The sequence below is a fragment of the Cynocephalus volans genome, chromosome 5 (assembly GCF_027409185.1).
Source record: "Cynocephalus volans isolate mCynVol1 chromosome 5, mCynVol1.pri, whole genome shotgun sequence".
NCBI classification, from domain to species: Eukaryota; Metazoa; Chordata; class Mammalia; order Dermoptera; family Cynocephalidae; genus Cynocephalus; species Cynocephalus volans.
The window spans coordinates 8,784,977-8,929,155 of NC_084464.1; the positions used below are offsets into that span (position 1 = coordinate 8,784,977).

At 39.9% G+C, this 144,179-nt stretch overlaps 3 pseudogenes; all 3 read left to right on the plus strand.

Annotated features, from left to right (window-relative positions):
* The first annotated feature begins 23,451 nt into the window (after window positions 1-23,451).
* Window positions 23,452-24,316, plus strand: LOC134378266 (beclin-2-like; annotated as a pseudogene).
* Window positions 24,317-26,806: 2,490 nt separating this feature from the next.
* Window positions 26,807-28,607, plus strand: LOC134378269 (dead end protein homolog 1-like; annotated as a pseudogene).
* A 15,938-nt stretch (window positions 28,608-44,545) lies between these two features.
* On the plus strand, window positions 44,546-46,763 carry LOC134378270 (DCC-interacting protein 13-alpha-like; annotated as a pseudogene).
* Window positions 46,764-144,179: the final 97,416 nt, after the last annotated feature.

Consider the following 144,179-nt stretch of genomic DNA (forward strand, 5'->3'; position numbering starts at 1 on the left):
AAGAGCCAATTCTTTATTTGTTCTTTCTTCCGAGCCTTTGATAATCTGAGTGAGGGTCAAAGAGAACCAAATGGAAAAAAGCAAGCCGAGTAATAAAAATGTAGCATTTTCATCATCGTCAACATACTTGTTGGACTTTTCATTTATATAAAAACAAGGAGCAAGTGGTTTCTGAAATCTAAGCCAGAAGCAAACATAAAATACCACTTAGAGACCTAGCAATTTGCCAGAAAGATTATACTACTCAGTTGTTAGATAATAAGTGTTATTTGACAAATGAAACCAAAGACCTTTTACATTTGTATTATTAGTTTCAGAAAATAGGTGTTATTTGACAAATTAAACAGAAAGATTCTTAAGGTTTATATTGCTTCAAATCTATTCCCAGTATGTGTTTATTTGGCTGAAAAAACCCCTTGCTTCCACATACAGAATTAGAAGAGTCACTTCTTATTGATCAGAGTATCTAAAACATGAAAGATTGACAGGCAGAAAAGGTAAATTATAAATTCAGTGAAGACATAGTAGGACAGTAAACATAATCTCTGGCCTTGAATGTTCAGTTTGAACGGAGGTAACAAGTTAGCAGAGGCTGTTCCTATGGGAGAAAGTCATGATAGATAAAAGTATACGAAAAGTACTTATATACGAGAGTACTTCAAAAAGTTTATGGAAAGATTCATATTATCTTTTAATTCTACTTTTCTATGAACTTTTTGAAGCACCCTCATATGTGGATTCAGTATTAGTTTTTGATGCACTGTAACACACCATAGTACCCTAAATATATCTTCCCCTTTAAAAAATGATTTTCCTAATTAAAAGCCACCATATGCTCTCCATCCCAGTTTGAGAGATTCCATTCAAATTAGTTATGAGAAGCCCTTTCCTATTGCACTTAACTTTGGCGAGTGCATTGGGAGGATGTACGCTCTTAGATCTTATCTAAACACAGATCTATTTAAGAAATTATTTTATGCACCAAAACAATAAAAAGCTGTAGTAGAATAAATTTGATAAGTTGATATTAGAACAAACCTATTAAAAGTAAATTTTCAATATATTTAAGGTAAAATAAAATGGAAAGCTTTTCTGGTAGAAGAAATAACCTTATTATTAAAGAAATATACTTCCCATACACCTGCACATAGAATCAAAATAGAAGAGAATCAATAAAACCAATAAGGTCTCTTTGAAGGAAAAATATCATTTTCTTCAGCCCAGAAATCTGAAAGTTTTCAACATGTACTAATGTAACACACTATATTTTGTGGGTCACTATCCAGGACACCACTATCCAGGGTGTTGCTGTTTACATTCTGTAAACACTGTGCAATGAGCCTTCTCCCACTTCATTCTGCCACCAAGAATTGAAAACCTGCTTGTTGTGAGGTGGTAGCTTAGCATTTTAAAATTTCAAGTGATTTAGTAGGTAGATTTCAGTCATTTGTGAAAATGATTTCTAATCTTCATAGCCATAGCCTAAAACGTCAGGATTAGTCTAATGGAAATCAGGGTGTATCTGATACCCACTTTAACTTGGAAGCAACTCCTGTAAATGTGTAGCCTTACACGATGTTTAAATAAATTTGCCTAATGCAGTTTTCAAGGAATTTTTTTGGTTCTAAATGTAGACATTCATTTCCACAAAGTAAGGCCATGACATTTGATGAAAGGATAGTTATACAATAAGACATGTGTAAGTTTAAAACAGTCTCTTTAAATTAAAAACAAAATTCATTTAACAATAGATATAGGACTTAGTATTATTCATTCTGCCTGAAAGTGCCTCTGAAACTGGTTAGGGTAGAATTCTATAGAAACCAACAGTGGCTTAGCACATATAAATATAATATTGAAACACTAGGTCATCTAGTTTTCTAACATTGTATGTTAACACTTTTCCTAGGAATTTGAACAATTTTGCGTTGTTATGGATCATGTAATTAAAACAGTAAGATAAGAATTGACTTACTTTATCTGGGATTTGCATTTATTAACAGCTGAACTAAGTGAGTGAATAAAGCAATTGTTATGTCCTGTGTTTGAGGATATTTTGAAGTTTTATAAAGATTTATTCCTAACCAAAAAGTTGAACTGCTTAGAAATTCATGAAACTGAAGCAATGTCAACTCAGTTTAGGCAATGAATAAAGTTCAGTCTCTAGAAGACAATGGCAATGGGGCTTTATTTATTTCTTTATTTTTTACTTATTTAAAAACATTTATTCAGATCTCAGTAAATATAAGAAACTAGGTTAGGCAATGGGAATATAAGGAAAGATAAGTTAAATTTGTCTTAGAAAACACAGACAGGCACATACCTCTATAATACATATTAGATGTAACAATATCATCAAAAATAATAACTTACATAATATTTACTATATCTCAGATACTGGTCTAAATGCTGTATTTTTTATTAACTTATTTAATCCTCAGAAAAAGTATTATGAGATAGGTTTACTATTGCAATCCTCATTTAATGAATGAAAAAATAGGCACAATGGGACTAAATAACTTGTCCAAGGTTACATAGCTAGTATCTCTTCTTAGAGGGCCCAAACATTAAGGAAAATAAGTAAATAAGCATATAAAAGGAAGCATGGGCCAAGTCACCAAAGAATACAATAAATCAAAAGTCATTCATAGGAAGGGCAGCTGATAATATTTTGCAAGAAACGCCCAAGCCTCGGGGTGGTGGCTTTTGAGACATTTTTGAAAAATGATAAAACATTCAAAAGCAGGGATAGAAGCAGGGGCAGGGCACCATGAGCAGTCAAAGCAACATAATTAGAAAAATCAAAGTGGATGTGGAGTCTGGGTCATACATGGGAAACAACGAGTGGCCAACATGGCGAGAGGGTAGGGGCAACAGGTATCTGTCTATGGGCACTAGGAAACTCCATTGCACTATTCTTTCAGTTTTCTCACCATTTTCTAGCATTTAAGGCCAGGTGGCTGGGAGACAGGCTGTCTGTCAAGGCTGTGTGTATGGGACACACAGAGATAAGGGCTGTATTGGCTATTGTTTGAGCTGCGAGGATTCAGGAGGCCCACTATCAATCACCAAGGAAGAGATGGGCAAGACAGCAAAAATGGCATTTGAAAGCACAAGCAAGACATCATAAAACCGTATCGCACAGATGCCAATAGCGGAGTGTGAATGGAGGCACTGGGAACGGGGCCAAACAAGCAAGCTGCAGCCAAGATGACCGCAGGCATTCCCGTGCGTTTTTCTCAGCCGCCCCTGCTAGCAAAAGAGCTAGGTATTTTTTTGAGAAGCAAGAGAGAGCTACATTTTTACTTTTGGCTTAGAAATAAATAGAGTGAAAATATCTTATAAATGCTTCTCGTGTTCTGAGAAATAAAAAATGGTGTGAATGCAGATATATAGTAATATTACAATCAGAGAATTTTGCTTTAGGCCCAGTCTTTCAAAAACAAACAAAAAGTTGTAAGATGAAAATGTTACAAGTAAGAACATCTGGGTTTTACAGGAATATAATTTGATAACTTAATGGGCTCTGTCCCCTTGGTAGCACAGAAATAAAGTGTGTCTGGCTATTCCTTCTAAATCTATTTCAAGCAATATGTACAATTACATGTTATATTCATTTCCCAAACGGGATGACAGAGGCAGAGAAGTTTTATAATGACTTGTGCATGGTCACTGGATGAAGAGAGTTTCTTGTAATCAGAGCTTCATCCACAACTCCTTTCTCAGATACAAGGGTACTTCAAAATGCTTGTGGCAAAATAGTATTAAAAGATAACAGGAATCTTTCTATGAACTTCTTGCAGCACCCTTGCCTATGTGATATGTAGCTAGAAGCATTATCCTCTGTCTTGCCATCAATCAAAAGGAGATGCAGATTCTATGATTAAGAAGGTCTTGGTTATGGTTCTCTATATTTATAAAGCAATTTATGGTTTTCAAAGCAGTTTCACTTTTTGAAGACCTCTTGTATATTACGATCCTTAAACCCTGAAAGACAAGCAGGGGGAGTCCTACAGATGAAGAGGTTAAGATGAAGAGTTTGTCCATGATGCACAGTATTTAAAGGAGAGACTCAAATCCAGGATAACCCAGGGCTTTGGGTTTCCTCTGCTGTAGATCCAAATCCAGTGCTCTTTACACTACAACATGATGCTTTCTTCCTCTGTTAAAACCATCTGTACTGTGGACAGATGACACTAAAAGAAACATAGTAAAAGACCACAGACATAGGGAAATGAAACTTCTTACTCAGTGAGGAAATCATGTTTGACTATAGGTCAAAGTTCTACTTTGAAATGAGAAGAAAAGTTTAAAAAGTTATGTTAGTCGTAAAAATGAATCTGAAATTTATACCTTTTATCTTTGACTAATAATGTGATATTTGACAGAATAAGTGAGAAAGTTATGAAATTAATTGAACAAAATCTGGTAATCAATTAAAATCATGTGATACAGTTCAGAATGAAAGATGACCACTATGACTTAAAGACATTAAGACAATTCTGAATATTTCAGATGATATTTATTAATTTATTTTTATGAAAATTTGTTTGTTCTTTGCATTTTTAAAAATTTATAATGCATATTTCATGGTGTACAAAGCTAACCTTCACTACCTGTGCTGAGGATGTGATGGTCAAATCAATAATATCAGGATGCCCTTTACCACAAATTGCAATTATTCCAAATGTCCCCTACCCAATTAATCTCCGATCTCTCCCTGCCACTGGCAACCTTATGTTTTATACTATGTTTTCCTTATCCAGTCATCCATCGATGGACATTTGGCTTGCTTCCATATTTTGGCTATCGTAAATAGAGCTTTGATGAACATGGGAGTGCAGGTATCCCTTTGACATGATGATTTCCATTCCTTTGGGTATATACCTAGAAGTGGGATTGCTGGATCATATGGCGGATCTATCTGTAGTTGTTTGAGAAACCTCCATACTGTTTTCCATAGCAGCTGTACTAATTTACAGTCCCACCAACAGTGTAGGAGCAGACCCTTCTCTGCAGGTCCTCACCAGCATTTGTTATTCTCTGTTCTTTTGATTATAGACAGTCTAACTGGGGTGAGATGATATCTCATGTGGATTTAATTTGCATTTCCCTGATGATTAGGTGATGTTGAACATTTTTAAGTGCCTATTGGCCATTTGTATGTCTTCCTTTGAAAAATGTCTATTCAGTTCCTTTGCCCATTATTTAATTGGGTTATTTGGTTTTTTTACTGTATAGTTGTTTGAGTTCCTTGTATATTCTGGTTATTAATGCCTTGTTAGATGTATAGTTTGCAAATATTTTCCCCCATTATGTAGGTTGTTGTTTCACTCTGTTGATTGTTTCCTTTGCTGTGCAGAAGCTTTTTAGTTTGATATAATCCCATCTGTTTATTTTTTCTTTTGTTGATTGTGCTTTTGGGTTTTTGTTCAAAAAGTCTTTGCCCAGTCCTAGTTTCTGAAGTGTTTTCCTTATATTTTCCCTTAGTAGGTTTACAGTTTCAGGTCTTATATTTAACACTTTAATCCATTTTGAGTTGATTTTGGTATATGGTGAGAGGTGCCATGCTTTTATTTGATTATTGGTCTTCAATGTTTGTAGGGCTTTTTTTTTTTTGATGTAGTAAGATTTAGTTTCTTTTATCTTTCTCATTTGCATTTATGTTTTACTACTGGGTTTTGTTCTTATTTGTGTATTCATGGTAGTGATTATTGTTTTCCAGATTCCAGATCCAGGATTCCCTTGAGAGTTTCTTGCACGGCTGGCCACGTGGTGATGAACTCCCACAATTTTTGTTTGTCTGGGAAATGCACTATTTTTCCTTATTTCTGAAGGATAGTCTTGCTGGGTATAGTATTCTTGGCTGGCTGTTTTTTTTTTTTTTTCTTTTAGTATTTAGAATATGTCATCCCATTTTCTTTTGTCCTGTAGAGTTTCTGTGGAGAAGTCTGCTGTTAGTTTGATGGCGGGCTCCCTTATAAGTCACTTGATGCTTTTCTCTTGCTGCTTCTTGGATTCTCTCTTTGTCTTTAAGCTTTTCCAGTTTGACTGTAATGTGTCTTGGAGAAGATCATTTTGGATTGAATCTGTTTGGGGACCTTTGAACTTCCTGGATCTGAATGTCTATGTCTCTTTCTATACTTTGGATGTTTTCCATTGTTATTTCATTGAATAAATATTCAATGACTTTACCTTTCTCCTCCCCTTCAGGAACACCCATGCTTCAGATGTTTATGCACTTAAGGTTGTCTGCCTGCTCTCTCAGACATTCTTCATTTTTAAAATTCTTTTTTCCTTTTCTTTTGTCTGTCTGGGTTATTTCATAAAGACTGTCTTTGAGTTCTGAAATCCTTTCTTTTGCTTTGAGTGTGTCTTTGTGTTCCAGGAGTTCTGCTACCTTCTTTTTTAGGGTATTAATCTCTTTGTAAATTTCCTCCTTCATATCCTGAACATTTTTTCTCATTTCATTTTGTTGTCTTACAGAGTCCTCTCATCTCATTGAGTTTCCTGAAGGTAGCTACTCAGAATTACTTTTCTATCATTTCAAGCATTTCCTGTTCTGAAGGGTCTGGTACTTGAGAGTTACTGAATTCTTTTGGCAGTGTTGTAGTTTCTGATTTATTCCTATTTCTAGTATCTCTCTGTTGATTTCTGGATCAGTTGATTCTTTTATTTCTCTGGAGTGGACTTGGAGGAGAAAGACTTCTTCCTCTTTTCCCAGACCCCTCTGGTGACTTTCCTTGTGTCAGTGAAGTCATATATGTGATGGGCCAACTTCATGGTGGTTGTGAATGTTACTAAGATGGTGAGCCATCCTTGCAACAGTAGTAGGTGTGGTGGTGGATGTTGTGGGCCTCCTCCACAAAAGCTGTGTGGGGCCTTGTGGTGGTGGCACAGAGTCTTGCCTTCTGTGCAGGTGGGGTGGGGGGCTGGCCGGTGGCTGGCTGGCCTCTTGCTTTCCTGCCTGGGGCCTCCCCTGTCAGAGGCAGCACAGTATGGGATCTTGCCTTGTGCACAGGCTGGGTAGGGGGCTGTGCAGAGGGCTGGGCAGTGGGCTGACCAGGTCTCCTGCCTGCTTGCCTGGGGCCTCCCCCATCAGTGGTAGCACAGTGCAGTGTCTTGCCTTCTCCCTCTCCTGATGATATTTTCAAGTCTGTATTTAATTGTCTATTTATTTACCAGCAGTTGAAGTTCCTAGAATGTGTTACCCTTTTGAAAGGAGAAACATTTCTATCAGGTAGACTTATCTTTTGATAGATGTAATAAAAAGGGAAAAGTAAAATTTTACACATTATAGTTACATTTGTTTCAGTTTTGTGACAAAAATGTTAAAAATAATTTTAAATTATGGTTTCAGATTACCTTGTTTCCCTAGCTCCCGTTACCACCGAAAATTTTATATCCATGCTTTCTTTCTTATTTCCTGAATCTTTAGCCAAACATTTCAAAGATGGCCAAAGCACTTAGCCTTTTAGCACTGATTTGTTTCTGGAACACAATACCCACTTCTGTTTGACAGCCTCTGTAATCATTATGAACTTTTCTAGTGCGAAGATAAAGTTGTTGGATTTGCACTTGTTTCTTCTAACTCTTTTTATTTGGTTAATAACAGCTGTCCAGATATGTATTTCAACTTTATCAAATACCTAATACATTATAATCCAGATGTTAGGTTTTCTAACTTAGGGATTTTTTTTTTCATTCTTAAGGTAATATTCTTTTTCAGACTTACCCATTAGCTTGATGTTTCTTCCCTTTTCCTTTTGCTTGTAAAAAGAAATGAATATAGACCACAGAAAGATAGGCTTTTATATAATGAGTCAACAAATCTTTATTGCCATCTCCACTGTAGCTTGATAACACATATGTGGCATTACTCAGGAGAACCCTAGGTTATACTTTTGCAGATCAGAGCTGCACTAGCTAAAAAGTGTAGGCCAGCTGTACTAAAGATAAAATTATACTAGGACAGCAGCAATTAAATAGATCATATATTATGGAAAGGTTATCTGTCATGAAGGTCAGAAAATAAATGAATTTAAAGTTATGACATCCTGCCCAGAACCATCTAGTTATTTGTGAATGGATTAAGAAATCCATTTTACATCTAATGTCCATGTCTTGTGTCTTAAAACCCATATAAGGAAGCACTTGAGATTTCTAATTACTTAAGTTCGCTTTTCATGCCTTACCCCATCCTTGAAAGAATACTCTAGATTATTGTATTTTACCTTTGGTGGAGACCAAAGATAACTTTAAGAGGAGGATCATTATCAGATAGTGCAATGGTCCCTTGCCCTGAATGCAAATTAAATTCATGTAGGGACCCTTTACAAACTACCTATTCCCGGGTGCCACCCAAGACCAATTAAATTAGAATCTCTGGAGGTGGGACCCAGCCACTGACATTTATTAATGCCTCTGCTGGGGATTCTAATGTGTATACAGATGGTAGAACCATGAGGATAGGGATTACAACCACAGAGTCTGATAACCGAAATTCAAAGTGGCTCCTGATTATTGGTGATGAACAAGTTATTTAATCTTTCTCAGAACTAATTTTCATCTGTAAATCAAATTCTTCATGTTGTTTCGAGGATCAGATGAGCTAGTTCTTGGCATAAATTAAGTACTGTTATTATTATACAGTGGGTGCACTTTATGTGCAGGTGAAGTGTGATAGTGTGTGCCAATCTCCAAAACTGCATTGTAGTTTTCATACCCTGATACTTCACGGCATTCCAGATTTCCATTGTCATATCACTTCGTGGGTTAGAACTTAACATTTTTCTTTATAGGCAATGTTGTGCCTTCTTGAGGAAACATAGCAGTGTGATTAAGAGTATGAACTTCAGAGCCAACAGCCAAGTTGAAATCCTGACTAAGCCATCCATTAGCTATGTGACTTTGGCCAAGCACTTAAGTTTTCTGTCCCTCATTTGCTCATCTGGAAAATGGGCTACTACTAGCACCGGCTTCAAAAGAATCAACGTATTCTCAAAAGAATAGTATCTGTCTCAAAAGAATCTTGTTATACATTTATTAATACATTTACGCATATATATAATGCATTTACACACATATTATATATAGCATTTAGAATGTTCCTGGCACATAGTAAAATACTCAATAAATGTTTTATATCATGATTATAATAACGATGGTGGTAGCGAACTCCTTTACTGATGTTTTAACCAAAGGTGTCTATTTTCCATGGGTGCCAGCCAGTCCTTTCCATTCCTCTCAGCTGTTCTCCCACACCATGTCCACTGGAACCAAATGTAAAGACTAATGTTCTCTAGAACAAGTTTCACATTTCTCTTGTTTATCTGCTAATTCACAAACTTCCTGGAAATAATGATTCAAATCCATAACTACTTCTTAAAAATGGTCTGACTGGTCATGGCCTACTGATGTTTAACAAGTAGCATCTTCTTTGTTTGTGCATTTATTTTATAAATATTTTTAATCGTATATTATGTGATTACATGTGATCAAAGATCAATGTTGACATTAAGAGAAAAAATTTAAGAGAATTCATAAATTATTACTATGTTACAATTCTCATATGAAAGCATCTTTTTCGGGCTTTAATAAAAATATTGCTTATGACATCTTGAGTATAGAGATGTGTGATTTTCCCAGAATAGTGTTGAAAATCATATGTTAGCATCTAATATTCTTTTGGCATCCATAATCAAAATCAAATATTTTTAAAATGCTGTACCACAGAAACATTGTGTAATTCATGAATTTTCTAATTGTTTCTTCCCACTATCACTATTAAGTAGTGTTTCATCAGAATCAAGATGTCTATGGAAGGGATAACATAATCGTGTCAAGGATCTGATTGGATATTACAGTGAACATTCAATATTATGTGTTTACAACTAAAGCTGTTGAAGTATTGGTAAGGGGTTCATTATAATGTACCTTATATCTAACAAAAGGCACATAATAATCTTTTATATCTTCTTATGCTTTGAGGGCTTTTTGATTTTTCTAAATCCAAACATGGTCTTTTCTTATCATTTTTATTTGACCCTTAATGTGCCAAAATATATTGTGAGTAGCAACGCCCATACTTTCTGAAATAAAAGCTATTATGAGCTACTGAAAAAAACCTCAAGGCAAAGCAGACACCTTATTAACAATGACATTATGAGGCTTCACACGTTCCAACTTGTGGAAGGCAAATAGAATCCTTGCATCTGGCACTGCTTTTCTTTAGTATTCCATAGCTGCCATCCAAAAATTCCCTCTGCTGAGACTTCTAGCAATGGCTGGTTGATGAAAGGAAAAATGGCTATAGAAGTTATATTTTTCATGGGATTGGAAATGCAGGTGTCAGGAGCTTTGATGGCATTCTTTCTCCATCATATGCCAAGTTTGTTACATATGGAACAGAGCACCACGAACCTCTCATTTAACCAGCGTCTTCAGCGCTGGTGAATTTTTGGTCCTGTATGTTGGAGGTTGTATCCATTTATGCATGTATTCATTCATTCAACAAATAGATTGAACATCTACTATATGCCAGGAAATGTTCTGGGTAATAAGGATAGAGCAGTAAATAAAATATGATAAAGTTCCTGCCTCTGTGGAGCTTCATTCTAGTAGAGGGTAGACATAATAAACAAATAAATATATAATATGCCTTGTGGTTATAATTACTGAGGGAAAAAAATAAAGAGAGATAGGCAGTGCCAGGGTGGGGTTGTTACTTTACATAGCTCAAATAGTTCATACATATGTGTGTGTATATATACGTATGAGTGTATATATGTACACATGAGTATACACATATATGTACACAGGACTATGAAGTATATATTTGAATATAAAATATGTACACATAAATACAGAAGCACACAGTTGATATGAAATGTATACATTTACATATTCATATATGTGTGCATGCATATACACATTTCCCATCTCTTCTACTTCCCGCTCCATGTGCTCTTCCAGAATCTTGCCACTCCCCACCAACAGGAAGTATTTGTGCTCCTCCTTCTTGGAAAGGTGTGGACTTTGTGGTTGCCTTGATGAAAGAGGAGGGCAGAAGTGCCTCTATAAGATTCTGCAGCTAGGTCATGAAAGTGATAGAACTGTTGCCCGTCTCTCTCTTGCAGGATGTTTACCCTTAGAACCACCCACCATGCTGTGAGGCCGTCCAGGAAACATGGAGAGCCTCACCTTGCCCCCAGGAGAGGAGCAGAGGACTCCCAGGGCATAGCCCCAGCTGAGCTCAGCACAGACCTCTAACTGACAGGCAAGTCAATAATCCATTTTTGAAAGTGTGTCTTCCACTTTTGAGGTGCCCCAACTGAAGTGACTTGGAGCAAAGATGAGCCTCCCCTACTGAGCCCTGCCTAATTTCATATTTATGAGCAAAATCAATCATCGTCATGGTTTCAGTCCACTTAATTTTAAGGTGGCTTATTGCACATATATAGCCAGAACAAGCAACACACATATGCATAACTGGTTCAGTTAAAGGTGTATTGAGTGCTTTCCTTTTCAATTTTCAGGATGAGATGGCACATAAAAAAACTTGAAACTAACTTGGCTGTCTTGAGAAAGACATCCTCATGCTTGGTGCCCACCTTAGCTAAGAGCACCAACGTTGCCCATTATAGTAGAGTTACACTCTTGGATGGCTGTGTCAGATTGAATTCTACAGGAGGTCCAGACATTTTCCTTTGAGTTCTATGTCCAGGTTTGTCCAGTGAGTCACTGAACCTGAGTCCAAGAGTTGTGAATTGAAGCTCTGCCAGTTAAAGGTGCACAACCCTGAACAAGTCATTTAACCTTTAAGAGCCTTTTTGTAGCTGTGTGTGTGCACGTGTGGGCATACGTGTATTTGCATTAATATTGTCTACCACATAGGGCGTGAGACTTAACAATAGTAATAATAATAGTAATTACTAATATTTCTGAGTGCATGTTATGTGGTGGCACTGTCCTATGTGCTTCTCGCACAGCATTACTTTTTTCTTTCAAAACTACTCAATTTCTTCAGTACTACTCTTACCTCTTTTTTCCTAGAGGAAGAAGCCGAACTACAAAGAGATTAAGTAATGCCCGAGATCAAACATGAAGTACTGGAGTGGGATTTAAAAACTAAGCCTCTGCTAGCAGAGTCAGGTCTCTGAACCACTATGTGGCATATCAGGTATGATCACATGTGTGAAAAATACGAAGTGTTGAAGACACATAAGTGAACAAAGCAGCAGGATAGGATTGTACATATGGAAGGAACAGAAATGCTTTGGGAAATGAGAGGAGAGAGAATTTTGGCAAGGCTGGACGGTGCTGGCACTGCTGGGCTACCTGTATATGGTGTGAGGCCAAAGTGATTGAGGAGTTGAAGACCGGCAGCCCAAATGCAGTCTCCTGCTCTGAAGACTATGGCTTCTGAGATGTGTGTTGGGGAAAAGACATGCCGTTCATGGAATCATGCCCGCTATATTTGTTGTCAGGTTATTTTCCCCTCTGGTAAGTAACCTTCTTAATACGAATGTAGTGAGAAGGTTTGTTGCATTTGCATGTATTCCCTAGGACCCTCCCTAAACTAATTACTTGAGGGAAAGATGAGAGGTTCTATCAAATATATTAGATGCAGATAAGATTTTCAATGGCATTTGATAATAAATTGAATAATCAATGTGTTGAAATCAAGGAAAATTCCCCCCCCCTTTTTTTATCTTGATAAGTGATTTCAAAAATTAAGATAAACACCTTCTCAAAAAGTAGATTATGGACCTTGGGTTAGACATTAATGGTATATTTCTCTCCACTTAGCTAATGAGTAGTCCCAGTGCCCCACTAATTAGCCAAGTGCATTCCTCAGAAAATTAACAGACCACAGAAAGACTTACATTTTACTTCACATCCACAATACAATTTTCTTACTCAGCTATTTTCCTGATTGACTCCTTAAGAACTTAACTTAAAACTTTTTCTTTGCTTTGCATTTATAACTGCAGCGTAGGTGTTCAGTTTTACTAGGTTAATTGAGATAGTTTGCTTTCTTTAACTTTAGAAAAAATTTAAATTCAATAAAAACAAAACAGAGATCCCTGTCCTCAGGGTACTTATAATCTTGGGGTGGGGCTGTGGGGTGGGGTGGATGCACATAATAAATGCTACCATGTAGTATTTCCAAAAGTGATAAGTGCTATAACTAAAAATAAATAAATAAACAAAAATAAGAAAAATAAATAAATTGAGCAAGATAAAAGGAAATTGAAATGCCAGGTGAAGGGAGGGGGTGTTGGGAGCCACAATTTTGAGTGGTCAGAGTGGGCCCCTTTGAGAAAATGACATTTCAACAGGGAGTTAGCCATGGTCCTGGTACAATGGGATAGGTAAACCCTGCCCATGAAATGCGTGTACAGTGAAGAAGTGTGGCATTGGTGAAAATATATGAAACTCGAAAGAGGTTCCCTAGCCAAGTTGTTTTAAAATGGCATTAAAATACCAGTGCAGTCACAATAGCTCCTGCTTTGGTGCTACAAAGGGAATCTTCCATTTATTTATGAGTTGTTCTAAGAGTGTAGGTGTTAGTGGTTTAGCTTTTTTTAAAAAATTGTTTTTAAGCTATGGTCATAAGGCCACTGGCTACATCAATCAGAAAGGCATATTAATCTTTGATTCTCTTGTTTTGACAGAAATGACACTAAAAAAAACCCTTCACAAGCCTATGACAAAGGACTAGCTCTAGGTTCTAAGAAAAATAAATAAATAAATGAAAGAAAGAAACACAGAAAGAAACAAAGACTGCAGTAAAACGCCGAACTTTTAGAAGGAGAGAACAGACCTACAGTTACTATTGGTGGGAAAGGGGGAGGACGAGGGGGTTAGTAGTGGAGTAACTGGGTAACGGGTGCAAAGAGTGATTACAGTTTGTGGAGGATGAACATGCTAATAATATGGATTTGATTATCACATACTGCACACAAATACTGAGAGTCACTCTATACTCCATAAATATGTATAATCAAAAATAAATAAGTAAAGTTTTTAGGGAAAAAAATTCTCTTGGTAGCCCTCACTGCTCAGGCTTTCCCTTCATTTCCACCAGGAGGATCAGGAGTTTCTCCTTCGATGGTGACAGCCATCGTCTCCGCTTTGCTCCTCCCTGTTGTTCTCCATTGTGGCCTCTTAGCACATCACACACACAGCTTAGCCCACCCATCCATCTAGTTAACTGCGGTGCAGAAAGATATTGGAAAATTCACTTCCAACAAGTAAATTGCAGAACCACAGCTTCCTTTGTTGAATACAAAGATATTTCAACAGGCTTATACTTCTAAACCTTAGGCTGTTAATAAAGGTTTTTATAATCTGCTCTGGAAGTTTCCTCACAGTTACTGCTGATACACGTTTGGCCTCTCGCTAGCAGTAAGAGATCCTGTCCCACATGCTGTGGCTTACCCTTGCCTCTTGGCTTCACACACTGGGCAGCTTGCTGGTGGCATCCAGGCCCTAAGGCAGGGTTCACAATATTTAGGTGGTTGCAGTGAGACGTGCCTTCAGACACCAACGCTTTTAGCAGTGAATTGTAATGGATGGAAAAACTCAAATCACTCTAAACAACATAATTACATTGGAAGTGGTAATTATAGGGGAGTCCTGACTACTGAATGACAGTGTCTCACAGAACTTATAAAATAGTCCGACGTCACAGGCTATCAGTTTGGTAACCTTTCAACACTGTCATGAGACCTGAGTAGAGCTATTTACTGCCCTGACTACCTTCCATTAGACAGCGAGGCAGAATTCTCACTCTTTCAACAAATATTTGGCCTTTCATTTCTATGCACTTGACGCTACTTCCTTAATTCTTATTTCTACAGTAAATTGCTCCTGTCTCTGTATTGTGTTATGCAATATATCTGGCTAAACGTTCTCTTGGATAGTCATTCCTACAACATGATATATGCTAAAATATATTTTTAAAATATTTGTGGATCAAAATTTGATAATACACTTGTGAAGAGATTGTAACACAGTGGTCAGAACTGCTGGCCTGGGAAACATTCACCTTTCTTACTTGGCTACAGATGTAACAACCATTCGTATGAGGCAGAAGGGCCAATGGTACAGCCGTGTAAGAACCTTGCACCTCTTTAACATGAATTCCTTCCACTGACTTGCTTTTTTCTGAAAGAGAAATTACTCCCAGTGGTTGCCCTCATGCTTAACTTTTTTTTTTCTTACCTGACTCCTTTGTTTGTTGAATATGATCCAACCTAAATAAAGCTCTATATCTTGTTTCCATTAGTTTCTCCAAATAATATCCCTTTTGATAACCCTATGTCCACCATGGGTCATTATATTTGGTAAACTTCACGATAGCTGCTTGCCAATTATTCATGACATTAGTTTGTCTAAACTCATACTTGCATTTGAAAGGGAGCAGAGTCTGCAGTATAACTAATTCACTCCATAAATTGTGGAGGCAAGAATATGTTTCAGGGTACATTCTGCATATGATATTATGGTATCACCACAATGCAAGTCATTTTGCAACTACAGGAAAAAGACGGTAACTTCAAACACACCTACAATATCCAATTTATTCTTATTATATATGTTTAGAATTAAGTTTTACCCTGTAGATTTTTTTTTACCTATTCACACAATCTATTGTTTTGCTTCTTCTCTACCTTTGAGAGGTTAGCTTATTCTATTTGAAAAGAATATCTCTATGTTCTATCTCCTCCACTATATGTAGATATTGTCCCAGAAGAATGGGTGGTCCCACAATATTTCTTCTTTTAGAAGTGTAAAAGTGTTATTCACAAGGAAGAGAGACATGTCACTGAAGTAGGAAACAGACATTTAGTGGATGACATAATACAGCAGCTGTAATTTCATCTTCGATTTTACTCCTAGAAGCTGTTCAGGCTGTGTTGTCTGGTAATGATGGTGACAGCTGTCTCTGGCAAAATGGCAGCCCACATTTTCTGACATACCACAGACAATTAAAATATTTTCATATATAAATATTTAAGAAGATGGAATTACAACAGAACAACTAATGTAAAACTTAAAATAAAAAAAGTACCTCATAGTGGAACAGAGAGCAAATTTTTTAACACACAGACACATATACAGTCATATGCACACACATATAAAAACAGTTTCAATTCCATTTAATATATCTACTTGCCAAAGGGATAAGGAAGTCAGAGAGAATATGGAAAAAGTTGAATTCAGGGTTAACTGAGAGTGTGATCAGCTGAAAGTTTCTTGCTGATATTTCTTAAGGGAGGATCCACTGGCATTATGGATGGGCTCATTCTTCATAGGGAGCGACTGTCCCCCACTCTACAAAACATTGAACATCCATCTGCTGACAGTCACTAGAGCCCTTCAGCCATTAAAATAGGCCCCCTGACTTCCCCAAACTCCTCCTAGGAGGTACCTGAGAACCACTATGAAGATATTAAACAAACAGGGTTTTCTCTTAAAAGAGCATTTTAATCAATTTTCATGTTATTTTCCCAGAACAATTTTAGTTCCTTACTCCTGAACTGTTATGGGTTTTTATTGCTTTGCCTGTGGCCCTTTGTTTGCTCCTTTCTCTTTGTCTCCTGGGTCTCTGCATATCTCTGGCTTCGTCTCCAGCACCCCAACCCCCTCTTTCCATGTAACACCCAAAAGCACTGCCACAGAAACACAAAGAATAATGTTTGACCAAATACCTAGGTACACTGTGGCCCAGTCAATTTGACACATAAAATTAACCATCACAATACTCTATCTACAGCAATAGAAAAGTTCAAGAACAGAGAAAGGATAGTGTTAGAAAGTTAAGCATATAACAACAATTACCTAATTTAATTTGGCCTACAAAAACCAGAATTTGGTGTTTTCTTTTTTTGGATTCTTAGAGGCACCATCATCCATCTGAATAGAACACAGGTGAAACTGAATTTGGACCCAGACTCCTATCTGCTTCTACTGGGGGCTGGACTCCGTGAGGAATTTTGTGTATTTCTGAGCAGTAGAGATCACTGAGCAGCGTGCACACTCACTGCATCTGCTGCAGGATGATGTCAGCTGAACTGGACCAAGATTTTAGGCAAAATGCCCAGAAATGTGATTTAGGGTTGGTTTTTTTTCTTAGCATTCTCATTGTTACAAATCATACTTATTCTTTATGCCCCTTACCCAATCTCCCCCCTCCCCCTCCTCTCCTTCCCCCCTCCCCCTCCTCTCCTTCCCCCTCCCCTCCTCTCCTTCCCCCTCCCCTCCTCTCCTTCGCCCTCCCCCTCCTCTCCTTCCCCCCTTCTAGTAACCACAGATTTGTTCTCTCCATCTGACAGATCAACTGATCCTCTGTTGCTTTGTTGCCTACATGATCTCCTCATAGGACTCCACATGCTAATCACGGCCCTATACACCCTATTTATACTAATCACAACACAACGAGGTGCTCTCACACACCACATCAACAGCATCAAACCATCCCTCAGGTGAGAGAACTCCCTGACACTCGTACATATTATCCCACTTCTACTCCTATCCCTCAACCCCAAAACAGTTCTAGGGCCCCTTTACTGTAAATATAGTTTAAACAAAACATTAGGCTGTGAACCTGACAACAGAGACTCAAAACCCCTTATTTACCAAGAAAGACCTCAAGAACTGCTCATTCTTATGACCATGCCTAAAACTATGGCTCTCTTGCCTTTAAAGGATAGAAGTGATCCATTGGCCTTAGGAACCAAAAATTTGGTGCAACTCCAAGTAAAAGTAATGAATCTACCCCTATCCCTGACAATCATTTCACTTGTTATTCTCGTCACCCCCATCATCCCCACCCTTACCAACACGCACAAACACTACCCCCTATGACCACTGTCTTCTCCTCCCACCTGTTGGAAAAATGCCCTAATTATGGCTGAGCTCTGTCCATCCTACTTCCAGATCTGGTAAAACCAATTCAACAAGCATGTTTTGAGCAAATACCTTGGCCCAGCACTGTCTTGGGTAGTTGAGACATTCAGGAAAGAGCCAGGGCGTTGTAATCATGTTGGAGTGATGAGGACTGAAGCCATATTGGGATCTAAAACCTCACAGACTCTAAAAGATTTTTAAAAGACTCAGTTTTTATTCTTAGCATGCATTTCTCTGAGGTCCCTCTTTTCCCATGGTTATTTGATATTTTGAGCCTTGGTTATGGGGTGACATTTACATAAATGTAAAGTTGTTCCCAGCCAGCCTGAAGCTACAAACTTGCTGGGAGGCACATACAATCCAGACCCTGAGAAATCAAGGGAGACATCAGTAAAGCTATGTGGATTCCACCCCTCCAGCAGGACCTGAGGTAACAGCAAGGGCAGGAGCAGAAGCCAGATGGAGCCTTGGTGAGAAAGTGCACTTGGCTCCCTGCAGGGACCTCCTGTAGCTCACGTCCCCTCCCTCCTGCTTTTCCTGTCCCACATTCCTTTCCCTCAGCCCGCTCTTTAGAAACACCTAAGTAAACCTGAGTCTCTGAGATGGCTTTAGCCTGGCCACTCTCCTTCAGGCTTTCTAGAGAGATGGGTCAGCCCAACATGCCTCCTCAGTTCACTGATATTCCTGAATAAAGTCTTACTTCCATGTTCACCAACATTTGACTTTTGGGGTGGTTTATTTTTATTTAGGGGGAGGCAGCCAGACTTGGGTGTGGTAATAATATTTGGCAAGCCTCAGCCAGGAGCTGAGTGCCCCCCAAACACCTCTCCCTCATCTCTCTCTCAATCGCACAGATCTAGGTTCAAATGATGGGCCTGCCCCCCGGAGCGCAGGAAGTTAGTTAAATCTGTCAGTTTCCTCATTTGTAAAACCTGATTGTGCAACTTTGAAAGATCCTTATGCAAATGGGTACGATTAGTCACCTGTACCAGATTAATGCACCCAAACAGGATCTGGAAAGAAGAAAGTCCAGAGAGAAAGATCATGCAAGAAGATGTCACTGGTAACTGACAAGACTGCCACTCTGCAGCCGGCTGTTTTCACTCAGACTCTGTACGTCTTTGCTTATCTGTAAAATGGGGTAATAATAATCATAGTGCAGACAGGGAAAAGAGGCCAAGAGCAAAAGCAACACTTTCAAGATTATATGACAGGAAACAGGCCTGTCATTAGTCGTATTCCATGCTACCTTACACACCATCATGGATTTTGTCTCTAGTTTTGTTCATTAGCTACATGTGACACCGGTCATAGGTATCAGAGATGTTTGCTCACACATGCCTGATGAAATCCTTAGGAAGGAGATGCTAGAATGATCACCACTGTGCAGAAGAGGACACTGGGGAGGTCCTGAGAGTCACAGTGGCTTGTCCAGGGTCACATAAGTGATAAGAAGGAGGAGCTGGGGCTGAACCTCCATGTATCTCCTCCGAGCTGTGAAGCTGGCTGCACCCAGGCCTTGCACAGGGGTGTGGTCAGGCAGTGTTGGTGGAAGTATGGGCAATACAGAGAGTTCATGGGGAAGGAGGGTCACCAGTCAGGTACCCAGAGGGGCACTTGCAGTCTTGTACACAGAGGAGGGGTTCAGGAAATGAGGTACGAGGAAGTGACCTCACTTCCTTGACTACAGACCCCAACTGAACTTGGAACTCGGTAACCTGGCACCCACATTCTATACACAGCCCCTTCCCCAGCTCACTTGGCCACAGGCAGAGTGAGATGTTGTGCTGTATCCCGAGGTCCCGGGGTGGTAGCCTCAGGCAGCCCTGGGCTGAGAGGTTTGTCCGATGCTTCCGGCGCTGGGTCAGCCCTCGCCCTGGACTCCTGTGGCCATTTGGCAGGAGGTCCCCAAAGGTAATGTCAGGTGTCCCAGGACAGGGCGGGCCAGGCCAGGCCAGCACTGTGAGCCTCCCTGGGTGACCGCACACCCTCCTCCTGTGTGGGGGGGGACATGGGGACATGGGACACCCTCCCTGGGCAGGGGCAGACGGTGGGGGGTTTATAAACCTGCTGGACCTGGTGCGTTCACACCTCAGGTCAGGGCTGGAGGGTGAAAGGGGACTGCGGGGGTGGCAACCACCACACTGTACATGAACCCTGGGCCCTCAGGCTTTCTTCTCATGTCCTCCCTGGGGTTAAGACTGGCCTCCAGCACCTTCCCTCCTGGGGGTTCATGGTGCTGTCACTGTGCATCTCTCCCCTGTCCTGTCCTAGAGTGAAGACAAGTATTTCCTGAGCCCGGATGCCACCCAGATGTTGTAGCATGTTCCGGCAGGCACCCTGCAGAAGTGGGTGGAGCAACTGGTGCCCGCTGTCATGTGTGGCAACCACTCCTACGTGCACACCTTTCTCCTGAGCTTCAGGAACTTTGCTACTCCCCAGCAGGCGCTGCACCTGCTTTTCCTCAGGTGAGCACTCTGCCCCTCGATCACACAGTGTCACTAGGCCGCCTCCCAGCTGTGAGGCTTGGGACTGTCACTACACACCTCTGAGCCTCAGTTCCCACCTGTGTTCAGTGGGTGGTAACAGGAACAAGCTCCAGTGGGTCCCCCATGGAAAGTGCTGCTCCTGAGTCCAGTCCTGTGGAAAGTTCTGCTGGAGGGGCCACGGTCATTCTCATTCAGGATTCCTGCCCCCCCCCACAAGGAAGTCTCTGTCACACCCTCACTGACCTCGTTGACTTGGGCTTCACTCTTTTCACATTTGAGATTCAATCTGTAGGCTTCTGGGTGTATTCAAAGAAGGGAGACTGGAGGCTGGCAGAGGGGCTTCAGGTGCACCCAGATATCTTGGGAGGCGTTGGGTGGGGTTCATTCCTTCAAAAAACATATCTGAAGTCACACTATGTGCAGTGACTTTCTGGGCACTGACCATATTCCAATGAACCGAGGAGACTACATTCCCTGCCCTCCTGGGCTTCCATTCTAGTCAGAGGTCAGACAACCACAATATACATGAGAAGCAGGTAGTGCCACCATATGGTAGATATGACACCGTCCTGGTCTCCTCTAGGTACAGTAGCATCCTTTCTGATTGTCATGGGGATGGCGGACCCCTGGAGCAGCTAAAATGGTGAGTGGGGTTTGGGTGCAGATGGCGGGGCTCCCATCTCCACAGAACTGTGTGTGGTCTGTGGGGGCCTGTGGATGGGGGGCTGGCAGAACTCTGGCTGCCACACATCTTATGATTCCTGCTACAGGGCCCAGGGCACAGCCTTTCCTGCAGGAAAAGGAGTCAAGATGAGCTGCGGATGGGGCGAGAGGCACTGTAGGGTGTGCGAGAGTCTGGAGAGCAGAGTGAGCCCAGAGAGAACCTGCCCCCACCCCTCCCATCCAGCCCTGCCCACACCCCCAGAGCCCGTGCTGAGCCAGAGCAGGTGTGCAGAGCATCCCGCTCACATGGGGATGTTCACCCATGTGGATGCTCAGCTGGTGCTGGTGGTGCAGAGTGTGGTCAGGGTCAAGAGATCAGTGTCAGTGGGAAGAGGAGATGCAGATTTTGATGCAGACACTTGGGCAGCACATCCACATGTCAGCTCAAGTTTGGGGTTTTCCAAGGGCCCTGGGAAGGCCAGGGGAGCAGAGCCTCCCTTTGTTTCCTCATGCATCAGATATTCCTGGACACCTCCTGTGTGCCAGCGAGTAATGCCCAGAGCAGACAGCACCCTCCTGCCCTGATGGACAGGTCATTCCAACAGGGATGGGACAGGGACCCAGACAGAGGAAGGTGTCAGATTTCCCTGAAGAAGGGAAAGGTGGTCACACCAATGATTGAAGGATCCCCCCACAGAGGCTTTTGCCAGCCCCTCCTTGGTTGCCAGGCCCATCTCTTCCAGGACTGCCATACTGGGGGTGGACATTGGAGGGGCTGGTCTATGGAGAGGCAGGGGCAGAGGGTACAAGACTGCAGCTCACGCAGGGGAGCCCTGGGAGGGCAGCATAGAGGGATAGGCCAGGCCTCTGATGCTGCTGCCCACCTGTCTCCCCCAGTGCCATGTCCTCCATCCTAGAGATCTGGCTGGAATTCTATTCCATTGACTTCCATGAGCCTCCTGAATTTCCTTCTTTGAAGTTTCCATTCGCGTATGTAAACGTCAATATGCCAGGTTCAGAGGTGGAGCGCAAGGCAGTTCTTCTTCTTGCCCAGCTGGAGAAGCTGGAGCACATGGGGCCCAGTGAGGCGGAGACTGAGGGTGAGGAGGAAGAGGGTGGGTGCCTGTGAGGGTTTGGGGAGGGGGCTGGGCTGGGCCACACAGAGCAGAGTTTCCAGAAGCAGGCTGCGGACAGGGGCACTGAGTACTCAGAACAATCATGCAGTGTTCTGCAGTGTGGGGAGACTTCCTCAGGCTGGGTCTCTGGACTTGGGCTTCTCAGAAAGACTGTCATTGGAAGAGACATAGAAACTCATGTTGATATTTTCAATTGTTGTCACTCCAGTTCTAGCTTCTGCCCAGGCAGAACAACTGTCCCAAGAGCTAAGGCCATCTTCAGCTCCAGCTCCACCTCCACTGGCAGAGCCAGAGCGAAAGCAAGATCCAGAGCCTAAGCCAGAGCAAAAGAAAGAGCAGGATCAAGATCCAGAGCAAGAGCAAGAGCACAAGCAAGATCCCAAGCAAGAGCCAGAGGAAGAGCAAGAGCCTGAGCCCGATCCCGATCCCGAGCCAGAGCCAGAGCACGAGCAAGGGCTAGACAGAGCCAGAGCAAGCTCACCTAACCATCCCTGAAACATCAAAAGAATTAGAAGAAACACCAGCACCCAGGGGAGCCCTGGCTCCAGAGCTCCCACAAACACCCTCACCAGTCCCCACTCCAGAGCTGTCCTTCCCCTTCCCTGCCACTGTGCTTGTCCTCATTTTTGTCTTTGTCCTGCATCTCCCAAATTTTATCATTTTTTCTTGACTTATATCCCTTGTATAAAATAAAGTGTTTTAATATTTTCAAAATTACAATTCAGTGGCATGAAGTACATTTCTCATGTGGTGCAGCCCTCACCTCTCTCTAGTTAGAGAACAGCTTCATCAACTCTGTAGCCATTAAGCTGTCACTCCCCATCCCGCCTCTCCTAGTCCCTGAAAACAACTCCATTTTCTCTGTGTGTGAATTTACCTACCGTGGATTGTTCCTATCAGTACAGTTATGTGGCCTTTTGTATCTGGCCACATAATATGAGAAAGAACGGATTAATTTTTATTTTATGTTTCTAGTAAGAGGAAACTTACAGAAAAATCAAAGACTATATGTAGAGACACAAAGCCCCGATAGTTATTATTGCCCTAATCTTGAAATAGGAACTACTTGTGAATGACTGGAGAGCCAGATGACACAGAGGAAAAGACAGAATTTTCCTGGTCAAAACAAACCAAGAATAATGTCCAAAGCTTAAAAGACAAACCCCAGATTGGAAAATTTTTCATGATCAGAGAAAGGGGCATTATTCCGTTGGATAACCCGGAGTCTGAAACAGCTTGAGAGCCAGGACTACAGGCACTGCCTGGACACCAGCGAGCAGGTGGGGCAGGAGGAGCTGCAGGCAGAGCTGGGGGACCTGGAATGGGAGGAGGCAAGGCTGGCCCAGGAGCTGGAGGACGTGGACGTGAACCTTGCAAGGGCGGCTGCAGAGCTGCAGGCAGCCCAGGCCGAGACTGCAGAGCTGCAACAGTGGGAGCGGTGGGTCCAGAGGGACTGCAGGGCACTGGAGTGGCAACAGCTGGGACTGTAGGATGAGCTGAGGAGTGTGGAGAACCAGCTGCGCCACACCCATGGGCAGCTGCAGTGGCTGAAGAAAACCAACATCTTCAACGCCACGTTTAAGATCTGGGAGGAGGGCCCCTTGGGCGTCATCAATAACTTCAGACTTGGTTCTCCCCCACTGTTCCCGTGCACTGGAATGAGATTAATACTGCTTGGGGACAGAAGGCATTGCTGCTGCTTGCCCTTTCCAATGAGATTGGGCTGCCGTTTCAGAGGTACAGGCTGGTCCCCTGCAGAAACCACTCCTATCTGAAGTCCTTCACAGATGGCTCCACTGAGCTGCCCCTGTTCTGTTATATGGGTGGGGTGAGTCCTTGAGTAACAGACTTGACCATGCCATGCAGGCCTTCCTGGACGGCATGCAGCAGTTCAAGGAAGAGGCTGGGAAGGGTGAGCAGGGCCTCTGCCTGCCCTACAAGAGCCACGTGGGCAAAGGCCTGCTGGAGGATGCTGGGGGCAGCAGGGAATGCTGCTCCATCACCACCCTTTGGAACACAGAGGAGCGGTGGACCAAGGGGCTCAGACTCATGCTGCTCATCCTTAAGAGGAGCCTCATTTGGGTGTCCTTAAAGTACCATACAACATAACTTTCTCATTGGCCAGTTAGCTTGGTGGTTAAAGCCCCCCTGTAACACCAAGGTCAAGGGTTTGGATCCTCACATCGGCCAGCTGCCAAAAGCAAACCAAAAAATAACTTTATTATTGTAATAATACTATCAGATGGTAATCTGAGTACGACATGTTTATAATTCAAAAGATGAATAGCCACACCAGATATTAATTGAAAATCAAAATAAACCAAGAATCACGGCTATCCTTCCCAGAACATCTTTGTCCGCCCTTCTGTGGACCTTCCTTTCCCCTTCTCCCTCACCCAGACAAACATTGAAAACAGGGAAAATTGACAAGAGGACAAGATCCCTCCAACATAAAGGGCTGCAGGGATACAGAAGGCAAGAACTGAGGGTAAGAGGGGCGGGGTAAGGAGAAAGGTGGACATTTTCACTTTTGGGTGAGAAAAAAATGATTTGAGGCCACTGATGTATGTAGTGGAGCTTTGGGTCAGGTGTTGGGGGAGAACATGCTAAGATTCAGTTTTGGCTGCCACGTATATTGTGAGCCTCTCCTCTTCCTTCCTGAGAAACTTCCAATAAGTTTCCACATGTTCTTTCATGATATAAAGCGAGAAGTATGTCTTCTTGGGCTGTGTCATTATGTGCAGATTAATTTTGAGGTGAGAGGGTAGGGTGGCCAAAGACTAACTGGTGACATTGTACAATAGATCAATTGAGAGGTCACAGAAAGCTGAAGATTAAAAAGGAGCCAACAAGAGGCATTTTTTAAAATGCCAGTTGTGTCTTGCCATCCCCCCACTTCTCCATTGCTCTCGGGATAAACTCCCAAATCCTTACCCTGGTCCTCAAACCCAGGTGACCTGACCCTTCCACTCCTCCCAGCTCCTCTCTGTTCCAAAAGGTGCCAATCCCGCCCTTCCTCTGCCCTTGGCCTTGCTATTCCCTGTGTGTCAACGTTTTCTAGCCAAACTGTACACTTCTTGAGGGCTCACTTAGCTTTGTTGTCCAGATGACACGTCGAATTGTTCCTACATACTAAGTATCTATAAATAGAAGTGGTCATTGTGAAAGAGAACAGGAGAGCTGGCCAGTTAGCTCAGTTGGTTAGAGCACAGTCTTAGAACACCAACGAAGGCATGGGTTGGGATCCCCGTACTAACCAGACACAGGAAAAGCAGAGAGAGAGAAAGACAGAGAGAGAATAGGGAAGTGGTTAATTTGTCACAGACTTGGAGAGAATAGAAAATTCCAATAGGAGATTGACGAAATGGATTAATGTCTAACTAAGCCTGTGACGGAATACCACGTAGGTATTAAAAATCTTGTAGAAGAAAAACAACATAATAATGACAATGCTTAGAATATATTAAGTAAAAAAGATGATATTATAATAAAACACATAATTTTATACTCCAAAAAGTTGGTTTTTGTTTCTGTTTTGGCAGCTGGCACGTAGTGGGGTCCGAACTCTTAACCTTGGTGTTAGCAACAGAATGCTCTAACTAACGGAGCCAACTGGCCAGCCCCAGAAAAGTATTTAAAGAGAAAATATTTCCAAGAATTAATTATCCTTTTAATATACGAAAGTATTTCCATGAAAGTTTTGTATTTAAAGTAATTAAAATTTTCTACCTGATATTATGAAAGAGACGGGATACTGGTTTTCAGCACTCCTATTTCACGTGTACTGGTGGTTCTAGCTAGGGCAATAAATAAAAAGTAAAAGGTATAAGGATTAGAAGGGGAAAAAATAAAATTATATGTATATAACATAATTATATAATATCCAAAAAGATCAACAGATAAATTATTAGAATGAATAAATCAGTTAAGAAATTTCCTGGCTACAAAATCAATACAAAAATCAAATATAGTTCTCTATCTAAGCAACAATTAGAAAAATAAATTTAAAATAGTTTAAATCATTAAATAACAAGAGTAATCTGAGAAAGAGCCCTTTGCACAGAATATCATGTTATCAATTGCCTCTAGAATAGGGGTTAGCAAGCTTTTACTGTAAAAGGCCCCATAGAAAATGTTTTAGGATTTTGGGTCCATGTGGTTTCTGTTGCCTTTAGAGTGTAAAAAGCAGCCAGAGAAAATATGTGAATGAAGTGGGCATAGCTGTGTTCTAAGGAAACTGTATTTACCAGAACAGACAGGAGGCTGGATCTGACCCGTGGCCCTAAAAGATGGATTCTGTCAAGTCACAGACTTAAGTCTCTTGTCTGCAGTTACATAGCCATGTTGAAGGGGTTCCCACTGCCCAAATTTGGGACAATTTGAGCATCAAGAAGAAAGGATAGTAATAACTTTGTATAAAACATTGAAAAAAAAATCCATGAATCCTTAATGATACTGGAAACGAAGGGGTCAAAACACTTATTTGTCATGATTTGAGATGACTCATATGGCTAATTCTTACTTTAAAATCCAGCATTGAAAAAAGGAAAAGAAAAGAAACATTTAAAAAACATAATAAATTCAACATTGAATGGGAAAATGATGAAGTATGCCCTGTTTTAGGAGGAACTGCAGTTTATCCCCAGATGAGAAGAGAAAATTCCTTATAGAAAAATGACACCTAGGGGGCTGGCTGGTTAGCTCAGTTGTTTAGAGCACAGCCTTGTAGCACCAAGGTCATGGGTTCAGATCCCGTAACTGGCCAGCCAAAAAAGAAAAAAAGAAAAAAGTGCCATCTAATAAATGTAGAATGAACAATAAAGTCATCGACTTAGGTTTGGATAATTGAAGCTGAAAAGAGGGTCTTAGGAAGCAGATACTTGCATAGCACCAAAGTACCCACAGACAAATGGCTGGCTCACTGACCATCCTTTATAATGAAGAAGCTTCTTTCAACTTTAACCAGGTTATCAAATTTAACATCACTAAAAAATAATAATAAATTAAACAAATTTAACATCACTAGCACTGAGGCAATCTACTATTGTATTCCATACCTCTTGCCAGGATGTATTCACCTCGTGACATCGTCCAGAAAGTATTCGTGCCAGAAAAAAGTTTTACTTAACCTGTCTAAGCCGTTAGACCTATGTTCAGCTTATTGGAACAAGTTAAATGCCATCACAAAGAAATAATCAGATTGCTCCAGAATATGACATTTTTTAAAATAAGACAACTGACCTGGTTTTCAAAAAGTCATTTTTTTTTTTTTTTTTAAGTTGGGGGAAAGCGTAGTGGATTGAATTGTTTCCCCCCAAACTCACTGAGGCTTGACTTCTACTCCCCAGGTTTTCTGTAGTAGAAACTTCCGAGTGCAAGCGGGCGTGTGAGCTCCGGGGTGAGCAGGTGAATCCAGAGAACGAGGCGGCGTTGGGGGCGCGGGTCAGGGAGACGGGCGTCCGCCTGGTGCAGGTGGAGGGGCAGAGGAAGGACGGCGGGCCAGCCCCAGGCCGGGTGGGCAGCCCGCCGCCGGCCGGCTCGGAGGTGCTCTCGGGCGCTGCCCCAGGACGTCTCCGAGCACCAGGTGATCCCACTGTGGCAGCGCGTGGGCCGCCTGCGAGATGACCTTCGGCGGCCTGAACCGCGGCTTCCCGACGCCCGCTGCAGCTCGCGGCGCGGCGCGCAGGCCGCCATGACCCCGCTGCACAGCCGCCCGCTGCGGCGAGAAGAGCGAGCTGCGCGTGGACGGGTCGCCGCCGACGGGAGCCGCCGCCGCTGCTGCTCGCGCTGCAGCCTCCGGGCCTGGCCTGCAGGAGGCGCTGCTGCTGCCCAGCCCTGGCGGCGCCCGCGCAAATCGCGCTGCTCAAGTTCAGCTCGCAGCGCACCGCCGCCGCCGGTGGCCATGGCCCCAAGGCCCTGGTGGGAGGGCTCTCACGCCTCTGTGGAGAGCAGGTGGCTGTGGAGAGCAGGTGGCTGTGGAGTGGCTCAAGCCAGACCCGAAGCAGCGACTCCGCCAACAGCTTGCGGGTCCCTCACTGCAGTGCCTATATCCGCAGGGCAGTCGATTGGCCTTGGCTAGGGACAGGCTAGGGTCCCAAGGGGCTTGGGCTGCCCTCCAGCTGCTGTGCTAACAAATGAGGCTGGGCAGCCCGGTCTTCCTCACCAAGTGTTTGGGCACAGGACCTGCTGGCTGGCACCACTTGCGGTACCAGGTGGTGATCCCTGGTCATCCAGTGCCTTTCAGCGGTATTATCTGGGTTGTGCTGGCTCCAGATGGGCAGGACGGGCATGACGTATCCGAGGATGCGGCGTCCGCACAGCTGCTGGAGGCACTGAGTGAGTCTGGGGCGGCTTCTTGTGGTCTGCTGGGGCTGAGCCAGGTGCCATCCTTAAGCAGTGACCCCGTCCTCCACAGGCAGCCTAAACAAGGAGGCAGAGCCTGTGTCAGTCTCCAGCCTAGCAGGCCTGGGTGGCCACTGCCTGATCCCATTGGGGGAGGGGCGGGGTCCTGCCGCATGTGTGACACAGCCTCCCTGCTCGGGAGTGCCTCATAGCACCTGGGGGGCTCGGGTTTGGCTTATGTGGTGGTGAAGGACCTTGCCCTCCCCCTCCCAGCCCAGGGTCAGACCTGACCCCATGGTGACACCCACACCTACCTTTGTCCCATCACCCCTTTTCTCCCACAGCTCAGTATGAATCATGCTTATTTTCTTGATTTCTTTTGGTTGGATTTTATTTGCGGGGCCGGCTGAACCAAAGGGTCAGAAATCCTGCCGTCATCTCCACTTCTTGGCATCTGGGTTTGGCTTATGTATAGTTTTGAGTTTCTCTATGCTGGTTGTATTTATATTAAACCCCTGGTTGGTGTAAAAAAAAAAAAAAGAAAGAAAGAAACTTAGCCCCCACTATGACTGTTAAGAGGGTGGGACTATTAAGGTAGTTGAAAGGTGGAGCCTTGAAGAGGTGATTGGATTGTAGGAACATGCAGGAGCGAATGGATTAAAAATCGTGGACAGGGGTGTGGTTCTGAGGACTTTAAAAGAAGAGGAGGGCCTGTCTTTCTCTGTCTTGCTCTCTCAGCTTCCACCATCTTGCAATGTGAGACCCCGGGGTCACTGTCACCACCACCAGATGGACTTTGGACTTCCCAGCCTCAGAAACTGTAAGCAATAGATTTTGTTTTCTTTACAAATCACCCACTTTCAAGTATTTTGTTATAAGCAACAGGAATGAACTAACACAGAAGGTATTTGATTAAAAGAAACAAAACAAGGGCCAGCCTGTGGCTCAGTCGGGAGAGTGTGGTGCTGACAGCACCAAGTCAAAGGTTAAGATCTCCTTACCGATCATCTTTTAAAAAATAGAAAGAAAGAAAAAAAGTAACAAAACAACTGAGTATAATGTGAACTTTGCGAAAGAAAAAAGCAGCCCCTGACCACCATAGCTGAGCCAGGCCATGAAGTTCTCCTACTGAACATAAACCATGTCCTAGAACACTCTCTCTGTTACCTTTATGGAGCAAGACAAAAACCAAGACCATTCTGTAATTGTCTAAGAACAGACAAAAACAAGAACTTTGTCCAAACCACAAAATGGCCAGATGTCTCCCTTTCTTGCACTATTTTGCCTGCTTCTAAGTAAAAATTAAGATAATCATAGAATTGCTCTGGCTTTTTGACAGCACCCAGTCTAGAACAAAACCACCCCTTTCTTGAACCCTCTCCCAATCAACTAACACAAGCTCAAGTCCTATAAGCCCCATCTTGAGCTGCAAACAGTTCAATCAAATATGTCCTATCCTCCTACATTTACAAGTATGTTAGTGGCATCCAGGTCCCACTGCTTGCTCACTAATCAGAAACAAAAGACTGGTGAGTCCCAAATGTTGGTGCGAGGCAGGAAGTTCATTATCAGATGTCTAAGGAGACAGACTAGAACTGTCTACCACTTTAGGGTTTCAGGGGACTTTAAGGGGGAGCGGAGGGAATGGAGTATGAAAAATGAAAAGCAGCAGGGAGGGGCACGTGCAAGGAACCAGGTGCAGTCTCAGCCAGCCTCCGTCTGGTTTCTGCTCCCGTCCTTGCTGTTATCTCAGGGTCCTGTTGGAGGGATGGAATCAGCATAGCTTTAGTGAGTCTTCCTTGGATAGCACATGCAATTCTGCAGCTCCAGGCTGACCGGAGAACAGCTTCACGTCCATGTAAATAATGTCATCTTGCCCCATAACCGAGGTTCAAAATATCAAATAACCATGGGAAAGAGAGAACTCAGAGAAATGAAGTCCAAGGGGAAAAAAAAAATTCCGTGTCCTATTCAAATCTTTTAGAACCCATGCAGTTTTAGTTCCCAACATGGCTTCAGTCCTGCTCACTCCTACAACTTTCCTTCCTAATTACCTGGAAAGTCAGTTTCAAGTTTAGAAGTTGTAGACACCGTGCAGTTCCAGGCTGTGCCATACTGTGAGGACCACAGGCCGCATACGATCTCCCCTTCTCTTCCCACCCCGGCTCCACTCCACAAGTCAAAGTTCCTCTTGGGTTTCCACGTGAACACCGCAGCTCTCACATCCAAGCTGCAAGCACAGCCCTGCAGTCAGCTGCCTTCCAGGCCAGAGGTGCACACACCAGCAGCACAGGCCACCCTTGGGAAGGAGCAGGGACAGAGGCCTCTGGAGTTCCTGACTTGGGCTCTGGGACACCCGTGCAGAGAACGGCAGGATCCTAGATATTTTTAGTATTTATACCTAACGAGGACTACAGCTATGGGAGAACAGGATTCATTTATTGATACGTTTCCCAAAGTCTACAGCATAAAAGAGAGGCAACGGGAGTTCTAAGACTTCACTGCTGCATCCTCTAGCACAAGCCTAACGCTTCTCTGAAGCCACGTTGTCTTACTTTTCTTTTTCCTTTGGGTCCCCTTCCTCTCCCTGACTTTGGCCTCAAGTTCCATTTATTTCTTTTCCATTGCCGCCATCACCACGGATGTTCGCCATTAACTCGGAATCAATTCCTCTCTCTGACATTTTCTAATCCTGAGTCTTTCTAAAGGTCATTCTCCAGCAGGTCTGTCACCCTCCCTGTACTTCTCCAGCCACTTCAGATCCTCCTCTATGTCCCCGGCTGCCACCACTCTCTCTCTCTCTCCCAGTGAACTTCACTTTTCTAAGTCTGGCTGCTGCCGAATCCTGACAGATGGACTCAACCAATCCGCGAGGAAAAATACCAGAAGCCACCAATCAGCATCCGCCGAGGGCGGGACTTCACTGAAGTTCCTCGGGTCCTGACAGCAAGGACCTGTTGCCACCGCCGTGGCGCCCACGACCGGCTCGGGGCGACAGAATCGGTACCCGGCATGAGGTTCCTGCCGCCCGCGCCAACCACTGCCAACGATCAGACCCGAACCCCCAGCCGGCCCGAGCTCGGCGCGCCCCGCCCCACATCCCCTGGGCGCGGGGATTCCGGAGGCCGCCCCGCGGGGTCCCGACCTCCGTCTCCCGGCCCGACTCCCGCAAGCAGCCCCGCCCGGCAGGGGCCAGTCGGCCCAGGCGCCCGCGCCCGCGGCGGCAGCGACTCACCAGAAAGTTGGGAGTTTTCCGTTCTGCCGCCCGCGACGGAGCCGGAGCGGGCGGGCGGTTCGTCCAGGCGCGGCGGCGGAAAGGCCCGCTGGGCCGGGGACTGGGCTGGGCAGCGAGGCCGGGAGCCGATCGGCCACCTCCCGCCGCGCCGTCCGGCGGACGCTGCAGGCGCGGGCACCCACCCAGCGACGAGGAGGCGCCCGCGTCCTCCAACGGCTCCCGCTCCTCCTCCAACGGCTCCCGCTCCTCCTCCAACCGCTCCCGCTCCTCCTCCAACGGCTCCCGCTCCTCCTCCAACGGCTCCCGCTCCTCCTCCAGCGGCTCCCGCTCCTCCTCCAGCGGCTCCCGCTCCTCCTCCAGCGGCTCCCGCTCCTCCTCCAACGGCTCCCGCTCCTCCTCCAACGGCTCCCGCTCCTCCTCCAACGGCTCCCGCTCCTCCTCCAGCGGCTCCCGCTCCTCCTCCAACGGCTCTCGCTCCTCCTCCAACGGCTCCCGCTCCTCCTCCGCGGCCGGCGCTGTCAGGAGTGTAAACGTCGCGCGTCCCCAGGAAAGGGGCGGGGCGAGCGCAGGCCCCTCCCCCTGCATTCGGGCGACTTCCCACCGAGTCGGGGGTCGGCCTCCTTTTGAGAACTTGTTTTTTCTTCATTAAGTTATCTAAACGCCCCCCGTTTGCCAATGGTGAACCGACTTGAGGTCCCATTTGTTCTTGTGGATCACAGCGTTTTGACTCCACCCTCTTTTACTACGTGATTTAAACTACCTGCCTGCTTGGGTCAGCCCGTGGCCCGCTCCAGGGAGAGCGGCGACTGCGAGCGCGGGGGCGCTCGAGCCGCGGGTTCGAATCCTATATGCGGATGGCCGGTGCGCTCACTGGCTGAGCGCGGTGCGTGCGACACCAAGCCAAGGGTTGCGATCCCCTTACCGGTCACAAAAAAGAAAATGAAAAAAAAAAAAAAAAAAACTACCTATCGCCTAATGTGAGTGCAGGGAAATGAGGAAAAGAGGCGTTTTTCTGAGTCTGGCTAAGAAAACCTTGTGTAGGTGTTCCAGTACAGAGGAGAATTAATGGCTTTTAGAATGTTCCCAAAAGGTGAACGACCTGGTATGGATCTTTGGGGAAAAAAATAAAATAAAAAATAAACGTACATTTATACATATATAGGATCTTTTTTAATAGACCGAGGATCTTTGAAATATATATATTCTGTATTGTGTGTGTGCGTGTGTGTGTGCGTGTGTGTGTGTGTGTGTGTGTGTACGCGTGTGTGTACGCATCAAATTCTAAGCTCTTCTGGAGCTTAGATTTATTATATACAACTGATACTCAATATTTTCACTTAGATGTGTAATAGGTATTTGACACTTAATGTATCTAAAACAGAATTCTTGATTTCCTACCTGAAATCTATTCCTCCTTTACTATTTAGCATCATTCCCTTCCCAGTCATCCAATAGCTCTTCCCTTTCCTCATGCCCCACCTGCTCTCCACACACAAACTCTTTTGGCACCGAACTTCAAACTGTATCCAGAATCCTAACTCCTTCATCATTTCTATTATTATTATTATCTAAGTACAAGCCACCATTAATTCCTGCCAGGACAGCTACAATAACTTCCTTTTCATCTTGCCTCCTAGAGTCCAATCTCCACACAGGAGCCGGAGTTCACTTGAAATAATATATGTGGGGGCTGTCTGGTTAGCTCAGTTGGCTTGAGCATGGTACTGATAACACCAAGGGCCAGGGTTCAATACCTACACTGGCCAGCCACCAAAAAAATAAGTAAATAAATAACGTATGTACAATAATGTAGGTAAAAATTTAAATGTCAAATGTAGACTTTCAATCAAACAAAGAAAAAATGTGTGTAGAAAAGTAGCTTAAAGTAAATCACCAAGTTGTTTTCTCACAGTGGTGAAAGAATGGGCTATTTTCATTTTGCTACTGTATATGTCCTATCTTCTTCTAATTAACAAATGACCTTTCATTTCATCAAAATCGTGCAAGCACATACTTAAAAATTAAATAACATAGCTTTATAATGAAAAGCAATGTTTATCTTCTGTTCAACTGCTACACCACCTGATTCTAGTTTCCAGAATAAAACTTTCAATCATTTCTGTTTTAAATCTTACATGTTTACCTTTATGTTGCCAGATAATTACTCGTAGGAGTCAGATACAAGTCAGGCTATTCTAACACCAACCCCCCCAAATACAGTGGTGTTAGCATGGCAGAAGCTATTTTCCTCTCACATAGCCCTAGTAGGCAATTTAGAGCACTCTGATAGTGCTAGGAGCCGGGCTCCTTCTATCTTCCTGCTCTGGCCTCTGTGAGAGGTGGACCATTTCCACGTGCTTAACAGACTCTCTGCCTCAGCTGCATTCCAGCCTAGGGAGGGAGAGCAAGCGCCATGCTTTTCATATTTTAAGGACCTGATCTGAAGTTCGAACACTTTTCTTCAGCTCCCATCCTTGTTGGCCATACCTAACTGCAAGGAAAATGTAGTTTTAGCTGGGTGGCCATGTGCCCTGATTCATTTTTATTGTATAAAAAGGAGGATGAATATTAAATAGTTAACTAGAAGCCTCTGTTACATTTATATAGCTCGTTTTTGAATATTCAGCTTCGGCTTTTATCTGTTGACTCCATCACTGCTTGATGATGATCTAGTTTATCTGTAATGCTTTCTCTTCTTCCCTCCCTCTCTAGCAGATCTGCATCACTAATATTGGCCCTTCTATTAGTTTTCTTTATTGCCCCCTCTGTAAAGTAACTATCTTGTCATCTATATCCTTCCCTCCACTTCTCAATGTTGTAGCCAAATCCTTACTTTTATATTGTCAGGGTTCAGAACTTTTAAATTTTTTACATGCCTAAATAAAGTTTTCAGTGTTTGTATACAGGTTGATTCCATAAGTTAAAGAACCAACTAATAATATTTACATCGTTTGATGGTGTAAATATTGATCATTGTGCCAAGTAGTGTTCTTCAACTCCATGCTCTTGGACTTTCCAGCCTCCAGAACTATGAGCTGAATAATTTTCTGTTCATTGTAAATTACCCGGTCTGTGGTATTCTGATACAGCAACACAAAATGGACCAAGATGCTATACTTTTGAACCATGAATTTATTATATAAATATTTTACTCTTCCATGTGTGAATGTTTTCCTTTATCTTCCAGCTTCTTGCACATTCTATCTATTGTTTGGACCCAGTTCATTCATCTTTATGAGGCATCCTAGTGCATTTGCTTCATACTCAGGCCATGATTTTTTTGCTCTGGTTTTCATTTTGACCTGGAGTTCCTCATCACTCCTCTCATCCTCTGCGCACTCTGCCATTTGCTTATCCTTCCGTTCTTCCAGCACTCTCTCACACCATCTGGTCTCAGGCCATCCCTTCAGCCTCTTCTCCTCTCCAGTCTCCCCACGGGCCCTGCTGCCTCGCTCTCACCCTGGAGCTTCTTTCTACTGCCCCCCTGAGTTGGTTACACTGTCTTCTGAATCCCGTAGTTTACTCTATCCTAGTTTAGTTCTTTGCTTTCTTGGAACACATCCTCAAATAATTCCTTTAGAAAAGTTATGCGAGAAACAAACTTTTTCACCCATGGCATGTTTACAAAATGTCTATATTCAATTCTAACAGGGAATAATGTTTTAGGTATAGAATTTTAGGTTAATGGCATTTTCCCTCAACTGTGAAGGAATGCTCCACTGTCCTCTGGGATCCATTGTCAAAAGTTTCATATAGAACCTATAATTACTTCCGACTTTCAGCCCTACTTTTTCCAACCTACTGTCTAACGCATCTGGCCTGATGGTCAGGAACCCAGCATGTCCCCAGGGTCTGCTGGTCAGTCTAGCTTCTCTCTCCTCTGCTGCTGCCTCTCCATGAGGATTTTAAGCTCAGCTGCACTTGTCAGCACTTTTTCAAGAGTTTGCCTTCTGCATCCTCTGATACCCAACACACTTTCTTTCCATTGTTGTAGGTTTACATCTTTTACTATAATTTTAATGAACTTTCTTAAATAGAGTGTGCTTAGTCTGGCATCTTATGTTGGAAGTACACATTTCATGTTTAAAATTTTACTAATTTGGTTATCTTTAGAGGTTTTTCCCAGCCTCGTCTCCTTTTGCCTGCTCATCCTTACTCTTCGCTGTCACTGTTGAGATTTCTCCAATTTTTCCACACAAATTATTACCACATTTATATATTTAGTCGTGGCCTCTTTACCTATCCTTTGACCTGTATTTGAATTTCCCTTTAGGTGATCTATAGGCCCCTCTAACTCATTAATCTACTCCTGGGAGACTAGGCTTATATGAGAGAATAAACTAGAGGACTTATCCCCAATCCTAACGCAACTCTGATGCCAGGCGATAGAGAGGAGACTTCTGGAGAGCACAGAAACATCTAATTGGAATTTTAGAGTTGTTTTTCTACCTATGTGGTATGTAATGAAAACCCTTTTCATTGCCAACCCTTTAAAAATTATAACTATGTTTCTTTCTACAGTACTCACTTACAGAAGGAACTCTACACACATTAACTTGTTTAATCCTTACCACACCCTGTAAGTACTATTATTAGCCCTGCTTTATACATGGGGAAGCTAAGGCACAGGATCTAAATTGCTTACCCAGCAACTCATAGCTGGGAAGCTACAGAGCCAGGATTTAAACCATGCTCTTAACCATTACTCTTTACTGCCTTCTGAAATCATCAGCAAAGTCTACATTTTTCACAGTATTTTTGTGAAAGTTGTTTCTGTATGGACAGTGAAAGAAGATGCTGAGTTCTGAATCTGGGTAGTGAGGAGAAAGACAGATTAATATTAGGGGTGGTGCTGAGCAAGATGATAGAGCGACAACTAACTTCGGGGTTATAATAGCTGTCTCCCATCTCTTTTATTTTTATTATTATTTTTTTTTTGTTTTTGGCAGCTGGCCAGTACAGGGATCTGGGAAATCTGAACCATTGACCTTCATGTTATAACACCCAGTTCTAAGCAACTCGGCTCACCATCCAGCCCATCTCCCACTCAAGAGCAAGGACAATGTCTTTATTATCCCAAATACCCTTCAACATTTTGCTCAGTGTTTAGGGGCTTGATAGATATTCATTGAATGGAGTAATAATACAGTAAATTTATATGTCATAATCATCTATATATATTAACCAAAAAACTGTATTCTGTTTGAAGGAAAGTCATTAGAACGGCTGTGTGATGAGTAACAACACTATATATAAATTGCCTTTTCCTTGCTAAGCAAAACCTTATATAATTTTATTAAAAAAAAGAGATAATACAGTGTTATGACATGCTCATCCATAATCAGCAATTAACTATTAAATTATGGGAACATAAATTAGACCTGCTGAGTAGAACCCTTAAACCTCAACCTTTCAACTCAAATAATATAATTTCCATGGTCAGTAAAGATTAATAATTTATCTAAAATAATTCAAATATAATGAATTAGTTAACATTACGTTACCAACTCTTTTGATTATGCATTCTTCTAGGACTACCAGTAATTTTGAATTACTGACAGAGAGCATATGTTTTGTTTTCCTGACATTTAGCAGGAATATGCCATTAATCAGCCTTTTGTTTTTCCTGAATCTGAAAATTTATTCAAAAAGAATTTCATAGAAACTCTTAATTACTGATAGTCATGGTTCTGCTACCACATAATGTTCTGAATAATAAATAACTATACTGATGGGGATTAATTATTAATTCCAGCTAGAAATCTTAGCCTTCCTAATGCAAATAATAATAATTTCACATAATAATGTTTATCATCTGGAAGGGGTATTAAAAATGAGAGGGCATTAATGCATGCAAAAGTAGTAAATATCAGAGATTCTATACATCATAGTAAAATAATTCTGAGAATTTCTCTAGTAGAAGTAACTGTTGGTCAAACTGATAAGCTTCAAATATCTACTACCAGGAATCTATATGTCCTTTCAGATCTATCTTTTAAGACCTTGCATAGAAAATCTCTTTCAACCCTAAAATACTATATTTCTATCCATGGGAGGTGATGAGGCTAGGATGGGACAGGATAATACATCGATACTGGCTTTGGAGTCAGATGACGTTGAGCTTAAATTCTGGCTCCAGTTTGCACTACCTACAAGCTGCTTGGCCTTGGGCCTATTATTTACCCTCTCTGACCTTCAACTTTCTTATCTGTATATTGGGAAAGATGCTAACTATTTTAGGTGGATGATTAGAAAAAGCCTAATAGGAGGTAATTTTTTTTTAATTCCTGGCATATTTTGAAGAAATTTACAAAGCCTCAAATTCAAAAAGGAAGAATAATTATAATTTCTTTATACACACTGGGAAAGCTTAACTCAATTTGCAAGGAAAATAACAGACCTAGAGATAGTTTTCAAAACTGCTAAAGAGCTAACATCAATCAATAAAAAAGTGAAGAACAAATAAATAAATAATAGGATATAAACAAGTAGTTTAGAAAAAAACAATACCTGTGGTCAGTGCTATGGTCTGAATGTTTGTATCTTCCTAAGTTCATATGTTGAAATTGAAACCACCCAGAGTGACGGTGTGAGGAGGAGATCAGGTCATGAGAGGAGGCTCCTCAGGATTTGGATCAGTGGCTTTATGAAAGGGCCCAAGGGAGCTCATTTACCGTTCCACATGTGAGGACACAGCAAGAAGGTGCCATCTATGAACCAGGAAACTGAGCCCCATCAGACACCAAATCTGCTGGCACCTGGCTCACGGACTCCCCAGCCTTTCAGACTGTGAGAAATAAATTTGTTTATAAGCTACTGGTTTTATGGCATTTTGTTAATAGCAGCCTGTCCATACTGAGACAGTAAACATAAGAAACAATGTTCAACTTCTCTCATATTATAAAATATTATCAATTAGAAACCTAGGAGATATAATTTTTCACATATCAAAAATATAAAAACAGAGGATAGGAATGTCCAGGGTCACATGCAGGAGCTGAGGGCAGCCACCCAATCCACCCAAAAGCAGATGAGAGAGCATGCTGAAAACAGCACTTTCATGTGGGTGGCCCACCAAAGCCACTGCCACACCAATGGTTGCCACAAAAACAACTCGATTCCACAGCAGTAGCCACAGCCACTGTGCAGGTGGCCTGACAGACACTCAACTTCACAGACGCAAGGAGAGTCACCAGTGAAGAATGGAAAAAGAAGAGGAGATCTCTCTCCTCAAAGCCCACTCCAAAATGGTAGAAGAAACAGCTGCTCTACCAGATGTCAAGACCTCAACTAGAAGCATGAAAACTGAAGAAAATATGACACCACCACAAGAATACAGTAATTCTGAAATACCAGAGCCTATAGAGCAGGAAGCCCTTGAAATAATGAAAAGGAATTTAGAGCAACAATCTTAAGGAAACTCACTGAGATCTTAGAAGACTCAGTTAAACAACATAATGAAGCAAGAAAAAAAAAATCCAGGTTATGAAGGAGGAAATTCACAAAGAGATAAATACTCTAAAAAAGAATGTAGCAGAACTCATGGAACTGAAATATTCACTCAACAAAATAAAAAACACAACCAAGAGCTTAAGCAGCAGGCTAGAGCAAGAAGAAACAAAGAGAAACTCTTAAAAGAAGCAAGAAAAGAGCATCAAATCACCTGTAGGTCAGAAGAAAATGGGATGATATATTCAAAATCCTAAAAGAAAAAACTGCCAAACAAAAATACTATACCCAGGAAGCCTATCCTTCAGCGATGAGGGGAAAATAGTGTATTTTGCAGACAAACAAAAACTGTGGGAGTTCACCGCCATATGACCAACCCTACAAGAAATCCTCAAGGAAGTCCAGAATCTGGAATCATGCATTGACACAAGAATATTTTTTTTCAGTATTTCCTACAACACTGTTTTTATTTATTTGCAATGTGCTCTGTAAGGTTACACACCATTCCTACTGATAAATTTCTGCAGTTTTCATTGCAACACCTTAGCATCTATGGCCCATGGCTAATGTTTTAGAGAAATATATGACCTCTCTGTCATCACACAAGAGCAGAGTTGACCACATCTCCTTGGAGAATTTTCAAACAGTTCCCAGAGCAAGTATTGTAACCTTTTCTCTACCTGATTGAATTCTATCAATAGCCTGTCCTGAGGCCAAGAAATGATATGGAAACTGATGAGAAACTATGAAAACAGTGTGTATAACAATTCTTAAAGCATCCCCAAAAGAAAAGCACTATTTAATCTATCTTGCCAGCTAGAGACACAAAGAATCTTGTCACTCAGGTGACTGTCTTTCTTGACTTATGGTTTTCTACCATCTCATCATCAGTCAAATGTCCAAAGGAAGCTGATTTAATATTTTTTAATGGCCTAAAATGTCAAAATGATCATTTTTCAAAGAATTGTTTCTTTACTTAGACACGCTATCTAGAAATCTATTCATGAAGGGTTCTCTCATTACTATGGGACAACATTCCTTTGCAAACCACTGTTAAGGAAAAGATTATTCATGGGAAACTTCTAATTCTTTATAATACATAAAAGTTTCCATATAATTGTGAAGAATACTGCAAAAGAATACATTTCTATTTATCTCTAATTAACATGAAAGAAACTCTATTTACATGGTTCTTCTCTTTTTTCCATTTTGATGTAATGAAGTTTGATGATAAGTGCATAGGCTTGGGAGTCAATCCTAGGTTCAACGTCAGGATCCAGCTATCTACTGTGCATCTATTTAACTTCCAGCACCTTAGTTTCTTCATCTATAAATTGGTAACAATAAGACTGACCTTGTGGATTTGCTAAGAAAATTAAATAACACGTGAAAAGCAACCTGACATATAGCATGCATTATCAAATAGAATTAATATTACAAATTTAGATCTAAAAATTGCATATTTACAATCATTTACATTAACCTTTCAAAATTTTCAGAAATACTTATAAGAGAACAAGCTTATGGAACTCTGGTTAGGTCTATCCATTAATTCATGGACTCCTTTATATCAACATTATAACTTTTACATAAAATTAAACAAATAAAACTGAAACTATATGTAAACTAAGCCTTTAATAAAAATGGTTTGGCATTAGGAGGGATCACGTGAAGAGAAATACATTCAATCATTCAAATTGTCACTGTCTCAGGCAGGTGCTCCAGAAGCAGACCCTGCCCTGAGATGAGAAAACATGTGCAAGTGATTTATCAAGGAACTTCTCCCAGGATATACCACTAATGAATGTGGAAAACAGGATAGGAAAGTGCAAGAAGTCCAGTGAGGGACCATCTCAGGCTATGTCCCACCTTTAGCCTGATTCTACAGGGGAGTTCAGAGTCCAAACTGTGTGCCAGGTTTCATCCTTCCTTCAGGAAAGGGAGCTGGGCTTGGCATCCTTTAGTCTTTGGCTTTGAACTTTGAAGTAGAGGGTGGGAAGGGTGGGGAATGTATACTCCAGGCACTTTGGGCTTTGTGACATGTGGACAAAGCAGCACCAGTAGTCCAAAGGAACTCCTGCAGAGAGAGTGGCAGGTAGGCTGTAAAAAAACCAAAGCAGAGAACACACCCAGGGTCCTAGCCAGGAGCTGAGGGAAGCCCCATCTGCCTAGAAGCAGGCAAGAAATGGAGCACACCTGGGGTCCATGGCAGGAGCTGAGGGCAGCATCCCCTGCATCGAAGCAAGCAAGAAGCATGTTGAAAACACCATTTCTGTGCTGGTGGTCCACCATAGCCACCACCACAGCCATAACTGCTGAAAAAGTGGCTCAACACCATAGCAGTAGCCACAGTCACCAGGCAGGGGGCCCACCAGACACTGAACTGCTTTGACACAAGGAAAGTCATCAGCAGAGACCAGGAAAAGCAGAGGATGTCTCTCTCCTCAAAGCCCACTCCAGAGTAATAGAAGACACAACTTCTCTACCAGGTGACCAGACATCAATAGAGATACTAGAAATGAGAAATCCCAAGAAAATATGACACCACCAAAAGAGTAAATTAATTCTCAAATACCAGACCCTATAGGGCAGAAAACCCTTGAAATGATGAAAAGGAATCCCAAGCAACAATCTTAAGGAAGCTCACTGAGTTTTGAGAAGACAGTTAGACAGCATAAAATCCAGGCTATGAAGGAGGAAATTTACAAAGAGATTAATAACCTTAAAAAGAATGCAAAACTCACAAAACTGAAATATTCACTCAACAAGATGAAAAACACCACTGAGAGCTTAAGCAGCAGGCTACAGCAAGAAGAAGAAAGAACTTCTGATCTTGAAGATAGACTTTTAGAAATAACCTAGGCAGATAAAGAAAAAAAAGAATTTTAAAAAGTGAAGAAAATCTAAGAGAACTAGCAGACAACCTTAAGCCCATAAACTTTCAAATCATGGGTGTTCCAGAAAGGAAGGAGAAAGGAAAAGGCACGGAGAACCTATTCAATGAAACAATAATGGAAAACTTCCCAGGTTTGAGAAGAGACATGGACTTTCAGATTCAGGAGGCTCAAAGATCCGAACAGATTCAACCCAAAAAGATCCTCTCCGAGACTCATTACTGTCAGACTGGCAAAGCTCAAAGACAAAGAGAGAATCTTAAAAGAAGCAGGAGAAGAGCATCATGTCACCTATAAGGGAGCCCCTGTCAGACCAACAGCAAACTTCTCAACAGAAACTCTACAGGCCGGAAGAAAATGGGAGATATATTCAAAATACTAAAAGAAAAAAACTGCTGTCCAAGAATACTATCCTTCAGTGAGGCTATCCTTCAGAGACAATGGGAAAATAGTATATTTTCCACACAAACAAAAACTTCAGGAGTTCACAGCCACATGACCAGCCCTACATGAAACCCTCAAAGAAGTTCTGCATCTGGAATCTGAAAAATGCTAATCACTACCATGAACACACGAGAAAGAACACAACCCACTGGCAGAACAAACATGCAAATGAGCAACAGAAAGAAACTAAATCTCACCACCTCAAAAAACCAACAAGCATTGAAGACAAATCATAAGACTGGGAAAAGAAACAGAGCACATTTAAAACATCTAAACAAAAAGTGACAAGATGCCAGGAGCAAAATAACACCTGCCAATAACAACCCTAAATGTGAATGGGTTAAACCCCCGGTACAAAAGGCAAAGACTGAGGGACTGGATCACAAAGCTGGACCCAACTACACGCTGCCTTCAAGACTCGCCTCACCTGTAAAGACACACACAGACTAAAAGTGAAGGGATGGAGAAAGACAGACCATGCAAATGGAAACCCAAAATGAGCAGGAGTAGCTATTCTTATATTGGATAAAATAGACTAAAAACCCATAAAAAGAGACAAAGCCACTATATAATGATAAAGGGATCTATCTGGCAAGAAGACATATCAATCATAGATATGTATGCACCCTACACCGGAGTACCCAGATATATAAAGCAAACACTGTTAGACCTAAAGAAAGAGATAGACCCTGATACAATAATAGTGGGTGACCCAAACACACCTCTCTCAGCATGGGACAGATCATCTAGGCAATAAATCAGCAGACAACCACAGGGTTTAAACTATACTTTAGACAAATTTGACCTGGTAGATATCTATAGAACATTTTATGCAACAACTACAGAATATACATTCTTCTCATTAGCCCATAGAACATTCTCCAGGATAGACCACGTGTTAGGTAGGTCACAAATCAAGTATCAGCAAATTTTTAAAAATCACAAGCATTTCAAGTATCTTTTCAGACCACAACAGATTAAAACTGGAACTTAATAACAAGAAAAACTTTGGAAACTACTCAAGTGCATGAGAACTAAACAATAGGCTCTCTAATGACCTGTGGGTCCGAGAAGAAATTAAACAAGAAATCAAAAAATTTCCTGACATAAATTAAAATAAAGATACATGATACCAAAACCTGTGGAAACTGCAAAAGTAGTATGAAGAGGGAAGTTTATTGCGATAAACACTTACATCAAAAGAATAGAATACTTCAAATAAACAGCCTAACATTACAACACAAAGAACTAGAAAAACAAGAACAATCCAATCCTAAAAGTAGTAGATGGAAAGAAATAATTAAGATCAGAGCAGAACTAAATGAAATAGAGACCAAAAAAACTATACAAAAGATCAATGAAATAAAAAGTTGGTTTTTTGAGAAGATAAGCAAAATAGACAATCCATTAGCATGATTTACAACAGCAACAAAATAGAGAGAAGACTCAAATAACAAAAATTACAAATGAAAATGGAGATGTTACAACCGATACCAAAAAAATATGAAGAATCATTAAAGACTATTATAAATAACTAGAGCCAACAAATATGAACACCCAGAGGAAATGGATAAATTTCTGGACAAATGCAAACTATCAAGACTGAACTAAGAAAAACAAAAAAGAAAACCCAAACAGACCAACAACAAGCAATGATATTGAAGCAGTAATCAGCTGTCTCCCAACAAAGAAAAGCCCAGGACTGAATGGCTTTACTGCTGAATTCTACCAAGGCTTTAAAAAGGAAGTAATACCAATTCTGTTCAAACTATTCCAAAAAGTTGAAACAGAGGCCACTCTCCCAAATTCACTCTATGAGGCCAGCATCACCATGATACCCAAACCAGACAAAGATCAAATAAAAAAAGAAAACTATAGACTCATATGTGTGATGAACATATATACAGAAATCCTCAACAAAATATCCACAATCAGAATACAGCAACAACACATCAAAAAAATTATACATCATGGATGGTGCAGAGCCTGCTGCAGGAGAGCTGGTGGGGGTCAGCTGCTGCTGCTGCTGCGGGCGCGGGGACCTGTGGGCGGTCGCTTTGTCCACAAGGCCAGGGGACCGACAAGCTGCCCATAGAGGAGACGCTGGAGGAGAGCCCGCAGACAAGGTCTTTCCTGGGTGTATTTGAAGAAGATGCTGCAGCTATTTCCAACTATATGAACGAACTGTATCAAGCTATGCATCGGATCTATGATGCAGAGAATGAATTAAGTGCAGCAACACACCTGACTTCAAAACTTTTAAAAGAATGTGAAAAACAGCGTTTTCCACTGGGGGGTGATGATGAAGTTATGAGCTCTACTTTACAACAGTTTGCAAAAGTTATAGATGAACTTAGCTCTTGTCATGCGGTACTTTCAACTCAACTTGCTCATGCCATGATATTCCCCATTAACCAGTTTAAAGAAAGAGATCTGAAAGAAATATTAACATTAAAGGAAGTGTTTCAGATTGCCAGTAATGATCATGATGCTGCAATTAACAGATAGAGCCGATTGTCAAAAAAAAAAGAGAGAGAACGACAAGGTGAAATATGAAGTAACAGAAGATGTGTACACTTCCAGAAAGAAACAACACCAGACCGTGAAGCATTATTTTTGTGCATTAAATACTCTTCAGGACAAGAAAAAGACAGCATTGTTAGAACCTCTACTTGGGTACATGCAAGATCAGATAAGTTTCTTTCAGATGGGTTCTGAAAATCTCAGTGAACAACTGGAAGAATTTTTAGCTAATATTGGGACAAGTGTGCAGAATGTTCGCAGGGAAATGGACAGTGACGTAGAGACCATGCAACAGATAATAGAGGATTTGGAAGTAGCCAGTGACCCCTCATATGTGCCTGACCCAGACCTCACCAAATTTCCTGTTAATCGAAACTTAACCCGAAAGGCTGGATACCTTCACGCTAGAAATAAAACAGGCTTGGTGTCATCTACCTGGTACAGACAGTTTTACTTCACGCAGGGTGGAAATTTAATGAGTCAGGCCCGTGGGGATGTAGCAGGAGGCCTGGCCATGCACACAGACAACTGTGCAGTGATGGCTGTGGACTGTGAAGACAGGCGATACTGTTTTCAGATCACTTCTTTTGATGGGAAAAAATCTTCAATTTTACAAGCAGAGACTAAAAAGACCATGAGGAGTGGATCTGTACAATAAACAACATATCTAAACAAATCTACTGAAGTGAAAATCCAGAGGAAACTGCTGCACGAGTAAGTCCGTCTGCTCCGGAAGCTGTCACTCCTTCCCCATCTTTCCTGCAGAGGCACGAAAGCCTACGGCCAGCAGGACTCTCTCGGCCATCAACAGCTCGAACCAGCAGTTCGGGATCCTTGGGATCTGAGTGCACAGATCTGGCTGCCCTCTCTCTAGATTCTCTTGTTGCCCGGACACTCCAGCACAGTCCGACGTCATTTCTCCTGTGCGTGACGATCAGCCTGGCCAAGCAGCAGCCTCTGGCCAGGGAGGCAGGTGCACGAATCCACGTGGAGAATCTGCAGGAAGCACAAACTCTGAAACCGAAGATTCTATTCTTCATGAGTTACTTATTGTTCGATTCCTCGGTTCTATGGAGGTGAAACCAGATGACCATCCAGATGTTGTTTATGAAACAATGCGCCAAATCTTAGCTGCCCGGGCCGTCCATAACATCTTTCGTGTGACAGAATCACATTTATTAGTGACTTGTGACTGTTTCAAGTTAATTGATCTACAAACACAAGTCACAAGGCTCACGTGTCCATTACCCTGTGTAGTTTCGTATGCTGCACACCAGGAAAAGAAGCGGCTTTTTGGATTTGTTCTTCGGACGTCAGGAGGGAGAAGTGAAAGGAATCTGTCATCAGTCTGTTATATATTTGAATCAAACAACGAGGGGGAAAGATTTGTGATTCTGTTGGACGGCAAAGCAGATAGCTTTGCATGCCGAACTGGATCGCAGGGCGTCAGAAAAACAAGAAGAAATAGAGAGAGTGGAAGAGAAGCAACAGAAAGAACTCAGTAAGCAAAAGCAAATTGAAAAGGGCTTGGAAGAGCAACGTCGGTTGATAGCTGCTTCCAGTAGAACAAACGACGCCAGTAGTGAGGGGCAGTTTGTCGTCCTTAGCAGCAGCCGTCAGAAGAGAGCGATTGGGAGAAGAAGCAAAGAAGAGAGGGTCAGAAGCATAAACTTATCCTTGCTTTTTGATTGAATATTCCCCCCTTGGAATTTGACAATTTCTGTGGTGAAATGGTACAAGGTAACAACTATGTTGAAATATCAAGGAGGAGACTAAGCTTTGTATTTGCTGGTTTGTTTTAGCTTCATTTAAAAAGTAAGATTGAACTTGCTGACTTAGGTTTGCATTGATTTTTTTCCCTTAAAAATCAATATACTATGCATTAATATTAAATTCCACATGTCTAAAAGAAGCCTGCTCATCTCCCCGAAGTAGATTGCTGAGGAAGTACTTGCTCAGGCATTTTTTCCTTCAGATTGTGAAATTTTTATCTTGCATTGTAATTGGTTATGACCATAAGAAATCATTTGTTCTTTAGGTTCAAATATTTATGGATATGCTCCCTCTCTTTCTTAGGAACATTGTGCTTGTAGTGAGGAAGCATTCAACTGAATAAGTTCAAAACCCTTTATACAGAGAATTCTACAAGTTTGTAGATATTTTAACAATATTATATGTGCAATAGAACTTTTATCAAAAAAATTAGAACAGAGATTTTAGACTTAAGGTTTCAAATTATGGCAGGTGGTACTGTTGGTTTCAGGGCACTTTCTTGGATTGCTCACACTTCTCTGATGTCCTACACCTGAGGCCGTGGGAAAGACGCTTAAGTGTCTTCGGTTCAAGATTGATACAGCCCTTGGCATTTAATTATCTCATTCTTAGTTCTCAGGTTGGGATTTCAGTTATTGCTACAGAGCAGCAATGGTTAAAATAAGATTTTGGAATGTATTAAAAGATTCTTTTTGTTCAAGTACATTTTAGATTAGGATTGACATGTAAAGATATTGTTAACAGGATGATAAATTGTATTTTCTGCATTGTGTGAAATAATTTTTATTGAAAAATCAAGGGACCTTTCAAAAGAACTTCTATAACAATTGTTTTCTGCTTAAAGTAAAAATTCCCAGAGTTTCATTTAGAAAATGTAATGTTTTAAATTTCAGACTGATACTCCTAGTATTTTCATAGTCCCATGTTTTGATAAAATACTGAATCACCGCTTTATATCCACAAAGACAAATAACTAATGTATAAGAATAAAATATTTTCCACTAATTATTGTAAATACTTTTACTCTTCAGATGAGTAAAGGGTCTAATTCCATGAAAGACTGAAAAAAACTGAATGCCTGGTATAGTATAGGAGAAGTTAACCGAGGAAGGATTTTAGCCTGGTGCCAAGGTTAAAATGACATTTCTCTATTGCCTATCTTGTATGTCAAACCTTGATTTCTTTAATCAAATTCTTAACATTGCTTATAGAAATTATGTTCATGTGTTTCACATGTGAAAGTATATATACACAAGTTAAATACATTGAGTAAAATGTTTTACATAGTTATACACTTACAGATTTTCAAAAGGTTAACCACTAAGACTAATTTCATAAGGGAAAGTCTTTTGTTTTTTGAAATGGTTTTTTCTTCTTAGTTTTGAACCAGAAATGGCATTTGTTTTTGTTGACAAAATATAGCGCAGCTGTCTCACACTTTTGTGTTGTTTTCTGTAGAAGTAGGATAGATAATTAGGATAGAACTGCCATGTGACCCACCTTTCCCACTGCTGGGTGTACCCAAAGGAATGGATATCACCATGTCAAAGGGACACCTGTATTCCCATGTCGATTGCAGCTCTATTTACAATAGCTAAGAGTTGGAACCAACCTAAATGCCCATCATCAGATGAGTGGATAAGGAAAATGTGGTATATTTATACAATGGAATACTACTCTGCTATAAAAAAGAATGAAAGACTGCCATTCGCAGCAATGTGGATACACTTAGAGAAAATTATGTTAAGTGAGATAAGCCAGGCACAGAACGAGAAATACCTCATGTTCTCACTTATATGTGAGAGCTAATGGAAGGAAGGAAGGAGGGAAGGAAGGAATGAAGGAAGGAAGGAAGGAAGGACAAACTGCAGTAGCACATTGAACTTTCAGGAGGAGAGAACAAGCCTATGGTTACTAGAGGTGGAAAAGGGGAAGGGGAGAGGGGAAAATTGGGTAAGGGACACAAAGAATAATTATGGTTTGTAATAATGAATATGCTAATAATATTGATTTGATCATCACATATTGCACACAAATACTGAGAGTCAACACTGTAACCCCAAAATATGTATAATCAACTATGCTTTAGTAAAAAAATAAATTTCATCAAATGGGAATTACATTAAATAAATAAGTATAATTAACTGAATATAATTCCAACTCCTATGTCAGTGCACCCTTTCAGAACTTAGTTCCTCAGGTAATTATTCTGCGGGCCACTTCATTAGAGAGGCATGTCCCCTCCTCGCACTCCGTGACATTTTTCTTGTACTGAATGGTCAGAATAAGTCACCTCCACTCCTTCAGAAACTCATAGGATTCTAGGTTACAGGGAAAAGTAAGTAACTGAAAAGTATACAATAGATAAAAGTACACAAATGCACACACACACACAGGTCACTGGAAATTCCGGTGAGAAAACTTGGGGTTTGTCAAGTGTCCTCTCTCTCAGATGCCTGCCCCGGGAGGATGTTCAACTCCACTCTGTGGTCTCCCTCTGCAGTCTTGTCCTGCCCGACGCTTGTGGGCCCCGATGCAGCAGTGGCAGAACCAACCGAGGGAACCACGTTCAAACCGTTTGTTCAATCAGCCTGGCTGCCTTAGCATTTGGGTGTGTTAACTGAACTGCATTCCCTAAAACTAACCCTAACCCTACCCTAAAACTAACCCAAACCAAACCCAAACCACAACGCTAACCCTAACACTAACCTGAAATCTAACCCTACCCCTAACCCGAACCCGAACCCTAACCCTAACCCCAAGCCCAAACCTAAACCTAACCCGAATACGAACCCAAAACCAAACCCTACCCCTAACCCGAACCCTAAGTGTAATCCGAACCCATACCCTAACCTTAACCCTAACACTAACCCTAAACCTAACCCGAACACGAACCTGAACACAAACGCTAACCTAACAGTAACCTGAACCCGAACCCTAACACTTAACATAACTCTAAACTGAAGGCGAACCCGAACCCTAACCCCAACCCGAAACCAAACCCGAAACTGACCCCAAACGCTAACCCTAACACTAACCCGAACCCGAACCCTAACACTGACTCTAACTCTAAACCAAACCCGAACCCTAACCTAAACCCTAACACGAACCCGAACCCTAACCCTAAGCCTAACTCTAAGCCTAACCCTAACCCTAACCATAACCCTAATCCTAAGCTTAACCCTAATCCCAAACCAAACCCAAACCCGAACCCGAACCTGAACCCTAACCCTAAAACTAAACCAAACAAGAACCCTAACCCAAACTCTAACTCTAAACCGAACCCGAAACCTAACCATAACCCTAACACAAACCCGAACCCTAACCCGAAAACTAACCCGAATCCTAACGCTCACCAGACCCTAACCCTAACCCTAACCCTAACCAAAACCAAAACCCTAAACCAAACCCGAAGCCTAACCCTAACCCTAACTCAAAACAAAACCCGAACCCGAACCCTAACACTAACCCGAACCCGAAACTGAACCTGAACCCAAAACCGAACCAGAACCCAAACCCTAACCATAACCCCAGCCCTAAGCCGAAACCAAACCCTAACACTAACCCTAATGCTAACCCTAACCCTAACCCTAACCCTAACCCAAACCCAAACCCGAACCCGAACCCGAACCCGAACCCGAACCCTAACCCGAACCCTAACCCGAACCCTAACCCTAAAACTAACACATACCCGAAACCTAACCTTAACGCAAACCGTAAACATAACCATAACCCTGACCCAAGCATAAACCAAACCCGAACCCTAACCTTAACCCTAACCCTAACCATAACCCTAACCCGAACCCGAATCCTAATCCTAACCCTAACCCGAACCTGAACCCAAACCCTAATCCTAACCCTAAGCCTAAGCCTAAGCCTAAGCCTAACTCTAACACTAACCCTAACCCTAAGCCTAAGCCTAACCCTAATCATAACCCTAACCCTAACCCTAAGCCTAAGCCAAAGCCTAAGCCTACCCTAATCCTAACCCTAACCCTAACCCTAACCCTACCCAAACCCTAACCCTAAACCTAAGCCTAAGCCTAACCCTAATCCTAACCCTAACCCTAAGCCTAAGCCTAACCCTAACCCTAAGTCTAACTCTAAGCCGAACCCAAACCCTAACCCTAACCCGAACACTAACCCTAACCCGAACCTGAACCCGAAACCAAACCTGAACCCAAACGCGAACCCTAACGCTAACTGTAGCCTGATCCCGAAACCTAACCCTAACCCTAAAACTAACCGTGAACCTAACCCTAAGCCTAAGCCTAACCCTAACTCTAAACCGAACTTGAACCCTAACCCTAACCCGAACCCTAATCCTAACCAGAACCCTAACCCTAACCAGAACCCTAACCCTAACCCTAACCCTAACCATCACCCTAAACCGAACCCAAAGCCTAACCCTAATCCTAACCCTAACCCTAAGCCTAATCCTAACCGGGTTTCGAAACCTGGCTAGGTCTCCCCTACTGACAGTCAATTCATTTCTGAGATACTTTTGTTTTTGTAGTTGATTATTGTCTAAAATGCAGGAGATAAATATTTTTCAGAATATGAAACCTAGACCAAATTCTTTATCAAAAGTTCTACAAAATTCAGATGTACATTATTAATGACAATCCTGATTACATAGCTCATTAATATCACAATTTCAACCGTAGGGCATAAGTCACAACAGATGCCAAAAACACAGCCCAAAGGAGTTCTGAATTATCAGTGGCTAGTTACATTGGTGAAGTCACAAATTCCATAATAGCAAATTTCTGAAATGTATTTTCCCAACACCATTGCTAGGTAGATATTATTATTCATTATTTATTTTACTATTCATTATTTATTTATGACAGTTAAAGAAACTGAGGCTCTGAGAAGTTAATATGTTAAACTAACAGAGGTAGAAAAGGTGAGCCTGGAATTTGAATTTTGCCTATCTGATTTCCAAGGTTTTGAGCTCTACACTGCACTGTGTTAACCTAACATTCCGTTCCTCCCTACTATCTGGCCTCCCATTGCACATGTATTGATTCCACCTGACAAGTGTGATCCAGACTGTATGCTTTTGTCCATTTTTTTTATTGTTGTTCTAATAATTCCTGTTTATCTTTTAAGCTCATCCTAGTCTTTGCTTGCTTAAGACAGTCTTCATTTAGCTACTACGTTCCCATTTTATACAGTACCACGAACTCTACTACTCCTATCACAATTCTAATCAAATAAAAAGGTATGTGATTGGATGTTGTCTGCCTCCACCACCTCCTGCACCTCCCAGTTTAAGTTCCATAAAGGGAAGAACCTTGATCAGAGTAGGTGTTCTGACATTTGTTGAATGAATAAACAAGTGAATGAACAAATGAAGGAGCAAACCTCACTCAAGCAAGTTGTTTCCAATGTCATTTTTTCTGTCACTTCTGCTTAATCTAAGATTTTGATGTGTACATTTCAAACACTGATCGTATGACTTTACTCTGATCCTGATTTCTGACTACAACCTTGCTCTACTGTTGGCATTTCTGGACCTGCATTGTATCCTGAATATCATATATATAGCTCCTTCATCTTAACTGGAAGAAAATAAACTCTTTCTCATGTCATGATCAGTGTCATTGAATTAATGGGGGAAAAAGGATTAGAGGGTATTCATCTCTAGGGTTGCTCCTTAGATACAACTCTCCCCAAAAAGAATATAAGAAAAGATATTTGCTTCTTGAGCTGTAGGGGTATAAAAGGGGTGATCCTTTTTCTCTCCATTATAAAACGTCATGCCTGATGCCCGTATACCAAAAGACAGGTCAACGAAAAAAAAGTTTAAATTTATTACATGAACATGGGCATACAGGGTGAGGGGGGCATAAAAAACATGAAAATTCAAAGAACCAGATGGGTGACACTTAAATACACTCTTCATCCGAGGTGGGGGGGCTGTAAATGAATGGGGCCCCAAACCAGACAATGGTTTGTAAATGATTCTCTTTGAGTGCTAAATGGGACCAAAGGACAAACAATAGCTTGTGGACAAGTTATGGAAAGGTAAGGGTGGTAACCTCATTGTGAACAAAGGTTGTTTTATTAGGCAGATAAAGCCTCCCAGGTCATCTCTGAGAGCTGCCCTCAGGAGAATAGATGAAAAGTCTGCCTGGGTGTGGTGACAACTCTCAGTCTCTTGCCTGCTGGTTAATAACTCCTGGTTATTTGATGAGATTCCTAGCGAGGAGGTCTTAAGACAATTGCATTTCTTTTGGAAAGAAGTTCTCTCAGTCATCTAAGGAAATTCTAGAGAGTCCCTCTTGGTGTTTCAGGAAGAAAAAGGGTCGGAGAGACAGGGAGGATGGGGAAAGCTCAGAGAGAGACATCGAGGCTCCTTTAGTTCACTGTCTAAGAGGACCATGTGTTTGAGTACAAATCTTTAGTACAAGTCTCTCCCTTGCCAAAAAATGGGATCCTGGCAGTATTTATTTCTTAATCTAGTCACATGGTGTGTTCACTTTGTAAAAATTCATTGAGCAGTACACTTATATTTATGCACTTTTATATTGTATGTCCTACTGAAATTATTATAAAAACTTAAAATACATTTGCTCCTTTATTTTATCTAAATGCTTTGCCTCTAAAATATTAGTAAGGACTTCTGGTTTAAGAGAGCAAATACACATATCTACCTCTCCTCATTAAGAAGACCCCACTGAAAAAAACATAAGTATTTTTAAAGGAATGAAATCATAAGAAAATTTTCTGGCCTTAGAAAAAGGGTCAGAAAATTTTAGGTTGATGGAGAAAATAAGTCAGGAAAACTTCTATCTCAAAACTCAAGAAGTAAGAATGGCTCTTTCCAAAGGGGTCCTGGAGAGCTGCTAGCTCAGAGACAGCTACCTTGAAGAGAAGGAGTGGGGTGTGGTGACAATTGAATATATTATTGCTTTTAGTACAGCTGAACCTTTTAGGCAGCTTTCCCTCCTTCCCAGTATTCTCATACACAAAGTATAGGAAGTAGAGTTTGTAGCTCTCATGGTATAACTCAAACTTGCTTTTCTTCTGGAGGAAGGATTCAATATATTTTTGGCACCTTCAAGAGAAGCAGAGTAGAGCCAAAGCCAAAAATGAAGTATCCTATCAGTCACTGAGGAAATTAATTAAAAGAGAAAGCAGCTTCATCCAATGCTAAACACATGGAAGCACTCCAGGCTGGAGTAATATCTCCCTACTTTACTAATGACAAAGGTTCCAACAGGTTTGGAAAAACTATGGAATCTACAGCTAGCCCTCCTATTAAGGGTGTGGCATACCAAAAAATAGAAATATACAACTTCAGGGAAAAACAAAACAAAAAAAACCACCAAATGCTTACAATAATCAATCAAATCATTATTCAAAACTAGGAACAAAAAAACAAGAATTCCTGACACTTGAGGAAAACTAATTGCACAGAAAGCAGGTGAAATGACATCAGAGAAAACAGAGATAATTTATGAAAAAAGAAGTGAACTTTAGAGGTTCTAATATCCATGCAGTGGTAGAAGAATAGATCTTTGGTGCATGAGCATTAGTAACTGCAACTCAGATATGTATAAAAAATCAAGTTTCTCAGTAGGCTGTCTTCTCAGTGATAAACTAGACAAATGCTGCTCAATAGTTCATTCATGTAGCAAAGAAATTTATATTTGCCCAGAGCTGAGGGTCAGGGAATAAAACATGTCAGAGCCATATGAAAATTTAGAGTCAGAATTTAATCTGTTTGGTAAGAGACTCTTAATGCCAAAAACAAAAGTAAAAATTGTCCCCAGTCTGCTCCTACCATATCTGGGTAGCTGGAAGAAGCAAATGTAAAACTGTTCTGTATGAATTCTTCCACACACAGAACCTGAGAACTGTCACAGAAAAAACAAAATCCACTAAAGATGAGCTTATGATCAAAAATTGCAAAACACACCCAAACGTGATTGAGCATGAGTAAGACTCAGAAAATATAACAAACAAAAGGATTAGATCTCAAGATCTTAAGGTAATATAACACTCTTAAACAGACATAGAATGGTTTCATTTAAATTAATGTAAATGAGAAAAGGAGGTAAAAACTACAAGAAATATATGACTCTCCAAAAAGCAAAACCAAAGCAAAAGAACAGATTTGAAAATAAACCAAATGTAACAGCTAGAAATGAAAAATATAGTGATTAAAACTGAAAACCACATGGATGCACTAAATAACACACTAGGCATCATTGAAAAAATAATTAGCAAACTGGAAGCTAAACCTGAGAAAAATACTAAAATACGAGTATAGCACAGAAATATAAGTATAAAAGCATCGAGAATAGTAAACAGAAACTATTAGGCATGGAGGTAAAATGTGGAGATCCATTAGCTCAGTTGGTTCGAGTGCAGACTTATGACGCCAAGGTAATAGGTTTGGATCCCATACCATCCAGCCACCACAAAAATAAAAAATAAAAAAGATCTGGAGATCCCACACACACCTAAGAGCCTTTTCAGAAAGAGATGACAAAGAGATAGAGGAGAGGAAATACTCAAAGACATCCAAGACAAAGACGTCATGGCTGAGAATATTTCAAAATTGATAAAGATATAAATCCTAAAACACGAGCAAGCTGTGAGAAAAAATAAATAAAAGGAAATTCACACCTTGACCAATTATAGATAAACTTCAGAACATCAAAGGCAAAGCAAATCTTAAAACTGAGGTGAAAAGACAAATTACCTACAAAAAAAGAAGGACAATAAGCAGCTACAAAACAGCAAATTGAGATCTTCAAGGGCTTTTTCAAGAGAAAGAGCCAAATAAAGACATTTTTAGGCTTTCAAAGATTGAACGTAGTGCCAAAAGAGTATCAAAGACCTTATAAACAACATACTTTGAGAAGAAGAAAATAGGACCCCAGAAGAAAGGAGTGTTTGCAAGAAGCAACAGTAAACAAAGAAATTAGTAAACATGTGAATGATTAGAAAATAAAGTGGAAATAAAGGAAACAAAAATAGCGTTAAGTTGAAAGGAGTTACTCAGTATTTAATTGTTATAAGGCCCTTGTTCTGTTTGGCCAGATGGTATAGGAACTGATTAGCTTTAGATTTCTATGTCAAGTATGCATGTTAAAATTCCACGCCAATCATTAAAGGACTAGATATGGAATCTGTCACCTCAAACTAATAAAGGGCAGTAAAGAGAGGAATGAGATAACTCAATCTATCAATTCAGGAAAAGAGAGAAAAAAAAGCCAAGTTAAAGCATTTGGAAATTAATAACATTATAATTTATTTTGAAATCACTGCAATTATTCTTATTAGATGATGTTAAAGTCATCTATACCAAGGATCATAGAAACAAAAACTAACTAAATATACGTGTGTGAATTTATGATCCACAGAGATTAAAGGGATCATAAAACAATTTTTTTTAAAAAGATGCTATAAAAACAGCAATCAGAGAATAAGAAAGGCTCATAGGAATTTTAACAGTGTGATTTTTATATCAAACATTTAAAGAATAGTATGAATAATAATAGAAAGGACAGTTTTCAAGTTCAAGCTACTAAACAAAAGATAAAATCAAGGAAATTTCACATAATATAGAATTATGTGTCAACCTACTGCATGCCATAGAGTTCATATTTAGCTCCTATTATGTGCCAGGCACTATTCTAAACCTTTGGCATTACCGAACAATCCAATAAGACTATTATTGTTCCCATTTTATAGGTGAGAAAACCGAGGCACAGAATAATTAAGTAGTTTGCCCAAAAGATGAAAGAATAGCAAAAAAAATTCAGAAACATAGAGAACCGATCCCAAAGTTCAAATATCTAGGAATAAGAGGCCCAGAAGCAGAAAACAAATGGAGATAATTGAAGTCAGGACCTAATGAAATAATTTGTCAAAAAATTTGTCGTTAAAGAAAAAAAAAAAAGAAGATGTATATTCTGATTGAAAGAGCCTGCCAAGTACAAGCATGATGGATCAAGAAAACTTATCAATGCATGTAAATAATCTACATTCTGAAAATAAAGAGAGAAATCAAGAAAGCTTCCATGGTATCTTACCAAAAAATGAATATCAGACTTTAGCTTCAATAAGTGTGAGAACACTATGAAATAAATAATCTCTTCTCTTAAAATGTGGAGAGGAAATTATTAGAAACTATCAATTGTAGGAGAAAACATAAAGAGAAAAAGATATAAAGACATTTGGAGATATGCAAAGCAAACTAAAAGAAGACTACCTCCCCTGCACCCATATGAAAAAAAAAATGCTTGAGCAGATAGAACAGAAGAGCATGAGGAAGACGCACGAAGGAGGAAGGAGGACACAAGGGCAGCAGCAGCGAGAAAAGCCGGCAAAATATAAGGGATTCCACTGGACGGTGAGGTTGAATTATTCTTCAACATTAGAGGATTGGTAATATAAAATTAAATTCCCTTTTTTTATGGCTCCATTCACATCAGTTATTTCTCCATTGTATAACATTTATATCAAACACTTTTCAACAAACACATTTATTTAATTTTTAAGAATTAGTCTAAAGATAAAAGCACAGAAGACACACAATAAACTTTGTTAGTGTAAAAACAACTAACTACAAAAACAGAAGAGGGAGAGGAAAGAAAAGTAATGTTAGGTGCACTGACAATTCCTGAGGCTGATATACAAAGAACTATCAATACAAATTTGTTTACTTGAGTTTAGTTTATGTTAAATGATCATTTTAATCAAAAAAGACTTAACAATAGAAACTATTCAAAAAGAACTAATTTTAGAAGTGGGGCTCGGGATAGGTACGGGAGAAGGGAGATTGTAGTTTTCCATTTTAGGTCGTCCATGTGATTTGAAATTTTAAAAACCATTTTAAAGTGCCACAACTAATGAGCTCTCCTTTCGAAAATTTTCATTTTAAAACGTGGTCTTCACTTCACTTCTATGGTGGTTGCATTTCCATGTGTATTCAGCAAAAGTACTTCTTCGCAAAAATCATGTAAGATAAGAAAAATGAGATATTACATCACTGACATTAAAAACTTCATTCCTTCTCCCGCTCCTTTACTGATCCATTCAGCAATGCCAGGACCATTCCAGGCTCCCAAGACACAGTGACTGAAAACAGAGAGAAGAAGACTTCTGGTCACGGTGGAGGAACAGACCATGCCCAGCCTCACCCTCTCCCACAGTCAACCAGTTTACAACTATGGACAAGCACCAACTGCCAAGGTGGGGCTGCTGGAGCCCAGGGAAGAGCAGGAGAGACCGACGGAGAGCGCGGGGGCAGGAGAAGCCGCGGTGAGAGAAAGGAAGGGCCGCTTCCACTGTCTTGAGTCCCGACCACTTCAAGGCTGGCTCTGGTGAGCACATGGAGCAAGAGCTGGCAAAAGCTGCCGCTGTGCCCTTTGTTAAGTTGCTTGGAGGTGGCAGGGGAGAAGAGGGCCTTGGTGGCCCACAGGTCAGCAAGACCATTATCAGGGTTCCTGTGGACCCACATAGGAGTGAAGGGCCACAGACAATGGAAAAAGGAGCCCCTCAGAGGCTGGTGAGTCACAGACTGTAGAGGTGGGTGCATGGCCCAGTCCATCCGAAGTGTTCGGAGTATGGGGTTTGGGGGAGATGGGACACCAGGGGAACGTTTGGCATAGCATGGTCAGCTGATCTGCTCCCCAATCAGCACAGGCCCACTCAGAGAAGACTGGTCAGGAATATAGACCTGCGGGGGGACAGTTTGCTGAAAAGACTCGGGCCCAAAACAGAGTTTCCACACAACCTGGGTGTACCAGACCCTGCAAGACACAGAAGTCCTTACAATGTCAACCATTAAACCCTGAACTGCACAAAAACCCCTTCCCAGGGAATCAGCAGCAAAGCAATTTAGCTCAACCACAGGTCTCCAGTGCTGGTTCCCACAGGAAGTTTCCCCATTTTAGATTTAAACAAAGAACAACAAATCAATTTCAGTGCAGTTTAAGTGATGGGAACAGCGAATAATCCAATACAGAACTGAAAGAAAAAACAAACAACCCACAGATCAGAGACAAATTTCTGGTATTAACCAATAAAGGTGTATCAAAGAACACCTATAAAACCTAGAAGGACTAAAGCCCCCAGGCTCCCAAGCCGGGGTAGGTGGAGGACCACGGGCCTCAGCCACGCTCCTCTCACAACCACATCCAGACCAGCGACAATCACCAGGCTACCTCGGGAAGCTCCCTGAGCTCCCAAGCCACAGTGATGGGGGCAAGAGCCTTAGCCACGCAACACCCCAACATCTGCATCCACCCCAGCGACAACCACTGAACCACTGCAGGAAGCTCCCTAGACGCCCGATTTGGGGTAGTGAGGGGCTGAGGGCCTCAGCCATGCTCCTCTGACATCTGCACTCAGCCCAGCAATGACCACAGAGCCACTGCTGGAAGCACCCCAGGCACCTCAGCCATGCTCCCCCGATGTCTGCATCCAGCCCAGTGACAACGGAGCGCCTGATGGAATAAGGGGGATGCCGTGGGTCTCAACCATGCCCCCCTCCTCCCTCCTCCCACCTCCCTCTCCACTCTCCCCCTCCCACCATCTGCTCTGCAACATCTTAGAATGTTAGAAAATAAAATAAAATAATAAATGAATTACTTAAAAAATAAACTAGCTTTTCCTTTCCTTCCAAAAAAGATTAAACAAAAGATAAAGAGAAAAGCCTAAGGCCTCTTGGAGCCAACATGCAAGTTGGAAAGACTAGCAATAAAGAGCTCAACAATAAGTAATATCAAGTTAGAAAGCAATAAATTCTTGACCATAACATAGATACATCTTGTTTAGAGTGTCAGCAGCTGCTGCTTCTTGGGACAAGAAATAAATATCTTTCATGTTTCCTTGGACACCTGCTTAATTTTAAGTCGTATATTTTAAGTTATATTGAAATACTCAAAAAATACTCTGTTTTGAAGAAGAATAGAATTTGTTTAATCAAGGATACACACACATAAAAGGATACACAACATATACACGCACAAGTATATGTTTATATATATTTCAGAAGAAGAAATAAACTTGGAAATAAATTACAAAATAAAATAAATAGCCTTTCTAAATGTTGTACATTATCTTTCAAAAAAAAAAAGAAAGATTCTGAATATAGTTGGAATTGAATTCTATGCACAATCCTGCAAATCCCTGAGCACTTTTGAAATACAGTGAGAAAAATACCATAAGCATTAAAAGGTGTCACTAAGGCTAATGTAACATGAGGCTCGGCTCTAGAACAGTTCACCCTGAGTTATTCTAGCCGAGCCAGTTAAGCACCTGGCAGTGCAAGCACTGACGGCACCAGTGCTCCCAACAAGCCACCCTGATGCTTCAGAGGCACCTCCCATGCCACACTCGGTTCTGAATGCTGGTGACCAGAGGAAGGAAGACACTTGATGATTAAAAGAGTCAAAGTGGGGGCCAGCCCCGTGGCTCACTCGGGAGAGTGCGGCGCTGGGGGCGCCGAGGCCACGGGTTCGGATCCTATATAGGGATGGCTGGTGCGCTCACTGGCTGCGCGCGGTGCAGGCAACACCAAGTCAAGGTTACGATCCCCTTACCGGTCACAAAAAAAAAAAAAAAGAAAGAAAGAAAAAAACCTCCCACAGATTGTGCCTGTATAGTCAAATCAATCGGGGGAGCGGGAAGACATATCTAAAGTGAAACCCCTCTATACAGAATTTTCAACGAACACATCATGCCATGTAACAGATCAGGGACTCTTGCAGCTGTGATTTCGCTTCCTTTTTTTTTTTTTTTTTTTTTTTTTTTTTTTTGTTAATCCGCAGATAGCTTCCCTAAAGGAGAATAGCCCCTTTGGAGACCTTTCTGTGTTTCAGGTTCTTTCATAAGCTACACTTGGCCATTAATTTGCCTCCATGGAGAAGTGACTTGAAAACACCATGAAAATATGTCATTGAACATGTGGATGAACAGATTTTTAAGCATTAGTAAACTGACTTTTGGGGGAAAAAAACTAGAACCAGAAAAAGTCTTTGTGGACTATTGGTGTAAAATCTTGTCATAAGAAAGACCAAGCTAAAGAATTAAAAAGCATATATGAAATTCTGACCTATTTATTATTTTGCCCATTCTGACCTCATGCAAATACTACTATATGAATATTTCTTCAAAATAGAATAATATTTTAAACCCAAGGCAAGACCTCCCAAAGCATAGACTGAGGCCAGAACAAAACACTGGTCATTAACATCATAATCAATTGCATTTTTAGATCTTGGCAATTGTGGTTTTCTGTTATTATGAAAATGTACAACACCTGATTTAATCAGTCATATCCATCCTTTGTCAAAGTGGCAGGACCTCAAGAGCACACAGAGAAATAACATATCTATGCAAATATCTATGTATCTATACAATATTTTGTATGTACATAATTTACAAGGCATTTCTCTAAAAAAGAATTTCTATTTTTCAGTGACACTAAGAAACACTAATTCCTCAAACCTGGAGTAATACAGTGCAATTATTACTAACTAAACAACTACTAATTAAAAAAATAGAAAATATAACTTTGAAAATATCCAGTTAGAACAGTGTTTGTTGACCACATTTTAAATATTTTGCAATCAAGCCAAATATCCATTACAATACATGTTGGGAGAACCCCAACAAACAAAAAGCGAAGGTAACTTTCCTTCCCTTACTTTAAGTGGGCATTTCAGTACATGCTAATCACTACAGTGTTGATAATAAAAAGATGATATGAAATTCAATAATCCTATTCTATTTTTATTTCAAATAAACAACAGAGTCATAAAAACTTCTCGATATTGCCATATTTTAAAATAAAATTACAGCTATCTTCCAGCACTACACATAACAATTTATTGTACCTGAATAATTACTTCACTTGAATAAAGTCCGTATGTTTCAAATAAACCTGAAAGACATTTGTTTTTCTTTAACCTAATTCTCCCAGTTAAACAATATACTAATTAGTCACATATTTCATAAAAGTTACAGGGATATAATAGCAGCTTGGAAATTGCCTTGCATTGCATAATATATGATGCCATAAATCACAAAGCACAAAACAATGGGCAAGACCTAAGGCTGGGTAAAAATAAAACTATAAAATATGACTTCAACTAAATTTATCATTTTATCTTTTTTTAAGGAGCTGTGACTGCACATTTAAATATAAAAGGAGAAAATGTTTTCCATCAAAAGACAACCCATTTTGTTTAGATTGCAGCCATCTTTGGAAACGGTACAGCTATACAGAGAAAACAGGATCATGCAGCCACTGATTTCCATTTTTAAGAGGAATTATTAGCTAACCAACCAGTTCAGATTTGATTACATATAAAAGGTCTCTATTTCAACTGGGGGAGGGAAAGGGGCACGGGATCAGGGTGATGAAAAAAACAACATAAATAGCACTTAATCACTAACGAAATTAGAAATCGAATTGGTTTTTCTTCTCATAGGTGACATTAAAGCAGAAGAGGCATCCACTTGCATTGCATGTTTACAATCCCATTAAAAAATATTTTTTTCCATTTTCTTCCACTAAATTCTGTTTACTAGAATCACAGAAACGAGGTAGCATTAATCAAAATGTACAATTTGAAAATCTTTCCAGAAAATGCCTTCTGCTCTCTTTATTTACTCCTGAATTTTGAGAGCTATGGCAGTCGATCTCTAAATTAGCTACTATTTGCCATAACCCACAAATCTCCACTTTCTGCATCCTTTTTCAGAAAGCCAACACAGCATTCGAATTTTTTCCATCTAGACAAAGATATATAAAACAAATATTTTTACATTTACTGAATGTCTTATACAACAAAGAAGAGACAAATTTCTATTTCCAAAGACAAAATAAACCAAAATTTCAATGAAAAACACTATGAGTATTAATATTGACAGCAATCTAAGGAGACATATATGTGATTTTTCTCTTTATTTTTGTCAAATAAAATATAGGTTTATTTTGAAATTTATACCATCAAACTCCAAAGATAACAGCTCATACCAATAGGAAATTTCTTTCAGATATCAAAATAATATTTTCAAAATACTTGAAATCACCCAACCTACTTTTTAAAATAACAAGTTTTTAAAATCGTGTACATAATAATTAGACTAAAAACCTTTTCAAACTTCACTTAATTTCATTTTTAGCCTCTGAAAATATCAACTTCTTTAATACCCTGGTTACCCCTTTTGGTGTAGCTAGATCAAAGTTTTTTGTTTTGGGTTTTTTTTTTTTTCTAATTAAGAAAAAATCATATGCACTGTATGTATTCATTCACAATACATAGTGTTTAACTTGGGGAATGTCAATTCACACTGCAGATGGCTCATGGTTATTAGAGCTTTTGTTCTGCCTTTACTATTACCAGTTATTGACCTAAAACATGTGCAAACAAACAAAGCTAACTCCCTGAGTGGGAAAGGAAAAGCGTCCTTTTCCTCAGACAACTGGCATAGCATCACTCAGATTCCTTGAGTTCTCGTCCCAGTCTTCATGGTAAATAAGTGACCCATTACCTTTGCTACAGGACATTCAATGGCTCGCTGACGGCTGCATTCAGAAGATATTTTTTGTCCTCGATTCATCTCTGCTGTATGTCTGTCTATCATCCCGAGGAAAGAAAGGCTGGCGAGCATGTATAGATCCCAACATCTATTGACAAACAGCAAGCCCAAGCATGGAGACACAGTCTAGTAAACAAGCTTTGTTAAAGGGGGAAATAAAAGTTAGCATTTTAAAGAGTTTGACCAAAATCGACAAAAAAGAAAAAATTAAAGATCCTTACGACTTTTCATGTGTTAGAGCTGGTAATTATGCCTCAGAAATAAGTTCTTTCCACGTTCAACAGCACTGTGTGAAGAAGACGAGCTGGTTTCCAGCAGGGATATTCAGTCCTTCCCTCTGAAGGACCAGGCAAGTGTGAAGGACACTATAGTATCAGATTCAACTGAAAGGAAAAAGCTTGACTGCTAGTTCATAGCGTGACAACTTTCATGGATTAGTTCAGACCCTATTCTCCTCCCTGAAAGGGTATCACAGCATGAAGACAGTTTTCAACGCACTAAACTTTAATAGCTGAGTGGGGGAGCCAAAGCTTCCCTTTCTCTATAGAAAGAGTAGAGCCAAAATTTGAGGCAAAATGAAGGTCTTTGGTCTTAGGTGCTGTATCTCCCCTCAGAGGTTTCTTTTCACAAACAGTCTTTGGCTCTTATCAAATGTACACTCTTTTGGGGAGCTCCTGTAAAGGAGAAGAGGCAAACCCTACTTCATTACTTTCTCCTTTGAACTCCACACAGGCTGCTGTTTCAATGAAATACCGGTAAGCCAGATGTGTGGCACCCAATGTCAAAGGCAGGTGGAATCGCCTCTAAGGAAAGACTTTGCTCTTTGCTGTGTTGCTGGTGCTTGTGGTTGTTGACAGAAAGCGCTTCCCGCTGATCTCTGCAGCCACTGCCCTGCGCTTGCCGCGCTCATGCAGGGCGGTCCCATCCCCTCTCTCTTCTCCCTCTGCCTTCCCCACTCATCTTGGCCTTTGGGATTTTCCCACAGCAGCCGCCACAGCATTCCCTGCATTGTTGCCCCCCTTCACCCCTGCATCATAACTGAGTACACGGTCAGAAGAAAGAGGTGCTTCAGTAACACCAAAGGATGTTAAAGGTGGCACAAGACAGATACTTCATTGAGAATTTACCATGCTCTCATTTTCTTTGTCAGGATTCTTAGCCAAAGTCAGTGAGACCCCCGAATTTGAGGATTTTCTTCTAACAATGCAGTTTAACTTCCCACTCACGTTAGCTGTGTCTGAACCCACCTAAAACATTCGTTTGGTTCTTTTCTTTCTTCCTAGTTACGATTTCATCTCCAGACTCAGTACTCCTTTACTGAAAAGAAAATGCAGACTCCTCATCTGCCTAAGACCAGCTTGGGGACCCCAGACTGGAGTGAAGAAGACCTAGGGCTCATTCCCCTGGACTCATATGGCCACCAGAGTAGGATGTGCACTGCGGGGATGCTCCCATCCTTCAACAGGGCTGATGGGTTCAGATATTGGTGAGAAAATCTCTACGGAAGATGAACCGGGGGATGTCAGAAGTGACTTTCTTCAGAAAATCCTATCAATGGCATGAGAGAAGAACGGGCTTGGAAATCTATCAAACCAAACTCTAAGAGTTATTGGTCTATCCAATCCTGTAGTTGGGGTCTCCTTATATAAAACTTTGCATTCATATGACATCAGCAATTCTACAACACAGATGTCTGGCATCTGGACTTCTAGAACCCTCCGATTTATGAATCTGGAAGCAGCTCAAAAACATTTTTGATAGTGAAAGCGCAATCTGTTGGCCTCCAGTATCAAACAACGTGGCCAGGAGGTACACCCTGCAAAATTACTCCAAGTACAATTACTCCAAGGTGCCATTGAAAAGGAAAATGAGGCTATTAATAACTGGAAGTATATATAAAAGATCATTTTTTTTTACACTTGAAGGCCAAGAGGCATTGAAGAAGCAATGGAAGAGAGAAAATAAGAAACAGGCAGACGGTCATTGGCAGCAGAAAAAGCAGAGATTAGAAGCAGGGACAGAGGGGCCACAGTAATGGTGGCAGGGACAGCAACAGCAGCTCATAGAGGTGAGAAGCGGTGGTTGCCAAAAGTTCCTCAGGGCACCCCAATCAATTAAGTTTCACAGTCTGGAGAAGAGGGGACATTTCCCACATACAGAGTAGAATGACAAACTAATTCAGACAACCCTGCCTACAATCCATTGATAGTTAAATTTGTGGAGCACCATATTTAAGAAAACATGGACGCTTACAAGGATATTTTAAAATGGTAGTGGAAAAATGGAATTAAAAGATAATACGAATCTTTCCATGAACCTTATTTTTTTGTCCTTTTTTATTGTGACCGCAAACCCGCGGCGGGAGCACTGCTGTGCTCCCAGCGCCGCACTCCCCCGAGTGAGCCACGGGTCGGCCCCTTTCCATGAACCTTTTTAAGTACCCTCATGTAGTACTTTGTAAAAATATTTTGTCAACAGCCATTTTAAAATGTAAAGTTGGTGTATAAATCTTGATGTACTTAGAATATTTGCCAATCCAGACAGACTCATTCCACTGAAGGTGCAATAAATCCAAGATATTCCTGGAATGTTTGTGATTTCTTTTTTTATTATATTGATTGAAATTACTACCAATGCTTGTTATTATTTTTTAAATAGTCTAGTGTTGAGCCGTGTACACAGTAGACACTTTAAACTGTTGAGTGGATGAATAAATCATGAAAATGTTCATAGCAAAATAACTAAGAAGGGTTTCTTTGGCCAGATTCTTTAAATAATTAATTCATTTCTGTATTCATTCATTTAACCAGCACTTATTGCCTGGGTAATGCACAGAATGTGTGCATGTGCCTGTGTGTGTGTGTGTGTGTGTGTGTGTGTGTGTGTTTGGGGGAGGGGCTGCCAGTGCTGACAAAAGTCCACAAAATCCTGCTAGCACCCATCAATTTAATATCCATCTATTGAGTATCTATCAGACTAATAAAAAAGTATAAATGGCCAAGAATCACTTGAAAAAAATACTCATCTTCACTAGTAAAATAAATGACAATCAAAACAATGAAATACATATTGATAATCATGTGTAGTGGAGCTGATGTAGGTAGACAAACAGCCTTTTGGTAGGGAATTTTGTCAAGCTTAAAAGTACACATTTAAGTCTTGGGCTCAGCTATTCTATTTCTAAAAATTTTTCCTAAGGTAATAACTAAAGATGTGCATAAAGATTAAACTACACGGATTTCCTTGCAATATTAATTGTATTAATACAGGACAACTTGAATCAGGGTCTTGAATATATTATGCTACATTCGTACAATGGGATATCAAGCAGCTACAGAAACCACTTTCTAGAAGAATAATAACATGGAAAGATATTCAAAAAATATTAAGTGGAAAAATAGCAAGTTTTATAAAATCTTTATTAATTTTGAGGATCAAAGTAATTCATACTTACAGTAGTTAAACTAAACAAATTTGTAGAGAGTTGAAAGTAAAAGTCCACTGTAGTACCAGAAATAAGCACTATTAGCAATTTAATATAGGAGAGTACTTCACAAAAGTTTGTGGAAAAATGGAACTATAAGATATTGTAATCTTTCCATTAACTTTTTTGAAGACCCCTCATACATACTTCCAGACTCATTTTTTTTGCATACCCAATGTAATCAGTAAGTTGAACTAACAGAAGTCATAGAATGAAATTATAAACCACCTTCAGTGTTGTCTTCTGCTGTCCCTGTCTCTTCAAGTAACAAAACACAGTGTTAAATGGTTACTTAAATTTCTGTCCCATGTAATAAACCAAGCTTTCAACTTAAATCAAAGTTAGAACTAGTCCTCCTACCCCAGGTAGAATGTGCTGCAGGTGAAGGGCCTACAGCTGGTAAATTACCATGGTTCTTCTCTCTTTCCCCGCCTTAGGCCTTCAGCCCTTCCAGCCGTCTTCCTAACTACAACTTCTGACCCTGTTTAAAGTAACAAATAAACTATAGGATTCCCAGACAAATTGGAATTTGAAATAAACAATGATTTGTGTGTGTGTGTGTGTGTGTGTGTGTGTGTGTGTGTGTATAAGTAGGTCTCACATATGAGGGGTCTTCAAAAAGCTAATGGAAACATGCATATTATCCATTAATTCCATTTTTTTCACAAACTTTTTGAAATACCTTCATTTTACCTGATACATAATATTAAAAAGGTATTCACTGTTTACTTCAAATTCCAATTGAACTGAACATGCTTTGTTTTTATTTGCTGTATCTGGCAACCCTAGTTCAGAGGCAAAGCAAGGGAAAGGAAAAGAGATAAGGGAGACAGGAAAGTTTTTGCTTGACAGATACTATTGTAAGTCAGCTTTTCAAAATCGGGGCTCAACAAGTGTTTCAAACTGAGTCACGGATGCTTCTGTGACTTCCTGGGACTCCCCATCGCAGTGGCCCACTGACATGCAGATCTCTCATGCACGTGTGGCTCTGGTCTAATCCCTGCGGTGCACTCACACATCCCTTGCTCTGACAGATTCTAGGAGACCCAGCATGTCCCAACACAGCAGCAACACTTTTGTTCCTGCTGTTGGACCACTGGCCAGCCTTTTACATTTTCCAGGTGAGAGTCAGACACCACGTCTCCATGTCTGCCCAACTGTAGGGGACATGTATCAAGCCGTCCAAGTGGCCCCTTGAAATTCCTCTCTCCTGATGTGCTATAGAGTAAGAAGCACCCTCCACCACTCCTTCTTGGGGTGTGGGGCTCACAGTACAGCCCTTTTGAAGGAAATCTTCCTTACAAATCCTCCCCTAATCTCCAAAAACCAGGTCTTTTTAAACTCTTACCATGAATGAAGGGTTTAAAGGTTTTGAAATCAGTTATTGGTTTTCTACTTTGAAATCCATACAGGGTGGTGTGTGTCACTAATCACTTCAATACCTACTGTACCTTCATGCCTCAGTCAAAACTTCTAATGTAAGTCTTGTTATACTAACACTCTCACTATGGTTCCTCTAGTCAGCTCTCACATTCTGCACAATTGCAAACCTTGACAACCCTCATATCCTGCCCTGACATCAGCATCGATATTTGTGGTTTCCAATGTCAGGGCTGCTTGGCAAGTCCAGTGGTTCTCAAGATGTGGTCCCTGGACCAACGGCATCAACATCACCTGGGAGCTTGTTAGAAAGGTCAAGTCTCAGCTTATCCGAGACGTACTGAATCAGAATGGCTGAAGGTGGGGCCCAGCACTGTGTGTTTTAGCCCCTCCAGGGCATTCCATGGGTTTCAGAACCCCAAGCTCTAGCCAGTGCTCTCTTTCCTACTTTCCGGAGAAGTTATTTCACGTCTTCATTCTCTTCATACCTTGTTATCCTATAGCCACCTCACCATTCACTTCCAGAATTCACACACGCACAAAAAAAATTGAAATCTTCAGATAGAAACTGCCTAACCTTCCTGCTACCAAATCTACAGACCTACCTCTTTTCTAAGGCTAATCCTGCCACCCAAGCCATGAGTCCCAGCCCCTCTAGCTTCTCAGCAAATTTGTTTTAATAATTACTTATTATCTCGTTTAAATATATAATCTTCTTAGGGTTTCAAAACTCTCATCTTAAAAATCTCCCCACCCAGTTTCCCTTTTCAGCAATTACCCCAGATCTGGTTTCTACTTCACTGTCAAAATTCTTGCAGAACCCTTCTAACTTATTAAGTCCATTTCCTCTTGCCCACTAACTTCTCACTCTGGCTGTTGCTCCCACAGATCAATTAAAACTAATCTCAGGGGCTGGTTGGTTAGCTTAGTTGGTTAGAGTATGGTGCTGATAACACCAAGCTCAGGGGTTTGGATTCCTGCACCAGCCAGACACCAAAAAACCAAACCAAACCAGACCAAAACAAAACAAAAAAACCTATTTCAATCATGATTACACATGACCTCCAAATCACTAAGTTCCACTGGACACTTTATGGTTACTAACTTGCTTGATATTTAGTCAATTGTGGTCCAACAGAAATTTCTGCAAAGATGAAAATGGAGTGTATTTGTGCTGTCCAATATGGTAGCCACTAGGCACATATGGCTACTGAGCACTTAAAATGTGGCGAGTGTGACTGAGCACTGAATTTTAAATTTTATTCAATTTAAACTTAAATAGTCACATATGGCTAACAACTACTGTATTGATCAAGGTAGTTCCGGGCTGTAGGCCACTCCTTTCTCCTTGAAGCACTTTCTTTCTCTTTGGCTTTTATGTTGTCTGTTTTCTCCACACCTCTTTAGGGTTCCCTTTCAGCCTCTTTTGTTGGCTACTTCTTTGCTACTGGATGTTTTAGGGTTCTACTGCAGGCCCCTGATCTTTGCACTTTATACTCTAGGCTTTAACAACCACCTACAGAGAGATAATTAAAAAATGTGCATACCCAGAGAGAGTTTGTGCATGTGCCTTGTATGTAGATTAAACATATTAACAATGAGAAATAGAATTACACACACAGAAAAGGTATGGACAAGTTAGGCCTCCTGATGCTGCCTTTATGGAAAGCGATTTGGAAAAACATATCCATTTTTACTCTCACTGGTAAACTATGAGACAACCTATCTAACTTAACCCTCACAAGCAATTCAGTTCTGAACTGCCTCAGATCTTCGAGCATCACGCTGAGCTCACTTCCTGACACACTGAGATACACAAGCAGAGAACACCTACTCTGAGCAGTTGTCCCAGATCCTTCCATGTTTTCGTTAGACTCTTCCTGTTTCCTTCCTGAACCTAGGTTTCCTGGCTTCCTAAGCTAGATTTTTCTCTTACAGAAGAATTTCAAGCATAGAGTAAACTCTTCCCTTTTATGCAGATTTATTCATGACATACTTTTTGCCACATTTGACACACCACACCTCACTTTCTCCCTTTCTCTTTCTGCACACACACATGTGCACACACACGCACGTATGAGCATGCATATTATCATCGTCATCACTGTTGTTGCTGGACTGCTTGGGAGTAAGTTGCAGATATTCTGAACTTTTGTCCCTGGGTATTTCCCTGTGAATCTCCTAACAACAAGTATATTCTCTTTGATAAATCTCAATAAATGATCATGTGTGGGAGGGTTAGCACTGATAGAATACTATTATCTATTATTCAGTCCATATTCAAATTTTACCAATGACATCCTTTTTAGCAACTTTCTTTCAATCCAACATCATACACTGTTTAGTTCTCATGTCTCTCCTAAGTCAGCTGCTTTTGACCATTTTGGTTCTGCTACCTCATCAGACCTCTATTTCAAAAATAGAGGTAATACCATCTTTCCCTGCATCACCTGTCTAGGAAAATTCCATCTGGTAATGACAGCCCCAGAAACCATTCCATAAAGAGGGTCCAATAACTGAAGGTTCACATTTCTGTAACATTCTATAATATTCTGCCCTGTGGGAAGGACAGTGCTGACGATAGATTTGCCTACAAGAGGGTATTGTCTACAGTGACTGTGAGGTCTGCCTACAGTATCTAAGAGTAGTCAAAGTTAACCCTCAAGCTGAGCCCCACCCCAAGGTGAGATAGGCCACCTGTGTCTACCTTCACCTGGAAATTGATGGCAGCTTCAAATAGCAGAAAGTAAAATTCTTCTCCCAAACTGAGTGCTGTGATGGAGAATGACCATTAGAAGGTTGACATATATTTTTATTTATTTATTTATTTACCCTCCCAAGGAATTGGCAATTATGGGGTATGGCTGGGCAAGTCCATGATCTATAGGGCAGGTCACCAGGCTGGAAACTCTTAGACTGGAGCTGATGATGCAGATCACAGGTGGAATTTCTTCCTCAGGAAAATCACAGTTCTGCTCTCAAAACCTTTCAACTATTTGGAAGAGGCCCACACACATTATAGAGGTTAAAGTGTTTTACTTAAAGTCAACTGATTGTACATGTCAGTCACATCTACAAAAGACCTTCACAGCAACACCTAGATTAGTGTTTAATTGAATAACTGGATACCATAGCTTACCCAAGTTGACACATAAAACTAGCTAGTACAGTTTGTTTTTCCTATTCATCTGTTGAAGATTTCCCTTGGATTAGAATAGAACTCCTTTAGAAAAGAGTAGATAAATACATTGTAGGATATTCACATAATGGAACACTATAACTGCTATGAGAATGAATGAACTACACTTTAACTAACAGCATAGATGAAGTTCACAAAGAAAGAAGCTGTACACGACATAATTCATAGTGGATAATTCCGTAAGACAAAACTCATCTACACCATTAGAAATCAAGGTAGTGATGACTCTCGTGGGAGTCGTGGTCAGAAGGAGACAGAGGGGGAGGCCTTCTAGGTGCTTGGTACTTGAGCTGGGCTAGGCTTACACAAATGTGTTCACTTTGCCATAATTCACTGGAATAATTCAAAACTCATTGTCATAATTCACTTTATCATAAATGCATTCACTTGTGACTTGTGCACTTTTATGTATGGGTATTGTACTTCAATAAAAAGTTTTAAAAATTTCCCTCAAGGGTCGGAGGACCTGGATTCTCATCCTAGCACTACCACTTCCTGTTCTAGCTGTGTGATCTCAGGAAACTTACTTAGCCACTCCAGTTTCAGCTCCTCAGCTATAAACTGGGATAACAACATTTTTCACAAGGGTGTTGTGGGCGTTAAATTATATAAAATTTGAGAAAAGGGGATTTTAATTCCTAAAAAGTATATAGTGATGACAGTATAGATCTGGATATATTCCAGCGGGAAGAGAAAGTATTTCACATTTCCCTCTATAGAGCCTTGGCTCAAGGACAAAAACAATAGCCAGAAAATAAGATAAGTGGTTACAGCCTGAAAGGGATGTGATTAATAAAAAGAGTACAAGTTAAATGCAAGTGATTATGACTAAAAAATAATTTGATATGGGGCAATCTCTAGTTGCTAGTGTACTTAGAATGTACTTTTCCATACTTTAGCTAGATTTCCACATGATCAGGGAAAAGGTATATTCAAACAATGATACAGATAATCAAAGGCAAACCTCCCTTCATTTCAGTTTTATGCATTTTTCACCAAATATATTGGAATTCAAAATAATTAAAAATGTTGAAATGCTCTGGGACTGCTGAGACTAGACTCTAATAATTTTTTAAACCTTGGTGACCAAAAAAAGAGACATTTAAATGTTGGAAGCAATTTTCCTCTGGTTTCTATATGAATGGATGCACATTTCTTGTTTGGGTAAACATTTGGATGGTGTGATAGCAAGCTTCCAAGATAACCCCAATGATCCCCACCTCCTGGTATTTACAACCTTGGGTAGTTCCCTCTCACACTGGACCAGGGTTGGTCTTTGTGATCAATAAAATATGGCAGAAATGATGGTAAGTAACTTCCAAATTAAAGTTATAAAAATACAGTGGCTTCGATCTTGGGTTCTCTTGCTCTTGCTATTTCCTGGATCACTCATGGAGTCCAACACTCCCTTGTAAGTAGCCGTGTGATTTAGGGCAGTTCAAAGGGTATGCCTGACTGGTCTAATGGAGTGGTTCTCAAAGTGTGGTCCCCAGATCAGCAGCATCAGCACCACCTGGTAACACGCTAGAAATGCAAACTTCTGGGCCACCCTGGTCCTACTGAACCAAAAACTCAGTGAGTGCAGATTAGTACTTTGTATTTTAGTGTGAGTTCTTCAAGTGATTCTGATGCATGCTGAAGTGAGAGAACAACTGGTCTAAGGGGATCCCACCTCCTTGCTGGTGATGGGGTTAGGAATCATCACATGATGTGATTCTGGTCAATTATATTTGAAGTGAGGACTGCTCTGTGGCTTCTGGGAAAAGGTTGCTCATTTCTAAAAAAAAGAGGCATATGAAAATATGGTCCCTTTACATATTCTGGATATTGCTGTATCTGGAACTGTTGCAGCCATCTTGCTACAAACCTAAGGATAAAGCCTACGCTGAGGATGGCAGAGCATAGAGACATCACTGAAATGCCAAATCAACCAAATTGAAAACCTGCCCCAACTCTGGTCTTCCTGTTTTTTGAGAGAATATATCTCAGTGGAAATAGATAATGGTAAAGCAAGAGCAAAACTGAGAGAAACATACGGTGGAGGTGGGGTGGGTGGATGACATTTAAAGGGTAAAGAATAGGAAAGGTCTGAATGTTCATACAGATCCAACTGCTCAAGTTTCTCAGAGTCACAAGGAAGAGCTTATTACTGAATAATGATAGCCATGTCTGATTAGAAATATACAGAAATACAAGACGGAAGGGGGAAGGGCCCCACCAGCTGCATTCTCACCCCAATCCCCAATTCTCTCAGCTGTGGGAGATGCCCCCAGTTTCATAAGCAACTAAGACCCACACTAAGTATTGCTTAGAACTGTGCCTCTCAGCGTTTTTCTTCACACGGACAGCATTTGAATGAGTTAGATTGGTGATACTGGGTGAAGAGCACCTGTACTGGACAGAGTTCAAGCCAGCCTCTTCAGAGGCATCAGAGATCCCTGGGGCCAGCACATTTGGCTGGTTATGATGGTGCCTAGTCCATTTGCAGTTATGATGGTACCAAGTCCAAAAATCAAGAGCAGCCGTGCCAAGACAGGAAGAAACCAATTGGGGCCACACCTTCAAATAAAGGAATTGTGTGAAGAGGAGGTTTAGCCATGTCATCGATTTATTTTTTTATTCCATTCAATATAATGTTCCTTAAATCAATGGCTCTACTGGTACTGAATTTTAATAGTCAGCAGGTATTTACTTAAATGTCCATTCTGCCTACTAGAAGGAATAAGAAAAGCTGGCAACAGGTTGTGCCTCAAGCCTGGATGGCACTAGTTCAACACAAGGCCTATTCTTCAAACTGGCAGGTCCAGCAACTCAGGAAACATCAAACGATAGATTTGCAAATTTAACAGAGATGGATTCGTAAGCTGTAAAGTCGATTAACTGTCAAAGAAGCTATTAATTTAGTCAATAAGCATTATAAAATGCAAACACCCCTGTGTTCTTCCTGAATTTAAACAGAATGTTTATAATGTTTCATCATTAAATATGAGGTTTGCTGTATTTTTTGGTAGATACTCTGTATAGGTTAAGGAAGTTTCCTTCTATGCTTATTCGCCAAGTGCCTTTTGTTTTTCCCCTAGTCGTGGAAAGAGGTTGAATTTTGTAGAAAAAATTTTCTGCATCTATTGAGATGGTCATGTATTTTTCTCCTTTAATCTGTTGATTTAATGAATCAAATTAATACATGTTCTAATGTTAAGATCTCCTTTTTTTCTTGGCTAAATGAAACCTTGGTCGTGATGCATTTTTTTTTTCTATATCTTGCTGGATTCATTTTGCTGATAACTCATTTTGGATTTGTATGTCAATTTTGCAAATAAGATCAGCCCATAAGCTTCCTTTCTCATAATGTCCTAAATCAGGCAAGAAGAGCCTGAGAAAGGCGCTATGGAGCTTTCTTTCATTTTCAATTCTCTAAGAAAGTGATTGCATAAGATTAGCATTACTATTCTATTAATTATTGATAGAAATTGTTTATATAACGGTCTGAGTACAGTGTTATCTTTTTTTTTTTTAACTGTGACTTTATTATTGAGAAGACAATTAAGGTTCTCTATTTCTTCTTAAGCTTGCTTTGGTAAGTTGTACTTTCCTAAGAATTTACCAGTTTTATGTACATTTTCAAACTGAATTAGCATTAAGTTATTCATAATAAGTTGTTCATAGCATTAAGTTGTTCAATGACTATCTGTTTAATTTCTGAAGCAACTTTAGTTCCTTTCATTCCTAATCTTGTTTATTTGTGCTTTCTGTCTTTTCTTAATATGAATGTTGCCACACAATTGTCTATTTTATTAGTCAAAGAAACAACTGTTGTCTTTAATGACTCTAGCATATTTTTAATTTTTATTTAGTTAATTTCCACTTTTTATTAATTCTTTCCTTCTACTACTACAACTTATTTATTTGTTTATTTTATATATTTATATTTATTGCATTTTTAAAAATTTTTTTATATTTTAGTATTTTTATATTTATTGTATTTTTTAAATTATTTTTTTCGTTTATTTTTATTTTTATTGATTATACATATTCATGGGGCACAGCTGCTGATCATCAGCACCTGTCCCAAGACGTGACCTGACAATCAGTGCCATCAGCGTGCCCGCCTCCTCCAACTGCAGTCATTCCGTGTCCCCCACGCGACTTCTCCCAACGCCCTCCCCTCCGCACCTTCACTCCCAGCAACCCTAGGTCTGCTGTCTCCCTCTGCAAGTGCAACGCACCACTGTGTCTTTCTCTCCTTCCTTCTTTCTCTCTTAGCTCCCACTTATGAGTGAGGACACGCGGTACTTTCCCCCTCTGTGTCTGGCTTATTTCACTTAACATAATTTTCTGCAAGCTCATCTATGTTTCTGCAAATGGCAGAATTTCATTCTTTTTTACGGCTGAGTAGTTTTCCACTGTGAATATACACCACATTTTCCTTACCTAGTCGACCATCAACGGACGTTTAGGTTGGTTCCATCTCTTGGCTATTGCTAATAGAGCTGCGATGAACATGGGAATGCAGGCAACCCTTCGACATGAAGATTTCCATTCCTTCTGGTATAAACCTAGAAGTGAGATTCCTGGATCGTATGGTAGATCTATCTGTAGTTGTTTGAGGAAGCTCCACACTGTTTTCCATAGTGGCTGTGCTAATCTACAGTCCCTCTTATTGTGTAGAAGAGTTCCCCTCTCTCCACACCAGTATTTGTTACTCCTCGTCTTTTTGATAATAGCCAGTCTAACTGGGGTGAGATATGTCAATGTGTTTTGATTTGCATTTCCCTGATGATTAGTGATATTGAGCATTTTTTCAAGTACCTGTTGGCCATTTGTATGCCTTCCTTTGAAAAATGTCTATTCAGCTCCTTTGCCCATTTTTTAAATTGGATTACTTGTTTTTCTTTTTTAGTGTATAATTGTTTGAGTTCCTTGTATACTCTGGATATTAATCTCTTTTTGTATGTATAGTTTGCAAATACTTTCTCCCATTCTGTAGGTTGTCTTTACACTCTATTGATTGTTTTCTTTGCTATGCAGAATCTTTTTAGTCTGATATAATCCCATTTATTTATTTTTTCTTCTGTTGCTTCTGCTTTTGGGGTATTATTCATAAAGCTTTTGCCCAGTCCTATTTCCTGAAGTGTTTCCACTATGTTTTCTTCTAGGAGTCTTAGAGTGTCAATTATTATATTTAAGTCTTTAATCCATTTTATTTGATTTTGGTATATGGCAAAAGGTGCAGGTCTGGTTTCATTCTTCTGCATATGGATGTCCAATTTCCTCAGTACCACTTATTGAAGAGGCAGTCTCTTTCTTGATATATATTTTTGTTGCCTTTGTCAAATATCAGATGGCTGTAAGCCTGAGGGATGATAGCTGGGTTCTCAATTTGCTCCATTGGTCTGAGTGTCTATTTTTATGCCAGTACCATGCTGTTTTGGTTATTATAACTTTGTAGTATAACTTGAAGTCAGGTAGTGTTATACCTCTGGCTTTATTTTTTTTGCTCAGAATTTCTTTGGCTATTCGGGATCTTTTTTGTTCCATATCAATGTTAAGATCTTTTTTTCTATTTCCATGAAGAATGTCATTGGTATTTTGGTGGAGATTGCATTGAATCTGTAGAATGCTTTGGGTCATATGGACGCTTTCCCCATGTTTATTCTTCCAGTCCACGAGCATGGAATGTCTCTCCATCTTTGTAGTTCTCGTTGCAGAGATCTTTCACCTCCTGGTTAAACTGATTCCTAGGTATTTTATTTTTGGGTGACTATTGTAAATGGGCTTACTTTCTTGATTTATTTTTCTGCTAGTTCTATTCATTTGTTCTTATTTTTTTAAAAATTGGATTCCTGACTCAATTTTCAATATTCTCATTTTATTATAGAAACAGTTAAGGATATAGGTTTCCCTACTAAGAACTTATTTAACTGAATTTCATAAGTTTTGATATATAATATTTCTATTATGGCTTAGCTCAATTTGCTATTATGGTTTTTTCTTTGATTCATGGGAGTTTTCAAACACACAAAAGTGGAGAAACTGTATGATAAACTGCCCTGTACCCACCATCCAATATTTTTTTATTAAGGTAAAATTCACATAACATAAATTTTGCTATTTTAAAGTGGAATTTAGTACATTTACAGTGTTATGGATCCATCATCTCTATTTAGTTCCAAAATATTTTTATCACTCCAGTAGGAAACCTCATACCCATTAAGCAGTAACTCCCTACTCATCTCTAGCCCCTGGTGATTATTGTTATTAAAATTATTATGAACTCATAGATTTTTATGTATTTTATGAGTTTTGATCCATTGCAGTCATTATTCTTGTTAGTGTGCAAATAATCCCATATTTGGTGAGTGAGAATCTAGTCCTTTCAAGTTGGTTACTGTGTCCTTTCAGCATGACCCTTTTAAGCTTTGATAGCTTATTTTATTTATGGCACAACAGGATGTGCAAAGCTCATATTGTTCACTTTTTACTCCAAACCTGAAATAAGTCATTCCTTCAAGGAGCCCTTGATGCCTTCTAGCAGGAAAATGAGAGCCCACAACATGGGTGCTAAGGATCCTCATTGCTACTGGAATTTCATGACTTCTAGGACTTTTCAGTGAAAAAAGCTAGAAATTAGGTATATTTTCAGCAAGTGAAAGGTAAATCATAGGGTTTTACTATATTCCCAATTCATACTTAAGGTTACAGGGCTTTAACTAACTTAATTATATACTTTTATCTTTATTATCTTGAAAATCTTGGTTCCTAAAGACATTAGCCCATTACGTATTGGATAGTTTCAAAATAACAATATTACTGTTACTACCAACGAGTAGACTACTTAATGCAGCCTGATATTTTATTCATGGCTCTTTCTGTTCATTGGATATAGTCCACCAGTAATGTATAGCCAAAAGAGTGTGTTTTAATGTCATTCAAAATAATTGTTTTCTCTGTGTAGTTATGATATATAGTTAGGATTCCCTTAAATTTTCATAGTCACAATTGACTTAAAATCTAAATCTGTTCAATATCTCTTCTCTCTTCCCAAAAGAGGATCTTAGAACATTTAAACCCCAGTCAATTTTCCATCTACATAATTTCATTTCCACTTTGTTTTTATGTTCTCCAAATTAGTAATTAATTACATTTTGCTGAATCAAAGGCATCACTGACTGTAAGATACACCATTATTTTATTTACTACAAAAAAGGAAAACATTCTGCCAATTAAACCATAATACATCAACATATAAGGTGCATGCCAATTTCAGAAATGTTGAAAAGGTTTTCAAAAATGCATCTTACAATTAAGTAAAAATGATATTACTATTGTTGTTTGATAGAGTCTATTCTTGTTTAGTTTTCCCATATTTTTACCATTTTCTTTGCTCTCAATTGTTAAATCTCACTTTTTTTAGTTAAATTTCTTTTTTTCTAAAGTATATCTTTGGTAGTTCTTTTAGTGAGAATCTACAAGTGATAAAAACTCAAAACCTATGCTTAGAAATATTTTAAAACTTTAAATTTTATTTAAATTTAATTGAAAGTGATTTTTTCCCACATGCATATGGTATTTTAAAAACAATTACAAATTTTAAAAAAGAAACAAACAATTTTACTGAAGCATAACTTTCATACAATAAACTGTACACATATTAAGTGTACAGTAGGCTTATGAATTTTTACATATGTATATATCTTTATAACGACCATCTAGTTTCTAAAAATGTTTTAAATGATATGGAATTCTAGTTTGAAGCTGTTCTTTGCTGGAGGTGGTGATATGCTTCCATTGTCTTATGCTTTCAACTGTTGTTCCTGGTAAGTCTGCTATCCGCCTAATTGCTATTCCTTGGAAGATAATTTGCCTTCCTCTTGGGTTGCTTTTAACACCATTTTGTCTTTGGCATTCTGGATTTTATGAATTTGTGTCCAAATGTGGATTTATTTTATTTTTCTGACCAAAATTTGTACTTCCTGAATCTGAATATTAATATCTTTCATTACATCTAAAAAACTGTCAGCTATTATCTCTTGAAGCATTGATTCTCCTCAATTCTCTATATTAACTCCCTTTGTAATTTCTATTAGGTGTATGTTGGACTTTCACATTCTATCTTCCATGTCTTTTTAAAAACGACCTTACTAAGGCATAATTAATGTAATTAAAACGCACCCATTTTAAGTGTACAGTCCTATGAGCTATAACCAACGTTTATGCTGATGCAATTATCATCATGGTCAACATATAAATCATTTCCAACACCCTAAAATGTTCTCTTGTGCTTCTTTCCAGACAATCTCTTATATCTAGCCCTAGGCAACCACTGACATGCTTTCTATTGTTATTAATTAGCTCTTACTTTTCTATAATTTTATATAAATGGAATCACACAGTATGAATTCTTTGTGTCTGGCCTTTTTCACTCAAGGCATAATGTCTTTAGGATTCATCAGTGTTTCAGGTTATATCAATAACCTATTCCCTTTTATTGCTCAGTAGCATATCATTATGTGGGTATGCCACATTTTTTCCCCCATTCATCTGTTAATGGGCATTTAGGTTGTTTCCAACTTGGTGCTATTATGAATCAAACTGCTATAAACATGCATTATGGACATGTTTTTATTTCTCTTAGGTAAATATCTAAGAGTGCAATAGCTAGGACACATGGTAAATGTATATTAAACTTTATAAGAAACCTCCAAACTGTTTATAAAAGTGCTTGTACCATTTTATATTTCCTCTAGCAATGCATGAGAGTTCTAATGGCTTCACATCCTCACTTACATTTGGTATTATCAGTCTTTTTAATTTTAGCCATCCTACTAGATGTGTAGTAGTATACGATGGCCATTTTAATTTATAGTTCCCTGATGACTAATGATGTTGAACGTTTCTCTGTGTGTCTGTTGGCCATTTTTTGATTTTTTTTTTTTTTGTGTGTGAAATGTCTGTTTAAGTCTTTTGCCTACTCTTTTAATTGGCTTTCTTGTCTTTTTAATGAATTACAAGAGTTCACTATATATTCTGGATACAAGTCCTTTGTCAGGTTTATGCATTGCAGATGTCTCTCTCATTCCATTACTTACCATTTCATTTTCTTAATGTTTATTCCCCAAAACAGAAGTTTTAAATTAATTAAGTCAAATTTACTAACCTTTGTCTTTATGGTTTATGATTTTTGTGTCCTTTTTAAGAAGTCTTTGTCTATGTCAAGGTAATGAAGGTTTTCTCCTATGCTTTCTTCTAGGTTTTTTTACTTTCTGGTCTATAATCCATTTTAGTTAACTTCTGTATATGGCATAGGGTAAAGATTGAGATTCCTTTTTTAAAAAAATATGGGTATCTAGTTGTTTCAACATCATGTGTTGAAAATAATATCCTTGATCCAATTAAATTGCCTTGGCATCTTTGTCAAAGATCAGTTGACCATATATTTGTGGGTATATTTCTGGAGTCTATTCTTTTTGACATGTGTATTTTTATTCCAGTAGCACACTCGTTTGACTAATATAGCATTATAGAATGCCTTGAATTTACATAGCATAAGTCCTTTAACTTTGTTCTTTTTCAAGATTGTTTTGATTATTCTAGATTCTGTGCATTTCCATATACCTTATAGAATTAGGTTGTCAGTTTCTTGAAAAACATTTCCAAGATTCTAATTGGGTGTGTGTTGAATTTATAGGTCAATTTAGGAATAACCAATGTCCTAGCAATAACACCCCTGAGTCTTTCAATCCATTTATTTAGATCTTTTTATCTTTATCTTTTTCTTTTTTTAAATTTTATTTATTTATTATTATTATTGGTGGCTGGCCAGTATGGGGATCTGAACCTTTGACCTTGGTGTTATCAACACTGAGTTCTAACCAACTGAGCTAACTGGCTGGCATTTAGATCTTTTGAAATTTCTCTTGGCAATGTATCATACTGTTCAGTATGAAAGATATTTTGTTAAAATTATCCCTAAGAATTTTAATTTTTTGGATGCTATTGAACATGATCTTTTTAATTTTATTTTCCAAACTTTGATAGCTAATATATAGAAACATGTACATCAATCTTGTATCCTCTGAACTTGTTAAACTCACTTATCAGTTCTAGCAGGTTTTTGTAAATTGTTTGGAATTTTCTATGCATACAGTCATGTCACCATGAACAGAGAGTTTTATTTCTTCTGTTCCAATCTGTATGCCTATTTTTTTTTTTACTTGCCTGACTTCAACGGCCAGAAGCTCCAGTGTAATGGTGAATAGAAGCATTGTCTCATTTTTAGGGGGGAAGAATTCACTCTTTCACCATTAAATATGATGTTACGTATGTGTTTTTCATAGTTGCCCCTTATCAGGTTGCAAAGTTCCCTTCTATTCCTGGTTCACTGAGAGTTTTTATGTTGAATGGATTTTGAATTTTCTCAAATATTATTTTGCATTTATTGAGATGTTCTTGTGTTTTTGCTTTTTTATGCTTTTAATATGATGAATCACACTTACTGATTTTCAACCGGTAAACCAGTCTTGCATTCGTGAGATAAACCTGACTTGGTCATGATGTAGCATCTTTTTTATATATCACTGGATATGATTTTCTAATATTTAAAACTTTGGCATTTATAGTTTTCAGTTCCTTCTTTGTTTGTGAGGACTTTACTTTCTTGTATGATTATTTATGCATTTGAAAGTGTACTAGATATTTATTACTTAGAATTTCTCGGTGTATATGTATATGTTCATATGAGAGGAATCAAGATAAAAATCTGCCATTTTTCTGGTACTAGATTCTTCAGTGGAAACTGGCATAGTTTGGTTGGAATGGGAAGTTTATGTAAGGAAGCAGCAGGCATATAATGGTTTTAAATATAAGATGTAGAATCAGGCATTCTGGCATCAATTACTGGCTCTGTCATTTCCTTTGGACAATAATTTTTTTTGTTGTTGTTCATCAACAAATATGTATTCAAATCCTATATTTCAGTGTATCAGTTAGTGATAAGTGCTAACTAGGAAGAAAAATACATTAGGCTAAAGAGCTAAAGAGTGAAATATGTATAGAGGACTTGGTTATTTTGCATAGGTGGTCAGAGAAGGCTTTTCTGATGAGTTAGCTTTTTTATTTTATTTTATTTTAATTGTCAATATACAATGTGGTTCTGATGAGTTAGAATTTTAACAAATAACTGAGAGAAGCAAAGCAGGAAACTCTTCAGATTTCTTGAAAAAGGCATTTGTAGCGGAGGCAATAGTAAGTGCAAATGACCTGAGGCAGGGATATTTTGGAATGTTCAAGAGAGAGTAGAGAGAACAGAATGGCTAGAAAAGAGTGACTGAAGGAGAGAAGAATAGAAGATTGGGTAAGCTTCGAGGAGGTAACAGTAGGTTATGATATGGACTTTCGATCTTACACTGAGTGAGATGACAGCCATTGTGGAGAGTTTCTGAGCAGAGGAATGATACAACATGGCATATTGAATAGTATCGTTCCAGGACTGATGTGTTGAAAAACTGCAGGCGGGGCTAATGATGTAAGTGGGGAAACCAGGTAGAGAACTAGTATAATAATCTAGGTGACAGGTGGTAGGTAAATTAGACCAGGGTTGTAGTGGCAGAGGTGGTAAGAAATGGTCATTTTCTGATGCTAGAGCCAACAGACTATTTTATTTATTTATTCATTTTTATTTTTTTTTTAAATTTTATTTTGTCGATATACATTGTGGTTGATTATTCTTGCCCCTTACCAAAACCTCTCTCCCTCCCCCCTCCCCCCCTCCTCCCCAACAATGTCCTTTCTGTTTGCTTGTTGTATCAACTTCAAGTATTGTGGTTGTTATATCTTCATCCCCCCCCCCCCCGGTATTTTGTGTGTGTGTGTGTGTGTGTGTGTGTGAATTTATTTATTTTTATCTCCCACCAATAAGTGAGAACGTGTGGTATTTCTCTTTCTGTGCCTGACTTGTTTCACTTAATATAATTCTCTCAAGGTCCATCCATGTTGCTTCAAATGGCAGTATTTCATTCGTTTTTATACCTGAGTAGTATTCCATTGTGTAGATGTACCACATTTTCCATATCCACTCATCTGATGATGGACATTTCGGCTGGTTCCAACTCTTGGCTATCGTAAAGAGTGCTGCAATGAACATTGGGGAACAGGTATACTTTTGACTTGATGATTTCCATTCCTCTGGGTATATTCCCAGCAGTGGGATAGCTGGGTCATATGGCAGATCTATCTGCAATTGTTTGAGGAACCTCCATACCATTTTCCATAGAGGCTGCACCATTTGCAGTCCCACCAACAATGTATGAGAGTTCCTTTTTCTCTGCAACCTCGCCAGCATTTATCATTCAGAGTCTTTTGGATTTTAGCCATCCTAACTGGGGTGAGATGGTATCTCAGTGTGGTTTTGATTTGCATTTCCCGGATGCTGAGTGAGGTTGAGCATTTTTTCATATGTCTGCTGGCCATTTGTCTATCTTCCTTAGAGAAATGCTACTTAGCTCTTTTGCCCATTTTTAATTGGGTTGCTTGTTTTTTTCTTGTAAAGTTGTTTGAGTTCCTTATATATTCTGGATATTAATCCTTTGTCAGATGTATATTTTGCAAATATTTTCTCCCACTCTGTTGGTTGTCTTTTAACTCTGTTAATTGTTTCTTTTGCTGTGCAGAAGCTTTTTAGTTTGATGTAATCCCATTTGTTTATTTTTCCTTTGGTTGTCCTTGCTTTGGGGGTCATTTTCATGAAGTCTGTGCCCAGTCCTACTTCCTGAAGTGTTTCTCCTATGTTTTCTTTAAGAAGTTTTATTGTTTCAGGGTGTATATTTAATTCTTTAATCCTTTTGAGTTGACTTTAGTGTATGGTGAAAGGGATGGGTATAGTTTCATTCTCCTGCATATTGATATCCAGTTCTCCAAGCACCATATGGTAAAGAGGCAGTCTCTTTCCCAGTGTATAGGCTTGGTGCCTTTGTCAAAGATCAGATGGCTGTAGGTGTGTGGGTTGATTTCTGGATTCTCTATTCTGTTCCATTGATCAGTGTGTCTGTTTTTATGCCAGTACTATACTGTTTTAGTCATTATAGCTTTGTAATACAGTTTAAAGTCAGGTAGTGTTATGCCTCCAGCTTTATTTTTTTTGCTCAGCATTGCTTTGGCTATGTGTGGTCTTTTATTAATCCATATAAATGTCGGGATAGTTCTTTCCATTTCTGAGAAAAATGTCTTTGGAATTTTGATGGGGATTGCATTGAATTTGTATATCACTTTGGGTAGTATGGACATTTTCACTATGTTGATTCTTCCAATCCAAGAGCATGGGATATCTTTCCATCTTCTTGTATCCTCTCTAATTTCTCTCAGCAGTGGTTTGTAGTTCTCATTATAGAGATTTTTCAGCTCCTTGGTTAACTCAATTCCTAAGTATTTTATTTTTTTGGTGGCTATTGTAAATGGGCCAGCTTTCTTGATTTCTCGTTCTGCATGTTCACTATTGGAGAAAAGAAATGCTACTGATTTTTGTGTGTTGATTTTGTATCCTGCTACTGTGCTGATATCATTTATCAATTCCAAGAGTTTTTTTGTAGAGGTTTTAGGCTGTTCGATATATAGGATCATGTCATCTGCAAACAGGGACAGTTTGACTTCATCTTTTCCAATCTGGATGCCCTTTATTTCCTTCTCTTCTCTGATTGCTCAGAGCCCACAGACTTTTGATGATGGATTGGACGTGTGGTTTAAAAAGATGAATGCATTCAAAGTTATCTCCAAAATTTTTGGACTGAAAACTTGAAAAGCAGAGTTATCACCCCTTAAAATTGGGAAAGACTGTAGGAGTCATCATTGGGATATGTAAAATCAAAAGTTCAGTTTTGAATATCTGAAGTTTGAAATAAGTAATATACATCCAAATGGAGATGCCGAGTAAGCATTTATATATACAAGTATTAACTTTATGTAAGAGGCTGAAACTGGAGGTATAAGCTGTACTCCTTTTTTTTTTTTTTTTTTCTGACTGGGAAGGGGATTGCAACCCTTGGCACGGTGTGGTCCGCACCAAGCTCAGCCAGTGAGTGCACCGGCCATCCCTACATAGGATCTGAACCCATGGCCTCGGCTTTACCAGTGCTGCACTCTCCTGAGTGAGCCACGGAGCCGGCCCTATACTTCAGTTTTTAAATGTGTAAAATATGAAGGTTAATAGGACCAGCCTCACAGTTTTGCATTAAATGAGACCACATATAAAAAATGCTTAGCACTGTGCCTGGCACATAGGAAGCGTTCAATAAATGATAGCTATTATAAAGCTGGAAAGAGAATTGAGGCTTGACTTAAGAGGTTCTTGGATCTTTGGCCAAGGAACTAAACTTTGTTCTGAAAGCAACAATAATCCAAGAAAGGTTGTCGAGCAGGAAAGTACATTATCAAAGTGGTACTAAACAAAAGGGGAAATACGGCCTTACGTATAAAATAAGCTTACCTATCCACGCAATCTAAAACCTCTGCATATCTTTGTCCCAGGAAGACTGGCTTTCATACCACCCCTCTCTCCACACAGCCTAAAACACCTTGGCCTGTTTCTAAGCCTCCCTGGAATGCTAATTTTGAACCACCCCCCTGCTTTCATGCAAATGTAACTCTTCCTCTCATGTCCATTTCCTTAAGGAAGCCTGTCATACCATCCAGCCCCACAGCATTCTGCCCCTGCTCTGACCTTCTGCAGCACTTGTCTGCACTCCTCATTTGGTTTTTATGTGCTGCCTTTGATTGTTGTTTATCTTTAGTGTATATCTTCTCTCTCTCCAGGTGGATTATAAGCTCCTCAAGGGCCTTACTCATCTTTGCATTTGCAGTAATGAGCACACAAGAAGCGCTCGATCACTGGCTGTTGTTGATGATGATTCCAACAAATTGAATTGAGGAATAATGTCACCAAGCGGGCAGCCTGGCGAGTCACCCTTATCACTGCAGACAGAGACTTATCAAGGAAATAGACGTACACACATTAGCCGGACAGGGCATTCTCCCCCAGGGTTAGGCTGAAGTCACAACACTTCTTTCTCTCCATGTTAGTGCTTCTGTTCAGCTATTTGAACATATGGCATCCAACTTCTGTAACATGCTCTGGCTTCTAAACTTTTAGCTCATTTGAGGTTGTTTGCTTCCTGATGAAAGCTACAGACACACCTTGCTTTCATGCAAATAACCCTTTAGGCTAGATAATTTACTCCAAACAACTTACCCTACATTCATGATGTGTGGATCCCAGCTAATTTCACAAAGGGCTCACATCTCATTTATCTTCTGTTTCAACTTTTCTCTAATTTACAAGGTCCAGTTATGGTCTACTTGGGTTTGCATCAATGGAATCATTGGGGCCAGAAAACCAAGCTAAGGATTTGAACTAGAATTGAAGGGCTACTACAGGTAATCATGGGGAGAGCAACATGATAAAAGTGACTTGAGTGATTTACATTGTCTAGCCCTTTATGCTTTATTGTCTGGACTCAGGGCTGCTGCAGGAAGACAGCTTCTGAACACCCTTCTAATATGTGAGTGAATCTTATGTTTGGAGAATCTATTGCCAAATGAGTCTGAGTGAGGCAGATCTTGGCTCTCATTATAGAAGCTAAAAAGGCCTTTCATAACCCTTCCTGCTGCTAGGGTGTGGGCATGTGACCAAAGGCACAGCTAATTAGAAGCACGAGACCTAGTGACACACAGAAGCAGAGATGGGGTGAGAATGTACTGGAGAGCACAGCACTGTCCAGCATTCAGGGCAAGCAATCCAGAGCTCAGGGCTCAGGAGCAACTGTGCAGCAGTGTCTTCACTGCACAGGCTTTGTACCGAGATTGTGGCTGTGTCTCTGGAAACAGAATCACCCTTTCCTGTCTACTTTTCTGAATGTGGTTCTCCTGCCTTTCCAGTAATTCTGTGCATGACGTAATGTCTTCCCCCCACCCATACATTTTTATATTGAAAACCTTCAAACATTCAGGAAAGTTGAAAGATTAGTAAATTCAATTCCTGTATATCCTTCACTTGGATTCACCAATTTATTGACATCTTGCTACATTTGCTTTCTCTCTCTCTTATATACATACATGGATATATACAATATGTATATGTATACCACATATCACACATCATTAGAACACATATTTTATTTATTTATTGTGACAAATAGCAATACATTTAAGATTTTTTTAAAGAAAATGTAATTTTATTAATATTCTTTTTTACATTCTGGGATGTTGTTGTGGAGCAGCTGGGAGGGAGGGGAGAGGAGAAAAGGGAGAGGAGATGGGATGGAAGGAGGAAGGAGGAGGGGTTGGATTGAGGACTGTGGCAACCCCCCTCATTCCCACAGGGGAGACCGGGGGGCCTCCAGTGGTGGCTTGATCACTGCCAGTCTGGATGCACATGTCAGGGGGGTGTGGCAAAAGCCCTTGCCCCTCATCGTCCCAGCTCAGGAACCCAGGGCCCTTCTTGCTGTGGCTTGGTGGTTGTTGCTGGGCTGGTTGCATATGTCAGGGGGGTGTGGCTGAGGCCCAAGGCCCCCACTGCCCCAGGTCAGGATAGCCCTGGGTGCTTCCTGCGGCAGCTTGGTGGTCGTCACTGGGCTGGCTGTGGGTGTCAGGGGGCGTGGCTGAGCCCAAGAACCCCTAATACCCTGGCTCGGGAGGTCTGGGGTGCTTCCTGTAGTGGCTTGGTGGTTGTTGCTGGGCTGGCTGCAGGTGTTGGGGGATGTGGCCAAGACCCAAGGCCTGCCACTGCCCCAGCTGGGAGAGCCTGGGGTGCTTCCTGTGGCAGCTAGTGGTCACTGCTGGACTGGCTGTGTGTTGGGGGTGTGTGGCCGAGGCCTTCATAACCAACCATTGGGATTGTTTGTGGGTGTCAGGGGGCATTGCTGAGGCCCCCAGCCACCCCCCGTTTCTGGCTTTGTAGCCCAGGGCACTTCCGGTCCTTCTAGGTATTATAGGTGTTCTTTGGTGAAATGAGATCTTTACTAGCTAATATGAAATTTTGTCCCTGGTTGCGGGTACTTTGGTTTTTCTTACATTTCTGTGTTGGATTATTTGCGGTTCCCACCATTTAAACTCTGCACTGGAATTAATTTGTTGCCCTTTGTTTACTTCCAAAATAGGGGAACTTCCTGTGAGGACCAGCACTTGAGCTCTGTGGTTGAGCTAAACTGCTGCTTTGCTGCTGATTCCCTGGGGAAGGCCTTTTGTGCAGCACAGGTTTTTGTGGTTGAGTTTATAGGTACTTCTGGCTCTCAAGAGATCCAATGCATCTGGGTTGTGTGAAAAATGGTCTGGGCCTGAGTCTTTTCATCACACTGCACCCCCTGCAATCTGTATTCCTGACCAGTCTCCTCTGAGTGGTCCTTCACTGACTGGGATGCAGATCGGCTGTCATTGTTGGGCTCCAATGTTCTCCTGGTGGTCCTATCTCCCCCACCACCTGGGCTCAAAACACTTTCCATGGGACGGGCCATGCACCAGTCCCTGCGATGACTGACCAGTCTCTGTGTGGCTCCTTTTTTTCAGTTGTTGTGGCTACTCACTCCTATGTGGGTCCATGGGAACCCTATTAGTGGTCTTGCTGGGCTGGGGGCTGCCATGGCTCTCTTCTCCCCAGACACCTCCAAGCAACTTCATCTGAAGGGCACAACTGTGGCTTTTGCCAGCTCCTGCTCTGTGCGCTGAGCAGCTCCAGCCTGGAAGCGGCTGTGGCTCGAAATGGTCTGAGTGTTTTTTTCTTTCTCTCATCGTGGCTTCTCCCACCTTCATGCACTTCGTAGTTCTCTCTTCCTTTTCCTGGGAGCTCTAGTGGCCCCAGCTTGACTGTTGTTGCTTTTTAATAGTTGTAAATTGGTTGATTTGTGGGAGAGAGTGATGCTGGGGGCCATCTATTCTGTCATCTTGACCAGAAACCAGAATATATATTTTAAAAACAGCTTGCAGACATCATGAGATTTCATCCTTCAAAACTTTAGCACAGATATCCTAAGAAAAAAGACAATCTCCTACATAACCACAATACTATTATCAAACCCTAGAAATGTAATAATAATCCTTCCATAAAATCATCAAATTACAATACATATTCAAGTTTCCCCAGGTGTTCCCAAAGTGCCTTCTATGTCTTCTTTTACCCAGCCCTGGTTCTAATCAAGGTTCATACATTTCATTTAATTGCCATGTCTCTTTAGTCTCTTAATGTAAAACAATATTTTCTCCTTTTTGTTTTTCTTGATAGAGACTTTTTAAAAAAGTGTTCAGGCTAGTTGTCTTGTAGAATAGTTCATATTCCAGATGTCTCTGATTATATCCTCTTGATTATATTTCTGTTAATTGCTCTTGACAAAAGAACTTTTTACGTGCAGTTATGTAGATATTATTGTATTACATCAGGAGGCACATAATGTTATGTTGGTGATGCTGAGACTGTTCAATCACTTACACTGATGACTGTCATAGCTCCCCCACTGTAAAACTACATCATTCCTTTTGTAATTAGTAAGTCACTTTTGAGATGATACCTTGACACCATGTGCAGATCCTGCTGCCCAAACTATCTTTCACTCAGTGGTTTGAGCACCCATTGATGATCCTTGCCAGATTACTTATTACATGGAAGGTTGGAAAGTGGTGAGTTTCTAATTGTCATTCTTTCTACATTTGATAATTAGTATTGCTCTGAAAAGATTTCCTTCTACTCTCTTCCCTTCAGCCTCATCACCTCAAACTCATAAATTGTTTTAATTCAATGTATTATAATCCATTACCAAGATCAGTATTTGTGATGTTAAAATTGTCTTAAATTTGACCAGTGGAAACCCTTCAAACCAGCTCTGTGTCCTCTGACTTGACTCCATGAGTGTTTGAGCACTTTCTTTCTGGCACAAGATGTTCCAGGCTTACCTTGTACCTTCCCTGTCCCAGCCGTGTAATCAGTCATTTCTCCAAGGGGTCCTGGTTCTGTTTAGTGAAGAATGGTGTTTAGAAACCAATATTTGAGCTCTAGGTATGCTCATTGTTACTGAGGTTTCATTAATTCTAAGTCCTTTAAGTGAATAATGCTAGGAAAAAATATATACATATATGAAATTAATTCATACTGATATTTTTGATTCAAACTTAACATTACAGGGCTTTCCCTTACTTTGTGTTACTTTATACCTACATCTCTCTTTGTGTATTGTGAAAATATTGGTTTCTAATTACATTAATACATTTACTTATTTGCTAGTATACATAAATGCACAAATATAATATGCTAAAATAGTTTACTAAGTAAACTTTATGATTACTTTGCAGCTCCTTTTGTTCTTAGAACATCTGCTAATCACATATATAGTCAGGACTATGTTTAAAATTTTGAAAGAAATTTGAATTTTCTTTTCTCTGTGGTTTGTTGCAAGTGTGATATTTAGTTAGGGTCATTTGTTTCTATTTGTATTAAGTTTTAAGATTTGACTTTATCCCTTTTTATTGTTTTTTTTTTAAATATATGAAGCATTTGCATGTTTAAAAGGTCAAAACTATCTAAAAAGTTATCATCAGGGAAGTCATTCTTCCATTCCTATCCTCTCTACACAGTTTCCACTAACTTTCTTATCCTTTCTCCATTTGTTTTTGTAGGAAAAAATACACACACACACACACACACACACACACACACACACACACACACACACACACACACACACACACACACACACACACACACACACACCCTTCTCAGCTGTCTATACTTATAACTGGTGTAGGCCCTGGGGATTCATACATCCCAGCTGTCCAGTTCAGATCCCAAGTCCTAAAACACTTCTGATTGGGTGACCCTTTCCTGAAATGTAGCCCAGTTTCTTCCAGTTCTTGGCTACAGCTTATGTGTAACACATTATTTCTTAAGAGTTTTAGAATACAAAATAAGGGCCGGCCCGTGGCTCACTTGGGAGAGCGTGGTGCTGACAGCACCAAGTCAAGGGTTAAGATCCCCGTACTGGTCATCTTTTTAAAAAAAAAAAATACAAATTAAAATCACAACAGAAAACATATGTATTATGAATTCACCAGGCCTCAACAGAAATATTCTAAGCATAAAACATCACTCACATGTCCAATTCCATGTATTGCCTATAAAATCTTACCTTTCCATATATTTTTCCTGCTCCTATGGTGGTAGGAAAACTTTTTCAAGGAACAGTAGAGAGACAAAAAAAAAGAAGGTCAGTCAAATACATTCCCACCAATCACCCTGCAATGACCCCAGAAGAGAGATGGGACCAACCAGCCTCTTCTTTAAGTAGCAGGGGAGCACACTAGCCGTCTCCACCTTGCAGCAGTTCGTCTAACTATGGTTCCTCTTCCAGGGGTCAGCCAGCTGCATCCACGACATTCCTTACAGCGCTTCAAGGGCAGACACTGGATAAACTGTGTCATCATGATAGTTTACTTTAAACATACGCTGGAACAATAGGCTGTCTCTGGCTTGGGGCCCAAATGACAGTTCTCCCCTGGTATTGTGCTAGGTACTACATTTCTGTCATTAAGATTCTGATATTTACAACCCCCCAAAATACTTGTGTGTGTGTGGAGGGAAGGGGAGGAAAAAATGACAACTGGTGGCCAATGGGAAACTTGTTCAGGAGACCAAGGAGCATCTTTTTAACTCTGCTATCTTACATTGATTTATATATGCTTTACAGGCTTTAGGGTGAGCAGTTATTATAGGTGAATAAGAAATTATGGTATATGACATTATTTCTAGATGAAATTGGGCTACTGATCTTTAGATGATATTTTTATTCGTTTAGCAAATATTTATTGAACATTGACAATGATCCAGGGATTGTGCTAAGCATTGAAAGTGCAGTAGTGAAGAAGACACACTCCCTGCCCTGAGAGACTTAGAGTTTTAAAGAGACAGACATAGAGACAGGCTGTGCTAATTCAGAGCTACGGGGGGACATAGGAGCGCATGAGCCAGGGTACTGCTGGGAGCACAGAAAGGTGCTTAATAAAGTCTCAAGTGGCCAGGAAGGGAGGAAGGGACTGTAAACTGAGATTTGACCAGGCAAAGGAGTGAGTAAGAGTGGAGAAAGGTAGTTTCCTCACAGATGTGAAAAGACCCTGATGGACAGAGGGACGGTGTATCTAAACATGAAGCTGGATAGTTAAGGAGTTCGGACTCTGTCCTGAGGGCAGTAGGGAGCTACCGAGTAGCTTTCAGCAGGGAAGAGACTTGCTCTAGTTCACGTTTCAGCGATGTCTTCCGGCTACAGTGTGGAAGATAGATGGGTGGGGACTAGCATAGAAGCAGTGTGATTAGCAAGACGGCTATTGTAGTATTGTGGGTAAGAAATGAAGGTGGCATAAACTAGAAGAGTGGCACTGGAGGATGAAGAGAAGTACACGGATTGGAGAGATTGTCTTAGTCAGTTCAGGCTGCTATAACAAAATACCATAAACTGAGTTGCTTACAAACCACAGAAATTAATTTCTCCCATTTCTAGAGGCTTGGAAGTCCGAGATCAAGGTACTAGCAGATTTGATGTCTGGTGAAGGCTGCTCTCTGCTTCATAAATGTAGCCTTCTTGCTGTGCCTTCACATGGTGGAAGGGGCAAATGAGCTTTCTTGGGCCTCTTTTATAAGGGCACTAATCCCATCAATGAAGGGTCTATGACCTAATCACTTCCCAAAGGCCTTACTTCCTAATATCATCACCTTGGTGATTAAGTTTCAACATATGTGTTTGGGGGGGACACAAACATTCAGACCACAGCAGAGATCTTAAGGATGTAATTAATGACAACAGCTAGGGTTTATTTTGTATCAGGCTCTGTAGCATGCACTTTACTTGCATTATCTCACTTGATACACACAACAACCCTATGAAGTAGTCACTGCAGAGGAAACTGAGGCTCAGAGAGATTAAGTAACTTACCCAAGATCCCTAAACTGGTACCAGGCACCTGCTCTTAACCACTATATTCTACTGCCTTTTCAGCAAAAATATCAGGACTTGGTGAAAAGATGGATAGGGTGAGGGGAGGGGAAGAGGGAATTCCGACCCAAGGTTTCTTTCTGATATGGGCAACTGGGAACACAGAAGTTTGGGGAAAGGTTGGGGAGCTGGATATGTATTAAATTTTGTACATGTTGAGTTGGGTGTCTATCAGATTTTCAGGGTAAATTACCAACAGATAGTTAACTAAATGGGCCTGAACATGTGTTGTAGTTTTCACCGTTTAAGTTTACAATTCTTTTGTTTGAGTTATTCATGTTTTGCTTTTGACACTATTTTAAATAGAATTGTTTTCTCAATTTTATTTTGGTACTGTTTATTTCTAAGGTACAGAAATTTGATTAATTTTTGTACATTGATCTTCTATCCTATTACTTTCATGAAGTTGTTTATTAGTTTTAATAGCTTTTAGTGAACCCCTTACAATTTTCTAGATACAAGATCATATCATCTGTGAATAAAGATGGTTGTACTTCCATTCCAACGTAGATGCTTTTTATTTATGTCTGTTGCCAAATTGTCCTGGCTAGCACATCTAGTACAGCAATAAGTAGATGTGGTGAGAATGGATATACTGATCTTGTTCCTGATCTCAGAAAATAAGTATACTGGCTTTCGCTATGAAGAATAATGTTAGCTATGTGATTTTTGTTTGTTTGTTTGTTTGTATTTTAATGCCCTTTATCTGTTGTTGGTGTTTCCTTCTATTCCTATTTAAATGTTTTCATCATAAAAGGTTGTTAAATTTTGTCAGATTCATTTTCTGCATGTATTGAGATGGTCGGGTAATTTTGTTTGTTATTGTATTGATATGTATAGTATGTTAAGTGGCTGTTAACCTACCTTCTATTTCTGAGAATTTAACTTGGTCATGGGGAATAATTATTTTACATGTTGCTGAATTCTGTTTGGTTGCATTGCTTTTGAGGGATTTTGTATCTATACTTACAAGGAAAACTGGTTTGAATTTTTTTTCCCTTGTAATACCTCAGTATGCTTTTGGTATCACAGTAAAGCCACCTCATGTAATGAATGTCAAAAAAAATAAAATAAAATAAATGAATGTGCCTGAAAAATCAATGTATCTGATGAAGACAGATTTGAATGAGAATTATCAGTCATGTGATTGGGAGAAATTACCCTAAGAGAATGTGCAAAATGAGAAGAGACCTACATAGATTCCCAAGAAGAACTGACATTTAGGGAGCAGCCAGAGGAAGAGGGCTATGCAAAGACAAGAAAGAAGAAGAGATGAAGGAAGGAACCCAGAAGCCAAGGAGAAGAGAATTTCCAGAAGGAAGTGGTCAGGGTTCACTGAGGCTGCAGAGAGGTCAAGTAAAATGCACATAAAAAATGTCCCTGGGGTTTACCGACAACGAGGCTGTCTGTATCTTGATGAGAGCATCTCCAGTGGAGTGCTCAAGGAAGAGGAGAGAAGGTGGAGATAACTCCCAAGAGGTTTGGTTGTGAGTAGGGAGAAAAACCTAAGGCAGTAGGTGGAAGGGGAATCCGGAATAAATAAAACTTTCTGTGTTGATTTGTTCGTTTTTAAAGACTTGAATGACTTGAATATTATAATGCAGTAAGAAGCCAGGAGAAAAGCAAAGGTAGAAGGCACTTGCCGTCGGGGAGTGAATGAGAAGATAAGGAAAATGGGAATCAGGCAGGTAAAGAAAGTAACTGTAGAAGGAAGGAGAGACACTCCTCTACCATCACAGGAGGAAATAAATAGATAACGTTTAAAATACAGGTGTCTTAGTCAAAACATTTATTTCTCACAGTTCTGGAAGCTGGGAAGTCCAAGATCAAGGCCAGCAGATTTGGTGCCTGCTGAGGGCCCGCTCCCTGGTTTGCAGATGGCCGTCTTCTCGATATGTCCTCACTTGGCCTTTCCTTGGTGTGTGCACGTGAAGAGAAAGAAAGAAAGATCTTATTTCTCTTCTTCTGTTTAAAATGGCACTGGTCCCATCACAGGAGCTCCATCCTCATGACTTCATCTGAAACCAATTACCTCCCAAAGGCCCCACTTCCAAATACCATCAAATTGGAGGAGAGGGCTTCAAAATGTAATCTTTGGGGGGACAAAACCTGCAGTCCATAGTGTAGGGAAGGAAAAATACCTTTCCCCACCTATCTTAGGTTCATGGCTAAGGCCCCTATAATGAAAAACAGATCAACAAGAGAAAAGCACACAAATTTATTTAATATAAGTTTTATATGCCATAGGAGCCTCCATAAGGAAATGAAGACCCAAAGAAACAGGTAAACTTGTGCATTTTTATGCTAGATTTCATGAAGAAGTGGATAGCTGTGAGGAAATAAGATTAGAAAAAGGGGGTGTTTTTCAATGGTAATAAACTGGGGGAGACAGCAAGGCTTGTTTGTTCAGATTTTTCTCTGTGAACCTTTGTTTTCAGAGTTAAGCATATTCCTTTCCTGTGGGTATAGGGAGGATACCTCTCACATGTGGGTCTTATGACCTGCTTCAGGGGGAGGCAAGAAAATCTTTCTTAGGTTTTATGACCTGCTTTATGGGAGAAGGGTGAGGGAAAGTAAGAGACATTCCTGCTTCACTGTAGTTTTCTCAAATGCCAAAGGTGTCACATTTTAGGATATCATGTTTTGAACGCCATCAATAGCAAGAGGTAAACTTACAGGCTGGAAAGCAGGAACTTGAAGGCAATTCCATATGATAATTTCCATTTTGTCTAAAGTAGGATGTAGGGTCATCTGCTAAGGGTGAGAGGGGGAAAAAATCAGATAAGAGGTTTAGGAAGAGAAGAGAAATTTAGAAAAAGCAGCTGTGAAAAATGTAAGAACTAAAAGGTAAAAAAGCGTAAAGATTTCTAAGAATTACTGAATGTCTAAGTGAGGTCAGAAACATAAAACTGTGATGAGCCAATCCAGAACACTGTATGATTTTCTCTACCAGCACACAACAGAAGCCACAGTATAAAAGTAGATGCTGAACAGTTGCACTGCTCTAAGGTTTGGACTTTTCTAGGTGGATGGAATAGAGGAGCCAAGAGTCAGAGGAACTGGAGATGTCAGTAAGTGAGTTGTTGAAGTAATCAGTCATGGGAGTGAGCTGGACAGGAAGGGAGACATAGGGGATGCTAAAAGAGAGAGAGGAAGGGACAAGAGACTCAAAGACTAGTGAAAAAGAAAACCAGACATAGTGAGAAGTCCAGAAGAAGAGGGTTCTGGAGTTTGCTATTTCAGTTGAGCAGTTCTGGACAATGACAATACCCATGGCATGGCCATGGGAGTGGGTGGCTGAAGTGGGGTAGAGGTAAAGGCCACTGAAGTATAAGAGGTCGAAGAACTGAGACGTCAGAGTAATGGCTGGATTGTCCATGTCAATGATGGCATGCCCCCAAGAGGGCAGCAGGACGTAGGATGGAAAAGAAGTATCTAATCTGGATACCAAAGTCTCTGATGAATGAAAGGGATGGGGAGGTTGTGAGCACATGGCAGCAGAGCAAAGCAACACCTTTCTCACCTTTCCTACAATGCATAGAACATGCTTAAAAAAAAAAAAGCTAATATGTTTTGAGCTCTCCCTATGTGCTACACACTCTTTTCTAAACCTTTTACACATATTGTCTCACTTGATCCTCACAACAATCTTATGAAGTAAGCCCTAGTATCATCTCCCCCCTTTTACAGAAGAGAGAAATGAGGCACAGAGAAGTTAAACAGCTTCTCTAGGATTGCCCAGCTATTGCGTGGCAGAGCTAGGACTTGAACTCAAGCAGTCTGGCTCCAGAGCCTGTGCTGACAATCATCATAATAATGTGTGAGCTATTGTTTACTGAGCACTGTTTATGTGCCAGATATTGTGCTATGGGTGCTACATGCATTATCCCATTTAACCATGCCAACAGCACTACCAGATACCTGCTATTATTTTCCTCATTTTACAGATAAGGAAAATGAAGCTCAAAATTAGGAAATGACTCTACCATACTGCCTCCAATAACATGTTTTCTATAGGAAAATTAGCCTTGATTTTTCCATTTGAATTTATAGCACCTATTCTAGGAAAATAACAGTCATCTAATTCAAATACTTGGATATTTACATCTACAATGTAGATATTTCTAATTTGCCTTTTAAATGGTGGTGTTTTAAATGGCTGATCAGTAAAGAAAGTTGTTACCTGATTAAGAAAGCAAAAGAGGGGGAAATGAGCTTTAATGATAGAACAATGCCTAACAATAATGTTATAGTTGTGTAGTACTTTAATGTTTTACAAAGGACTTTAACACATACTATTTTATTTGATCCTCCCCAAAGAAGAGTTTCCTGAATATGAAAGTTCTAAGACCCTAAAGTACAAGACCTAAGGGAAACCCCACCTCAGGAGGCTTGTTGTTATTTCATTAGGTACAAACAGCTATTATGTCTGTGCAGGTGAAAAACAATTCCCTCTGGAGGCAGACAGATGGTCTAGTCTAGAGTAGACTCTAAATAATCTGATGTCTTTGAAACTTTGTGAAATAACCATATTTTAAGGCAGAGATTCCCAGTCTTTGGGGTAACAGGATACCCCATTTTCAATCCCACCCATCTTGATCCTAAAGGTATTACAAGACATTTAAAAAAAATGAGTTAAAACCAATTTTATTTTGCAAATGATTAGGTCATCTAAGATGAATGGGGCTGTCTAATGCGTCATAAAACAAGGGTCAGAATTTGTGCTAAAACCTCAATTCTATACCTTAAAATATTACTAACTGACAATTGTGAAGAAAGAGATATTAAAATGAGGACAAAGTTAACTTATTCAACAAAGATTTACTAAGCGCCCACTATGCACAAGTTATTGTGCTGAGTAGTGAAGTCCTCATAGATTACTGTGTTAATCAGGGTAGGTTAACTGCTGTAGCTATAACAAATAATCCCCAAATCTCAGGGACTTGACGCAGTAAAAGTTTATTTCTCCTTTGTGCAAAACCCAATTCAGATGTTCTTGGCAGCTCTCCTAGGTAGCTCTCCTCCAAATGGGGACTCAGACTCTCAGCCTCCTTGCATGGATTGGTTTCACCATTAGCACCTCAGAGTCCTGCAATGGATGCTCTGCAACCAGTTGGCAACAAGGGAAATAAGAATGAGCAAAGGAACTCATGGGATGTTTTGGCAGCCAGACCGGAAGTGGTCCACCCACATTCCGTGAACTAGAACTCAGTCCCCCGGCCCCAACTTTACTGCATGGGAGGCTGGAAAATGTAATCTTCCTATGAATCCAAGAAAAAGGAAATGGATTTAGTGAACAACTAACCAGTCTATGCTTCAATCACATAATCTGTCGTTTCCCAAACTTCAATCATTCTTAAGTCACCTATGTGATTTTTGCTATAAGTAATAATCAGCTGCATTATTATTTAATTAGTATGTTTCTGGAAGTTAACTCACTTTTTGTATTTAAATAATTTTTTAAAGGAAAATTGGTCACTATCATAAGTAGAAAAGAAAGAAGTATCTTTTCCCATAAATAAAACGCAACCATAAAATAAATAAAACTACAAAACACTAAACTGTAGCTAGAGACAATTTCCTGCTAAAGGCACTGAGCCGAAGCCTGCTCTCTTTGCTAAATAGCGAGACAAGCAAGATTTAGAAAGACAGAGAGGTGTTAACTAAACGGGAGCTCCTAACTGAAACTTACTTCTTATTAGAAGGATTGAAAGAGAATTGAAACACTAAACTACTGGAATGAATGGATTGTGATCTTAACATTCTGAATAATCCTTTTTCCTGGGAACTTTTTTTGTTATTCTCCCTTTACTAATTACTTGGTTGTTACATCATAGAATTTTGTAGAATTGTTTTTCTACAACTAATGAAGCAGAACTAGAGAAGTGAAGTAACTTAACTAAGATCTCACCGGTAATAACTGGCATGGCTAGAAGTACAACAAAGGCCTACTCATGTTTGATTCATAAACATTTATGTGAACTATAGAGATTAGCATGATACGTTTTCACTATATATATTTAACTCAATTACAATCTGAAGTTGGTCACATTTAACAAATGCCTGGCCCCTATGAACATACAGTGGCAGAGAAACCAAACGGGTGTAGAAATATTCTTGGTTAAGTTTCTATAAATCTATTTTAAAAATTGCCAAAAAAATAATTTAAAAAATCCTCAGTATAGCCTTAAAATTTCTGAAAAAGAAAAATAATAAAGGGGGATTACTCTTGGAGTAAATATATGAAAGTGCATTGTAAGTCTGTCTACAGTAATTAAGACAGTGTGGTAATGGCACATGAATTGACAGTGATATTGATGAAACAGTAGAATTCAGAAATAGATGCCAATAGATGAAAATACTATACTTGATAAAGTTACCATTTCATATCAGTGGGGAACAGATCGACTCTTTAATCAAAGGTATTTGGATAACTGGGTTGCCATAGGAAAAATAAATACCATAATTTCATCATATGTAGAATATCTCTAATAAGATACATATGAGGTTGATTGCAGTGCTAGGCTGAAAAGAGAGATACTATGTGGCTAACATACCATATGCACATGTTGTCTATTATTATTTAATTAATTAAAGCCCAACAAACATTATAGAATAATGAGGACAACTTTACAGGACTAATCATCCTTATGTGGCCAAGAAGTTCCACGTTTTTCTGACATCAGTGGAGTTTTGAAAGCATTTTCTATTTCTATTGCCTATTTTGTTTCATTTGAGGTTACTTTATGCCTATGACTCAATTCTGAGGCCACAAAGTCTCCTAAAGCAGCCTCCTCCTTTGCCATACTTAACACTCAAAAACACATACACCCATTTCCAGGATCAGGCATTCCTTAGGCCAGGCTTGAGTGAATCAGGCTGCCAACAATGCAAATTTTAATAAGATGAGGATTTATAACAGCCCTTATCCTGTATTTTCCTAAACTATAAAAAACACCCAATGGCCCAGAAATGTATAGCTCCAACATTTCACAGTGTCAAAAAGACAGATGAGCATTTCCCAAAATGGTAACAAAATTTTTCTAATCAAGCATTGATTTTTCAGTCCCTTGGCAAGCCTATCTCAGGATAAATAATCTCTCCTATAAAATGGTTATTCTAAAACAGCCTGAAGAGAGCAGGGCAGAAGGGAAAAGAGGAGGCAAGAGAGCATCTAAACATTCTTAGCAACTTTCATACAGCTTTTATAAATCACACACACACTCACACACACACACACACACACACACACACACAGTAGCTCAACCATTTCTCATCTTTGCACTTTTTACCACTGCATTTACCATATTGTATCAAAATCTGATTAAATCTCTGTTGCCCCAATGAAACCATGGTTTCCCAAGGGCAGGGACTGCTTCATTCATCTTTGACTACACAAGAGTTTAGCATAGTGCCTAGAACATACTAAATGTTCTGTGAATGAATGAATGAATGAACAAACGGAGGAGTTCTCTTCAACCAAACTGAGCTGCAGTAATGCATTCAAAATGTGAATTATCTCTCAATTAAACAAAACCATATATTCACAGAGGTAGAAAATGAGGTGTGGTATTTGTAAGAGAGTAAGATTTGTGCAAGTGTAGTTGATAAAGTTGATGTTTACATTCCACATTTTCCTCGTTCTTGAGATCCTGGTTCCCAGCTTTCTCACCTTTGGTCCAAGGGAAGACAGATCTAGGCAGGCAATTGCTATAGCCCCAGCTGCAGGATGAAGAACCTGGTGATTCTTTACTTCCAGCCTTCAGGGGATGAGAAAGGAGAGAGCCTGCAAGCCAGCCCACTGGGCAGAGGTAAATGAATGAATACTAACTAGGTCTCTCCACCTCAGCCAGTGGCAAGTTACCAGCTGTGCCTTTAATTTAGTCCTTTGTCTTCCCTAGAAAGGCCAAAGCCCTTGTGTTTGAAAAAAAGGCTCCTCTAGCAAGCTGTTCAAAAACAGAGAGGGAAATTACAGGGGACAGATGGTATTTATTAAGGGAAAATAATATTCTCAAAATGAAATGAAGGAACACTATATGAGAAAGAAAAAATTGAGTAAATTTTGTCATGTAACAGCATTTTCTCTACAGAATAAAAACCCAGTTCAAAGGACAATTGGGATGTATTTTAAAGATTAGGATCTTGTTCTCTTTCTGATAAGACTTAATACCAACCATGGAGCTTGGTGAGCAAGAAAACTGAGCAAGTTCTGAAAGTAAGAACTTCACAGAACCAACCCCCAAAAGGAGTCATCACAGGGTGACAAAAATCAAAAGGTTTTCATATTTTCCTCTTGGCAGAGAGAGAGAGAGAGAGAGAGAGGGATAGGAAGAGAGAAGGAATAAATTATTACTGGTTTACTGTTTGTTTCGGTTTTTTAAAAAAAGCAGTTCTAAACATGAGGGACACTGTATATAAAGCACTTAGTACAGTGCTTGAAACATAGCATGTGCTCAATAGAAGTCAGCCATTTGTATTAATAGTATTAACTATAACAAAATCTGAAGAGAGCTCACTCTGACTTCAGCTGCAATCAAAGAAATGAGCACTGGGCTGGAATAGATGGTTAACATTGTAGTCCTGGCTCTGTCATTGTCTGGGTGACCTCGAGCAAGTCACTTCCCCTATTTAGGACTCAGTTTCCCCAGAGCTGAAAGGGAGAGGTTGGACTATATTATATGTGAGTTCCTTTCAAACTCCTGGATCCTATAAAAACAAACAACCTAAACAAATACAAATTTCTGAGTTTCTCCCACCCTCTTTGGAAGCTCCAAAGACTGCTAAGAAGAGTGGCCTCGGTTTGTCTGCCTCCTCAAAGCTGCCCACATGGCATTCCTCAATCCCTGAACAAAGGCAGGGGCAAACTGTAATAGCAGAAAGTAGAACCGTGTTGACAACTGAACTTGGGCTGTCACTTGTTTCCCAAATCAGTTCCGGCAGGAAAGCAGTCTCAGAGCCATCTGAACTCCAAACGACAGCAATAGAAATAATGCTAATCGACCCTGAGGAATGTGGCTGATGGGCCTAAGACTTCCTTTCCCCATAGGAAATGAACCCATTTGGACAGAGGTTTCATGTGCATATAAAGCTCTGAAATGTTGTCAAATAACATTTTAGTGTAATGTTGTTCTCCAAAGAGTTAATATGGTTCAAGCAGGAAACATCAACCCTTGTGCACCCTGGACAAGAGGAGGGAGTTACATGGCCCCATCCTGGTTCTGGCACTAATTTGTAGGCTCACCTTGGGCCATATTACTTAAGCTCTCTGTGGCAGTGTCCCAATTGGCACACTGAAAGATAGTTCCTCTGTCTAAGTCAGAAGAAGGTTGAAACTAAAATGAAGTGACATATGTGAAACTACTTTGAAGAGCATAAGTGTCTAGAAAGAACATGTATGGCTAATCCCATTAGGAAAGTAGGGGAGCGTCCCTGAATGTAATTATTCATTATTCTTGAAATAACAGTTGGTAGGCAACATCGTTGCTGTCTCTTTATCATTGACAATCAGGTAATTATGATCTCACATAAGCATTCACAGTCATTTTTTTAAAAACAGTTTTACTGCTCCAGGATTAAAGCAAGACCATTTTCACTGTGAGGAAAGTCATTTATATCTCTGTTTAAAAGCTGCTTTAAAATAATCATACAAGAAATACACAAGTTTTATTTCACAAAAGCAGCTGTGACACAAGCAGTCTGATCAGGTAGTTAATGCATAATTTTAAGCAACTTAGGACACTCTATCCTTTATACCAAATTTCTGTTCAAGCCAAAGTTTTATTGAGGGCTTACTCTATGCCAGACACTGTGATGGCACTTGGGATCCAACAACAAGAAGAAACAATCCTATCCTCAGAGGAAGAAGTCAGTATGCTACACAGGATAACTCTAAGGCAGCCTGTGATCCCTGCTATAATAGACGTGTGAGGTGGCAGTGAGCATCGGAGACCTGGGGGAGGCAGGAATTCATCAACGCTCCCAGTGAAGCGAGCTCGTGATTACAGAGGGCCACCATGGGGTTTTGCCCACCTCCTGCCTCTGGACCTTCTGGCTCAGGATGGGGGCTGGGGGTAGAGTAATCTTGCTTCTGCCTCAGAAACTCCTTTTGCTTGCAGTGGCAATGTTTCGGAAGGCCAGCAGATAGGAGTGCTACTCCATGAGAAAAGAAACTTTCCTCTTCCACTAAGATTGAAGACTTCTCTTTTTTCAGAAAAGAAAGTTGAAAATTTTTTCTCTTGAAGGTTGGGAAAGGTTTTTGAGAATATCAGGAGGTAAGAAGTTTAGATAGGATTAAAGCATTTTTTAAAATTTTATGTTTATTTTTAATTGACAAATAATCACCTACATTAATGGGGTATAATAGGATGTTTTGATTGTGTATACATTGTAGAAAGATTCAATCAAGCTAATTAACATATCCATCACCTTACCAACTTATCAGTTTTTCATGGTGAGAATGTTAAAAAATCTATTCTTCTAGCAATTTTTAAATATACAATACATTATTATTAACTGCAGTGACCATGCAGTGCAATAGATCACTAAAACTTATTCTTTCAGGATAACTGAGTCTTTGTACCCTATGATCAATATATTTCCTTTCTTCACCCCTCCCCTCACCTCCACCCCTACCCCCCACCCTCTGGTAACCACCTTTTTACTCTCTGTTTCTGTGAGAGTGACTTTTTTAGATTCCACATATAAGTGAGATCATACAGTATTGGTCTTCTTGTGCCTGGCTTATTTCACTCAGCACAGTATGGAGGTTCCTCAAAAAACTAAAAACAGACCTACCATATGATCCAGCAATCCCACTACTAGGTGTATATCCAAAGGAAGTATGATTGGTATATTGAAGAGATATTTGCACTCCCATGTTCATTTCCACATTATTCACAATAGTCAAGATAGGGAAGCAACTTAAGTGTTCATCAACAAATGAATGGATAAAAAATGCCGTATATATATAAATTGAATACTATACAGCCTTTAAAAAGGAAGGAAATTCTGACATTCATAACAACATGGATGGAACTAATGTATTAAAGCATTTCAAAGTGCAAAATTTAGCAGAGTTTATCTGCTTTAAAAAAATCTAGTCTCATTATAAGTAGTAATGGTAACTGAGATAGGACGTTATTTCTTGTTCATTTATTCCTTGAAACCCTCATCTATTTATTGACTTTATCTTTCTCTCTTTTACTTCCTAATGATATAAAAGATTGATGAAACAAGTTGTTTTTTTGAGAAGATAAACAAAATTGACAAGCCGTTAGCTCGACTAACCAAGAAAAGAGAGAAGAGCTAAATAACAAATATCAGAAATGAAAAAGGAGACATGAGAACTGATACCACAGAAATACAAAGAATCATTAGAGACTATTATGAACAACTATCTGCCAACAATTTGAAAATATAGAGAAAATGGATAAATTTATGGACACCTACAACCTACCAACACTGAACCAAGAAGAAATAGCAAGTCTGAACAGACCAATAATGAGCAAAGAGATTGAATCAATAATCAGCAGTCTCCCAGGACCAGACTGCTTCACTGCTGAATTCTATCAAGCTTTTAAAGAAGATTTAATCCCAACCCTTCTCAAACCATTCCAAAGAAATCAAAGCAGAGAGAATTCTCCCAAACTCATTCTATGAGGCCAGCAACAACCTAATACCAAAACTAGACAAAGAAACAACAACAAAAAGAAAACCATAGGCCAATATCCCTAATGAACTTAGAGGCAAAAATTCTCAATGAAGTACTAGAAAATAGAATCCAATAGCACATCCAAAAAGATTATACACCATGATCAAGTTTGATTCAACCCAGGAATTCAAGGATGATTCAACAAATGCAGATCAATAAATGTGATACAGCACATCAGCAAAATGAAGGACAAAAACCATATCATTATCTCCATAGATGCAGAAAAAGCTCTTGATAAAAGTCACCTCCCTTCATGATAAAACCTTTCAACAAAATAGGTATAGAAGGATAGTATCCCAACACAATAAAGGCCACATATGACAAACCCACAGCTAACATCATCTTGAACAGGGAAAAACTGCCTAGTCTCACCACTTCTATTTAACATAGTGCTGGAAGTTCTAGTCAGAGCAATTAGGCAAGAGAAAGGAATAAATGGCATCCAAATTGGAAAAGACAAAGTAAAATTGTCCTGTTTGCAGATGCCATCATCTTATGTATAGAAAAACCTAAAGACTCCACCAAAACTTTCTTTTTCTGCTAGTTTGTTGTTGGTGTATATATATGCTATTGATTTTTGTATATAGATATTATATCCTGCAACTTTATTGAATTTATTTATCAGTTCTAAGAGCAAAAATTCATTCATGTGGAAATTTGATCCCCAATGTGGCAGTGTTGGAAACTGATGGAGTCATGGGGGTGGATCCCTTATGAATGGATTAATGTTCTCCCTGGGGGAGGGGGGAGTAATGAGTGAGTTCTCTATTAGTTCCCATGAGAGCTTGTTGTTTAAAGGACCTTGGCACCTCCTCTCTCTCTCTCTCTTGCTTCCTCTCACCATGTGATCTGCTTGTACCGGCTGACTGCCTGCCACTTTCCACCATGAGTAGAAACAGCCTGAGGCCCATGCCAGATGCAATTATCCCAGAATCGTAAGACAAATAAACCTCTTCTCCTTATAAATTACCCAGTCTCAGGTATTTCTGTCATAGCAATACAAAACGGACTAATACAAACCCTAACATTCATATGGAACAACAAAGACTCTGAATAGCCAAAGCAAACCTGAGCAAAAAAATAAAGTAGGAGACATTATGTTACCTGACTTCAAATTATACTACAAAGCTATAGTAACCAAAATAGCATGGTACTAGCAAAAAACAGACACATGGACCAATGGAACAGAATAGAGAACCCAGAAATAAACCCACATATTCACAGCCAAATCATCTTTCACAAAGGCACTGAAAACATACGTGAGGGAAAGGACATCCTCTTCAATAAATGGTGCTGGGAAAACTCGATATCCATGTGAACAAGAATGAAACTAGATCCCTATCTCTCACCATATACAAAAATCAACTCAAAATAGATTAAAGACTTAAATGTAAGACCAGAAAATATAAAACTTCTCAAAGAAAACACAGGGGAAATGCTCCAAGACATAGGAATGAGCAAACATTATATGAATAAGATCTCAAAAGGACAGGCAACAAAAGCAAGAATAAATGAAAGGATTTTATCAAACTAACAAGCTTCTGCACAGTAAAGAAAACAATAAACAGAGTGAAGAGACAGCCTGCAGAACAGAGGAAAATGTTTGCAAACTACACATCTAACAGGGGACTTCTATCCAGAATATGCAAGGAATTTAAACAGCTTAATAATAGAAAAAAAATTACTCAATTAAAAAATGGGCAAGGGAGCTAAATAGACGTTTCTCAAAAGAAGACAAATGGCCAACGAGTATATGAAAAAATGCTTAATATCAGTAATCATCAGGGAAATTCAAATCAAAACCACATTGAGATATCATCTCACCCCAGTTAATCTGGCTATTATCAAAAAGACAGAGAAAACAAGTGCTGGTGAGGATGTGGAGAAAGGGGAACTCTTATACATTGTTGGTGGGACTGTAAATTAGTACAGCCATTAAGAAAAACATTATGGGGGGTTTTCAAACAACTACAGTTAGAACTACCATACAATTCAGCAATCCCACTTCTGGGTATATATCCAAAGGAATGGACATCATCATGTCAAAGGGATACTCATGATTATCACAGCTCTATTCACAATAGCCAAGATAAGAAACCAACCCAAATGTCCATCAACATTGGATAAAGAAAATGTGATATATATGCACAATGGATGTATTAGTCCATTTCTGTTGCTTATAACAAAATACACAGAACTGGGTATTTTGTAAGAAAATGAAATTTAGTGCATAGAGTTTTGGAGGCTAGGAAGTCCAAAGTCCAGGGAACACATCTGGTGAGGGTCTTCTTTGGTAGTAGCTTTAAAGCAACCCAGGGGTTTTACATGGTAGAAAATGGCAGAGCAGGGAGAGAGAGACTCATGTGCTCTCCTTTTAAAGCCCTCAGAACCACACCCCTGACCACCATTATTAATCTCTCCATTACAGCATGGTCTTACAATCTAATCACCTCTTCAAGGCCCCACCTTTCAATTACCATCATAGGATTTCCCACCCTCAACAGTTACAGTGGGGATTAAGCTTCTAATACACAGACTTTAGGGGACACAATTCAATCAATCCACAGCAGAGGAATGCTGCTCGCCACAAAAAAAAAAAAAAAATTCTGCCATTTGCAGAAGAATGGATGAACTTGCAGAAAATTATGATAAGTGAAATAAACCAGGCACAGAAAGAGAAATGCCACATGTTCTCACTTATATGTGGGAGCTAAATTAAAAACAAAAAACAAATAAATAAGAATAGTAAGTTGAACTGTTAAAAGGAGATAGAAGGACTGTTGTTATTAGAGGCAGGAAGGGGAAGTGGGAAGGGAAGAAAGTGAGAAGCTGTTTAATGGATACAAAATTACAGCAAGATAAAAAATATAAGCTGTATTGGTGTACAGCTGACCCAATAATCTATAATTAACAATGACTTCATATGATCAAATGACTAGAAGAGAGATCAAATGTTCACATCACAAAAAAAGATTGTCTTGCAGTGATGAATATGCTAATTACCCTGATTAGATCATCACACTTTGTATATATGTATTGAAATATAATTTTCTACATTGTATACATGTATTGAAATATAATTCTCTGCCTCATAAATGCATACAATCAATATATATTAATAAAAATTAATTAAAAGAAAACACAATGGAAAACTATACAGCCTTAAAAAAGAGAAGGAAATTCTGACATTCACAACAACATGGATGTAACTGGAGGATTAAAGCATTTTAAAGAGCAAAAGTTAGCAGTTTATCTGCTTTAAAAAAACATCTATAGCTTCTTTATAAGTAGTAATAGTAGCTGAAATAGGACATTGCTCCTTGTTCATTTATCCCTCGAATCCCTCATCTACTAATGACTTTATCTTTCTCTCTTTAACTTCCTTAGTTGTTCGTAGTTTCAAACTGAAGTGTATTTTTCATTGTTTATTATATGAGCGGTCTTTAAAAAGTTCATAGAAGGATTTGCATTTTTTTAAAATTTAATTTTTCCACAAGCCTTTTTAAGTACTTTAGTATATACTGAACAGTTTTAGATTTTCTGCTCTTTCAAAAACAGAATATCATTACTAATTCCAAAATATTACTCAAACTTAGTTTTATTTTTGTAACTTATGTGACCTTTACTTAGAATTTTCCTGAACATTATTGGTCCTCGATAGATAAGTTTTCAGCCCCATATAAGAAAACATTGATGAACACTGATAGTGATAGAGCATAACGAATTTTTAGCACAAGAGCAGTCATGTTAGAACTCAATGCTTAGGAAAAATTCTGCTTGAACAATGGACAATCGCCGAAGCTTGTAGCAGTAATAAAGCAAGGTCACATATCAGTCACTTGCAGAACCAACAGTTTCTCTTTGAGGTTGCAGATGTCCTGGGAAGGAGATAAAGTCAGAGCCAAGAAGTCTGACTCCAGACCGCACAGGACTGAACACAAAGAGACTAAAACATGCTGACCTGTACAGTCACCGACACCCATCCCTGCATCATTTTTAATATAGTTTTCCCTTTGTCCTTTATCTTATATAAATCCCTCTGAAAACGTGAGGCTTTGAGACAGTTTTAGCCTGGCTGTCTCCTCAGGCCTGCGTAAAGCTTCCTACCTCGCACCAGAATTTGAGATTTACAAGTCATTTGTTTCTGAGCAGAGAGCAGCCAAACTTGGGCACCAGTAATGATAGGTCAGGATTGGGACCTAGGAAACTACATCTTAAACACCCTCAACCACCACTGATCCAACCCCCCCCGCCCACGGTGTCTCGGATGTAGGAGAACCAAGGACCACACTTTGAGAAGCACTGCGATATAACCTTACTGCAGCATAGATCTAAATAAATGAAGGATTCATTGGGACCCATGCTCTGACACCCTGGCAACACTCCAGGCAATGATGAGGTCCAGCCAAGACTTAGAATGACCACATTGTAGTCTTGACTACTTTCTATTCATAGGGAACAGGCCTGGGCAATCTTGTACCCTGAACCCTAAGATAAGAAATACTGTCTACTTTTCCTTTCCCCAGGACAAGTCCCCAGGAATCACAAAGACTCATTTCCTCACCTTCCAGTGCATTTATTTTATTTTATCTCTTTTCTCCAGAACGCCTCAAACAGGAGGTTCTCAATCCTGGTTAAGTATCAGAATCACTTGGGAGAGCTCGCTAAAAATACAGATGTCCCCTGGTAGCTGGGGTGCCCCCCCAAGGAAATATAGAATTATTACAGGCGCAGGGGCAGTATTTCTAACAAGTTTTTCCATGTGATTCTGAGACACCCAGGATTAAGATCTACATCCTAAACCTTTAGTTTAGAAGCCCTTCTCTCTTCCAACCAAAGACCACGTTTCCCCACAGCATGCCTCTAAGAGAAAGACTGCAATATGTCTTGCACTCTTTTTAAACCCAGATGAGACTAATCGCTCAGTATTCCTGCCTTTTTCTGCTTGTGGGCAGTTGTGACAGTGATCCAAAAATGCATAGTACTTTTAGAAGCCCCAAAAGATCAATTGATCCCCTAAACACTTATTTGGTGCCTACCAGGTGTTGCGAAGAGAGTGTTGAGCAAAACAGGTCAGACCCCTGACCTCATGGAGCTCACAGTCTGGTTGTAATAAAATGAATAAATAAGAAAGTTTTAAATTATAAGTGCAATGAAGGAAATAAAATTGGGTCATGAGAGAGAAGCAAGGGTGGGGTTGGGGGACTGCTTCTAACAGAGGCTTAGGTATAGCCTCTGATGAAGGAAGGGTGGCGTGTTTGAGGAAATGTCAGAAGTTTTGTGATTCTGGAGTGAAGTGATAAAGGGAGTGGTACGTGATGAATTTGCAGAGGGCCTGGTAAAGTGTTTGGGCTTTATTATAGATGCAAAAGGAAACATTTGGAGAGTTTTAAATGAGACAGCCACGTTATTTAAATCATATTATTTTAAAATAAACTTTTTATTTTGGGATAATTTTAGAATTACAGAAAATTTTCAAAGGTAGTACAGAAAGTTCTTGCATACTTTCATCCAGTTAAACATTGTTAAACATCTTAAAATATGATGGTACATGAATATTAACTAAACTCAAGACTTTATTTGGATTTTTACCAGTTTTTTCATTAGTCTCCTTTTCCTGTTCCAGGATCAAATCCAGGATACCACACTGCATTTAGTTATCATATCTCCCTAGTTCTTTCTTGTCTGTGATAGTTTTCCCATCTTTCCTTGTTTTTTATGACCTCAAGAGTTTTGAAGAGTTCCGGTAGAATATCCCCCAATTTGGGTTTGTCTAATGTTTTTCCATCATGATTAGACTCAGATTATGGGTTTGTTGGAAAGACTGCCAAAGCAGTGAGGTGCCCTTCTCATCGCATGGGGTACATGATAGATAGCCACATGCCATCACCGGTGATGTTAACTTTCATCACTTAGTTAAGGTAGTATCTGCCAGGTTCCTCCACTACAGAGTTACTATTTGTCCTTTTTCATACTTTATCCTTTGGAAGCAAGGCACTGAGTCTAGCCTACCCTCTAGGAGGTGGGGCAGAGAAACTAAGCTCCATCTCCTAGAAGGGAGGGCACCCACATACATTATCTGGAATTCTTTTGTAAGGAAGATTGCCCCTTCTTCCTCATTTATTTATTTATCATGTCAGTATACTCATGGATATTTATTGTATACTTTAGATTATAATCCAAATACTACATTATTTGTTTTATTATTCAACTTGTTCCAGCTTTGGCTCTTGGGAGCTCTTTCAGGTTGGCTTCTATATTCCTTTGACATGCCCCCCCCCTTTTTTTTGAGCACTTTCATACTCTCTGGCACTACAAGATGCTCCATGCTTATCTTGTATTTTCCCTTCCCTGGTCCTAAAATGAGCCATTTCTCCAAGGAGTCCTTGTTCCTTTGGTTTGAGCATGATGTTAGAAACAAAGATTTGTGCACTGGCTGTTCTAATTGCTAGCAGAGTGTCATTGCTTCCAGGCCCTTTCCTTTCAGCTCACATAGGTAGGAAATACATAATATACGGGTACTATCTGTAGAGCTAGGGCTTGGTCTGGTGCTCACAGACCCCTCGAGCCCATTGACAAACCCTTCACCCACAGGTCTACAAGCTAGGTAACTGGACAAAACAGTCCTTGGAGCCTTTGTTGAAGAAGGAATAGTCTTTTTTCAGCACACACACATCTAGGAGCTAGGCAGTATAAAGAGAAACTCAAACCCAACTGCTAGCAGCAAAGTCCACAGAAAAACTGAGCAGCTGCCAGCAGAGTAAAGATGCTCTATTTTCAGATGCGAGCTCTGCCGGCCAGCTTCTGCTTCACAAACTGAAGAACACACAATAGCAATAACTAAAAAGATACATGGGTGCACATGCACACTAACTCCACCCACACACCACTTGTTTACAAAGAAATGTAATGCAAGACTCCCAACCAGACCTGAGCTGAGGGAGCCTGACTAAATTATCCTATTTTCACCACACCATCCCATGTATACACCCATATTAGTAAATATTTCCATATTTATCCATTTGTGTCAATATTTACCTAAACTTGAGTTCATACTGATGTCTCTAACTCTAATACAGTGCAACAGCATTCATGAATCACTTTTTAAAGATCACTCCTAAAATATTTTATGAATAAACAACAACAAAAAGAGATAACTCTAGCTTGTCCAAGAATGGAGGCACTGAGACCTGTTGCTGTCATCTAGACAAGAGATGATGTAGGATTGAACTAGGCGAGTGGAAAATACAAAGGAAGGGAGTGAACTGATTCCAGACAGACTTTGAAGACAGAGCTGGCAAGATATCATGGTAGTCTGGATATAGAGTATGGGTAGGGGAGTGAGGGAAATAGGAGGATCAAGGTGACTCCTAGATTTACGGTCTGAGAAACTATATGCACGGTGATGCCATTTGCAGAGATGGGAAAGGATGGGGAAAGAGCAGGTTTGGAGGGGAGGGCACAGAAATCAAAAAATCTCTTTTTATTTGGCTAAATCTGAGATGCTCTTTAGGTATCCCGAGTGGAGATGTCAATTAAGCAGGTATGCATAGGAGTGTGAGCTCAAGCAAGAGGTCTGGGCAGGAGATATAAATGTGGGTATCAGCATATGACTGGTAATTGAAGCCCGGGGCTGTATGGAGTAACCCAGGGAGAAGGAGAGAGTGATGTCAGAGAGAAAAAGGACCAGCACTAAGTTCCAAGACACTTCAGCAATTAGAGGTTGAGCACAGGAGGAGCCAGCAAAGGCGACTGAGTGGAGTTCAAGCTTCTCCAGTGGAGTTCAAGATTCACGGTGTTTTTCATCTGGGACATGCATCACACATTTCCTCACTGTTTATGGTATTCTACTGACAAGCAGAGAAATTTCTATTTTTACGGCAATTTTGTTTTCTAACTGCTATGGGGAAGTAGGTGAAGATGATTCAACTTTTATGAAATCATCTCTCTGGAGATGAGAGGATGGACTTATGATGTGGTCTCTTCTTCTGAAATAGAATGTTCTGCTTTGTTTTCATGAGGCTCCAATTGACAAAATTCTCGCCTCTGTCCTCATTTCCCTCACTGTGTCCCAGAACATCTTTCTCAAGAGACAGATAGGAGTGGGCTAATTGTGGGGCGTAGGGAGTGGATGAGCATTCGAGTGCCTTGCATGCCTAGCTGAAAGGGACCTGTAGAACATCTAAAGATACACTGATGATGAAGGACTTCTTTTCCTTCCTATCCAAAATTGAAAAACAAGGGTCAGACAAACATGCCAAATTCCCAAATGCTGGCTATTTCTCTAGTCCAGTCTACATTCCTACCACCTCTACGCTAAGCCAGGCTTCTTTCACCCCCCAAGGTAAAAGGGAATGTAGTGTATTGGCTTAAGACCATGGATCCTGAGCAAGACAGTCCTGGGCTTAAATTTTACCTGTACCACTTAGTAGCTCTGTAACCTTGGACAAGTTGTTTAACTTCATTGTGCCTTAGTTTTCTTACTTGCAAAATCGGGATAATAATTGAGTCATCTTCATAGAGTCATTGTGAGTATTAAATTAGATAATGTACATAAATACATATCATAAAGGGCTTAAAGCAGTATCTGGCTCATAGTAAATGCGGTGTAAGTGTTAACTATTATTACTGCAACTGACCAGCACGCCAGCTTGTCTACCTGCCTCCAATCCTGCTGTGTCCCTTCTTACCTGCATTCTACTGCTGAGCATTTTTTTTTCTTTTCTTCCCATTCTTTTAACTGATCATTTTTTAATCAGCTACCATGAGCCAGGCATTGTCCCATATGCTGAGGATATGACACTGACCAAGATGCACAAGGTCCTTGATTTCCGGGAGCTACACTCAAGTGGGAGACAGACAAGGAACAATATAATTTCAAGTAGTAGTAGAACTGCTCTTGTAATGCTATGAAGAAGATACAGGAGCGAGATGTAGTAGTGTGAGAGTCCTCCTGTGAGTGATCGGGAAAAGCTTTCTGAGGCAGCAACTTTTCATCAGCCTGGCAGAGGTGTTCTATCTAAAAGGCACAGGCACAGCAACTGCAAAAACCCTGAAGGGAAAGGGAACTTGTCATGTTGAAAAAACTGTCAGATCAGTGAGACTGGATTGTAATGGTCACAGGAGCATGTGGCAGAGGCTGTGAGTGCTCACCACTATCTGTGCTCTTCTCCACTCTCTGGGCAGACAGCCAGACTGCATTTCCCAGCCTTCCTTGCCATTACCTGTGGCCATGTGACTGAGTCATGGCCAATGGAATATGAGCAGAGGTGAAATATGCCACTGCCAGGTCTGGTTTCTAAAACCCTATAACATGTGATATATTCATTCTCTCTCAATCTCTCTCTCTCTCTCTCTCTCTCTCTCTCTCCACCTATTTGTTAAGTGCAAAAGAATCAACAGATGATTCCAAGCCCCTTGAAGGTTTCAGAGCCACAAGATCTGGTCTCTGAGCATGTGGAATGGAGCCAGCAATTTCGAATCTGGGGGTGATCATTTCAGTAGCTAGTATTATTTACCTTAGTACCAGGAACATGATACAAGATGAGATCCAAGGGAAAGAAAGGGCCAATTCTTCCTAAAACAACCTTTTCACCATCTATCTTGTTCCCTGTAGTCCAGACACCCCAGCCCCAACTGTGAGGCCTATCTGGTCATTCTCACTCTACCTACCCACCATCATCTCCTGCTGACCTAGATCTTGGGCTGCAGTTAGGTGATCTTCTCATCATCATATGTCTTGCAACTTAGCCAATGCTACTAATCTCTCAGTGCCTGCCATCAAAAGCCACCACATTCTCTGAATGCCATTAGGCTCCTCAGCTTTTCACTTCACTGCCCATTGATTGTTTCACACATGGTAGTTTCTTTGCTTTGGAGGCTTGGTGATGGGCTGGAGAAGCCAAGTCACTGCTTCTTCTGGATCCCTCACAATGCCTAAGAAGATGTTCCGCATAGAAGGCATTCAACAAATGCTTGATGGCCAACATTGAGCTTATTTGAGATGACTTCTCACCCACTCCACTCATAGGTGCAGGTGGCTATTTTGAAAGCCACTAAGCCAGGTTTCTGTGACTGTGCAGTTTGCATGGAGGAGCCTAAACAAAGATTTCTACCATGGCATTGACTCCCTGATGGAAGGAGTAGCTTGTATTTACTTGGTAAACCCTGCCTAGAAGCTTAAAAATGGAGCCTCTGCCATTACTGTGACAATTGAAGCCTCCAGCTCATTTGCAGCAATCTTCAGAAAACAAATATTGCAGAACCCCCACCTCTGAGACATCTTAAAAGATGGTTATCTTGGCTTCCAGCTTTGCACCTGGTATAGTAACAGCTCTTTGTCACTTCTACCTTGTTTGAACTCCCATTTGCATCATTCCAAATTGGGCAACTTGAGTCCTGAACCTCTAGGCTAAGTTGGGAGTTTTTCTCCAACCCAGTTTGCTGTGAACTCAGTCTCTTATACTCAGAAGTCTTGGTTGTGGGCCCTAGTCAGACCTTAAACAGCAGAAGCATGGCTCAGGGAGAATCAGCCCCACCCTGATATTTTCCCACATAACTAAGTGATCAAGAAAGCATCCAAAAAGATATCAGTTTAGCTTGATTCAGCTTCCAAGGCAAATGGCCCTCAGCTGCATGAACAGAGAGCCTTTGGAGTTGGCATTCACTAAGGCAAGAGGAGGAGTGGGCTACAGAGACACGTTCCACCTGAATTTTCCTTGAACTCTGCCATTAACCTTCCTCTCAGAGGGGCAGCAGCAGTGGCTGGGGCTGGGGCTGCAACTCTAACTCAGCACATTTATCCCAAGTTGTGCTGTCAATGTGGGGACCATGGGCTCCAGTAATCACAGATTGGGGTTGACTCTTCACTAAGAAGACATCCCTCACTCTGAAGTTTGGGCTGGAACCCAGAATAAAATTTCTTGCATCTCCCGTTCGCCTTCCTTCCCCTTCCTCTCTATTCTTTTCATGTGTCAGCTGTCTAGGCTTGCTACCATTTGGATTTTCCCCAGTCAATTCATCTTTTTGTAACCACAACAACTAACCCCATGATGGGAGAGAGTTGGAACTTGTTAACTCTAATTCAGGTACTGTGCCACGCCCTTTGCGATATATTATATATGTGAATATACATATATAAATCTTTTTATTCTTTTACACTAACTCTATAAAGCAGTTGTTATCACTTTTATTTCCAATATGAGGTAACTGAGGGTCAGCCAAAAAAAAAAAAAAAAAAAAAGGCATGGTCTGGGGTCATATGGTAAAGCTGGGATTTGGATCCACATCTGGTTGGCTTTAAAGCTCTTGTTCTTTGCACAGTTACTACATCATGTTCCCAAAGACATTGCTTGCAAACAGCAATATTGTTGAAAGCTTCCCTCTTCCATGGCTTCCATCAATATCAAAAGGAGAGGTTATTTCCAATGTACCTCTATGATCTTCTCCTGGGGAATGAAATAGCAAGGGACTATTGAAAGCTACTTTTGCCAATATTGGGCTAAGACCAAGGCTCAGCAAAATGATTCCAGAATATTACTGTGCAGAGTCAACTGAGGCTTCTGTTGCCAGAGAAACAGAAGGTGTCCAAGAATAGAGTATTCAGAACAACATAGTGGACAAGTGTGCAGGCCAGGCTCTGGGATCAGGTTGCCTGTGTTCTCACCATCTGCACCACTCAGTAGCTATGGGAGGATGGGTAAGTTACTAAAGCCCAAATGCCCCAGTGTGTAAAAAAGATAATCTAACACCTGCTGAACCCGCACTAGGTGCCCGGCACCGTTCTAAGCACTTTACAAGTATTAACTCATTCACACTTCACATCCTTATAACACTTTATATATTATATTTTATATTATAATTTTTATAATTCCCATTTTATAGATGAGAAAACGGAGGCAGAGAACTAAGGTAAATTGCCCAGAGTTACACAGCTGGTTAATGGCACCATCAGGTTCAAAGGTGGTCAATCCTATTCGAGACTATGTGCTTCTCTCCATTTCTGTCCTTACGGGAACACTAGTAACACCCACATCAGAGGGTTGTTCTGAAGGTTGTGCTAGCTGCTGCATTTAAAATGCCTCACAGTGCCTGGCACAAATTAAGCTCTTAATAAATGTCAGCTATTATTATTATTATTAAGAAAAGCTAGGGTGTTTAATTTTTTGGCAATGAGTCACCTTGAATGGATTAGTTTGGACAAAAGGCAAGCCTGGGTACTGTGAAAAATCCAAGCCACACAAAGTGCCACCACCTCTCTGATCATGATTTTGGACTCCCATTAGAGCCCAAGCACTTATTTTCATGCTCTTCTATAGGGTGTCAAAATGTTGTATTCCCATTTCATGAGCTTAGGATGGGGCTTCAGTGTAGAGATGCCAGCTTGTGCCCCAAGAAGAAGGAGTAGAAGGACATGGGACATTCTCATAGCACCTTGTATTTGGCCTTCAGAGCACTGTCACCTTTGTAATTAATTATTTGTATAACTATATGCTTATTATCCTCTCTCCTCCTTACACCGGACTGTAAACTAAGATCCATGTGTGATTTTCCATCCCTGTATCTGCAGCTTCTGGCACAGAACCTGTGCATTCAATGGATGTAGAATGGATGAACAAATGATGCTGCTGTCCTAGGGCTATGGAGCAACTTGACTTGCACTTCCTCTCAGGATGAGGGGAATGCCCGAGAAGGTGCGATTCCTAGGTAGAGCCAAAAGGTGGCAGAGCAACTCTGCAAACACTCACTTCTCACCCTCCAGAGGAGAAAATGACAGCCTGGAAACTGGGTAGTCTGTCAGAAACTGGAAGATCCAGAATGATCTCTATAGCCCCCACACTGTTTGAGCACATCACACATACTCAAAAATGTTTCTTGAAAAAGACGACTCTCTTTTCAGCAAGAATTTTTATTCATTTATCTTTCTTCAGTAAGAGCTGCCTTTCAACCAATATTTATTGAGTGCCTACTATGTAGGCACTGAGGCGACAATGATGAACAAGGGAGACGTAGTTTCTGTCCTCTTCGAGCTTATGTCCAGGAGATGGGTAATGAGAAAAATGAGCACAAAATGCCATAGGGAGGGGCCCATGTCCGAGTCTGGAGAGTCAGGAGAGCTTTTTGGAAGTGTCATTAAAGCTAAGGAGTAATTATATATTTACACACACGCATGAGTCACCACTTTGAGTCAGAGACACTTTCTTGGTTACATAAACTGTTCCAAGGCAGAGTGAATGTCAAGCATACAAAAGTTTAGGAAATTCCACCATTGGCTTTTTCCAAGTTCACAAACTAGACAAAATATAACTATTTTTAACAGAAGATATTTGTTGAAAAGGAATTACAAATACAGGTCAAATCCCAAGATGCACACGGACTTCCCTGAATTCTCAGCTGGCGTTTCTTATATATGTCCAGAACTTTTCATTTCCTGCAGTGTTAGCTTATTAGATTCTCACAACAGATCTGTGAGGTAGGAAAAGCAAACATCACTAGCTCCATCTTACAGGGTCTAGCATTTCACAGGGTGAAATGGAAGCTCAGAGAAGTCACATGACTTGCTCAAATCCTCACTGCACTGAGAGGAAGAGTTACCACCATAACTCAGTCCACTGACTCCAGTCTGATGGTCTGTCTACTATGCTGTACTGTCTATTTATTACAAAAACATGCCAGGGCAAACACAGAAAGTGGACACCTCTGTAGTTTCCTTACATTGGGGTGAGTCCTGCGTTTGTGTTTCCTCTTGTTCTCTATGCTTTGAAGCAGTTTATATAAGAAAGAAATTATGCAAACTTTGTATCTGACAAGGGATTAATATCCAGAATATACAAAGAGCTCCAACAACTTTACAGCAATAATAATAATAATAATAATAATAATAATAATAATCCAATCAAAAAATGGGCAAAGGAGCTGAATAGACATTTCTCAAAAGAAGACACACAAATGGCCGACAGGTATATGAAAAAATGCTCAACATCATTAATCATAAGGGAAATGCAAATCAAAACCACATTGAGATATCATCTCCCCCCAATTAGACTGGCAATATCAAAAAGACAGAGAAGAGAAAGTTTCTGGTCAAGATGGCAGAATAGACGGTTCCCAGCATCACTCACTCCCACAAATCAACCAATTTACAACTATAAAGATGTAACATCAGCCAATCTGGGGCCACTGGAACTCAGGGAAAGAGGAAGAGAGACCTACAGAGTTCATGAAGGCTGGAGAAACCACGATGAGAGAAAGAAAAATATCTGCTCAGAGCGTTTCGGGCCACAGCCGCTTTAAAGTTTGAGCTGCTGAGTGCATGGAGCAGGAGCCGGCAGAAGCTGCAGCTGTGCCCTTCAGATGGAGTTACTTGGAGGCAGCAGGGAAGAAAAGGGCCTTGGTGGCCCCCAGGACAGCAAGACCACTAATAGGGTTCCCGTTGACCCACGCAGGAGCGAGGAGCCAGAACAGCTGAAAAAAGGGGAGCCATTCAGAGGCCGGTGAGTCATGGCAAGGGACCGGCGCAGGGCCCATCCCATGGTAAATGTTTGGAGCATGGACAGTGGGGGAGATGGGCCCACCAGGGGAACACTGGGACACAGCAAGGACAGCTGATCTGCTCCCCGATCAGTGCAGGACCACTCAGAGGAGACCGTTCAGGGATACAGAATTGAACGGGATGCAGTTTGATGATAAAACTCAGGCCCAGATCAGAGTTTCTACACAACCCAGGTGCACCAGGTCCCTGGAGAGCCAGAAGTACCTATAAGGTCAACCATTAAGCCCTGAGCTGTACAAAAAGCCTTCCCTAGGGAAACAGCAGCAAAGCAGCAATTCAGCTCAACTACACAGCTCAAGTTCCCCCATTTTAGAAGTAAGCAAAGGACAAAAAATTAGTTCTGGTGCAAGCACACCACCAGCACTTCAGGGCCCACTTGGGAACATGAGGCCGGGAGCCAGGGACCAGACTACACTCCCATATCCAGGCATACTGCCAGCACCTTGCAGCCCACCTGGGGACCCAGGGCATAGAGCAGGGACCAGACCCCCCTCCCAAAACCAGGCACACTGTGCCAGTGCCTTGGGACCCTCCCAGGGACCTGAGGTATGGAGGTGGGGACCAGAATCCCCTCCCACAACCAGGCACACCGCCAGCACAAAGGAGCATGCCAAAAACATCACCTCCATGTGGGTGGCCCACCACAGCCACCACAATAACCATGGCTACCACGAAAGTGACTAGATGCCACAACCACCACGCAGATGGTCTGCCCGCCACTGGAGTGCATTGACACAAAGAGAGTCATGAGTGGAAATAAAGAAAAGAGGACGTCTCTCTCCACAAAGCCCATTCCAGAGTGACAGAAGAAGCATCTGCTCTACGATAATATTGGGGGACCTGATCATACCTCTCAGCATTGGACAGATCATCTAGGCAACAAATCAACAGAGTAACCATTCTTCTTTCAGAAGGAGAGAAGACATCTAGGGTAATTAGAGGGGGGAGGGGGAGGGGGAGAGATTGGACAAGGAGCATAAAGAATAATTATGATTTATAATAATACATATGTTAGTAATATTGATTTGATCAACATATCTCAATGTTGAACACCAAAAATATGTTTAATCAATTTTGATTCAATAAAATTTTTTTTACAAAAGGACAGAATAACAAATGCTGGTGAGGATGCAGAGAAAGGGGAACTCTTCTACATTGTTGGTGGGACTGTAAATTAGTACATTGATAATGGAAAACAGTATGGAGGTTCCTCAAACAACTACAGATAGAACTACCAGGTGATCCAGCAATCCTACTACTGGGTATATATCCAAAGGAATGAAAATCATCACGTTGAAGGGATCCCTGCCCTCCCATGTTTATCACAGCTCTATTTACAATGGCTAGGCTATGAAGCCAACCTAAATGTCCATCAATGGATAACTGGATAAAGAAAATGCAGTGTATATACACAATGGAATACTACTGAGACATAAAAAAGAATGAAATTCTACCATTCACAGCAACATGGATGAGCCTGGAGGAAATTATGCTAGCAAAGCAACCCTGGTGCAGAAAGAGAAATACCACATATCTTCGCTCATAAGTGGGAGCTAAGTCCATAAATAAACAAATAAACAATAGAGAAAGAGAGAAAGAAACAACAATCATAAAAATACATTGAACTTTTAGAAGGAGAGAAAAGAACTGTGGTTATTGGAGGTGGAAAAGGGAAGGGGAGAGGAGAGGTATGGGGGTTAAGAAGAAATTGGTTAATGGACGCACAGAATGACTATGTATTGTAATGATGAGTAAGCTAACTCTCCTGATCTGACCATCACCCATCATAGACAACTACTGAAAGTCAACTTATTACAACACATATATGTATAGTAAATTATCTTTTAAAAAAATAAATAATAAATTTTTCCTATGAAAATAGATCTATTCATATTTTAAGGCCTTCCTGGAGTAAACTTTGGAGATATAATTCTCTAGAACTTCATCCCTAGATCGTCAAATTTATAGACAAAAGGTGGTATACAGTAGTCTTTATTTTTTTTATTGGTTATGAATATTGATGAGATACAAAGCTGCTTGTGATCCCTTGTGCCCAAGATGTGAAGGCTTGATCCATACTGGCAACAGCCCATTACCACAAATTGTCATTGTACCCCAAGTCCCCCACCCAATTGTCCCCAACCTCCTTCCCTCTCCCGCTTCCCCCCACCACTCCGTTTTGTATCCCAAGGTATGTTCTCTACATCTACAAGTCCAATGCACCACTGTGGTCTTTCTTTCCTTCCTTCTTTCTTTCTTAGCTCCCACTTATGAGTGAGGACATGTGGTATTTATCCCTCTGTGCTTTGCTTATTTCACTCAACATAAGTTTCTACAGGCTCATCCATGTTGTTGCAAATGAGAGAATTTCATTCTTTTTTATGGCAGAGTAGTATTCCATGGTGTATATATACCACATTTTCCGTATCCAATCATCCATCGATGGACATTTAGGTTGGTTCCATATCTTGGCTATTGTAAATAGAGCTGTGATGACCATGTATTTGTATAGTTTCCAGAGTTTTGCTTATTATTAATTTCCAGTTTTAGTCCATTGTGGTCTGAAAAGATACTTTGGATGATTTCAATTTTTAAAAATTTGCTGAGACTAAATTGGTGACCTAATATGTGGTCTATCCTGGAGAATGTTCCATAAGCTGATGAGAAGAAAGCATATTCTTTAGTTGTTGGGTGAAATGCTCTGTATATATCTGCCAAGTCCAGTTGGTCTAAGGTGTAGATTAAATCCTGTTTCTCTTTGTTGATTTGTTGCTTGGAAGATCTGTCCCATACTGAGAGAGGGGTGTTCAGATCACCCACTATTAACATATTAGGGCCTAATTCTTTCTTTAGGTCTAAGTGTTTGCTTTATATATCTAGGTGCTCCATAATTGCATGCATATATATTTATGATTGTTATGTCTTCTAGCTGGATAGATCCTTTTATCATTATATAGTGGCCTTCATTGTCTCTGTTTATGTTTTTTGGTTTAAAGTCTATTTTGTCTGATATAAGAATAGCTACTCCTCCTCAGTTTTGGTTTCCATTTGCCGGGTGTATCTTTTTTCCATCTCTTCACTTTTACTCTGAGTTTGTCTCTACAGATGAGGTGGGTCTCTTGGAGACAGCAGAGACTTGGGTCTAGCTTTTTAATCCAATCAGTCAGTCTGTGTCTTTTGAACAGGGATTTTAATCCATTCACATTTAGGGCAGTTATTGACAGGTATTGTTTAATTCCTGTCATTTAATTGCTTTTTGTTTAGGTGATTTAAAAGTCTTTCAATCATTACTTTACCTTTTATTTCTCTTCTTCAATGTTAGTTGGAAATTTAAGGTGGCATGATTTAGCTTTTTTCTCTTTCTCACTGGCATTTTTGTTTTAAGGGTGGGTTTTGCTCTTTCTTGTGTATTTGTGATAGTGGCCATCATTATTCAGATTCCAGATGAATGACTCCCTTGAGAATCTCTTGCAGGGCTGGTCAGGTGGTGGTGAACTCCCACAGCTTTTATTTGTCTGGGAAATAACACTATTTCTCCCTCATTTCTGAAGGAGAGCCTTGCTGGGTAATGAATTCTTGGCTGGAAATTTTTTTCTTTTAGCATTTTGAATATATAATTCCACTTTCTTCTGGCCTGTAGGGTTTCAGTTGAGAAGTCTGCTGTTAGCCTGATGGGGGCTCCCCTATGGGTGGCTTGATGCTTTTCCCTTGCTGCTTTTAGAATTCTCTGTCTTTGAGCTTTGCAAATTTGACTATAATGTGTCTTGGGGTGGATCTTTTGGATTGAATCTGTTTGGGGACCTTTGAGCTTCCTGGATCTGAAGGTCTGTATCTCTCCCTATACCTGGGAAGTTTTCTGTTACTATTTCCTTGAATAGGTTTTTAATAACTTTTCCTTTCTGCTCTCTTTCTGGAATACCCACAATTAAGACAGAGTGCTTGAGGTTGTCTGCTATTTCTCTTAGGTTTTCCTCATTATTTTTAATTCTTTTTTCCTTTCTTTTTTTCTTTTTTTTTGGTCTGCCTGGGTTATTTTGAAAAGACCATCTTTGAGATCTGAAATTCTTTCTTCTGCTTGCTCTACCCTGTTTCTCAAGCTCTCTGTTGTGTATTTTATTTTATTGAGTGAATTTTTCATTTCAAGGACTTCTGCTACACTCTTTTATAAGATATTAATTTCTTTGTAAATTTCTTCCTTCATATTCTGGATATTTTTCTTGTTTCATTGTGTTCTCTAGTTGAGTCTTCTTTCATCTCTTCAAGTTTTCTTAACATCATTGCTTGGAATTCTTTTTCAGACATTTCAAGGATTCCCTGTTCTATGGAGTCTGAAATTTGAGCATTAGTGTATTCCGTCAGTGGTGTCATATTTTCTTGTTTATTTGTAGTTCTAGTATTTTTTCATTGATATTTGGCCATTTGATAGAGGGTTTGCTTCTTCCAAAGATTAGCTATGAGGATAAAGATTTCTTCCTCTATTTGTAGGCTTTACTGGTGACTCTTCTTTTATCAGTGTAGTCAAGTGAACAATAGGTTACCTATAGCATGGCCCTAGTTGCTACTGTTGTGGTGAATTGTCCTTGTGTGACAGTAGGTGTGATAGTGGCTATATTACACCACCTTGGGTCCTGTTCCAGAATCTGTGGCCATAGAATGAGCCCCCAGCACCACTCGGGTCTCGGCTCACCTCAGCAGGGGATACCGTGGCTGCAGGCACATCCCTCTGTGTCCAAGGGGGAGGGGCCGCTGGTGCCACGTGGGTCTCAGCTCACCTTGGCAGGGTCTGCCATGGCTGCTGGTGCTTCCCTCCTGGTCCAAGGGGGCTACAGTAGTCTTAAAAAAATAATTTTGAAAGAATGAAATTCTTCCATTTGCAGCAACATGGATGAACTTAGAGAAAATTTCATTAAGTGAAATAAGCCAGGCACAGAAAGAGAAATATCACCATTCATAAGTCATAAGTGGGTATCTCTACTTGTTGCTTTGTCCCCCTAGATTTGTCACCCCTTTTCCCCTGGGTGATTGAGCCGCAAAGGATTACTCAAAGCCCATCTCTTCTGAGCAGTGAGAAGCCCCAAAGTGGTTAATCTCCGGAAACTTTGAGAGAGGCATTCCTTTCATTTAGGAAATTAACCACAAATTGGGGTTCTCTTCCTACATTTATTCTCCAGACCAGGAAGTTACAGGAAGAGAACGTAGGTGGGGTTATAGTTTAACGATATAGGCTGGTAACATTCAGTAAAACAAGCCAGATGACATTCCATAAGGCAATTTAAGGGATCCACCAACAAAAGCTTAACTTAGCAAACATTCCTTCTCCCTACACACCTTCCCAGTGTCTTTACATATCAATCAGTAACTTGTCTGTATTTGAACCAGCAGCTTTGCTGTGCTACAATTCTTTGTCTTACAACAGAGAATACATAGCCTGGGGAAATTTTTCTGTTTTTTGCAAGGTCAACATTTTATATGTACATTTAAGAAGTTAGACCAAACCTGAAAGTACAAGAAACTGGGCCCAGTGAAATATATTTGCTTTATAGTATACTCCACGAGGTTTTAGAGTGTAAGATACAACTCGAAAATTAATAGAAGAAAATTAATAAAACATCTTGATCACCTAAGAGAACAAATCATTAGCCCCCTCCAAACAAAAAAAAAAAATCTAAATAATTAGATTACATAAAAATTGAGCATTTCTGCCTTGTAAAGACAATTTGGACAATTTTGGAAGGCAGATAAATAATTAGAAGGTATTTATAATACCACAAACAAAGCAAAAGAGACTAATATCTAGAATATGCAAGGAACAACTTTTAAACAAGAAAAGAGGAAATCCAAAAGACAAGAATATGAGGAGATGTCTAATTCGGTTATTAGAGAAATTGAAATGTAAAACAGTGAGATATCACTTTGCCCTATGAGACTGGCAAAAATTAGAAAGGTGGATAAAGCCAAATATTACAGTGATATAGAAATTCAGGAACACTTGGCCCTTCTGCTAGGAATTCAGGAGAGCAATTACTCTCATCCAGGTGCATAAGGAGACATATCAGGGTGTTCCTATCATTGCTGGTGGAGTCACGGACTTGGAGGCAACTGGCACCCGTCACTTAGATGGGACAGGCAAAGTGCGGTGGACGCTGTAGTAGGAGCGCTAGAGCCACGTGGATGGGTCTTAAAAACTGCTGAGTGAAATAAGGAATGAGATATAACAATACCAATTTCATGAATGAAATTTACATGCATTCTACATGTTTCTATATTTTACAAGAGCAAATAAAAACTGAACGTTATACTCATTCCAGTGTTTACCTGTTGGATGGGGAGATACGACCCTGGGGAATATGAAGAAGAGAGAGGAAGAAAGGAAATCTTTGAGCACCCAGACAAAAAGATCAGGTCACTTAAAAGGAAAAAAATATTAAACTAAGAGAGCCTGGAACATTACAAAGTCCTCAAAGAATGAATAAATCAAATTATTTTTTAAAAGAAAACAAGAAAATGATTTTCAAAACTTTAAAAAGTCAAGATAGCATACAGGAACCCACACACCTACAGCCATCTGGTCTCTGACAAAAGGACCAAGTTACACACTGGGCACGAGACTGCCTCTTCAGCAAATGGTGCAGGGAAAACTGGATAACCATACACAGGAGAATGAAAGTAGACCCATATCTCCCACCATATACTGAAATCAACTCAAAATGGATTAAAGAATTAAATATATACCCTGAAACAATAAAACTCCTTAAAGAAAACATAGGGGAAACACTCCAGGAAGTAGGACTGGGCACAGACTTCATGAATATGATGCCAAAAGCACAGGCAACCAAAGGAAAAATAAACAAATGGGATTACATCAAACTAAAAAGCTTCTGCACAGCCAAAGAAACAATTAACAGAGTTAAAAGACCACCAGCAGAGTGGGAGAAAATATTTGCAAAATATACATCTGACAAAGGATTAATATCCAGAATATACAAGGAACTCAAACAACTTTACAGCAAAAAGACAAGTAACCCAATTAAAAAAATGGGCAAAGGAGCTGAATAGGCATTTTTCAAAGGAAGACACACGAATGGCCAACAGACACATGAAAAAGTGCTCAACATCACTCAGCATTTGAGAAATGCAAATCAAAACCACACTGAGATACCATCTCACCCCAGTTGGGATGGCTAATATCCAAAAGACAGAGAATGATAAATGCTGACATGGTTGCAGAGAAAAAGGAACTCTCCTACACTGTTGGTGGGCCTGAAAAATGGTGCAGCCTTTACGGAAAATGGTATGGAGGTTCCTCAAACAATTGCAGATAGATCTACCATATGACCCAGCTATCCCACTGCTGGGAATATACCCAGAGGAATGGAAATCATAAGTTGAAGGTATACCTGTTCCCCAATGTTCATCGCAGCACTCTTTACAATAGCCAAGAGTAGGAACCAGCCCAATGGTCCACCATCAGATGGGTGGCTTCAGAAAATGTGGTACATCTACACACTGGACTTCTACTCTGCTATAAAAACGAATGAAATACTGCCATTCGCAGCAACATGGATGGACTGAGAAAAAATTATATCAAGTGAAATAAGTCAGGCACAAAAAGAGAAATGCCACATGTTCTCACTTATTGGTGGGAGCTAAAAACAAATAAATAAGTAAATACACAAACAAACGGGAGGGGGGCAGAGAAGGAGACAACAATCCCAATACCTTGAACTTGTTAAGACAAGTGAACAGATATGATGTTGATGGCCAGGAGAGGGAGGATTCAGTAAAGGGACACAAAAATCAACTACATTGTATATTGATAAAATAAAAATAAATAAAAATGAAAATAAATAAATAAATAAAGACAAAGACAAATGCAAAGTTAAAAGAAGCATTAAATCAGTAAGAAAAAAGGGGTAAAGCAGCAAATCACTTCCTTCTAGGCTTCAAAGTAGTATCACAAATACTGTCTAAGGAATATGAGAAGGTGAAAATGAATGAATGAATGAATGAACGTCATTAAATAGACAAGAAAACAATGCACCATGAGCAAGAGCAGCAGAAACAGACAGCAGAAAGGCATTCGTGACAACTTCAGCTACTGCCATTCTCAGGCACACATTATTAAAAACACCTACTGTCTTTAAACAAATAAAATAAAGCTTTAAAATAACTGCAGGGAATGGGATACTATACAATGTGACCTATCAGTTCTATAAAGATCCAAACAATTTCTAGAAATAAAAAATATAATAATAAACATTCAGTGATAGGTCCAACAGCAGATCAGATACAGGTGAAGAGGAAGCCATGAAAGAACAGATGAAATTATTCAGTGTGCAAACTGAGCAAAGAAATGAAAAATAGGTAGGAGTGGCTAAGATATGTGGAATACAGAAAAAGGAATATTATGTATCTAATTAAAGTTCAAGGAGAAGAAAGAACAAGCCAGAAGCAATACTTGAGGAAGTAATAGCTGAGAATTTTCCAGAACTAATGAAAAAATATGTACCATATTCAAGATTTTCTACAAATGCCAAAGAGGATAAACAAAGATTATACTTAGATAAATTCTAATAAGTGGAAAATTAACAAAGATAAATAGAAGTCATCTTATTATGTATTCAGAGAGAGGGAAAAAAGGACAAATTATCTTTGAAGAGTGAATATTAGATTGATGGTTAAATTTTCATCAGCTAAAAAAACAAAAACAAAACAACCCAGAAAACAAAAGGTAGCAGAATAATTTGCTTGATGTACTGCTAGGAAAAATTCTACCAATCTGGTATTCTACACCCAATGAAAATTTATTTAATAGGAGTGAAGTGAGCATTTTCATACCACCACATAATGTGGTTGGGGCAGACCAATGGAATTCAAGGGTCTTAAGGGCCTATATAATCTGGAAAGAAGGTAATGTCATTGATTAGATTCAGAAGAGTTATGCATGTTATGATTTCAAAGTTAATCAGTAAATGAAAAAATAGAGTATATAACTACTAATAAATAAAGGTGAAAATAGAATGAGAAAAAATACTTAAGCAAAATTTAAAAAAATACAAGAAAAGACAGAATAGTTGGAGTACACAGAAAGTCAAAATAAATTGGTAGATATACAATCGAAATATATGAGTAATTACATTAAATGTAAATGAACTAAGTATTCTGCTCAAAAAACAAATACTGTGAAATGAGGGGAAGGTGAGTCCAACTACAGGCTGCTTACAAGTGACATCTTTGCTAATGGCATAGATATATATATAAAAAGAAAAAAAAAATTATACCATGCAAATTTTAAACAAAAGAAATAACAAACTTCAAGACAAAAACACTACTGGAGATAAAGTCACTGCATAATGATAAAAGTTTCCATATACCATAAGGTAAATATAAAATAAGGTAACTTTTATATTTACCTAAAGACATATTCCTAATTTATATAAAGCAAAAGTTGAACAGAACCAGGAGAAACTGGCAAATCTAAAATCATAATAAAGGGTTTTAACAAGCTTCTCTTAGCAATTGATAGAATAAGTAGACTGATAAAAAACTAGGAAGAATATAAGATTTGAAGAACACAGTTAAGAAGAGGGACCTAATGGATATACATATATATTGATGCTGCACCTGGTAATTGTGAAATATACACTTGTAACCACAAATTAACCTTTATAAATATTGGTACAAACTGGGCCATAAAGTATATCTTGAAATTTCAAAAGATACACTTATACAGACTATAATCTCTAGCCACGATGCAATCAAACCAGAAAATAACAACAAAAAGATAACTAGAAAAATTCTATACTATGGAGAATTACGAAATACACTTCTAAGTAACCTGTGGACCAATGAAGAAATCAAAATTAAAAACCAGAAAATATTTTAAACTAAACAAAAATAACAAATATTATATGTTACAATGTGTGTGATTTACCTAAAGCAGTACTTAGAAATAAACGTACAGCATTAAATGTATTAATATAGGAAACAATATATAATGTCTGACTTTTTGGTAGGGAAGAATTTCACATGACTAACCATGGAGAAAAGAGTGATAAATTAGAATCTATTAAAACTATAAAAACAGGAGTGATCATCACTTAAGAGCAACTCTGAGAGTATCTACAAGCTCCTGCTGAAATAGAAATCCCTACGGTTAATTTTTGACTTTACTGGTGGCTGACTAGAGGTGGCCAGCCCTTGTGTCTAATGCAGAGGAAGTCCAAAGCAATAAGTAAGTCACCTGTAGAACAGAGTGTCTAGGAGAAAATGACAGAATGCAGCAAAACAGTGAGGCAATCTCTCCAAGGTTTGGAAACTTGAGGTGGCAACATAGAAAGACAGGGGAAGAACCCGACCAATACTGGCATGGAGACTGGAGAGACCATGTACATCAGGAACAAGGTAGGTGTGGTGTGGGAGTGGGGACTGTGGTCGGCACTCTCACCACTGAGGTCAGCATTCTCACCGCAGACATCTGCTATTCAGACTGCAAGGTAACACGCAGCCCTCATGGACAGTGAGCCCAGTGTGAGGAGCTGCTGGGAGCCCATGTGACTACATTTTTCACAAAGGAAGTACACGCTGGAGTCCTCCCATGACCCTTGGTCCTAGGATGTTGCTGGATGTCATCATTTTGGGATAGGAATCAGGACACAGAGAAGCCTCCCACCCTGGGAGAGAGGGTGAGGAGAGTGTGCCAGCCCCTCCTGGGTGCAAACAACACTGCACATCTTGAGTGAACTTGCCTAGATCCACACGCATGGAGATCAGAGTCCTACCTGAGCCAGCAGCCCACCCAGCCCAGTGGAGAGTGTATGGGGAGTGTGCTGGCCCCTCCTGGGTATACACAACCCTGAAAGTCTCTGCAAAACATGTCTAGACCCATGCTGCCACCTTCCCCTCGGAGCTCAGAGTCCTGCTCAACTCAGCAAGCCAACCAGAGCATCCCACCCCCACAGAGAGGGTGCAGGGGTGAGCTGGCACCTCCAAGGTGCATGCAGTCCCACATATCTCTGGCAAACTTGCCTAATCCACTCGTGCCTCCCCTGGGAACTCAGTCCCACCCAACTCAGCAAGGCTGCCTGCCTGCCCCAGCAGAGTGGGTGTAAGGAGTATGCCACCTACTCCAGGTACGTGCAGCCCCTCACATCCCTGGTAAACTTGCCTAGATCCAAGACCACCTCATTCATCCCGACCCCAACTCAGAACTCAGGGACCTACCTGACACAGCAAGCCTGCCTGCTCCATCAGACAGGGTACAGGAAGTACTTGGCCACCCCCCGGTGCCCACAGCTCCATAAATCTCTAACCCATGCTGACCTTCCACACAGGACAGAGCAAGCCTGCCCCGCAGAGAGAGTGAGGGGAGTGAGCCAACACCTCCCAGGTACACACAGTCCCAGGTCTCTGGTAAACCTGCCTAGATCCACATACTCTAGCAAGGAAGCTCCAGAGAGCCCACCTACCTCCCCCAGGGACTCAGAGAAATGCCCAAGTACTTCTCCCAGAGGTATGCAACCCGATCAATACCCTGGCAACTCCACCCACGTTAGAGGAAGAACAGTCCATTGGCACAACACCTATCTCAGAAATTGAGGCCCCAAAGGTGACCCCAGCAACCCTATCCAGAGTCACTCACCTCAGCTTAGGAAGCACTGAGTGCACCAGCACACCCCTAAGGTACTCAAAGCCCTGCTTACAGCCACAACAACCCTGCCCAGTGCCAACCACCCTAACAAGAAACTACCAAAGGCCCCACTACCTTGGCCATGAAGGTACTCACAGACAACTCCAAGATTGAATGCAGTTGAAGAAGTCACATGAAGACTACAATACCATGCTCACCCAGAACTAAACCTAAAATGCCCAACCCAAGTGTCAATATAGAACATTTCTACAGATAAGAGTTTCTCCCTTCAAATACTCCAAATATTAAAAGACAGGACACCACCAGATGCCCAGATATGAATGCAGACATATGAGAAGAAAAAAACAAAACAAAACAGGAAAACATGACAAGTCATCAAAAGAAGCAATAACTCTCCAATAGCAGACCCCAAACAACAAGAAACCAGTGAAATGTCTGAAGAATTCCAAATGGTAATCTTAAGGAGAATCAACATGATGCAAGAAAAAATAGATAACACAATGAAGTCAGAAAAACAATCCAGGACATGAATGAGAAATTCAACAAAGAGATAGAAATCATAAAAAAAAAAAAGAAACAATCAGAAATCCTGAAACTAAAGAATTCATTTAAATAAAAAAAAGAAAGAAAGAAAGAAAAACAACTGAGAGCTTAAAGCAGCATACCAGAACAAGTGGAAGAAAGAATATCTGAATTTGAAGACAGGAATTTTGAATCAACCCAGCTGGATGAAAGAAACGAAAAAAGAATTTTTAAAAATGAAGAAAGCTGAAGAGATCTATCCAACAACCTTAAGTGTACAAACATCATACTATGGGTGTACCAGAAGAGGAAGAGAAATGAAAAGCCATTGAAAGCTTATTTAATGAAATAATAGCTGAAAACTCCCACACATATTGAGAGAAATACAGTCTCCAAGATCCAAGAAGCTCAAAGATCCCCAAACAGATTCAACCCAAAAAGGTCCTCTCTGAGACACATTATAGTCAAATTGTTGAAAGTCAAAGACAAAGAAAAAATTCTAAAAACAGCAAAAGAAAATCATCAAGACTAATAGCAGATTTCTTAACAGAAATCCTACAGGCCTGGAGAGAGTAGGAAGATATATTCAAAGTGCTAAAGCAAACAAACAAACAAACAAAAACCTGCCAGCCAAAAATCCTATACCAAGCAAACCTATCCTTCAGAAACAAAGGAGAAATGGTGTCTTTACCAGATTAACCAAAACTGCAGGAATTCACCATCACAAGACAAGCCCTACAAGAAATCCTCAAGGGAGTCATACATCTGGAATCAAATAAGAAAGAAATTGTATCTTATCACTACAACACAAACCAAAAAGCAAAACAAACAAAAAAACACCAAACAGCAAAAACAAACAATAAAAGGGAAAGAAAGGAACAAAAAAATATAAAAGGACCGTAAATAAAAATTAAAAATGTCAGGAAGAAGATAATACCTTTCAATAACAACTCTGAATGTGAATGGCTTAAATTCTCCACTTAAAAGATATAGACTGGATGAACAGATTAAAAAACTAGACCCAACTATATGCTTCCTGCAAGAAACTCACTTCATCAGTAAAGACAAGCACAGACTAATAGTGAAGGGATGGAAAAAGATATATCATGCACATGGGAACCAAAAACAAGCAGGAGTTGCTATAATTAATTGGATGAAATAAACTTTAAACCAATAACTACAAAAAGAGACAAAGAAGGACATTATATAATGACAAAGTGACCAATGAAGCAAGATAGATAACAATCATAAATGTATATGCACCCAAAATTGGAGTGCCCAGATATATAAAGCAACTATTATTATATCTAAAGGGGGAGATACACCCCAATACAGTAATATTTGGAGACTTCAACATCCCTCTCTCAGCACTGGACAGACCATCTTGTCAAAAATTTAGAAGAGAAACACTGGATTTGAATGGCACTTTTGACCAAACGAACTTGACAGACATTTACAGAACATTTCATCCAACAAATGCAGAATACGCATTCTTCTCATCAGCACACAAATCATTCTCCAGGACAGGCCACATATTAGGCCAAAAATCAAGCCTCAACAAATATTAAAAGACTGAAATCATATCAAGTATTTTTTCAGATTACAATAGAATAAAACTAGAAATCAACAACTGAAACTTTGGACATTATAAAAGTACATGGAAATAAAACAATATGTTCTTGAAGAACCAATGGGTCAAAGAAGAAATAAAGCAGGAAATCAAAAAATTCATTGAAACAAATGAAAACACAAGCACAACATACCAAAACCTATGGGATACTACGAAGGTATCATCACAATAAGTGCTTACATCAAAAAAGGTGAAAGATCCCAAATAAACAATCTAATATTACACCTCAAGGAACTAGAAGAGCAAGAACAATCCAGCCCCAAATAATAGCAGAACTAAATGAAATAGAAACCCTTCAAATGATACAAAAGATCAATGAAACAAAAAGTCGGTTTTTTGAGAAAATAGACAAACCATTAGGTAGAGTAACCGAGAAAAGAGAAGATCCACATATCAAATATCAGAAATGAAAAAGGAGACATTACAACTGATTCCACAGAAATACAAAGAATCATTAGAGACTATTATGAACAACTATCTGCCAACAAATTTGAAAACGTAGAGAAATGAGTAAACTTCTGGGCACATACAACCTACTGAGACTGAACCAAGAAGAAAAAGAAAACTCGAACAGACCAGTAGTGAGCAACAAGACTGAATCAGTGATCAACAGTCTCCTGACAAAGAAAAGCCCAGGACAGGATGGCTTCACTGCTGAATTCTACCAAACTTTCAAAGACTTAATCCCAATTCTTCTCAAACTATTCCAGAAAATCAAAGCAGAGGGTATTGTTCTTCCAAACTCATTCTGAAGCCAGCATCACCATGATACGAAAACCAGACAAATATACAACAAATAAAGAAAATTATAGGCCAGCTTCCAGTCAAGATGGTGGGATAAACGATCCCCAGCATCACTCTCTCCCACAAATCAATTTACAACTATTAAAAAGCAATAACAGCCAAGCTGGGGCTGCTAGAGCTCAGGGGAAAAGGAGGAGAGACCTACTGAGTTAATGAAGGCAGGAGAAGCCACAATGAGAGAAGAAAAGGATTGCTCCCACCATTTCAAGCCCCGGCCACTTTAAGACTGGAGTGCACAGAGCAAGAGCTTGCAAAAGCTGCAGCTGTGCCCTTAGTATGAAGTTGCTTGGGAGCAGCAGGGGAGAACAGGGCGTTGGCCCCCAGGCTAGCAAGACCACTAACAGGGTTCCTGTGGACTCACATAGGAACAAGGAGCCACAGACAACAGAAAAAAGGAGCTACTTGGAGGCCAGTGAATCATTTCAAGGGACTGGTGCATGGCCCATCCTGTGGGAGGTATTTGCAGCGTAGGCAGTAGGGGAGACAGGCCCACCTGGGGAACATTTGGGTACAGCATGGACAGCTGATCTGCCCTCCAATCAGTGCAGGACCACTCAGTGGAGACTGGTCAGGAATATAGAACTGCAGGGGGTGCAGTTTGCTGAAAAGACTCAGGCCCAGTCCAGAGCCTCCACGCAACCCAGATGCACTGGACCTCTCGAGAACCAGAAGTACATACAAGGCCAACCATTGAGACCTGAGCTGCACAAAAAGCCTTCCCCAGGGAATCAGCAGCAATGAAGCAATTTAGCTTAGCTCAGCTACACGGCTCAAGTGCTGGTCCCCACAGGAAATTCCTCCATTTTAAAAGGAGGCAAAAGACAACAAATTAATTCCAGTGCAGAATTTGAGCGGTGGGAACAGCAAATAATCTAACACAGAACTGAAAGAAAAAACAAAACCCACAGATCAGAGGCAGAGTTTGATATTAACTAATAAAGGTCTCACTCACCAAAGAGCACCTATAAATCCCTAGGCTTCCAAGCCAGGGAGGGTGGGGAGCCAAGGGCCTCAGCCACACACCCCAACATCCACAACCAGCCCAGCTATGACCACTGAGCTACTGCATGTAGCACCCTGGGCCCCTGAGCCAGGATGGTGGGGGGCCAAGGGCCTCAGCCATGCCCTCCCCAACATCCACAAATAGTGCAGAGACAACCACCGAGCCACCACAGCTAGCACCCTGGGCTCCCAAGCCAGGGCAGTGGTGGGCTGAGAGCCTTGGCAATGCCCTCCCCCGACATCTGCAACCAACCCAGCAACGACCACTGACCACTGAATTGCCTCAGGAAGCACCCCGGCTTCTGAGTTGGGGCACTGGGGGCTGAGGGCCTCAGCCACATACCCCTGACATTGCATCCAGCCCAGGGATAACCCAGCTGCTGCTGGAAGCCGCCTGGTCTGGAATGGACAGACTATGGTTCATTCCTATAACTGGATGCTGAATTGTGAGGGAAAGGAATACACCTTACCTACTGCATCAGCATAAACAGACCTCAGAAACGATCCAGAAGAAGCAGGCCACACGAGGTACACACAGTATGATGTCATTTGTTTACATCTCAAATCAGATTAAACTACATATTATTAAGGGATACAAAACTGGAAGAATTAGCTGTGGTTACACAGATGTTCACGTTATAATCATTCTTTAAGCTGTACACGTTTTACAGTCACTTCTGAATGTATGATATTTTTTACAATGTAAAAGTGGGGAAAAAAAGCAGTAGAATCAAATGCAAAATTAAGGATAGTGTCCCCTGTTAAAGGGAAGGGGGCGCATGGGTTTCAGGTGGGGCATATCAGGATTTTGAAGTAATAGTAATGTTCTGTTTCTAAAACTGGACGGTAGGTCTCAGATATTTGCTGTGTTGATATTCTAAATATCCTATATATAATTTATAACTATTTAAATACTTCTGATATTTTACTTAAAATGTAAAGAAAAAACATGTTAAAGTGTTAAAAAAAGTAAACATCTTAAAGATAGGTGCTATATTAATTCATTACATTACTATATATTAATGTATTATTAAATTAATGTTATATTAATACAACATTGTGAACTAGTGATAGAGTTTGGATGTGTTGTCCCCCCAAAGCTCATATCAAAATTTGATTCCCAACTTGGCAGTGTTGGGAGCTGTCTGGGTTATGGGGGCAGATCCCTCATGAGTAGATTAACGCCTGGGGGTGGGTGTAGGGAGTTCTCCCTTGAGTAGTTCCTGCCACAGCTGGTTGTTTAAAGGTCTCTCTCTGTCTCTCTGTCTCTCTGTCTCTCTCTCTCTCTCTCTCGTTTGCTTCCTCTTGCCATGTGATCTGATTGTACCCGCCGGCTGCCTGCCACTTTCTGCCATGAGTAGAAGCAGCCTGAGGCCTGTGCCAGATGCAGCTGTCCCAGAATTGTAAGCCAAATAAACCTGTTCTTTATAAATTAGCCAGTCTCAGGCATTCTGTTATAGCAACACAAAAATGAACTAATACAACTAGGCTGGAAGCTTTCATACCACTGTTACAATAAGAAAATGAATTCAGAATTCTTACTAACTTGGCCATACAATCTTTTAGAACATTGCTTGTAAACTGCAAGAGAAACAAGCCCCTCCTGGACCAGATCCTTAGGAAAGTGTCCCCACTGTGCCCTCCTCCAGGGCAGGAGAGGAGGCATGACTGGTTGATGGGATTTACATCCTGGGCTTTATCTTTCTTGCCACAGGAGGTCCTGGTTCCTGAGTGGAGCCACCTGCTTCTCCCCTTGACCTTCTAGAACACGTGGAGGTGGTAAGCAGCACGCACGGTGCGCTCCACGGTCTGGCAATGGTCACTCTGTGAGGTGGTTTTATCTGCTGCAATCTGAATAACAGCCCAGCCTGACAAAGTGAAATTCATTTCACTTTATTCTGCAAAAAGAACTTATTATTCTCACCTCCATCTTCCAAGTTTTGCAGCGTATGTTTGAGGCTAGCACTTTCCATAAATGACTCTTGGCTCACAATCTAAAAAGAAAATAAACAGACCACAAATGTATGCATTTTAGGGCAAAGTGAGAAACAAGTGGTGCTATGTTATTCCTTAATAAAGAATAAGCCAGTATGTTATGCAAATATAATATTAATTCTGGGAAACCATTTGAATAGCCAGCACTTGAACAGTACCTGAGACACATTTTCTTCATCTTTTGAGTACTCCAAGGTAGAGAGAACGCTCAGTGGGTGGGGACTCTGAAGTTCTGTGGATTAAAGAGAACAGTTTCAAGTGAATAAACACACCCAGAAACAATCAGAGGCAATAACATTTCACTACTGCTCAAGGTCATCATAAAAGACACAATTCTAAATAAAAACAAGCAAAAACTTTGTATGTTTCAGAGCACAGGTGGTTATTAGCTTTGCAGAGCTGTAGATAAAAACGAATAGCCTAATGCCTCAACCAGATCAGCAACTTTAGTAGCTGCCCATCTGGTCCTAAATATGTGGGCAAGGATTCTGCCTCATCAGCCCTGTGATTCTTCTCTTTTTTCTCTTATATCCCCTCTCTTATCTCTTCTGTTATGTGTGTGATGATTTGATACATGTATAGTTTGTGTAATGATTATCACATTCAAATTAACACATCCAGTACCACACATGCTGCACAGTAGATTCCTGGAACTTGTGCATCTTATAACTTAGCGTCTGCATGCTCTGAGCGACATCTCCCAGCTCCCCCACCCCCCAGCCCACGCAAACCACCATTCTGCTCTGTCTCTATGAGTTCAACTGTTTCAGATTCCACATGTAAGGAGGATCATGTATTTGTCTGTCTGTGTCTGGCCTATTTCACTTACTAATTTTGTTTACTTTGGATATACACTCAGAAGTGGGATTGCTGGATTGTTCTAATTTTTTGAGGAACCTCCATGCTGGTTTCTGTAGTGGCTGTACCAATTTACATTCCTACCAACAGTGAACAAGGGCTTCCTTTTGTCCACACCTTTACCAACATTTGTTACCTATTTGCTTTTTGATAACAGCCATCCTAACAGATGTGAGCTAATAGCTCACTGTGGTTTTGGTTTGCATTTCTCTCATGCTTAAGCATCTTTTCATATACTTGTTGGCCATTTGTATGTCTTTGGAAAAAAAGTCTATTCAGATCATTTGCCCACTTTTAAATTGGGCTATTTGGATTTTTTTGCTACTGAGTTGTGTGAGTCCCATATACATTTCAAATAATAACTCCTTACCTGATATATGGTTTGCAAATATTATCCCTACTTCAGAGGTTGCCTTTTCATTTTGTTGCTTCCTTTGCTGTGCAGAAGTTTTTTAGTTTCTAACTTATCCAACTTGTTTGTTTTTGCTTTTGTTGACTGTGCTTTTGGTGTCATATCCAAAAAATCATTGCCAAAACGAAAGGCAAGGAGCTGGTTCCCTACGTTTTCTTCTAGGAATTTTAGAGTCTTTAATTACTTTTACATATCAGTCTTTAATCCATTTTGAGTTAATTTTTATGTATAAGGGTCCCACTTTATTCTTTTGCACATCAATATCCAGTTTTCCTAATGTTTATCGAAGAGACTACCTTTTTCCCACTGTGCATTCTTAGTGACCTTGTCAAAGATTAGTTGACCATATACATGTGGGTTTATTTCTGGGCTCTGTACCCTGTTCCATTCGTCTACGTGTCTTGTTTTGATTACTATGTCTTTGTAACTTAGTTTGAAATCAGGGAGTACATTGCCTCCAGCTTTGTTCTTCTTTATCTAGATTGCTTTGGCTACTTAGGATCTTTTGAGGTTCCATAAAAATTTTAGGATTTTATTTTCAACTTTTGTGGAAAATGCCATTGGAATTTTGATAGGGATCATGTTAAAATTGTAGATCGCTTCAGGTAGTATTAAACATTTTAATAATATTAATTCTTCTAATCCATGAACATGGGATATTTTTCCATTTATTGTATTTTCTTCAATTTCTTTCATTAATATCTTACAGCTTTCAGTATGCAGATGTTTTTTACCTCCTAACTTAAATTTATTCCTAAGTATTTTACCTTTTGATGCTATGTTAATGGGGTCATTTTCTTGATTCTTTTCCAGATTGTTGTTAGCATACAGAAACGCAACTGATATTTTGTATGTTGATCTTGTATTCTGCAACTTTACTCACTTTGTATTAGCTCTAACAGTTTTATTGGTGGAGGCTTTGGGGTTTTCTATATGTAACATCATGTTATCTGCAAACAGATACAATTTAACTTTTTTCTTTACAATTTAGATGGATTTCTTTCTTTTTTTTTTTTTGCCTAATTGTTCGGTACCATACTGAATAGAGTGAGAGTGAGCACCCTTGTCTTGTTCCTGATCTTAGAGGAAAAGCGTTCAGATTTTCACCACCAAGTATGATGTTAGCTGTGGGGTTTCTACACATGGCTTTCACTATGTTGAGGTACATTCTTTCTGTACCTGATTTGGTAAGAGTTTTTATAATGAAAGGATGTTGAATTTTGTCAAATACTTTTTCTGCACCTATGGAAATATGATTTTTATCCTCCATTCTGTTGATGAGCTTTATCACATTGATTGATTAGTGACGCTGACCCATCTTGATCAACATCTCCCATCTTCCCTAGCAACACCCCCTGGTAACCGCTATTCTGCTGTTTCTGTGAATTCGACTTTTTTAGATTCCATATATAAGTGAGATCCAGCAGTATTTGTCTTTCTGTGACTGGCTTATTTCACTTAACAGTATTTCACCAATAATAATTATATTCATTAAATCTCAGGAATGGATCCCACTTGATCATGGTGTGTATTAGTCTGTTTCTGTTGCTTATAACAAAATACCTGGAACTGGGTAATTTGCAAGAAAATGAAATTTATTGCTTACAGTTTCAGAGGCTGGGAAGTCCAAAGTCCAGGGAACACATCCAGTGAAGGCCTTCCTTGGCGGTAGCTTCAGCAACACAGGGTTTCACATGGCAGAGCAGATAGAGGCTCTCGCATGCTCTCCTTTTAAAGCACTCAGAACCACACCCATGACCACCATTGTTAATCCATTCACCATGGCATGGTCCTCAGAATCTAATCACCTCTTCAAGGCCCCACCTTTCAATTCCCATAATAGGATTTCCCACTCTCTTAACAGTCATGGTGGGGATCAATCTTCTAATACATAAAACTCAATTCAATCCATATCACTATGTATTATTCTTCTAATGTGCTGTTGAATTCATTTTGTTAGTATTTTGTTGGGGATTTTTGCATCTAGGTTCATCAGGGATGTTGGTCTATAATTTTCTTTTCTTGTAGCTTCCTTATTTGGCTTTGATATCAGTAATATGCTGGTCTCATGAAATGAGTTTGGAAATATTCCCTCCTCTTCAATTTTTTAGAAGACTTTGAGAAGGATTGAAGTTAATTCTTTAAATGCGTAGTAGAATCCACCCACGAAGTCATTGGGTCCTGGGTTTTTTTGTTGTTGTTGGGAGGTTTTTGATTACTGATTCAATCTCTTTACTCATTGTTGATTGGTTTAGACTTTCTATTTATTTATGATTCAGTTATGGTAAATTTTATGTGTCCAGGAATTTATTTCTTATACAATATTCAATTTTTGTGTGTAATTGTTTGTAGTAGTCTCTTATGATATTTCATATTTCTGTGGTATCAGTTGTAGTATCTCCTCTTTCATTTATAATTTTGAGTCCTTTTTTTTCTGGTTAGTCTGGTTGTCAATTTTATCTTTTTCAAAAAACCAACTCTTAGATTCATGGATCTTTTCTATTGCCTTTCTAGTCTCTATTTCCTTTATTTCTGCTCCAATCTTTATTATTTCCTTCTTTCTGCTGACTTTGGGCTTAGTTTGTTCTTCTTTTTCTGATTCCTTGAGGTATGAAGTTAAGTTGTTCATTTGAGATCTTTGTTTTTCATGTAGGCAGTTATCACTATAAAATTCTCTCTTAGAACTGCTTTTGCTGTATCCCATAAGATTTTGCTATGTGGTGTTTTCATTTTCATTTGTCTCAAGATACTCTATGATGTGCCTTTTTATTTCTTCTTTGACCCAATTTGTTCACGAGTGTGTAGTTTAATTTCCACATATTTGTGAGTTTTCCAAAATTCCTCCTGTTACTGATTTCTAGTTTGATACCACTGTGGTCAAAAAAGGTACTTGAGATGATTTCAATATTCTTATGTTTGTTAAGACTTGTTTTGTGGCCCAACTTATGATCTGTCCTGGAGAATGTTTTGTGTGCTCTTGAGAAGAATGTGTGTTCTGCTGCTATTGTATGGAATGTTTTGTATATGTCTGGTAGGCCCATTTGGTCTAAAGTATTATTCAAGTCATCTGTTTCCCTATTGATTTCCTGTCTGCATGATCTACTAATTGTTGAAAGTGGGTTATGTAGTCCCTACTATAATTGTATTACTGTCTGTTTCTCCTTTCAGTTCTGTTCATATTTGCTTTGTATATTTAAGTGTTCCAATGTTGGGTACATACATTTACACTTATTATATCCTCTTGATAAACTTATCCTTTTATCATTATCAAGTGACCTTCTTTGTCTCTTGTAACAGATTTTGACTGACAGTCTATTTTGTGTGACATAATTATAGCCACCCCTGCACTCTTTTGGAAGAAGTTCGGGCAGTCCCTATGGTGGTGGTTTGGATCTAGTGGTGGATATGGTAGCAGAAGTTTCTAAAACCAGCAGAAAAGTGCTACAGTTCTTAGCAGGAGAGAGCATGAGGAGTTGTTAGGAAAGCTGCAAGTTACTTTGAGACAGTCGTCCCAAATGTGTTAGAGAACCTGTAAAAATCTGCCACAGAAGGAATGATGATCCGTACTCAGAAAAGTTACTGCAGCTTAAACAGGAACCCTTCTTGTTCAGGACTGTCATAGCCACAGTTTGCAAAAAGTGCAGCTATTGATTAATGCAATGTAGTGTCAATTAGACATACATTCCTGAGGTCTTTTATCTGTTGTAGCTTTGTCTTTTTTTCATTACATCAGGTATATTGCCCTGTAAATTGTGGTAGTGTTACCAGGAATATAAAATTAAGGAATTTTTAACTTTTCAAGAAAAAAAAATAAGAAAGAAAGAAAGAAAGAAATTAAAGAGGACACAAAAAGATAGAAAAACATTCTATGCTCTTGGATTAGAAGAATTAACATTGTGAAAATGTCCATACTACCCAAAGCAATCTGCAGATTCAATGCAACCCCCATAAAAATACCAAAGACATTCCTCAAGGAAATAGAAAAGACAATTCTAATATTCACATGGAAAAACAAAAGTCCCGAATAGCCAAAGCAATCCTAAGCCAAAAATAAATAAATAAATAAAGCCAGAGGCATTACACTACCTGACTTCAAATTATACTACAAAGCTATAGTAACCAAAACAGCATGGTAGTGGCAATAAAAACAGACACTCAGACCAACAGAATAGAATAGAGAACCCAGAAATCAACCCACATACTTACAGCCAAGTGATCTATGACAAGAGGAACCAAGAACACACTGAGGAAAAGACTGCCTCTTTGATAAACGGTGTTGGGAAAACTGGACACCCATATGTAGAAGAATGAAACTAGATCCATACCACTCACCATATTCCAAAATCAACTCAAAATGGATTAAAGACTTTTAAATATAAGACCTGAAACTATAACACTCCTAAAAATACCAAACTGTTTTCCTGAAGAAAACACTTCAGGAAGTGCAATTAGACAGACATTGTAAGATTCCAAAAGCTGAAGCAACAAAAGCAAAAATAAACAAATGGGATTATATCAAACTAAAAAGCTTCTGCACAGTGAAGGAAACAATCAACAGAGCAGAAAGACAACCTACAGAATGGGAGAAAATATTTGCAAATTATACATCCGACAAGGGACAAATGCCCAGAATATACAAGGAACTCAACTTCACAGTAAAAACAAATAATCTAATTTAAAAATTCAAAGAAGCTAAACAGACATTTTTTAAAGAGGAAGACATACAAATGGGCAACAGGTACATGAAGAAATGCTCAACATCACTAATCATCAGGAAATACAAATCAAAACCACATTGAGATATCATCTCACCCTAGTTAGACTGGCTATTATCAAAAAGACTGAGAATAACAAATGCTGGTGAGGATGTGGAGAAAAGGGCCCTCTTCTAAACCGTTGTTGGGACTGTAAATTAGTGCAGCCATTATGGAAGTTCCTCAAACAACTACAGATAGAACTGCCATACTATCCAACAATTCCACTACTGGGTATAGACCAAAGGAATGGAAATCATGTCAAAGGGATACCTGCACTCCCATGTTTATCACAGCTCTATTTACAATAGCCAGGAGCTGGAACAAACTTAAATGTCTGTCCTCAGACAACTGGGTAAGGAAGACGTGATATGTCTACCTACTGTGGAATACTACTCAGCCATAAAAAAGAATGAAATCTTGCCATTTGCAGCAACATGGATGAACTTGGAGCAAATCATGTTAAGGGAAATAAGCCATGTACAGAAAGAAAAATATCACATGTCCTCAAAGTGGGAGCTAAAAAATAAACAAATAAAAGAAAGAAACAACAATCACAATAATACATTGAACTTTCAAAAGGAGAGAACAGAACTGAGGTTACCAGAGATGGGAAAGGATGAGGAAGAGGGGAGGGTAAGGGAAGAATTGGTAATGGGCCACAAAAAAATGATTACATTGTATAATGTTGAATATACTAATTATCCTGATTTGAGCATCGCATATTGCACACAGGTATTGATATTCAACTCTGTACCCCAAAGATATGT